Consider the following 143,310-nt stretch of genomic DNA (forward strand, 5'->3'; position numbering starts at 1 on the left):
CACTGAGGGAGGCCAGGGATCCAACCCGCAACCTCATAGTTCCTAGTCAGATTTGTTTCCACTGTGCCACAAAGGGAACTCCTCTCCTGTTCACTTCTACCTATGCCCAAATAATGCAGCCAAAGCCTACTTATTTCTCATTTGATAGAAAATTAATCATTAATTATCAATATACTTAAAATCCTGATTTTATTGGCAGCACTGGATAAAGCTGAAGTTTCAGATACACTGAGTACACACATACACAGCATACATAATTAATAGGTGACAGATAATCATCAACAGCATAAATTTTATTGAGATACAACAGGGAATAAAAAAGTCTGGCCTTTAGAGCTGGCCAGCTCTGCCTTAGAGAATCCACTTGGTCTCTTCCTCTCTGTGTGAGCTTAAACTTGTCTAAGTCTCTGGGGATAATAAAGAATTCCATCTCATGGGCTTGTTGCCAGTGATTTGTTTATAGCACAAAGCACACTGTTCGGATCATTGTAAGCACTCAATAAATATTAGCTATTATTGGGAGTTCCTGTTGTGGCTCAGAGGGTGAAGAATCCGACCTGTATCCATGAAGATGCAGGTTCGACCTCTAGCCTGAGAACTTCCATATGCTGCAGGTATGGTCCTAAGAAGACAAATATATATATTGGCTATTATTATTTATCATGTAAATATATATTAAATATATTTAATATGTTCTGATTATTATAAATAAATATATATTTATAGAATATATACATATATTGTTATTTATTATATATATTATTATTATTGTCACAACCACCTGGCATCAAGTTTCATCACACACTGTCAAAGTTTTTAAAGTGAATTCTGCCACTTTCATGAGCAAGAAGAAAATCCTGATGGAGGTTGACAGATAAGGACACCAAAATAAACTATTTTCTCCTTTGTATACACAACTGGCTTCCTTTGATGTTAATATGAAATCTCCATGTGCATAGAAATGGGAAGAGACCAAATGCTCTTCACATCTATTTAGCCTTCTAACTTCAAAAGCAGAACTCCGAGGCAATCTGCTGCAGTGCGCTGTCCTCACAGCCTCCTGACTGGGTTCACTAATACAGCACTGGAGAAAACTCTTGTCTTCAAACAGCAACAGTCTATTACTTCGTTGGCATAAAAGACATGTACACACCGAATATTGTTCTTCCAAGCTTCTTCGCATCCTCTCCATTCCCACTGCAACACCTTCATGTCATGAACATGCAGACTGTTGGTCTCCCGGAAGATGCCCTTTCTCTAAATGACCCAAACCTCAACTTACATGCCACCATCACCCTAAAACATAGTCCAATAGAATTAAGTCTCAAAAAATGTCATGATTTCCCAAGGACTCCAGAATGCAGAAACACATCCTTAAACTAAGGACTGGGTCTTCTCCATCTGCCCCTCCAGATCCACTCTCCGCTCTTCCCCACTCTGCTCTGCCCAGTAGGCTCATCTCCATAGCTGAAAACTAAGAGCCCTTGTTCTTTGGCTTCTAGCTGGGTTTAACCCAAAAGAAAAGCTTAAAGGTCCTGATGAGGACCTTGACTGAAGTACGGTAGGAGGGATCCACCTTATCCTTTCCTGACCAGAATATGGTTTTGGGAGGGGCCACATTTCTCTACTTAAGGTCACAGTTCTTGCCAGGCATCCTTTTCCTAGGCAGCACTTTCCATGTTCTGATAACAACTTCCTTCTCTTGACCGTTCAAGTCTAAAAGTGAAGATCACCTCCCTTATTAAACTCTTCTGCTTTATCCCATTAAAGTATGATATATATTTCTTGCTAGGATCCAGACAGATAGAAAATAGTTCTAGACAACAGATCTTCAAAATGGGATTCTGGGAATGAGTTGTCCACACATTTCATGGAAGCACCAACTTCTTTCCAGGGAAAAAATAAGACACTGGCAGTCCATGACATGTGCTACCACCATGAACATTCAAATTATCACCATCTCCCAACTATTCCCCTAAGAGGACCTGGACAATGCTTTATCAAGATGTTTAGAAATGCATTGGCAAGAGAAGCACCAGCATCCTTGAAATTCCCTGAAACAGTGATGCAGAAGATAAAGATGGCATTGAACTTCCTGATTTCAAAGGAAATGATGGGGTCTCAGGGTAATAAAAAAACAGATGGAAAGGCTTAATCATCATATGTAATTACCCCAATAAACCGAGGAAGGGTTTAGAAACTATATGTAGAAATAGGTTGTCTTTGAGTGGAAGGAACAACTGTATACTTTATAAGGATTCTGTCTAGTCTCTTGCTCTCTATCCGAAGATAATCCAGAAGGATCTTGATTGACTTGGTATCCCACAGAATACTTCACTGGTCCAATTCATCATTGACATCGTCCTAATCTGATCTGGAGAACAAAGACTAGCAAGATCTTTAGATGTCTTAGGAAGACGTCACATCAGTGAAGGTTCCAAGGGTCCAGTAGTAGGGATGCACAGCAGGCTGTCTCTTCCAAGTATGAGAAAAGTGGTTTATCTCGACTCACCTTCCTGAGAGAGCATAAAGTTTGATGGGCCTCTTTGGATTCTAGAAACCACATAGGTGTTCTACTCTGACTCAAGCTCTGGATCGCCTGTGAAGCTGTCAGTTTTTATTAAAAATGAGGCTGCCATTCAAACTGCTTAGGCCCTTGGACCTTCTGACCAATCATATCCAACTGGACTGGGAGTGTCTATGGCAGGTAGGAATGGATTTTTCTGGCAAGCCCCAGTAGACGTGTAGAACACCTCCCTTGGGGCTTGAAGTATGGTCATGCCCACTTCTACCAACAGCAATTCTCCATTAGAAAGCCAGATCCAAACTCTCTACCAGGCCTCATAGAGTCTGAACGCCTGATCAGGGAACATCAAGTGGAACAGTGACTGGAAGGACTAAAGCAGGAAACTGGATGTACACAGCAGCATCCCATTGTCAAATGGAGAAGGGTTGCTTGAGACCTGGCTCGAGCAAGTCTGGAAGGGACTATATGGAGCACAGATAGTGGCTCAGACTCCCACAGGACTAGCACCTCATTCTGGGCTCTCTTCTCAGCCAGAGCCAACAATACCCTGGAGATTTTTCTCTATTACTAGTTTACGGGGGAATGGAATTCATGGGCAGGTCTAGTGATGTGTTTTCTAGTCTACTGGCACAAGCCAGAGGTGAACGATGGTTACATTCCAGCCTGTTTAGGGGTAACCCCAAAGTCAGTGAAGGAGAAAAGTTCTTTTATGGAACCAAATTGTGGGCAGTACATCTAGTCGTCTACTTTATATGCAAGGGGAGAAGGCATCATTTGTGAGTCTATACTCATTCATGAGCAATGCTCCAAGGGTTTTCCAGAGGTCAACTTTCGGGAAAAAACAATATTGGAAAAGTGGTGGCAAGTAGGTCTGAAGAAAGAGGTGGGTAGGTAATTTCTAGGAATGGGAACAATGTGTGAAGTATTTGTGACCAACATAAATTTCTACCATTGAACATCCACTGAGGAGGAGGACTTCGATAATATCCTGGACAATGTGACCTGTGTGATGGTCAGCTTATTTTTCCAGCCACCTCAGTACTTGTCTGATGGTCCCATGTATAAAGTGGTCATGGCGGCAGAGAAGGTCATGCAGGGGTACAGGGATGGGGACGTTCCCTCCCAGCACTGATTTGGCCACCTCCATTGCTGGATGCCCAAATAGCCATCAGCAAAGACAACTCAGCCTCCACCTGAGTGGATTTTTCATAAAGCTAAACAGATCCACTTCAAAAGATCATTCTCTATTCTGAGATTAGGTCCTTCTGCCTTTTGGTGTAAAAATATTTTTATTTGATTGCATAATGATGGTAAGGTTTGTTTCTTTTATTATTTGTTTGTTATTCAATGTTTATACTAGGCAAAATAAAATATGACTACCTTATGTTGGTTTTTGGAAATTGTAGTAGCTGGTGAAATGCAAAGGTCTAGAAACCACTGATGTATTTATTGGTTAAGAACACTGGGGCCCTTGGCCATAGATGCCCAACCCCAAGTGCACTACTAACCTCTGGAGGAAATGTACTTAGCCTTTGCAGAGCTCTGTTTCCTTCTTAACTTACTAGGGTTTGAGAACAAGTTAAATAAGGCATGGGACAGAAAGTGTGGTTTTCACTCAGTATTTGGCACCCAATAAGAGCTCACAAATTTACATTATGATCAGTTTATTATTCCTATTGCTATTATTTTTGCTATTACTATTACCACATGGATCCGAAGCATAGCAGAAAAGAAGCTACTGAAAACTTTCTGCACCACATTGGGTATGTTATGTACCTCAGATCGCTGCATCACCTATTCCCAGGATGCAGTGGGACTTCTTGGCTTAGACACTGACCTAAGAATCAAGCAACTTGGATACCAGGCTGGTCCTCTCCCTAACTTCCTATGAACTATTGCATCCTTTCTCATCTGCGAAATGAGAGAATGGGAGGAGATGGTTTCTCAGATCCTTTAAAGCATTGACCTATCCGAAATATTTCCAAAATGGACCTAAACTCTCAATTATCTAAGCACTGACCTTGTTTGACTATTGGAAACATTTCCAGAATGGACCTAAACTCTCAATTATCTCTTTATCAGGAAAAGGGAATGCATGTGGAAGTAGCATGACTCAAACAGTCTGCTTTCTAGTCATTTTTAAAAGATAAAATTTACATAAAATTAGCCATTTTAAAGTGTACAATTTAGTGGCATTTAATACACTCGTAATGTTATGCAACTGCCATTTGTATGTAGTTCCAAAATATTTTCCTCACCCTAAAAGAAAGCCTTATACTACTGAGCATCACTTCCCATTTCCCCTCCCCCTACTCCCTGGTTCTATAAATAGGATTAACCCATTTTGGATATTTTATACAAATGCAATCATACAATCTGCAACTCCTTGTGTCTAGCTCTTTTCACTGAGCATGTTTTTGAGATTCATCTATATTGTAGAAAGTTTCAGCACATCATTCCTTTTTCTGGCTAATATCCTATCAGCACACATAGAATACAATTTGCTCATTCGTTCATCCATTGATGGACACTTGGGTTATTTTAGCCACTTCCTATTCACCCTCTGTCATTAATGATTTCCAGTGTGATTACTCCTTTTTTGTTTTAAATTTCTTCTATTATTTTGTAGTAAAAAACATTCAAGACCATTTGCCACATCAGTTAATGTTAAAAGACCCATATTCCAAAAATGTCTTATTTCAACAGATATTTGTTGGTACAACAGCATCCTCCGAGACACAAATCATCAAGCCTGAGTACCTCAGTGAAAACTTTGGAGGGTAAACAATCACATAAAGAGAGAACTTTGGTTCAGCCAATAAGATGGCAAATGGTCCATCTTCACGACACTAGCCCCCTCACCGGTGTGAGCTATTATGAGAGACATTTTCCCTGGGTGTGGAAGGGCTCTGTCACCTCTTCTATTTCTGGCTAGTCACTCGGTGCCCTCATAGCAGACCAATGGTGTGAGGACACTCCCCTAATTAGATAACCAACCCCCAAGAAGAATGAAGAGTATGGTCCCATACCAGAGATGATGGGACTGCTGATCGATTATGTGATTAGGAAGTAAACTAAGTCTGGGACCTCTCACACAGATTATCCAAATATAAGGATGACATCATCACTTGCTTTGTGGTGCGTTTCCCCTCCCCTTAGATTCTGCTGCTTCACATGAATCTTGTCTCTGATAAAACTGCCTCACCCAAAAAGTTGAGTTGAGTTGAGTTGTTCCCACACCTCACTGAATGGAATGGCGATCTGGCAATGATCCAGTTCATTTGATCAACAGAGCTGGTGGAACCAGATAATTTAAGCTCCAAATTTCCCCATTAATCAAAATAGTCTGATGACAGATACATCTGCTTTTACTTTGGGTAGTATAGACACAGCCTAATTGTGCATTTCCTAAAAACAGAATTGTATCATCTGTAATATTCATGGAGCTCTTCCTGCCCACATTTCTTTCCCTGCCTGTTTGACTGAACAGATAAGCTCAGTAATTAAAATTCATAATCAACACATGTTGAGTATTTTTCCTCTTTTCTTCTGTTTTTACAATCCTTTCCCCTGACTTCTGGGTGGTCTGCCAACTGTTCCACTTTTCAGGAGTAAACACTAGAGGTTATCCTTCCATGGCGCCACCATATTGGCCATCTTTCTTAACCCTTTCCTCCTGCCTCAACCCACCACCCCATCACCTCTGGAGGTAGAAACTTCAGAAACACTGACAACTCTCACTAAACCTCAAAGCTTGTTGCAGCATAAAGTAGTAAGTAGTCAGAGAAACACAAAAATGGAGACAACAGAGAGAGTCAGATTTGAAGCAAATACACCGCTGGGTTTACGGCCATGATCTCCCTTTTCAAAAGATCGGGTAAGTCCTAGACAACTCATTAGGCTTGTGTCACTGGAATGCAACTTGGCCAAGTCAACCTTGCACCAAACAAGGTGGAAGGAAGAACTGGTAGGCAGCTAAGGTTGCAGTTAAGAGGAGGCAAGAGAGTCCTTTGTAAAATGTTTGCCTAGGGGCACAAAACAGATGCCTTCACAAGAGGAAGACCGAGCCTAAGAACCTTCATTTCTTTGGAAACTGACCATGCAAGGGCCATGCTCAGCTTGAGAAAACAAAACTCACATGACTTCTAAAGTAAACCTAAAGTAAGATTATCACCAACTTCCTTAACTGGAAACCAACTCCCAGAGACAGGTCTTCTCACAGAATCCTCGCATCCTTCCCTTCAACATGCTGTAGTTGTGTTTCTTCTCAGCACATAGGGAAGCTGTCCCCACAAACGGGTCTCTTGCACCCCCACAATAATCCTGCTGCTCCATCTTCCAGATGCAGCCATCACCAAAGTCACACACGGATGGAGCTGCCTGCCTCTCCCCCCTCTAGAAGCCCTAAAACCTTGCTCTGGACCATGCTTTGGCGCTCCAAGAAGTTGCTGGTTCTTTGAAATATGAAGCATTGAGTTTCAAAAGCCATCATTGCATAATCCAATTAGACAACCACTTTTCACTGGCTTGTGCATTTCTTCCAGACTTACCTTCACTGGAGCACATAAATGAAGATGCCTCCTCGCAGTTCCAGAAATCTGTGAAGGCGAGATGGTATTTTTAACACACTCGTTTTAAACAATGTCTGTGCCGTACCACTTTTGCTTTTGCTGTTGGCGCAGGTGAGGGGCTGCCTAACAGCTGAGCTCCGGATTCGACATGTGTGGCCCGGGGCGGGCCTTGGATTTTGCAAAGGGTAACGTTTTCACACGTGGCAAAACCCTCCAGTGTTTTCAGTATTGGTGGCTCAGTATAGCTCCTTCATGCGTATTTCACAGACAAACAAGAGGCTTCTAACAATGGAAACTCTATCACCTTATCTGTTTTACCTTCCTTCCATCTGGAAAGCCCTCACGCGCACGCGCACACGCGTACACACACACCTGGGAAGTTCACTTTCTTCTTAAACTCCGAAAAACTTTTAGGATTGTACAGAGAATCTTCCCGGAGTGGCTAGAAGCACTCTGCACACTCCTGAAGCCCTGAAGAAAATGAGGTCTGGAATCCTCTACTACAGCACAACCTGCCTCAAAGCAGCACAACTTCCTGAAACCCCCAGGTAGACAGGACAGGGACTTCCTAGCAAGAGAAGGCCGCGTGCCCACATCCTATGGGCTCCGTGGAGATGCGAGTGCAGTGCCCTCAGTCGCACTGCAGACAAACCTGAGATGGGGCAAGTCAGCACCTCCTCAAAGAAGGGCCACCTGCTTAGCTCTCTGGATGGTGGAAAATGGGACATTCGCCTCTCCCTGTGGTCCCAGACCATGCTACCTTTGGTGGGAAAGGGTTCCAGAACACACTTCTGTGGCATAAAGCCTATTTTGAACAGAAGCATTCACCTTTCTGAAATCCCTCTGCCTACAAGCAGAGCCTCCCAAAAGAATTCAGTTGTCATAAATTCTCTCCCAGGGCTTGCAGTGGGGAAGACTCTTACCACAGAGATGAGACACTGTCAATAAACACATCATATCTCCCATTTTTTCTTCTAAAGATCCACCTCGCCACCTATCTTTCCAAAACGTCATCTATTTTCCCAAAAGTGCCCTTCTCCCCTTTCCAGTCACCTATTTAGATGGTATATAAAAGCCCCAATTTCTAACCACTTCCTTGAGTTACAACTTGTGAAACTCCCTTTTAAAATCTGTCTTCTCACTTCCTAATCAGTCTTGTCAGTCTAATTTGCAGGTCCTCAAGTTCCGAACCTAAGAGGGTAGAGGGAAGGCTTTTCCTCCTCGGCAGTGGGATCGGTGTGTGTCTTCCATTTGCCCCTTCGGACCCACCTTCTCCTCTGCCCTTTGCTTCGCCCTAGGAGACTTAATGTATGCACTGCTTCAAGAGGCAGCCTTGGTCCTCTGGGTGCCAGCTGGGTCTGGCCAATAGGGAGTGTCAGGAATTGCTCAGAGAAAGAAGAATGAGGTCATGGCGTTTATTCCCCCCGTTTCCTCAGTGCTGTGGGGTCACCATCACTATGTCCCTCAACTGAAAGTCCAGCTCCTGCAAGGGAGCCCACTCAACTTCTCTGGCTGCCTCCTCTTCCTCCTGTGGGCCTGGGATGAGAGAGTTCTAACTGGCCCCTGGATTCCATTGTACCCCTTGCAGTTTCCTGCACCGCCCTCTACCTTTGTACATGGCTTCATATGAGCTCCTTCCAATTACCCGATCTGGATGTGCTTTCCTTGCCAGAACCCTCACTGATACATCGGGAAGATGGAAGACGATGCTGAATTTGGAGGCGAGCTTTCTCATTACTTTTAGGGGTTTTTTGGTGGCAGTGGTGGTGTGTTTTTGTTTTTGTTTTTTTTTGTTTTTAGATTACTCTACAATGTCCCATTGTATGGATGTACAAGAACTTATTATCTATTTATTTATTTGCTTTTTCGGGTCACACCCATGGCATATGGAAGTTCCCCAGGTAGGGGTTCAATCCGAGCTACAGTTGCTGGCCTATACCACAGCCACAGCAACGCAGGATCCAACCCATGTCTGTGACCTACACCACAGCTCATGGCAACAATGAATCCTTAACCCACTGAGAGAGAGCAGGGATTGAACCCATGTCCTCATGGATGCTAGTCAGATTCATTTCCACTGCACCACAATGGGAGCTCCTCTCTCATTACTTTTGAACCTAAGCTCCACCTCTGGGGAGTTGCTGAACTGCTCCTGCTCCAGGTCCTCTCTCCTGATTTGGCAGCAGGGTCCCAGCCAACTTTTTCATGTCCCTTTGGAGCCCTGAAGCACCTTCCCTGCTCTTGCCACTCTGGCCACTGTCCTTGTGCTTATCACCAGGATGAGGGGAGTAACCAGGCAACACCACCAGCATTTCAGCACCTGGAACTAAAGAGCAGACTGACCTTCTCTAGCTGTTAGCAGAGAGCTGGTTACCTCTCCCCAGGACTGGGTGACAAGACAGTTGAGCCAGCACCCAGTGTGTGCTCAGAAGAGTCCTGCACAGTGACTTTGCCCGGGGTCCCAGCACAAAGCTATACTCTCTTTACATCCTCCCTGCAGAAGCCAAAGTCCCACCTAACAGGTAAAAGGAAGGCTTTCTCTTCTCTCATCACAAAACTCTCACCCAGCCGTCTTAGCCAGGATTCCCCCTGCTCCTCTCTCCAGCAGACCTCCCAGGAAGGGGGTGTCCCACCTAGGACACTACATGTTAGCCACCAATGCAGGAAGGAGACTCCTTGCTTCTGCTCAGGTGTTATCAGAAGAGGATGATAAGGCACACCTCTGGCCACAACACACTCACTTGCAATGTTTTCCTCTTACCTGAAGGATTCCATCTAAGCTCCTCAACCCGGCATTCAAGGTCCATCAGGATCTGGCCTCAATCTGACCTTCCAAGTATAGCTGAAACTCTTCATCAGGTGGTCGGTCAGATGATTGAAGACCTTATAGGCCAAGTCATGGGTCTTCATTCTCCTTGTAGGTGATGGGCCCTGGGCTGTGGGAGAGATACGATGATTGCAACAAAGGGTCACACAGAGCCCAGTGCAGTGGAAAACCAGAACAGAAGTAGCCTGAGTGGAGGTGGGATGGGGAGATTGGGAGGAGGGAGAACCAGGGCTTCCTTGGAAAGTGGTGCTCTTCCACAAGGTCAGGAGAGGTCATGAGTGAGCCTGCCCTCCCTTGAGAGGAGCATGTGGTGTGTAAGGAACAAGCTGCTGGCAGCTCCCAGGGGGAATCAGGGGTCAGAGTCTCAGCTGCTGCAGCCTCGTTACAGCGCATCCAGCCTTTTGCACAAGGGCAACCAGAAAACAGAGGGGAGAGAGGTGCAAAAGGGAAAGGAAGATAAAAGAGGGGCCAGCTCTCAAAAGTGAAAGACTCTGGGTTCTCCCAATGTCCTGAGCTTATTCTCACATCCTCCCTAACCTTCCTTGGCATTCCAGAAACCTGATCACACCCTGGAACTCAGTGAGTCAAAAGGACATTCAGAGGTCAGTGCTGGGTGGCAGGAATTCCAGGAGGTGCTGCATTGCTGGCATCCCCCTGCCCTTCTGCCAGCCCACGTGCAGACATGCTGGCAGGGCTGCCAGGGGGCGTCAGGAAGATGACACTGAGAGCCTTGTGTCCTGACCTGGAGAAACACAGCCGCCTCCTTAAAGATATCCCCGTCAAAGAGGCAATTCACAAAAGAAGAACCAAAGGGTCAACAGCACAAGTAGTGCTGGACGACCTGACTACTGGCCAAAACATGCAAATTACAAGATATCATTCTCACCTATTAAACTACCACACTACTGGGGAGAGTTTAAAGAAACACATCCTGTTACAAATCACTGATGCTCACGTAAAGTGGAACTGTCCTCCTGGTACTTTCTAGTAAGTATCAAAATCCTGAAAAGTGGCATCCCTCCTGTCACCAGCCATCCCTCCTAGTGGCTCTAACCCAAATGACTAATGAAGAATGTGACCAAGGTACTAGCTCTCATCAGATGACTGTCTTGGGTTCTCAATCCTCCACATCAGAGGACTCAAAGTGCTATTTCCTCTCACCTCATTAATTACCAGCTGAGTGAAAAGAATATTGATTTTTTTTTTAAGGCCACACCCGGGCTAGAGGTAGAATCGGAGCTGCAGCTGCAGGCCTATGCCACAGCCACAGCTACAGCAACAACCGATCTGAGGCAACGGTGGATCCTTAACCCACTGAGCGAGACCAGGGATCAATCCTGCATTCTCATGGATACTGGTCGGGTTTGTTTCCACTGGACTACAATGGGAACTCCCAGAACACTGATTTTTAAGAGGAAAAAAAAAACCTTAGTGGCCATCTAAACAAACGGAAGTCCCACTTTGGCTGACTTTCTGTACTAGGCCTTAGCGTCTGGCTTTGTCTTTACTGTTCCTTTCCAGAAACAGTGCAACTCTTCAGATTCTTTATTTTACTGAAAAGCTTTACATAATGTATATGACTAATAATTTAATATGGATTTGGCCCATGCTGGGTCAAGTCAAGAGAGATTATTAGTAACAAAAATTCCACAATTTCGTGTGGCTTGTTACCACAAAGCTTGACTTCTTGCTCTTCCTACACATCCATATGGTTAAGAGGAGGGTCTGCTCCACCTCTCCTTATTCAGGGAGCCAGCATCCTGGTGTCTCCACATCTGGAGCATTACTGGCTGCCCAGGCAGGGGAGGGGAACTTGAGTGGGTACCACACCAGTAATTCAGTTCTCTGGCCGGGGAGAGACACCCACCACTTCTGCTCCTGAGTCTTAAATCAAAGCAAGTCACGTGGTCGTACAAATAATTGCAAGGGTGTGGGAATTGCCCTTCTAGCATATCTGGAAGGAAGAGAAGCAGCAATGCGTGAATCATCTTCACGTCCGCCACACAGGCCAAGGCCAGGGAGTTTGTCTCTAGGACATCAGACTTAGTATCGGACTGTATCATTCTCTCCTGAGATTTTCTGAGTGCATTAGGAAAAAAGAGGAAACAGGACCAGTTCCATGAACCGATGACTATTCAGTGATTACTGATGATTCAGTTCAGCACTGTACTAGGAATTCAGAAAATACAAAGAACTGTAATATTTCCGGGTGTTTAAATCTAACGGAAGAGGTAATACTTGGCATACAAAATAGAAGGGCTCCATAATAACTCCTGACAACGATACCAGACAGTGGTTTTTGAGCCTGTTTCAGATTTCAGAATCACTCAGAGGGTCATTTCAAATGACACATAATCAAGCTCCAGTGCCAGAAATATTGAATCAGCAAATAAAGACCAGGCACAAGAATTTCGATAAAATTCCCTGAATGACTCTGGGCTCATCCCAGTTTAAGAACCCTTGAAATATGAGAATCCAACACTCATGCTTTTAAGGGTATTAGAGACACTACAGAGAGGTTTAGAAGAAAAGGAACTTGCAGCCTAGAGTCTTATGGTCGGGAAGTTTTCAAGGAGAAGATAGCCCTGGGCCCATGAAGGAGGCATAGGATTGGGCTAAGAGGATAAAAGAGGTGAGGCCTGGCTAGTTCTGGGGTAGGTGTACACATATATAAATTGTGCTAGAGGGATAAAGAACATTTTAATCAAGTGAGAACTTAAGTCGCAATGATGATTGGAATCAAACTTTTCTGGAAAGTGAGTACTTCGTTTAGACCAAAACCCAACTCTCTAGAAAGCCTTTGAATCAGCATAGTTCCTCAGCACTTTGGACAATGACAGGCAAGTGATAAGCGCTTCATTAATATGTGCTGAATTAATTAAATTATTAATTAATCAATTCTGAATCGAGTAACTGAAGATCAAACCTCAAAAGTCTAAGAAGGTAATTAAATGGCTGTTTATGAATAATTGATATCTAACTTCTTGGGTTTTTCTTCTCCCAGAGATTAAAACAAGAAGTAATATGGCCCTTTCATTCTTTTTAATAATATATAAGCTGCTCCTGCTTCCATAAAGCATTCTCCAAGCTCACTGAATGAGCTGAAGAGGCCATCGAGATCTCCTAAAAGGTAGGAGCATGTTAGGGAGAAGCTGGTATAATAAAACGCTAAAAACCATGGCTGTTGAAGTGGAACAGGCCTTGCTTTGTCACTTATGAGCTGCGTGGCCTTGGATAGTTCAGTGAACCTCTTTGGAAGGTTGCTATCATAATGTCTAACTCATACCTAACTCACTCACTGAGAATTAAAGAACATCAAGAACATAAAGACAATTTTTAAAAATCTAGAACCATGACACGGCGAGGACCAAAACATCTGAACAATTACCTGCAACCATCCCCTGGGACACATGAGGACATCAAGACCTGCATTCATCTAAAGCAACAGAAAGACCCACATGATAAAACTCAAACGATCAAACCACACAGAGGTAAGGGGCCACACCCCAGTTGACAGTAGAGTTTAGATTTTATTAATGTATACAACTGCGCTAAAAATGCTGGATGTTTTGCCATATGCTTAAACTATCCTGCTGATAGATGGAGAAAACGCTCTGCATTTTGTTTTCACAAATCACTGAAACACAAATGATGTAGCCAACAAACTTTCTTTGCATTGGCCTGACCCGTATTTACAAGGTTCTCTGTTGGCCATACCTACCTCGTTCTCTTCCCAGCCCTGTGCCACTGGCTTAAACAAACACGTGCATCTGCTCATAAGAAACACACTCAGGTCTTTGTCTCTTCCAGGCAAAGAAACAAAACAAACAAGTAAACAAAAAAGGTTGATATGATAAAAACTGAGCCAACCATGGTTTTTGGCGATAGAACACCGAACTAGCTAAACTAATTTAAAAAATCGAAACAGACCTGATTGCATGAATGCACAATTTATTGGATACTAATCCAATTGAGTGGGTTCCTAGCTGGCCAAATAAAAGCAATAATAAGAATAGTTAGCATTTTTCAAGCCTTACACTATATGCCAGGAAATATGCTAAATGCTTCATATGGATTACTGTGCTGGCCACACGGCAGGCTAATAACATGGTTGCTTTATGCCCATTTCTCATAGGAGGCAATAATAACATTGAGAAGGTAAGGATTTTGCCTAAGGAAACAGCAAATCACTAGAATCCAGTTACACTACATGGACCTCTTTTCCAATGCTTGGTTATTTCATTTGAATATCAGGATTGTCATGGGTATAACACACCTTGATTTAAAAACGGCCTTCGACAAATCTTCTGAAATCTTTCTGCTCAGTATCTGGACATTTTAGTTGAGTATGAGCAAAATGAAATAAATATATGGTACACTGATTAACCCTAGCCAAGAAGTGTTAATTACTGTATTAGTATTCTTATTAAAGTTTATGAAGGACGTGTCTAGTTAGGTCCTATATAGCTCTGTCTTAATCAAAATATGACTGACTTGGGATGAAAACACTGAAGAACACTTAACATATTGACATGTAACATATTTACTGCTAAAAATAATACTGTACATAATTATGAATAAGAAATTGAGAGCCAAAGACTCTCCAAAGGCTCATTCTTTTGTCCCACAAACATGTGCTCAACGCCTATAAAATGCCAGGCACTGTGATGAGTACTAGAAACAAGGCTGAGAGATGGTCTCTGTCCTCAAGAAATTCATAACCTGGCCAAAGACACTAATAGTCTGCAAAAGGAACAAGTTGATACTGATGAGACAAAGACAGAAGCTAGTTTCTGGACTCAAATAATGAGCCAAGTAAGTACAGGATGGGGAGTGGGGAATTAAGCAGCTCCCTGGCTCTTGAAGTGAAAAAAAATTTGTAGTTTATTTTGCTACCTGGTCCAGGATTCAAGAACCAGCTGTTGCTCTGAGAGGCACTCAAGTAGTCCTGGAAGTGTTCATGACAGGGACAGTGTTTAGAATAGAGCAGGTGATAGACCGGCATTCTGAGAAGACCCGATCTAATCTGAAGTTCCAGGTTCATTCTGGATGCCGAAATCGAAGAGGTGACGAGAGACATTTACAAACTGGAGAAGATCTAGAAACCAGCGGTGACTGGGATATTGATTATGTTCCCTGAAAAACGGCTGGAGGCCCGTGAAAGAGAATCCGGAGCTTTGGTAGCCGTCTTTGAACATCTCCAGACCCGACAGGTGAAAAAAAGATTCGATGTCAGCCTTTCTCTGGAGGGCAGACAAAGTACTAACAGGAGGAAAGTCACATGGCAAGAGCTTCAAACATCACAAATGTAGCAAAGTCTATAGGGAAAAAAAGGCAGAAAAGCCTAAAGGCGTGGTCTGCTGTTGGATTACCTTTCTCACTACTTGTTTATGGCGTTTGCAGAGAGAGAATGGTACCCAAGACAGTTCATGAGGAGGAGATGGCAGTGAGCCTCTTGTCAGCAGTTCACACCACAGGAAGCATTTTCATAAGCATGAAGCTGTGACTGGATGACCTGCGTGTGAATAGCACACAGCTAGCAGAACCACAGAGCGAGAAATGAAAGTCCCCATGAGAAAGTCCTGTTCCCTTGAACTTGAAAGAGTTACGAAATCCTGAGGATTCTGCCTTGAAAATGTGTCCAGGGGCAGACTCTTCCTCTCCAACACCTGCCACCTGGTCGTTACCACCCTACTCCTGACTCCTTCACCTGATTCCCCAGGGACCCTCCTTCCGCTTTAGTTAGACATTGTGAGGTTTTTGTACGGGGATGAGGAAAGCCACTCACAAAATACATTTAAGGAAGAGCACTCTGGCAGGCATGTGGGGGACAAACTGGAAGCAGTAAAATAGGGCACCCCAAGAGGAACCAGGGCTTTCCCACCCCGTCATGCAAATTCAGAGACTACCTTTGGAATGTTTCCAATGGTGATAATTAACGCCAACCAACATTCTCCAGATGCTTACCAAATTTTTAAAAAGTGCATCCTCTCAATTCACCACCATTTTACAGATGCATAAACTGAGGCCGGGCGAGGTGAAGGACTTAGGCCTCACGAATTGTTAGTGGTAACCCTTCACATCCCCAGCCCACTCCCCAGAACACAGATCATCCGCCTCCAAAGTCCACCAGGTTAACCCCTGCTAGTTTGCCATTTAACCACCTAACAACTGTGTCTGATGGCATTTCATGGCCTTTAAAGTTGACAGTCATTCATAAGATTTTTTCTAATAGTGAGTAAGATCACACGGAGTGGAAATAACCCTCGGTTGAGCCTTCAAGGGGGATAACAGGAGCTGTGGGTTTCTCTTCTCCGGGCCTCAGTGTCTGTAGATGGGGAGTTCAAGCAATGGGTATCGGAGGCTTCTCACAGCTCTGACATCTTATGGCCCCTGGATGCCAGGTGAATGCAGCACAAGCAAAAATTAGAGTCTATTAGAAAACATTGCTGAGCCGTCTCATCTGGATCTATCTTTTCGCCTTTTTTGTTGTTGTTGTTGTTGTTGTTTTGGGGGTTTTTTTTAGCTATTAAGAAATGAGGCTAACCCTAGTTATTCAAGAAGTTGGAGAAAAATTCGACCTTTTCTGCCCAGAAAAAACGCGTCTTCTGGAGAAGGTTGGGAGGGCACGGCGGGCTTGGGCGAGGCGGCGGCGCGCGGGACGACCGGGGGCTCTCGCTCCGAGCGCCCGGCAGGCGCTGGGAAGCCGTGTGGACCCGGCGCCGGGCTCTGCACGCGGCCAGAGCGGCGCGGATCCGGACAATCCCTGGATCAGACTGACCCCTAGGGGCAGCGCTGCGATCCGCAGCCAGGCTCCCGCGCACACAAAAGGAGCCGCCGGCGCTTCCAGCTGGAGCCGGCCAAAAAATCTGCAGCGAGTGCTCTCAGATGCAGACACCACAAAGCCAAAACATTAACATTTTGCTTGCTATTTATTCAGCTTCTCCGTCGTTAATTCCCCCTCGCCAAGTAGCCTCCAAATGTGTCTCTTTGAGTATCAAATTGATCACTTTGGATTAAAGTATTCCTTCTCAAAAGATACCTTAATTAAAATGTGTGTGGTAGAGGGGGGAGGGTGGGAGAGACCTCGGTGCTTCTAATTCCTCTATGAAAAACTAGCTAAAGAAAAGGGGGATGGCTTTTTTCACAACACAAGGTACCAAGTAAGTTGTTTTCAAGCTCTTGTTTCTTTCTACTAATTGTTCAAAGGCTTTGGGTAACGATGACAATGATGATGACAATGGCAGGTTCCACTTACTGAGTGCTTACTATATGCTAGGCACCATTCTAATTGCCTTCATTTAGTGTACACATTGTATTGGGAGGCAAGGAATGCACAGAGAGTTAAGTGATTTACCTAAGGTCACACAGCTGGCAAGTGGCAAAGTTAGGATTCCAGCCCATAGCCTCCTCTCCTAATTGCTGCACTGCAGTGCTGCAGCTCTCAAGGCACCTTTCAGACCTGAATTTACACACTCAACGACTTCAGCCATTAATAGCAAAATTTTATCAACACCTAGGTAACCTAGCACTCCAGGTTCACAAGGAAAAGTCAAGGATTTCTTTTACAGGATGAAAAGAAGTGGGATTATCTACAGGGCTAGATCACTGCCATGGGTAAGGACCCAACACTGGAGAATGATTCCAGTTATTTAGGGCATCATTTAAAGGTTTCTTTGGCAGTTCCTGTTGTGGCTCGGTGGGTAAAGGGTGTGTCTTTGTGAGGGTGTGGGTTCAATCCCTGGCCTCACTCAGTGGGTTAAGAATCCAGCGTTGCTGCAAACTGTGGCTAGGCTGCAGCTGCAGCTCTGATTCAACCCCTGGCTGGGCAAATTCCACATGCTGTAGGTGCAACCATAAAAAGAAAAGAAAAACGTTTCTTTGGAGGAGATTCTTGGAGTTCCCATGTGGCTCAGCGGGTTAAGTATCCAGTATTGACACTGCAGTGCCTTGGGTCCTGTTGTGGTGTAGGTCCATCCCTGGCCCAGAAACTTCCACATATTGTGGGCGTGGGAAAAAAAAAAAAAAGTTTCTTTGGAGGAGATTCTTAAACTCTCCCTGGGTATCCTCATTTCTAGAATGAGAATTTTTACTAAAACACTTTCATCGTAAGATTCTTGTGAAGTTATGTGAGATGACTCATGTTAAGGGTCCAGCGCAGTGCCTGGTTCAGGAACCTGATTTTTCAGTGCAGTTGTTATTGTTTTTTAGTGAAAGCCTGGCTATGCAGGTTCAGAGTGTGGGAGAAAAAGATGTTTATGAAATTGGTTTCTACATGCAGGGTTCTCTTGGGAAGCCCACTACAGAGAAAGGAAAGGGAAGGTACATACCTCAAAAGCTCTAATACCAGGCAAAAATTTATTGGCAAGAGGTATCAGTGAGGTGGACCCTGAAGGAGCATGCGTGCTGAGGTGGGAAACAGACCCCTCCCCCTGAAGTCCTGCTATCATGCCCAGGGCTCGGTGCCGAAGAAATGGTTCTTGACATTGCCTGTGATGCATTCTTAACCCAAATTTCTTTTTTTTTTTTTTTGATGGTTTTTTAAAAATGATTTTTTATTTTTTCCATTATAGTTGGTTTATAGTGTTCTGTCAATTTTCTCCTATACAGCAAAGCAACCCAGTCACACATACATATATACATTCTTTTTCTCACATTATCCTCCATCATGTTCCATCACAGGTGACTAGATATAGTTCCCTGTGCCATACAACACGATCTCATTGCTTATGCACTCCAAACGCAATAGTTTGCATCTATTAACCCCAGATTCCCAGTCCATCCCACTCCCTCTCCCTCCCCCTTGGCAACCACAAGTTGGTTCTCCAAGTCCATGAGTTTCTTTTCTGTGGAAAGGTTTCCTTGTGCCGTATATTAGACTCCAGATATAAGTGATAGCATATGGTATTTGTCCTTCTCTTTCTGACTTACTTCACTTAGTATGAGAGTCTCTAGTTCCAACATGTTGCTGCAAATTTGATCCAAATTTCAAACCTAACTTTGATCAGGTTGTAGAACTCGCTATCCACTTATGGATATACAGAAGAAAATATTAAACCATGCTATAGGAATGCAATCAGCAAAAAGCAGAAGGTGGGAAATTCCATAGGACAAATGATCTAGTTTCTTTCACTAATAAGTTGCAAGGCAAAAAAGAAGGAAAGTTGGAGTTCTCTTGTGGCACAGCAGGTTAAGGTCCTGGTGCTGTCACTGCAGTGGCTCGGGTCACTGCTGTGGTGCAAGTTGGATCCCTGGCCGAGGAACTTCCATGTGCCACGAGCATGGCCAATAACAAAAAAAAGAGGGTAGGTAAATATTAAAAGAGATTTAAGAGACATCTCAATGAAATACAATGAGTGGACCTTGCTGGAATCCTGACTTGAATAACCAACTATTTTAAAAAGTATTTAAATATTTGAGACCACTGGAGAAATTTAAACATTGATTATATACTTGATATTAAAGAACGTCTGTAGATATGATCATAGTATTATGGTTATGCTTTTTTGAAAGAGTCCTTATCTTTTAGAGATATTTACTATCTTTTAGAGATATTTATACTTATGGATGAAACAGTATGGCATCTGGGATCTGCTGAAAATAATCTATTGAGGGTGAAGTTGAAACGTGATCAGCCATGTATGTATTGGTTATTGTTGAAGCTGGGTGTCAGTATGTGAAAGCTCATTTTATTATTCTATTTAGTGTATACAGCTGGCCAGGAACAACATGAGAACTGCTTAGGTCCACTTTTACACTATTTTTTTCAATAAATGTACTCCACAATCCATGGTTGGTTGACTCCACAGATGCAGGCCTGAAAATACAGAGGAATCTTGGGTACGGAGGGCTGGCTGTAAAGTTAGATTCAGATTTTCCACTGCATGGAGGTCAGTGCTCCAAAGCCCTGAGCTGTTCAAGGATCAGCGGTATATGTGAAAACCTCCATAATATATTTTGTGGATGACTGATCTAACCACAGATAAAGAAGGAGCCAGGTGAAAGGACAAACATGGGCTCAAGAGCAGAGGTGGGAGCATCCAGGTAGCTGTAAGGAACAGTGAGCAAGGTAGACTAACAGAGACTAGCGAAAGCAAGGTGGTGCCACACGGGTTTGGGCAGAAACGACAAGAACTGATTAGGAAGAACCATGGATACCTACGTGAAAAGAGCAGCTTTTGACAATTACTATGTGCCAAGCAACTCGTTTCCCTAACACTCCTTTGTGTTAGATGAATAATTAATTCATCTTCCAGAAGAAGAAAGTGAAGCTTACAGAAAGGATGTGACTTATGCCAGCGCACAGAGTCAGCAAACTGAGGAGCCAAGATCCAAACCAAAGAGCCTGACAGAAAAATCCACCGTCTTAACCACGACAGGGGAGCAGCGTGCACCCAACACGGGGTCTGGGCTGGACTTCCTGAGCTGTGTTGGGGCAGATTCATCTGCAGGCAGCACACGAGATGGCTCGGAAAGAAAAGAGACTGGAGATGGGAAACCAAAAGATACTGTGGTTGTCTAAGTGAGAGACGGAGGAGGCTTGAACGAGGACACGAGAGAGAAAGCAAAGAGACTGATTACAGAAATGAAGGGAGGAAGGGCACGGCAAGGTCAAAGAGCCCACTGGATTCAAAGGACAGAGAAAGGAAACCACCAAAGCCAGCTCTGAACTTGGAAGAATATGAAGAAAGACTAATTCCTTCCTACTTCAGGTGCTGAGGAGAGAAGGACACGCGTACTGTTCCCCCTGATGCTCCCGTGCTTGGGTGCGCGATACTTGCGGTGGAGAACATTCGGATATCTCTTTACACACTGATGCTTTGTCTCGTGATTTATACACCATTATCTATTTAATTTCAGCTATGAAATTAAAAGACCTATCTTTTCAAGAAAAAAAAAAAAAGCCAACTTTGACGTACCTTTGGGTCTCACAATTCCAGGGTTGCCCTTGGCTTCCAGTCTTTCCTGGTGCCTTCTTGACAGATCCGGACGAAACAGCCAAACAGCCTAGAATCTGGTGAGAGAGAGGTTAAAATGGCCTCAAGTGAGAGGAAGAAGCTTCTCTGCGGACAGAAGATTGAAACTCTGATGCTCCAAGCATCTCTCCATCTTTGATGTATTAGACATGGAAGGAACACTCACTTGCTGTCAGCGTTAAGCCCAGAAGGGTGAGGTGAGAGTCCAAAGTCACACAGCTGGTTGCTGGCAGAGACAGGCCTAGAAATCTGGGTTCCTGCTGCCCTGTCTTATGTAGTGCGTGTACCACTGGGCCTTGAGGTTTCTAAGACACTGCACCTTAGGAGCAATAAAAACATTCCTAATAGCTCCTCCAGTGAGCTAAACAATTTCTCGTATTTTTCAGATTAAGAAATCAAAAAGCAAAGATCAGCTTAGCTGTCAAGGCAGCAGTCGACTGAGTTGGTTGGTAAATGTTTGGACTTTACAGAGGTTCAGTCCCCAATTTTAATAGGGATGAAAATGATTAATTGGCATTACTCTGGGAAGGGCACCTTAGCCCCTTAATCCCATGCACAACACCAGCTCATCATGGATATAGTTTATGCCTACTTGGTGAACATATGAACTTGACTCAGTTATGAACTTGACCCAATTATGTCTCCAATCCATGACAAGATGAGCTTATCGAGGTTTTGTTAGTGTATTTTATTTTATTTTATTTTATTTTATTTTATTTTATTTTATTTTATTTTATTTGTCTTTTATCCTTTTAGGGCCGCACCCATGACATGTGGAGGTTCTCAGGCTAGGGGTCTAATCAGAGCTGTTACTGCCGGCCTATGCCACAGCCACAGCAACGCCAGATCCTTAACCCAATGAGCAAGGCCAGGGATCGAATCCGCAATCTCATGGTTCCTAGTCGGATTCGTTTTCACTGCACCACAATGGGAACTCCATTAGTGTATTTTAAAGGCCCGTTGATAAATTAACAAGTAGAGATTGACTAGGCCCTAGGCAGGCATCTAAGAACTCAGACAGTGTTAGCAAAGTCGCCAGACTCAGGGCAGGGAGGATGGCCTGCTCCAGCTACTGGGCCTGGCCTCCTGATGGAGGTACACTGGGAGAGATGGCAGTGTTTTCTGGTGCCAAGCCTGCCAGAGGCACACAGAGACATCTGGTCACTTTGGAGAAGGCAGAGACTCCAAACAGCAGGGAAAATTAATTTAATGGAGCAGGATGAGCAGCACCGGGCTGCTAATAGTTGATCTCAGGAGAATGCGTGTGTCATCAAAGACAGGCAGAGAGCACCAAGGAATGGATCCAAGCTTCCTGCAAAACCATGGTTCTGCATCTGGGACAGGTTGAAGAGTAAGCCTTTGGGGTCTGCTGGGAAGTCGCCAAAATGGGAAGGACAAGCACAGCAGTGCACCTAGTAGCAATGGTCAGTTGTACCTGCAGGAGTCAGTGTGGTCTCAGGGCACTGGTTGCTCCATGCAGTTTGATCCCAGAGATCTGAGGACAACTTCTTGCACTGCACTGACCCCACCCGTGTGCAGAGGGCAGCATCAGAAATTAGCACTTCATGCCGTGGAAGAATCTTGTCATAAAACTGGAGTGGTGGTTGGTCAATATACATAGTAGACGACTAGCCTCACTCATTTATGCACTTTCTGGGCCAGCCGCTGTACTAAAGAGCAAAGACCCAAGAATGAAGAAAATGGGAGTCCCCATTGTGGCTCAGAGGTAACGAACCCAACTAGTATCCATGAGAATTCGCATTCAATCCCTGGCCTCTCTCAGTGGGTGATGGATCCAGTGTTGCCATGAGCTGTAGTGTAGGTTGCAGAAGCAGCTCAGATCCCATGTTGCTGTGGCTGTGGTGTAGACAGGCAACGGCAGCTCCGATCCACTCCCTAACTTGGGAACATCCATATGCCACTGGTGCAGCCCTTAAAAGCGCAGGCACGTGCGCACACAAACACACACACACACACACACACACACACACACAAAGAGGCAGAGAGAGAGAATGAAGAAGAGTAGACCACTTCCCTTGGTGACTTAATGATCTAGTGATAAAAAGAAAAACACTCGGTGATAATATGTGGCAGGGTCCACAACAGAGCCATGAAGAAACGTGTTGTGGGGACTTAGAGGAGAAAGGAATTAACTCCACCTGGGGGAACAATGGGCAGGGAAGCTGCACAATGGAAGTGAAGTCTGAGCAGACTTCACACGAGATTCGTTTACCGAGATGGGAGAAATGCCCCTGCCAAGAGTAGAAACAGCCCGTGCAAAGATGCCGCAAGCTTGAAAACACAAGGAATAGCATCGTCAGCCTCTTGCGATGACTTTACAACTTTCTACATCAGATGACTTCCAGCTCCCTCCCAAATGTGTGCTTTAGGTCACTCATGAGATTGGTTTGGTTGGTGCCCACTTTGATAACTGTTCAGTCGGGGCCAGTGATGGAACAAGCAAGATGTGAAAAGGCCTCCCTCACAAAACTTACAAAAGAAAAAGGAAATAAACTTTGAAAGAATGGAGTTAAAATAGCCACTATTAAACAAGTCCCTTCCACTCAGCCCTAAATACATCAGAATATAAGAAGCACTTGGGGTCAAGTCCATACCCTGCTGACCTTCTCTCCTGGCGTTACTGCAAGAGGAAAGAGGTTATCAGTAGCCAGGGTTTTCTTGTTTCCCACAAATTTCCAATCACCTTGGACAACCACCCTGGATGGTTTTGTCATGCCATTTTTCAGGAAAGGCTCATTGCTTGCTTATTTCTTCTTGCAATGAAAGGTGCTCTGCTCCCTGAAAAATTCTATTTTTATTTTAAATGCTCAGTTGGGAACTTTAAACTTTGTTTTGCTAACTCATTTGTAACTGAAGCTGAAAAACAGCATATGATCTGAATTCTATAAATTTTCCTCCTAGCTTCAAAGACTTCCACTCCCAAGAGCTTGAACTCTGGCACTTTACACAGCCACGTGGTTGGAATGTGTAGGAGGACTAAGGGTAAAACTTTCCATCAGAATAGCAATGGGGGCTAAAATAGTCCCACGGTCACAATTGGGGCATCCCCGGCCTTCTGTCTGGATTTTTGCTGCCCTCACGCAGCCATTCTGGTTCCCACAGTGACCCCAGCAAAAAAAGCGCTAAAAATAGAAGTGGAATATAAAAAGACCATGGATGGTCTCTAGTGGTATCCATGCATAGAATCTGCCAAATAATAGCATTTATTGATCCTTCACAGGGTGTCAAGCGCTAGGAATGCCTTGTTATAAAACAAAGTCCAGGCATCGTGGTGCATGCATTCCTATAAGGAAGGCAGAAAACATACACCCTCGTGCCAGTTACATAATGAATGTAAAGCTGGCTAAGTGGGCAGAAAGTGAGGGTGTAGGTGGAACCTATTTTTGGTCAGATAATCAGGGACAGCTTCTTTTAGGAGACAATATTTGAGAGGAGATCTGTCTAAACGGAGGAAGAATCCAAGGAAGTTGCTCGACCCCCTCCTGGGCAAGCCGTGTCTAAGCACCTAGGCCCAGAATCGAGGGTGAAGGTGATTTCTGGTTCCCATCAGCGACCTGCCCAAGCACTCCTGGGGGTCTGCTTTCTGTAAGAACTCTCAGTCTGCACTGCCGAAGTGCTTTGTCTGTGGCAGGGCAAAGGCAGGACTTACGAACAGGCTTCAGGAACGCCCAAGAGGCTGAAGGGAAAGGAGTGATTCTGGGATTCTAAAACCAATCATCTGCCCAGAGGAGGGTGGATTGTTCAAATATGCATTCAAATTCAAAATAAGATGGACAAGATGGTCCCTCCCTTAACTATCCCTGGGCCTGTCAAGGGACAATCGGGCTGATATTCAAATGGAAACACCGAGTTGGCAGTTAGCTGTGAGTTTGGGGTAAAATATGAATAGGCATATATACCGGAAGGCATTAATCTGGGTGTGTATTCACAGCCGGGGCGGGGGGGGGGGGGAACGCACCCCGTGCCCTGCACGTAAACAGGGAAGAGAAGGCTCCTCTGCTCCCAGGGCAGATCTCTGGGGCTGCCCCCCTCAGAGGTCAGCAAGAGGCAAAGGAGAACGGAGAGATGTGGCCAGTGGAGAAGGAGGAAAACCGTCTAGTTTAATGGAACCAAAATGAAAAGGAATTCAAAAAGGAGGGCAGCAATAATTTTGACAAACGTTATTGAGAGATCACTTAGAAGGGACATTGTAATTCAGCAGCATGATCATTGGTGATCCTGCTGACAACGTGGCAGAACTTAGTGAAAATAGGCGTACACACACAGTACGTCAAGCAGCTCCACTTACAGCACTCAACCCAGAGAAGCTCTCTCCTGGTCACTTGGGGACATTTATTAGGACTTTCATTGTAGCAGCATTTACGGGAACTAGGAATTAGATGTAACAAAAGGAAAATGGATAAATAATATAGGCGTTTGAGCAGGACAGAATACAATGTGGCAATTAGAAATAATGGACTAAATTATGTATAGCACTTTGGATAGATGTCAAAAACGAAGTGAGTGAAACGAAGAAAAAGTTTTAGGTAATACATACTAAGATTTAGAGCACGACGCTACTATTACATAAATTTTAAAATGACAAACTCAAAACAACACTTAGCTCTTCTTTAAAGACATTAGGAAAGTAGACTGAAAGGACGCAGCTTGGATATCCAGAGACGGCACCTCTGAGAGAGGTGATGAATGGGTAGAAAAAATTAAATGAAATCAAACCAAAGAGACGCCGCATGTGGACCAGGGATGCTCATAGTCGTGAACGGAGGAGTATGATTAACTCAGTGCTATTCACCTGAAACTCCTCACATCCTTGCAACAACCAGAAACAAAGCCAAGACCAGACGGCAGAGTGAGAGTGCGGGCGACTTGTCACATGCTCTTCCCTCCACAGGCCTCACCATCGCTGTCATCTCCTCCGGTCCTCCTCCTCCTCCTTCTGAGCTTTTAAAAAGCACTTCCGGTCAACCACCACTGCAGGCTGTGTCTCCACCTCTGCCCCCCTAGGGCCTCCTGAGGTGTTCCCTGGGGAACTTCCTCTCTTCCTGGGGCCCCCACAGCACACGCTGTACCCTGTCTCGGATCATCAGTCTTCACCATAGCGTATGTGCTTATCTGTTTCTACCTTGACCTGCCTATACGGGGCTGCCCCAGGCGTTTCAGATCCCATGCAGGAATTTTTGCCAGGGATTCATCTAACATTTCTCCTCGAATTGAGAGCCACATGTACTGGTTTATCCTTTAGCTTTTTTGCACAATGCCTGGCACATCTGTGGCCATAGCTGAATTTTAGGTTTATGGAATGAATGAATCAAAATATATGCCTCACGTGAACAGATTAATGACTTTATGGAGAAGTGATGCCAAATCTTTCCTTTAAGAGCTTTTATAACTGTTGTCTTTAATAACTTTTGAAAAGTGACTTCTGTGGGGGAAGAGAGAGATTTCTCATACAGAAAAATTCCAAATCATTTAGGCAACAACTCTGCCCTCAGGGAGGGGACTATAACTCTCTGCTCCTTAGCTGAGGACTGGCATGGCGAGTTTGGGAAAAAGCCTACCTTTGCAGGGATGAAATCTGACAGCGACTACCTCATCCAGGTTCTCAAGGTCAACATTAACAGGCATAGATCACTTTGGAGAATGTACCTCTGCGATGACGTAATGGAAATGGCACTTTCCTTCTGCGAGCGTCCTTCCAAAGCCCATAACCCCAGTCTAACCACAAGGAAAACATCAGATGAATCCCAGGTGGGGCTTTCTACAAAGCACCTCACAACAGTCAAGGTCACGAAAACCCAGGGAAGTCTGAGAAGTGGTCACAGCAAAGAGGAGCCTACAGAGCCAGGCTACCTAAAAGTCCCGTGGTATTCTAGATGGGATCCTGGAGCAGAACAAGGACAAGAGCTAAAAACTAAGGCAATCTGAATAAACTGTGGACTTTAGTCAATAGTGAGATCTTCGTATTTGTTCATTACTGAGCATACTAAATATATTTACATGTAACAAACGAAGCATTCTGATGTAAGGTCTTGCCAACAGGGGAACCCGGATGTGGGGTGTATGGGGACTCTCTGTACTATAGTGTCAGTTTTCCCACAAATCCAACACGGCTCTAATAAACAAAGTTTAGCAAAGAACAAATTGGATTTTTAATTGAGTGCCAGTACTGCAAGAGCAACAGCTCTGTGGTTTCCATTGTTGTCAGCGTTGTGAGCCCATGGAGCAACCCACAGGCTCCCCCGCCCCCCCATCCCTCATTAAACTAGTTAAGCCCACATGTAATGAACATGGTCACACATCGATAAAGCTGACACAACCAAGAAAAGAGTCGAGAAATAGGTGCGGGGGAGACAAGTGGACCCTCTGGCTCTTAGCGAGTAGAGTAGGATCAGGACTAGGAAGTCCCGCAAGCCATGAGTGTGTGAGGTGGATGTTTCTTCAGTGGAAAAGAGGGCTCTTGCTACTTTACTGCACTAGTAGCAAGAGAGATGCCATCCCAGAGAGGAGCTATGAGAGCCAGAGACTGGGAGAGAGAGAGACAGACAGAGATGATATATTAGTCAAGCTTCTCAGGAGAAAAAGAACCAGCAGAATATATATGTATGCATGTGTATGTGTATATATGTCTATGTGTGTGTATTCTATTTGAGTGTGTGTGTATATATATATATATATATATATACACATATAGATACTTTTTGTACATTTTTCAAGACTATCGCCTGATGCAATACTTTGCCGAGAAAACAAGATTTTCTTTTCTGAGCAGACACATGTTGCATTAGGATTAGAGGACATCTGAATATGAAAGCAGTTTATAAACTGCAATACCATACACTGTTCATATATCAGTTATATTATTCTACCTTATTAGCATCTTAAGATAATCAAGAGAACCAATACACACTGACCTACAGGCTCATAGCTAACATAAACGACGATTGCTGATACCAACCAAGAAACCTCCATTTGCAAAAGCCATGCTGGGAAGCCCACGCAGGTTACATAAGGGAGATTTCAGCAAGTTAATGCGGAGTGGCCATGGACACTTAGGCAAAGAGGCCATCCTTCCGAAGTGGATGTGAGAGTCAAGCAAGGGGAAAAAAAGCTGAGTCAGAAGAGAAGTGATCTTTTTCATTAGTTGAAAGCATTTGATTTTATTTCTTTTTTCTGGGTCGTTTCCTGCCAGAGAATGGACTGTTAATAAAAAAGCAAGATGGTAGTGGTATTTTATGTAGTGTTAACAGAAATATGGAAATGTAATCATTAAATGCTTAATGTGAGACTAGTTAATAAAACAGAACCTTCTCTTCTCCCAATAGCTTTTCAAGATTTTTCTGCCAAAACAACAATCACAACAGCTAGCACAAATGAGGCTGTGGTTATTATGCAAAGACAACTCCTGCAGTTAACTGACATCAAAAGTGTTCAGCAAGAATGGGGAGAGAGAGCATCTTTGGGTGCTTAGGAACAGAGATGAATTTTTCTGCTTGGAAATCTGACTGCTTTTCATCTGTACGGTTTCCATCTTGTTGCCTATGTTTCTGCTGCTGGGCCATGTCTGATGGTGTTCGGCCAGGATCCAAGGTGGGAAGAATGAAGCTTAGTGGAAACAAAATGATCACTCAGAGACTTCACTGCTGAATATTGCAAAACCTTAGGGGAGGGGTGCTTAAGAAAAGCCAGTGAGGAATCCTCATTCCGCCATCCCAGTCAGTTCCTGTGTTCCTCCTGCGTTCCCAAATTACTTTTGGGAAAAAGAAGCATCTACTCAGGGCCTCCTCACAGAGTCTGAGGCACCTAGTAAAGCGAATCCCAACAGCTTAAGTCTAGATGGTTCCTACTATCAGAACGAATTGGTTTAATAACATCGATTGCTTTTTGTTTTGTTTTTCTTTCTTAAACTAGCTAATTCCTGTTTGCGAATGAAAGTTTCCATCTGGCCAGGTTTTCTTCTCGGCACAGAAGCTGGAGATAGTATTTCTTAAACTTTTGTGCAGGACTGCATCAGCATCATCCTTCTGAGAACCTGGTTTAAGCTATAGGATCTCTCCATAGAGTGGCACGCGTGCATACACACCACACACACAAACACACACAAAACCATGGACTTCATGTTAAAAAAAACACCCTTGCTGTAAACGATGTACCACTGTTCCTCATATTTCCATAGTTTCCTACGTCTAGTATGCATTCCTATAAGCATATACAAGTTGTAGCAAAATTAAACACATCCTCAGAACCCTTGCAGATGTTCTTGCAGGCGCACAGGGAAGGTGTGAGGAAGCCAGGCAGCACAGCCCAGAGGCTAAAGCATGCGTCTCGGTGCCCATACTCGTGGACCTGCTGTGGCTCCTCGAGCAAGTTACTTTGGCTGTTTCCTCAGTGTTAAAAAAGATAAAATAGCCCTGCCTCGTGGGCCAGGTGCTACCCAACCCTGCAAGCACTTGGTAAGCTCTCAATGAAAGTTAGCAATTATTATTCATGCTTTATTTAACTCAAACTATGCTCCCTTGATGACTTGGGTACTCTATCCTCTCTCTTCTCGAAAATTCTTAAGATTCAGAAACAGATTCGTGAGAAATGGAAGGGACTGGAGAATCCAGTCCGAGGACAGGTTATCCGGTCTCTACCTAATGCTTCCTCTAGGACGACTAAGTCCCTTCTCATGCTAACCTACCATGAGCACCCGCAACTGGAACGCTTGCTCTCTCTTAAGCAGCCCTTTCTAACTAGGGACAGGCATGTTCATAAAGGCCCCTCTCCTGTCATTAAACTGAAATCTTCTTGTCTTAGGGCCTCCACCGTCATCCCAGTTTGCTCTTTAGAAGCACACAGAATCAGACTCATTTTGATCGTTCTTGCCTGAGAAGTGTCCAGAAGGCAGGACTCGTCCATATTCACTGTACATCCCAGGCTCCATGCACAGGGCTGGCTTTGAGCTGGTGCTCAGGTTTTGATTTAATTCACTAAGGCTTTAAATTTTTGGAAGCAGCTATGAGGTACCTCCACGACCTTAAATGTCCCCTCTTGAAGTCCAGTGTTCCTGTTTCTTCAAAATTCCTCAAATAACATGATTCCCAGACCATCACCATCTCAGTGGTCCTTCAGTTTGAGCACAATATTCCAGGCGGAGTCTGGCCAGGTCAGACTCCTTGTCTTCATCAGGTCATTCACTTATGCAGCAAATGGCACCTTCTAGCCTTGTTCCTAGGAAACTCTTAGAGTTCTCACAATGGGAATCGTAGCCAATACACAGCTCAACAGACTCGACTATCAATGTATGACTATGTTACCCTTCACGTAAGAGCCCTGCTAGTTCTTTCGAAGTCTGTCGTGGCACTGATTTCAGCTCACCTGGACCATCAGATTATACATGGCTCCTTACTTTGGACACCGAGCTTCCTGAACTTTCCTGACTGACCCAACATTTCTCCCTTACTTTGGACACCGAGCTTCCTGAACTTTCCTGATTGACCCAACATTTCTCCAAAATAAATTTTAAGAAAATAAGGTTTGATTTATCTTCCTTTCACAGTTGATTCTTATTCCTTCTTACTTCTGATTCCTGCTGATTGTCCAATCATTCTGTCTCTGCCTTCACTCAGTAGCCAACATACATCTCTTCCTTCCTTTTGATCTAGGGAGTGGCAGAGGAACTTGGCCTTCAGATACTAATCACCAGGAACCACAGGGGCGGGGGAGATCAGAGGAGAAGTATTTTGCTAAGTAGAGATTACAAAAACAAAAAAAATCCCCAAACCCCCCCCCCCAACATCCTGCATCCATACTTCTGCAGGCAAGTCAGCTACACAAATGTCTACAGTTTGTGATTCTCCGTGGAAACAGCCGACAGGTTTAATTTTAGCACAATTCTTGAAAGAGCTGAGGGAGCTCAGGATAACTGGTTGCTCTAAACCCCTGACGCAACAGGACAGGAGGGCTATGCACCCCCTGATAAATATTGATACTGGCCCTCAGATTTTCACATGATGACTGTTTTCAAAGAGAAAGTCTTTTAACTGGAGGATCAGATTGACAGGTAATGTTTTAGAAGCTCTTTCATCCACAAAATGGGTGGAGAAACATTAGCATAATTCACTCTTTTAGCTGCTGCTCTTTTTTTTAAGAGCTGTGATTCCGCCACTCTCCGTTCACTATTCTCTTTCTGAAGTAAGTTCCATTTCCCAGGGGGTCAAGGAAGGTCTACCAACTTCTTCAAGGTCAAACTACAAACCAGGGGAAGATGCGCCATCAGGCCGCCTCTGCGCAGCTGTGGTTGGGTCGGAGAGGAGCCCAGGGGTGTGAGCTGCATGGGGAGAGTGAAGGTCTCAGGGAGGCACATGAAGGGGCTGCTGTGAGGACCCCGAGGAGGTGAAAAGGGCTGTCCTACAGCATGTGTGTACCCACTCGGGAGGAAAAGCTACCCAAATCCCTCCAACCCATGGACCACCCCCGCTTATGTAATTTCCCAGAGAACAAGTACAGAGCCAGGAGAAACCCTGAACACAACCCCAGGGAATCAGAGTCAAGAACAGAAGGGAATTCAGGTGGCGTTTTCATCTCCTCTTCCCTAGAAAGTTTTGATTCTGGAAGAGAAAGGGGACTGAGGTAAGTAACTAGCTGGACTGGATCAGAAGGTGCCTCTTAGAATGGCGACCTGACGACTACTCGCCTGAGAGCCTCCAGTGGGAGCAGAGAAGACAGCTCCGGCAAGGGAATTCTGAACAAAGAGGGTTTGAAATCAGGCGAGAGGGAAGCATGCCCAGGTAACATGGCAAAAACAGAGTACGACGGGAGTTCCCGTCGTGGCTCAGTGGTTAATGAATCCAACTAGAAACCACGAGGTTGTGGGTTTGATCCCTGGCCTTGCTCAGTGGGTTAAGGATCCGGCATTGCCAAGAGCTGTGGTGTAGGTTGCAGATGCGACTTGGATCCCGCATTGCTGTGGCTGTGGTGTAGGCCGGCAGCTGCAGCTCTGATTAGACCCCTAGCCTGGGAACCTCCATATGCCGCGGCAGCGGCCCAAGAAATGGCAAAAAGACAAAAAAAAAAAACAAAAAAAAAAAACCAGAGTACGATGGAACACAGAGCAACATTCATACATGAAAAAGAACATTTGGCTTCTTCAGAGAACATAAAAATCCTAAGCCTTAATACTCTTCTTCTTCTTAAATTTTTGTGTAAACAGTTGATGGGGTGACGAACTCAGCAGTGGAACAGCGTGTACACTGTCCCTATCAAATGAACTTCGTTTTTATTTTAACAAACCAAATGAGGCAAACGAAGGGCCCGTCAGTTAAAACTCATTCATTTATGGATTCTGTGAAGATTTACTGCTTAGCAACTCCACGTCAGTTACTTGAGAAGGTAAAGATAATGATGACTCATTGCTCTCAGAAAGCTTATTGGCTGGTAAGGTCCCCAGAGCACATGTCATGTCAGAAAGAGATATAACTGAAGTCAAAGGGAGGAGAGGACTCTAATGAAGATCACGTGGAGCAAAGACCTTCATGGATAGAGCCAAAGCGAGTGAACCAAGTCAACGATGCAAGAATTAAAGGCGGTCCAGCGCAGTGATTAAGAGAATGATTTTTTTTTTACCTTCTGGAAAGATGATGTAATCTGTGTGCCTCATTTCAGTTATACACAAAAAAAGGATAATAATGGCCATTTATAGAGTTGTTGCAAGAAAGGAATGAGGGCATGTGTACGACATAGAAGGGACATGGTAAGTACCCAACAAAGAGTAATTTTTTTTAAATGAAAGAAACTTTCACTTTCTGTCATAAATTCTGCATTATTTGCATTTTTACAATAAGACTGTATTACGATAATAGAAAAAAAGGATGGCAAAGGGCCCTAGCAAACTACAAGGAGGTATGCAAATTAATCTTCATTAGAGTTGGGTTTTGTTTTAAACATGAGGAAATATATTGGTAAAATGCTGATCCCTAAAACAAGAAGAGACTTATCCAAAGCCAGCTTCTTTCTCCCAGAGGTCATGCTATGGATTCAGGCACCAACCCAATCAGCATCAGCATCACACTTGAAGAGGAACCCCATCTTCATTTTTGCTCCTCTACTGGTTTGGACTCGTCACTCCTATTTATATTTATATTTTAATTCCCTTTTCTTAAACTCCATAAACTAAACATTAATATTTATTTAAATAATATTTGCTTAGATTTATAAATTTAAATATGTATGTATTTCTTACCTTTCCTTCTTGCATCTTAGATCAAGGACCTTCTGTGATCATTGTTCTTCTACATGAACCAATGTTCCTTTAAAGAATGTCTTTTAAAGGTAATTTACTTCTGTTTTGGTTTACTTGAAAATGTCTTGCACGATAATTTTCTAAGTTCATCATTATTTTCTGTCAACCAACTAAAAACATTATTCCATTGTCTTCTGTCTTCGATGATTGCTGCTAACACCTCCTATCAATGGGATTGTCTTTCTTTTGTTAAGTCATGTCTTCTCTTTATAGCTGCTGTAACAGTAACAGAAACAGAAAAAGCCCCTGAGCTCATGTAAATCACTGCCTAAATCTACTAGGGACACATTGGAAATGAGCAAAAAGTATATTTATTGCAAGATGTTAAGTGTTATGGAAAAAGATCATAAAGCTCTGTAAAGAAACACAAGAGACAGTGAGTTCTGTGTTCCATGTGCTGGTCAGAAAAGGCTTCTTTGGCAAGGAGCTCTCTGGACAGGGACCTTGCAAGCAGGGAGGGAACTAGCTATGGGGCCCTCTGCAGGCAAAGCATCCCAGGGACTGAGCATCACTGCTCGAAGGCCTTGACCAGGGGTATGCTTGGTGTCAGAGATACAGTAGGAGGATCAGTGTGGCTGGAGGGGAACATACCAAGGTGAGGAGTGTTAGGAGAAAACGTTCGAGAGGCAACACTGAACCGGACTGTACTGGGGGGTGGGGGGAGCTTTTAGGCCATTTTAAGGCCTTTGAAGACTTTTAAAGAGAGAAGTGTTATAGACTGAATCATGTCCCCTCCCAAATTTACATGTTGAAACAACAAACGTGACTGTATGTAGAAATAGGGTTCTTTAAAGAGGTAATTAATACTAACTGAAATAACGGTGAGACCCTAATCCAAGATGACTGGTGTCCTTACAAGAAGAGCAAGAGCTCCCTGAGATGGACACACACACAGAAAACGCCAGGTGAGGACACAGGCAGAGGCAGCTCTCTGCAAGCCAAGGAGAGGTCTCAGGAGAAAGCAGCCCTGCTGGTACTCAATCTTGGACTTTCAGCCTCCAGAACTCTGAGAAAATCCATCTCTGCTGTCTGAGCCACACACTCTGTGCTACTGTGTTGTGGAGGACCAGGTAAACCAACCCAAGGAGGAATATGACCCAACTTCCCCGTTACCTGCTGGCAATCCGCCCCCCCCCCACCTCTCCCCTTCAACTAGGACACCTTACGACCACTGGGCCAGCATCTTCAGCTCGTACCTCTGATGGGCTTGGGTTTCTTGGAATCGTCCTGACTGACTCTCTGTTGTCTTCTTTCAATCTGCCATTTAAATCTCATGTGACGTTCCTTCAGTCCGGCACCGGAAAGCATCTTCCTTAGTCTCCAGTACTGTCATATTTTAGCCCTATCTTATATTCAAAGAGCCGTTTCACTGAGAATCTGCAAATATGGTATTACATACACATACTTACTTCAGCTCTGCAGGAAGGCTGATGAACAGCCTACCTAAATGAATATTGGCTATAGTAACAGATTTGTTAAAGATTTCTTGATGTAGCAGGGTTATGAATTTAATAGTCTTTCTAGTTTATTAAAATCTTCTAACCTACCTGGTAATGAAGCGGCAGACAAACAACATCTGGGCAGATATTTATCTTGTTAAGTTAAACATGCACCTGGCCCCTTAATTATCAACTGTAATTGACAACTTCATCATCGCAGAGCACTCTTCTGTCCATGCCACAGTGGTGCAAGTAATTAGGTAATAATTAATGATTCTTTAAGTGCATTATTTCCTATGAGTTCAATTTTCACCGTATGTATATTTAAAGAGCAACAACTGTTTGTTTTACCCGTATAGACAAATGTTAGAATGAATGAAAATCACTGTGCTTATCCTGGGCATCTCAAAGAATCATCTACAACCATTTCTGACCTTTTCTCTACTCCATGTAATGCTTATTTTATTTTCATGTAGCCTTACCAAATAACCACAAAGCATTAGAGCTGATTATAGATACCAAAATGGATATACATTCACAAAGACACTCACCACTATGTTACACATAATAAGGAAATATGTAAATATATAAATGACCAACATTGGAGAAAAGATAAGAAAATTCTGGTACATGAACTAAACAAAATACTATGAAAAACTTTTTAAATAGTTTTGAAGACGACAGGGACGTGAAAAGGTTATCTTAATAAGAAATTCTCTTATTATAATTACATAAAATATGTATAACATACAAATAATGAAAGGAAATAAGTAGTTCAATAATGCCACAAATGAAAAAAAAAAGATTTTTTTTGGTCTTTTTAGAGCTGCACCTGTGGAACATGAAGGTTCCCAGGCTAGGGGCCAAATGTGAGCTGTAGCTGCCAGCCTACACCACAGCCACAGCAACATCAGATCCAAGCCGAGCCTGCAACCTACACCACAGCTCACAGCAACACCAGATCCTTAACCCACTGTGCAAGGCCAGAGATTGAACCTGTGTCCTCATGGATGCTAGTCAGATTTGCTTCCACTGAGCCATGATGAGAACTCCACAAATGAAAAATTTTTGACTGGAGTATGGTAAAATGCATATTTTCTTTTTAAAAAAATTTTCACTTACTTTGAGTAGGTAACAGATGCCCACAGTTCAACATCCAAAAGATACACAAGGATATACATTGAAAACTTAATGTCCAACTTGAACCCGTCCCTCAGTGACCTTGTTCTATTCCGCAGCAGTAACTTTTGTAGAAAGTAGATGCCTTTACTAGTTTGTTATATATTCTAGACAGTTTATGCATTTATAAAAATATGTATATGGAGTTCCCATTGTGGTGCAGTGGAAACAAATCCGACTAGGAACCATGAGGTTGCGGGTTCAATCTCTGGCCTCAGTGGATTAAGGATCCGGCGTTGCTGTGAGCTGTGGTGTAGGTCGCAGGTGTAGCTTAGATCCTGCATTGCTGCGGCTGTGGCTTAGGCCGGCAGCTACAGGTCCAATTGGACCCCTAGCCTGGGAACCTCCATATGCCGTGGGTGCGGCCCTAAAAAGACAAAAGACCCCCCCAAAAAAAAAAGAAAGAAAGAAAGAGAAGTATATGTATTTTTCCACACAAATTGTAACAATAATATCATACACATTATTCCACACTTTTGATATTCTCATTCAATACCCCTTAGAATAAACAGTTCCGTGTCATTACATAGAAAGCTACCTAATTATTTCTAATGGCTATTACATTTATTATATGAATTTATTATAATTTATTTAACCATTCTGTATCTATATATATTTAGGTTTATTCCTATCTTTTGCTATTTGAATAATATTCCAGACAAAATCCAGAGTGATTCATCTAAAATTAAAATGAGATCAGACTTCTAATTTGAAGATAGCATTATAGAGTTAGAATTTTTCCTTTCATCTCCCCAGAAGTCTTTGTAAAGTAAAAAGAACAGGAAATAGGAGTTCCCGTCGTGGCGCAGTGGTTAACGAATCCGACTAGGAACCATGAGGTTGCGGGTTCGGTCCCTGCCCTTGCTCAGTGGGTTAAGGATCCGGCGTTGCCGTGAGCTGTGGTGTAGGTTGCAGACGTGCCTCAGATCCCGCGTTGCTGTGGCTCTGGCGTAGGCCGGTGGCTACAGCTCCGATTCAACCCCTAGCCTGGGAACCTCCATATGCCGCGGGAGCGGCCCAAGAAATAGCAACAATAACAACACAACAAAAAAAAAAGACAAAAGACAAAAAAAAAAAAAAAGAACAGGAAATATAAACACAGAAATCATAAACATTTTCTTTGTAGCAATGGGTACAGAGAAAAATCCCACAGACATCTATCTAGTTCATAGGAAACAAGATAAAAGTGATATGAATTTATACGCTAAATCCTGGATCATAAAAAGTTTACCTTGATACAGAGCCCTTACTATTCTTCTACAAGAAACCTCTTATAGAAAGCTCATCCAGGAAAATTATATATACTTCAATTATTTTTTTTTCTTTTGTCTTTTTAGGGCTGCACCCACAGCACATGGAGGTTCCCAGGCTAGGGGTCTAATCAGAGCTGTAGCCACTGGCCTACGCCAGAACCACAGCAACGCCAGATCTGAGCCACATCTGCGACCCATACCACAGCTCATGGCAACCCGGGATCCTTAACCCACTGAGAGAGGCCAAGGACTGAACCTGCAACCTCATGGTTCCTACTCGGATTTGTTTCCGCTGCACCATGACAGGAGCTCCACTTCAAATATTAATAACCAAAGATTTATGCTTTTGACAATGACAGAGTAGCTAGTTTTGAATCAACTTTACCGCTAAAATCAAGTAGAAATACTTGGAATTTTTTATTTTTTAGGGCTGCACCTACAGCATATGGAAGTTCCCAGGCTAGGGGTCAAATTGGAGCTACAACTGCCAGCCTGCACCACAGCCATAGCAACACCTGATCCTTAACCCAGTGAGCAAGGCCAGGGATCAAACCCACATCCTCACAGATCCTGGTCAGGTTCGTTAGCTGCTGAGCCATGACAGGAACTCTGGAAATATGTTTTTCAAATATGTATTTCAGAGTTCCCTGGTGACTCAGTGAATTGAGGATCCGGCATTGTCCCTGCTGTGGCGCAGGTTCAATCCCTGGACCTGGAACGTCTGTATAATGCAGACCCAGACAAAAAAACTAAAAAATTTAAAAAAATGAATACGTATTTGCAGTTATTGGAGAGCTACAAAACAGTGAGGACTTAAGGAAATAAGACAGTGGAGAGAATTAGTTTACAATGAGGTGAACTCGGCATTAATTTCGTACTGCTTTTCTGATCAAGGAACTTGATGATTCACAAGTGGTGGCCAGGAGACAGAGAGACTCAGCAAGGACTACCTACACTTTATACAACTTGGAGAAAATAACTGGAGGAGGGCCCCTAGGAAACATCCTAGGATTTCAGCTGAGAGCCCTAAAGGGCCTGTACTGTAGGAACAGAGATGAACCGGAAATAGACTATCCCTGCAAAGACTGATGGCTAGCTTCAACTTAACTCAATATCTGATTCAATTAAAATAACTGAACCCTCCCCTAAATGCCTACCAAGGGCAGAATAAACCATCTCTAAACACAGACGACACCATCCAGAGCATCTCTAAAATGCCTTTATATTCAACATAGGGATTTAGTCAAAACTACCGTAACATCAAGAAATAAAACCAGATGATTGAAGTTACGAGGAAAAAAACAGATAAAAAGACATAGAGCTGCAGGTGATTTGATATTGGTTTTTAGTAGATACTGTTTTCAAAATAAGTGATTGTTCTATTCGAGAAATTAGGTAATAAGATGGTAGATTTCATTAGAGAACTGGAAACAGTATAATCGAAATAGAATTTTAATTGCAAAACAAATTAAATACTCAAAAAATGTCTAACAGCAATATAAATATAATGTATGTACATTATATATGTACATATATATGTATCTATATCTATCCATCTATTAGGAGAGAAAGGGATGGAGTTCCTGTCATGGCTCAGTGGTTAACGAATCCGACTAAGAACCATGAGGTTTCAGGTTCGATCCCTGGCCTTGCTCAGTGGGTTAAGGATCTGGCGTTGCCATGAGCTGTGGTGTAGGTCGCAGACGTGGCTCGGATCCCGCGTTGCTGTGGCTCTGGTGTAGGCTGGCAGCTACAGCTCCGATTTGACCCCTAGCCTGGGAACCTCCATATGGCGTGGGAAGTGGTCCTAGTAAAGGCAAAAAAAAAAAAAAAGAGAGAGAGAGAGAGAGAAGGAGAAAAAGAGTTAACTAGGAATAAGTCAGAAGAAAATACCAAAATCAAAGCATAAAAAGTATAAAGAATGGAATAAGAGACATATAAGACCTAGCAAAATGGTCTAAAACATATAATTGTAATCCAGGAGAGAATGCAGAGGAAGAATGGGACTGAAGCAATATTTGAAATGATACTGGATAGAAATTCTCTAAAACTAATAAAAGACTTATAAAGCCACAGGTTTAAGAAACACTATGGACCCCAAACAGGAAAATATAAAGAAAAAACACACCAATGTTTACCACAGTAAAACTGCGAAAAAAAAATGTATAAACAAGAAAAATGGCATAAATGAGAAGAGGCAAAGAATGGAGTTTCCCTTAGAACTTCCGGAGAGAATAGAGCCCTATTGATTTCAGCTTGGTGACAATGACTTTGGATTTCTGGCCTCCAGAACGGTCAGAGCATAATTTCTCCCTCAGTGCCTTAGGTCACTGAGTTTGTGGAAATGTGTTCTAGGAGCCACATGAAACAAATGCAGTGGCACCATGGAACACTGGGGAAAGAAAGGATGCCTTGTCAATAACTGGTGCTGGGTCAACTAGTCATGTGGAAAAACAATGAACATTGGCCTTGACTCACATTATACACAGACATGAACTTGAGATGGATCAAAAACTTAAATGCGAATCACTTTTAAAAGAATATCAGGAGTTCCTGTCGTGGCACAGTGGAAATGAATCTGACTAGGAACCATGAGGTTTCAGGTTTGATCCCTGGCCTCATTCAGTGGGTCAAGGGTCCGGCATTGATGTGAGCTGTGGTGTAGGTTGCAGATGCGTTGCTGGGGCTGTGGCGTAGGCCGGCAACTACAGCTCTGATTCGACCCCTACCCTGGGAACCTTCATATGCCATGGGTGCGGCCCTAAAGAAAAAAAACAAAAACAAAAAAACATACAGAACGTCAATTCAGTAGCAAACAGCAAAATAGGTAAGAGATTCGAGCAGGCACTTGAAAAAAGATGATACCCAATTGTCCAAATAAACATAAAAATACATTCAATGTCATTATTTTACAGAGGAATGACTATTAAAACCACAATAAAATACGATGTTACATATCCACAAGAATAACTAAAATTTAAAAGATTGATAATACCTTGTGTTGGTGAGGAAATAAAGCAATTTTAAATTCCATATACTGCTGCTGAGAGTGTAAAGCCGTACAATCAGCCACTTTGGAAAAGTATTTGGCAGGATCTCCTAAAGTTTAACACATACCTATCTTATGACCAACTGTCTGGGGTCATAAGGTCCAGCCAAGTTGACCTATAATTAATCATTATGCTTCCTAATAGGGAAAATCCTAACATTATTAGAATAAACACTCATTAGTTGGGAAATATTTGCATTGCTCTGCTACTGAATTCAGCTGCCTATTTTTACGTCAATATTCAAAATAAAGATCGGTATATATATATTTTTTATTTTCTCATTAATCTCTGGCAGGCTTGATATTAACATGTTTTTCACATCATAAAATATATGTGGACATTTTTCTTTTTTCCTTTTCTATGCTTTGAAAGTTTCAAATGACATTCGAGTTGAGAACTTATCAAAGATATGGTAAAATATTTTTGTGAAACCTTCTCGGTCTGGTGCCTTTTGTGGTTACTAACGGTACCTCTTTGGGAAGTTTCTCTGTTTCTTCTATTGCACGTCTTTTCTAGAATTGGTTTTGTTACTTCCTATTTTCCTAGACTATCAACCAATTTCATATAACTGCTCAAATTTATCTGCGTAAGATTTAGCAATAATAGTGTTTTTCTGATTCTTTTAATTTCCTCTGGTTTTGCAATTAGTCTTCTCTTATTCCTAATATGTGATTTTGTTTTCCTTTTTTAAAAATTAGATTATGCCATAGTTTATCTCTCAAATTTTTCAAACAACTGACTCATGGACTTATTTAGAAGTTTTATAAATTTTTGTTTTCCAAGTTATTAATTTACGCTTTTAATTCTTTTTTCTGCTTGTCTCAGATTAATTTTATTTTCACCTAACTTTTGAAACATGCTTAATTGTTTTCAGTACTTATTTTTTGTGACCATAAGTGCTCAAAGTGTGTGTATTTTTTTCTAATTCTTTCAAAAGATTACTGGATTATACTATTTAAAGTTTCTATAAACGTTTCTGTTTTCCAATCTATTAATATCTGCCTTTAACTTTTTTCTGCTTTTCTTGGGTTAATTTTGTTATTTTTTCTAACTTGAATTCATTTTTTTTTTCATTTTTTTAAAATGAACTGAAGTACTTGAGGTATGGAGTATTTTTTCAGATTCTTTCAAAATATTATTGGATTACACTATTTAAGAAGAAATACACTGCAAAGCTGTCCAAGAAATTACATGAAACCCATGTTCTATTTTCAAAGCTACTAAAAATTTATAAAAAGTGGATAATTATTGACTTCCCATTACTCTTTGGAAATATGGCAAAATAGTACAATGACAGTGGACCTTATGGTTAACTACTTGGGTTCCGTGTCTAAATCTTGACCTTATTACTTCCTTGCTGTGTGATATTTGGGAGATTGACTCTTTCAGTTTCTGTGCCCTCGTCCTAAAAGAACAAGGATTTAAAACAAAAACAAAACAAAAAGATTCCTATTATATAAGGATTGTTGGGCAGATGAAAAGTTAAAATCTTTTTTTTTTTTTTTTTTTTTTTTTTTTGCTTTTCATGGTTACATCTGCGGCATATGGAAGTTCCCAGGCTAGGGGTTGAATCAGAGCTGCAGCTACTGGCCACAGCCACAGCAGCCAGATCTGAGCTGCATCATCAACCTATACTAGAGCTCACAGCAACGGCAGATCCTTAATCCACTGAGCAAGGCCAGGGATCAAACCTGCATCCCCAGTTGGGTTCTTAATTCACTGAGCTACAACAGGAACTCCCGAAAAGTTAAAATCGTTATGAAAAGCTTAGACAGTGCTTTGGTATGTTGGTTATCTGTTTATTTGTTTAAGAAATGAATGACTATGATTATTCTAGCTTATTTCAGAAGGATCAGTGCATACCAGCATTCTTACTCCACGAGGTCTGGACAAGAAGGCCTGGTTCAAACTTGTGATTGACACTGTGCCTATTCATTCACTCAATGTGGTGGCTCCAGAGCTCCCACCAGCGGCTCTCGGTGACCCTGAGAATAAAGTCTGCAGGAGCCTCTCCATCAGCCTTGGGAAGAGTCTAAACTCCTGAGTGCACATCTGTGTACTCTGGTATCTAGTCACATCTCCCCACCACCACCCCTTCCTATCACATAAAACTCTTCCAATCCCTCACAAAAGTCAGGTTCTCTCACCCCACTGTTGCTTCTTGTGTCACAGGGTTTCTCAGCCTCAGCACTATTGTCATCTGGAGGCTGAATAACTTTTGACTGTGGGGATGGTTCTGTGCACTACAAGATGTTTAGAAGCATCCTTGACCCCTACCTGCCAGAGAGATGCCAGGACCACCTCCCCTCCCCCCAGATGTAACAACCAAAACTGTCTATAGACACATGGACAGAAATCCCTTGTGGGGGCAAAACTACCCCTAGTTCCCAGGTGGGGTCCACTCTTCTATTGAGAAGGCTTTTACCCCCATTTCCCTGGCTAACGTCAACTCATCCTCAAGATTTCAGGTAAGATGTCACCGTTGCATCTGCAGTGTCAACACCACTGCTGTATCCAAGCACAAAGGTGATCAGACAAACAGCAGCATCACCCAGTGCACATGGAGAGGACTGGGAGGACCGCGGAGGCAGCCGTGAAGGGGAGCCGCACTGCTGGCTGGAGGTGGCACAAGAGGGTGAGAGTCGAGTAAGGAAATAGGGTGGCTTCAAGGTCCCTGAAATGAGGGAGTTACGAGGGGGTGAAGAAACAGGAGGGAGCTGGAAAGAGGAGGTTGCGTGGAAGAGGAAGGAAGGAAGAAAATGATGAGTCCAGCTTTTGAAGGGATACTTCCAGGCGCCTGTGAAAGGGCTCACCACCCCCGATGACGAGCGAGGCGAGGGCTCAAGATGGGAGAGGAGGGAGAAGCTGCTGTACCTTCTTTCTCGCCCAGAGTTAAATCTGCGTCCTTAGAGGGCCCATCCAAAATTGCCTGGAACCCGCAAACGCCCTTTTCCTCTCCGCCACACCATCCATCCCGCCTCTCTCTCTCGCACACACCCACCCCCATCTCCTCTGCCGTCAAAATCATGCAAGACCTGCTGCTGCAAGTAACCTCATTTTTTAAATGGGGTTGGCACGGGGTGAGAAGATGGAGAGAAAAGTGGGAGAATAACTGTGCTGGAGAGGGGAAGCTCTCTTCAGAGCCCGGCTTCACTCTCAGAGGAAGGCCCTACAAGCTCGGGCACGAGAGTGCTTTAATCTGAACTGCGGGTACCATCTAGTGGCTGATTCTTATAACTAGTGGAACTGATAGCTGCTGTGGAGACCAAAGTTGGCAAAGGCAGCTGGAGGGCAGGGGCTGGGGGGTTAGGGAATCAGGAAAGGAGGCGGGTGGGGATTGGCTGGGCAGACAAGAGCTGTCCTTCTGGGTCCCAGGATTCACCACCCAACCAGCCTGGAAGAGGGTTCCTGAACTGCCGTCAGGCTGCCATCTGCAGCTGGCCCTCTCCGGGCAGGCTGGCTTCTCACCGCCACACCACTGCCCTAGAATCTTCCCCAGACCCCTGGGCCCACTTCTTTGCCTGATCCGAAGATTTCTCATGTTCGGTTGAGGCTGCCCCTTTCTGGTGTTTTCCTCCTGATTATTAGCAGTCTTTATTACCAGTGCCTGACACAGTATTTCTTGTTTGGATATCCAACAAGCTTTTAATTAGAGAAGCAACAGGAAGAGATATGAAGCTGCATTAATGCAACTGAAAACCCAGCACAGCTAAAAGAAAGATAATCTCATAGATAACAGCATTGTTGAAAATGACAGGAACAGCTTCCAGTAAATAACTAAATGGATAAATCCCAGAGCGGGTCAATTGTTGTTAGTTAATATTTGAAGCAAAGTACAGCACTTAATAATGCGGCTGTTTCTTATCCTTGTGGGAGACAAATAACAAGAATTGGGATTTCCACTTTAGAGCGTAATTCTGGTTCATTTTTAAGGGCCCCGGATCCTATAATTATGAGCATAATGAAAGTTTGTCTTAGAAAAAATCCTTTCACCATCAACTTCCAGAAAAGCGATCTCTAAAATGCTATTCATCCCAAGGAATGTCACGAACTGACCTTACATCAGCTCATGAGACAGACACTGAAATAAATCATTTGCAAAAATGGTCACAATTACTCCCCTCCTATATTTATTCTCTGAGTCTGGGCTGGCTTTGATGTTATGTCCACCCCCTCCCACCGCCCCTGCAAATGCGTTGGAAGACACTTGCCAATGCTGAGCCTGGGGCTCATGAGGCCTTGCATGTTTCAATTCAAGCTCGAGGAACCCTACCAGCTGCCAAGCAAACAACTCCAGACAGCCTGGTGGAGCTTGCAGGAGGACACAGAGCAGAGACAACCATCCCAGCAACACACAGCAACATGGGGGAGAGCCCAGCAGAGATGAGCAAAGCCATTCACAGATGCATGGGTGGGTCCAGGAGAAACCAGAGGCACCACCCAGCTGATCCCAGCCGGAGCTGCCAGCCTTCAGAATCATGGGCTAAATAAATGCTGATTTGCTTTAAAACTCTCTTGGGGTGATTTATGACATGGCGATCGCTAAGTCTCATAAGCACTGTGGCTAAGTCACATCTTAGAAACTTTATTTTCCTGACTGAATAGGAAATCATGACTCAAAAAAAAAAAAAAAAAAAAGAGACATCTGAGGGATAGGCCAGATGGAATGAAGGAAGCTGAGCCTTTTCATGTTGCCCATCTGAGACTCCTGACTTCCCTCTGGAGTCATCCAGCCATGGCTGTAAGTAACCCTTGTAATCATTAGTACCTCTTAGTGAAGCAGAGAGATGAAAGGTTAAGAAATGAAAATGCAGGTTCTTTTCACACCTACCTAAGTTGTTATTTATTTCATACCTAATTTATTATAGTAGTTGATTTTCCTCACTAGGGATTTATTTCTACTTCAATTTATAGCATTGTCTAAAATCAGATCAATTTTTGTTTTAATGTCTCTTTCAAGACATTGTTCCCCTGCTCAAAATTCTGCAAAATCTCTCTATTTCCTACTGCATAACATGCCTCTGAAAACAAAATTAGCAAAATAGATTTAAAAATTGATAAACTGGACTTTATAAAAAATTTCAGATAGTTCTTCTAAAGACACGGTTAAGAAAATATTTTTAAATCACTTATCTGATGAAGGTTGTATTTGAAGAATATATATTTTTTTGAACTCTCACAAATAAATAGTAAGAAAACAAACAGCTCAATTTCTAGGGGGAAAAGGATATAAACAGACATTTAACCAAAGGAAAGGGAAGTAGCAAATAAACACACACAAAGCTGTTCATCAGAATAATCCATTAGTGAAATACAGACTAAAACTACAATGGATATCACTACATACCTATTAGAATGACTTAAAAATAAAACTAATATTCAAAAAATACACGTATCCCAATGTTCATAGCAGCATTATTTACAATTGCCAAGATATGGAAGCAATCTAAGTGTCCAAATATGGTATACACACACACACACACACACACACACACACACACAGAAAATGGAATACTACTCAGCCATAAAAAGAATGAAATTTTATCATTTGCAACAACAGACGAATGGACTTGGAGGATATTATGCTAGGTGAAATAAATCAGACAGAGAAAACAAATACAGTATGATATCACTTATATGTGGAATCTAAAAAATACAACAAACTTATGAATATAACCAAAAAAGAAACAGGCACAGATATAGAGAACAAATTAGTCGTTACCAGTGGGGAGACGGAAGAGGGAGGGGCAATACAGTGGTAGGGGATTAAGAGGTACAAACTATAATGCATAAAATAAGCTACCAGGATACATTGTACAACACAAGGAATATAGCCAATATTTTTTTTTGTCTTTTGTCTTTTTAGGGCCGCACCCACAGCACATGGAAGTTCCCAGGCTAGGGGTCCAACTGGAGTTGTAGCTGGCGGCCTACACCACAGCCACAGTAATGCAGGATGGGAGCATTGCTCGTGGCAACGCTGGATCCTTAACCCAATGAGCAAGGCCAGGGATCGAACCGCATCCTCATGGATAATAGTCAGGTTCGTCAACCACTAAGCCATGACGGGTACGCCTAGTTAATACTTTATAAGAACTCTAAATGGAGCGTAATCTTTAAATATTGTCAATCACTTACTGTCCACATATAACTTATATAATATTGTACATCAAATACACTTCAGTTAAAAAATTTTAATAAAATAAAATATAAATAAAATCAAGTGGAATATTGTAGTCTCCGACTATTTGTATTGAATTGTCTGTTTCTCCCTGCAGCCTATCAATTTTGTTTCATTAGATGCATGTGTTTATTTTTGTTATATCTTCCTGATTGACTGACCCATTTTGTCTACCATCAGTATAACCACTCCAGAATTCTTATGGTTGCTGTTTGTATGACATATCTTTTCTTTCTTCTACTTTCAGTCTGTTTGTTTCTTAGGATCTAAAGTGTGTCTCCCCATTGGCAGAGTATAGTTGGATCATGTGTTTTAATCCAGCCTGACAATCTCTGCATCTTAATTGGGTTGTTTAATCCACTTTCTATGGCAAGATAAATACAGGCATAGAAACTATAGTGCCCAAAATGTAGAGCTTTAATAAATTATGAGAAGGTAAATACCCTGTAGCCAGCACCAAAATTGATGAAATTTTCCTAATTCATTTCCAGAAGCCCACCCTGCAGAACTGCAATCACAGCCCTGTCTCTGCCTCCAAATTAACGGCCACTCTGACTTTTAACGTAATCACTTCCTTGGTTTCTTTAAAGCCTTATTCCACCAGTGTATGTCCTTAGATACTATAGTTTAGCCTCTCATTTCTTTTTACTCCAGCAAGTTTCTTTATGAAAGCTATACAGTGTGGTTCAAGCTGGCCTGTCTGAGATGGGAACAGAAACAGGATCCAGCCTTGCTAAGGTTTGGAACAAATACGGTATGATTTCACTCATATATGGAATATTAAAAAAATAAGTAAATAACCAAGCAAACACATAGGAAGAGAAACAAATTGGTGATTACCAGAGGGGATGCAGTGGGACAGGGAGTATGACATGGGAAAGGCAGGGGTGGGTTTCGACTTTAAGGTGATGCACAGAAACTAGACTTCTGGGGGTGACCACACTGTATTGTACCCAGAAGTCAAATTATAAGGTTGTACACATGACACTTATAAAATGTTATACATCAGTGTTACCATAATAAAAAAAATAAATTCAATGATTAAAAATTTTAGTTAAAAGAAGGAGGTCTGGGAATTCAAGAATCAGAGAATCAACCATCTTGCAGAACTACCATGTACTGCCAATGTCTGCATTATACTAAAACCTGTATGAACAGAGTCACAGAGTGAAAGCATGGCAGGAGATAAGATCTGGGCCAGAGAGGAGTCAAAGACATGGGGGGAGAGGATACCCCAGTCCCTTCCTACCCCTGCTGTCTGCCGGGGATAACACTTGTTGCCACCAGGGAGGGCTGGCCGGCAATGGTGTCTGGAGGCAGCAAACAGACGAGTGGTGCCTCCCACCACCCACTAAACACCACTTTAACTTTCAGAAGCAGAGGTCAAGAAAGTAGCCACCTTGCTGAGACCTAGGACAGAGTCATAGTCTGCTGCTAAGAGACAGGAACGAGAGGGCGGGATGCTGATGTGAAGGCCACAATAAAGCATGATTTGTGAAGGTGGAGAACAGAGCACAGAGCTTTCAAGAATCAGGCTGTCAATCAGCCTTTTAGAGAATTGCAATACTAGCCCACTGGCTAATGGGGCAGGAAATAATTATCCCTAAGAGCATACCCCGGTTCCCCAAACAACCCAAACAAGAAGTGAGCTGCGGAAGCACAGCAGCACCTGGAGGAGGGAAGCCTCCTGAATCTTACCCTCAAATGTAGTTGGAAAATAGGGTATAAGGGCAATTCCTCCAGGGTGAAGCCTGATATCAGCCGGGATGGTGAATGATGGGCTGGAAAGGAGGAGGGCACAGAGGGCCACAAGGATCTGGGAGAACCATCCTTTCCAGACGTAGCTAAGAACATGTGCTGCTGCAATGCGCTCCTGTTCCCCACAGGCAGCTAGTCTCAGCGGACACAGCCCAACCCAAGGACTCAGCCCAACCCTGAACCAAGTCTGGCCATCTGAAACTGCAATTACGGGAAGGCAGTCAGGTGGGGTGGGAACCCCAGAGATGGTCCTGGAGAACTGGGGTAAAGACCTGTGTGATGAGCTCTAACAACCAAATGAGGAAAAGTTAGGGATGCTCAGGAAATATCCATGGCATTTGAGGGCATCTGCATACCCAGCCCTTGGGGTACCACTGAGCTGCCCTGTATCACAGGTCCTAGTGCCACCATCAGAGATAGAGCCCTGGAGGATCAGACCACAGGAGCCATCATCCAGCATGTGTTGATGAGAAAAAGTCAGCTTATCAGAATCAGGTTGAAAAAATCAGCTTGACAGATTTTTAAAAGAAAGCTACTTTTAACTGTATTCGGTGCTGGCTGGTGTTTGGGATTCCAAAGAAGTATGGAGGAGCATCCTTCAGAAACACTTCAGTGCTTCTCAAGGAGGGAAAAGCCAGCCTCTGTGGGCCATTCTGGAAATGTGCTGCAGGTGGGGGGAATTTTTCATCATCACAGCATTGGAGTTCGGGTGCAACTGGCTTTTGCTGGGCAGGGGCCAGGGACAGCAGACATTCTGCAATATACAGGGCAGGTGCACACCACAAAGAATTGTCCCACGTCCCACAGAACTTTCCAACATCCTAACAGACCTTTTGCCTTCTGTTATGTAGGCAAAAACATTTAGGTTTTTACTTCAAACCTGGGCCAACTGTAGGTTACATTTAAACCTGGACCAGGAACACAATTCTTGTTTATACTTAAACACAAAGTATTTGGAGCAGAGTTTCAAAATACATTGCATTTTCCCGGGAAGCCAACTGCTTTGTTAATCAAGGGAGGGTTAAATGCTCATCAGAAACTTCACCAAGATTTGTCCCTATTTTTAGATAATCATGTCAGTGACAATAGCACTGCCAGTGGTGTGTGAGTCACTAACAGCTCTAAGGGTCTGTATTTGCAGCTGTTGTATTCCAAATGCTCAGATGTACAGGGACAAGTGTCTTCTTTATGTCACCGGTGTTGTCAGCTGAGAGCATGTATTATTCAATATATAGTATTACAATTTAATGCTCCCTTTCTGTTCCCTTTATATTGCGATTAGACCATATCACTTTTTAAAGTAAATATATATGCACAGTGTACATATGCATAGGTGCATATATACTATATATGTATACAGACATATATATTCATATTGACACACTGATACACACACACATATATACTATGAATTTCATTTTCGGAGGATAAAATGGATGCTTCGATCATAACGAGCTACATTCTGCATGTGGCAGAAATTAACAACTCTGGGTTAATCCCTGCGACTTAAAAAGGCCAAAGTTTATTTCCAATGCAAACTGCATAGCCACACCATTCTTTGCTCCAGCAGCAAGAACAGGAACGTGATGGCTCTTACATGGCTCCTTAATGCTTCAGTGGCCAAGTGGCCCAGCTCACTTCTACAGTTGATTGGCCAGTGCGTGTCACATGCCTCTGCCTGACTTCGAGGACCTTGGCCTTCCAACACCATTCCCAGAAGGAGAAGGATCAGGGTATTCAGAAAAGCCCTAATGTCAACCCAAAGTGTTACGTAAAAGGAGTGTTAAATTTCATAGGATTGTTCACCACCGCATCAGGAAGATCCTACCCCACTCAAACCAGAGAAAAATGACGTGTTCTAAGGTCAGTCTGTGTCACAGGGATCATGGGAGTCTTTACGGACGCTATTTAGTTATGAAACTAGAGGATATTTTAAAAGCAGACTGGGTGGAAGACGGGAAAGCTGGAGAATGACACACGTGGAGTGCCTACTATGTACCGGCGGGATCTGACCACCCACCGTAGGCGAGATTTCCCTATAGAAGCTGACTGCCATAAGTCACACACTTTTGGGGTTCCAGAGCTGGCCTGGCTCTCCTGGAAGCCCAGGGATTTCTTTCAATTACCCAGGCAGCCCCTGAGCAGGAGAGCGAGCACTGAGCAAAGGCACAGTGGCTGGAAAGGCCATGAGGCTTGTCAAATGGAGAGAGGATGATGGCCTGGCTATTTGGGACCATGGGAGGAAGACAGACACATAGGGATTAAAGAGGGACCTGGGATTCGCTTATTTCACAAATGTCACACATGGAGTGCCTACTATGCAACAGGATTTGCTTTGTGCCCTTGGGGCACAGGAAGATGAATAAAACAGTCTCTGCCAGGGTTCCGTTGTGGCTCAGCGGTTAACGAATCCGACTAGGAACTATGAGGTTGCGGGTTCAACCCGTGGCCTCGCTCAGTGGGTGAAGGATCCGGCATTGCCCTGAGCTGTGGTGTAGGTTGCAGATGCGGCTCGGATCCCGCGTTGCTGTGGCTGTGGTGTAGGCCGGCAGCTACAGCTCCGATTAGACCCCTAGCCTGGGAACCTCCATATGCCTCAAGTGCGGCTCTAAAAAGGCAAAAAGACCAAAAAAAGCAAAAAACAAAAACAAAAACAGTCTCTGCCTAGGAAACCTCTTGGGCCAGAAAGAAGCGGTATCAGCTCCTAAGGCCACAGGCCTTGGCTTGAAGGCATATTGGATCTAGAACAGTGTGGTCCTGGGACACTGGAGAATGGAAGGCATAGCCATGCAGGACAAGTCAAGCCTGAACTCCAGAAAAGCCAACTGTTTCTTGTCCCCAAAATCACCTACCAGGCAGCCACAAGTCTTCACTGCCGGTGATGGCAGGGACCTGCCCGCTACCCGTTTACAGCGTTCCTGGTCCTCTAGGGAGACCCTACTCTGAATCTAGACTGAAAGAGACTCTTCAATGCTTTAGATGTCGGAAGCCTACAGAATGTTCCAAGACCCCAAATTCAGGCTTTGGAAGTGTTTTTGAAAATGTTTGGGGTCAACACCCTGGTTTAAAATAACCGTCCTCACCAGGAACTCAGTGGGAGTTGACACTGATTGAAATCTGCACCACTGGATGTAAAGAATCAGAACGCTTGGAAGAAGCTGAACTGAATTTCCTGTCCCCATGGCTAAGTGTTTGTAGAATTGTAGGAGAGAGGGCTGGTAACATTAACTAGTTACCATGTTTTGTTTTTACCATAGAACTTATCTCATCATCCCTTGTTTCCCTCCTTCCTCCTCTTCCCACCAGAATGTAAGTGCCTGTGACAACAAGACTGTCCTACTTACTGCTGTGTCCCCGAGGCCTGGAACAGATCCCGGATCACAGAAGACACTTTTCAATGCGTGTCAGTGTGTGTGGGGAATGAATGCATCTCTCCAATGTGCTCAAATCTAAACTAACCTTCAAGGCACATTTTCCCTGGTCTTGAAACTGGAGCTCAGCTTTCCCGGCCTCTTCGATAGCACATGTTTGTGTCTAGAAGTAGAGCCTGCAGTGGAGATTCGTGAGCAAATAGCTTGTGGAGGGGGGGGCCTTGGGGAGAAACCGCAGAGGCAAAGATGTCAATTCAGCAGGATCAGCCTCCTCCTGAGCCCACGGGGAGCTCTGGAGTGTACACTGCACCACAGGAACTGTCCCCCCATAGAGGCCAGGGGGCTGGGCTGGGGGACCCCCCTGCCTTAGTCACCCTCTGGCCACAGGCGACACAAGATGGGAAGTGGGGAGCAGGGGTAGCGCTACCCCTCAGCAAGCCTCAGGAGAAGGGGCACTAGTACCCTGTTAGCGGTCCACACCTGCAGCCGCCAGACTGGCCCAGGAGCCCTGGGCGGTACCAACAGCATCTGGACACATCTCCCTGTTTGCCTCCTTTTAGTCTAGGTATTAACTTCCCTACAAACAAGGTCCTTGAGACCAGGATCCTTCTCTCTTTCATTTCTGGATCCCCGAAGCAGGGGAAGGGAGGACATGGCAAACAGCTCGTTAAAATCTGAGGAAGAAAGGAGTGGACAAAAGAGAACACTCACGCTGGTAAGTGAGTGTGAAAATTCTTAGTCACCTAGTCACTTCCTAAACATGTGGTTCTTATATTTATGTGACCTTCAGAAATAAATTTCCTGTATAATTAGAAAAACTTTTTTCTGTATGCTTCATCGACAGGAAACGCCGGGGTGGGGGGTGGGGTTATACCCACTGCAAAACCCTCTCCAGGCCACAGTCTTTCCACAAGTGATTTAAGACATAAGTTTTTCCACCCGATGTTAATTATAGTAAATATTTTAACTTGCTCTTGCCCCTCATTATCTCATTTTATGAGTCACTGTGTGGAAACAAGCCTGGCTGGCAGAAAACTCCCTGCTCGGGAGAGCTCCTGCGATTTCCAGAGGGAGTGCTGCGCGGCCCACGTTGATAACCAAGTGACCGACAGAGGGCAGTGCAGCCTCGTGGAAATCAAGAAGGGAGACCCTGCCCACAGACAGTTTGGTTGGGAGAGGAACTGGCTCTAGGCAACCAGGTTTGTTTTGTTTTTTTTGTTTGTTTGTTTGTTTGTTTTTTGTCTTTTGTCTTTTTAGGGCTGCACCATGGCATATGGAGGTTCCCAGGCTAGGGGTCTAATCAGAGCTGTTGCTGCCAGCCTACGCCAGAGCCAGAGCAACACGAGATCCGACCTACACCACAGCCCGTGGCAACACCAGATCCTTAACCCACTGAGCGAGGCCAGGGATCGAACCCACAACCTCATGGTTCCTAGTCAGATTTGTTTCCGCTGAGCCACAACGGGAACGCCAAGGCTCCCAGCCTTTTTATATGTGCTGCTGTCTCACCTGCTTCAGTTTAAATGACTGGTTGTGTCAAGATCTGTTTTCAGTCTTTCTTTGCTGGTGATACAAACAAATGACAAGGCAGGACCACTCAGCAGGCCTGTCTTCAGCCTTCTACGTACTTCCATGTCTCCTGCCTGCCCGCGGGGCCAGTGCAGCCTGGGCATCACGCAGACCCACAGAGCAGTTAGACTTCTCATCAGTGTGCTTCTACTCGGGGAGGAGGCTCCAGCGAGTGCTGAGTGGTCCAGTCAAAGCTGAGGATGCAGACGCGCTGGGACTCAGGGCTGAGTCTGGCATTTTGATGGCTTGAGTGGCCCTGGAAAGCAGCGTCTCCTTAAACTTGCCGAAAGATAGAACCTACGCCATCATCAATGCCTCCCTTTCCCTGAATCCTTTTCACTCCAGTGAAAGGACTGCTTTCCAGCAAAGTTCCTTCCTGGGGCACATAAGGACTGGAGAACGATGGGTCCCTTTGCCCTTTGCCAGGCAGGGCCTTTACACACTTATCCACACTGTCTCCAGGGCCTGGTTCTCACAACTGGCAGTGCCCCCACTTCCTCTTGCAGGCTCATTACTCACAAGCGAACTCTCCATGGTTCCTACCAATGCTGGGCCTGACCCAACCCATCCTGAAGGGAGACAAGACTCCCAGCCGAGCCCGCTCTCCGAGCCTGCTACCAGTTCTTCCTGCCAAGCCCTTTCTGCAGCCTGGACTCAGCTTTGGAACCCTGAGGCAGGCTGGGGTGAGGCCTGGATTTTGGTCAGAGAGGCCTGTGGTTCCTAAAGGTGCTGAGACCTGTCCCAATAACTGGGTCAATAAGGACTGCAAAGTGACCAAACCCCTTTTGAGTCAGCAGCCTGTCCTGCCACCATCACGTGAATTTTGGGTCTCAAACTCCTGGGAGGCTGGCATGAGCCCTGGGCTCTCATGGGTTGGGGGGAAGGGCACTGTGGTTCCTACAAGCACTGCCACCTGCCCCTATGGAGCCTGGGGTAAGGGGTGCTTCCTAAAAGACCCCCCTCCTCCCAGCCAACCCCTGGTTTCTGTCCCAAACTGCATAAATCAGTAATAGTCCACGGATGTATTTGTTTGCCTATGTATTTTCTGCTTTCTTGAGTAAGAGGTATTCCTTATAGGAAAAAAATTCTTATGCTTAACTCACAGTTTTAGTCCCTGGCATCTAAAGCACATGGAACTTAATACATTTGCCATTAATATTTCTTGGGTAAGTGCTCAAAAGTCAGTGTGGCTTTTGCACAGAATTTTATGAGAAAACAGCAAAGAGGCATTAACCATATCTGGACTCATGGAAAGCTTTTCAGGAAAAAGTGAAGAAGTCTTTGCTATAATTTCTCTGCTTCTATGTCTTTACCTTTCCTCTCTTCCAAACTATCAGTAATAAAACATACATTATGATTAATCATGTGACTGAATTAATTTGAATTATCCATCTAGAAAATGATATAAAAAGTGTCCAATAAAGATGGGGTCAAGGAATATACAGCCAAAAAAGTAGGTTAAAAGTATCCTAATTAATAGAAATATTCTGTTATTTTTCTGAGTTTTGTACTATGTGTGAGAGTTGCCAACTTTTTCTCATGCTAAAAAAAATCGTTTGTACACCTTTTAAATTTGTTTTGAATTTAAAATTTTGCATTTTTTGTTGAAGAGGACCTCCCTCCAAATTGCATGTTTCTGGCCCCATAAAACCTAGATCTGCCTTTGTTCACATCAGATAAGTTGGCCCTGCAAACATTCAGCTCTCTAGTAGGTACAGTGTCTTGGAACTGTCTGTGGTGCTGGAGCCAAGTTCACTCGGCCCTCTCCATGGTACTTACTGCACACAGATTGTACCCGGGGAAGAAGAGTCACAGTTACCAACAGAGATCATGGTTGACGCACAGGAATGGATGCCTCGCCCTATAAAGTCTAAAGAGAAGGTTGGAGGGAAAGCTGCAGGCAATTCCCAAGTGTCAGGGAAACTCAAAAGCGTCCCCCCCCCCCACCAAAAAACACTCAAATCCTAACTCCAGGTACCTATCAATGTGACCTTATTTGGAAATAGGGGTTTTGAAAATATACTTAGTAAATATGAGGTCATACTGGATTAGGGTAGATCCTAAATCCAATATGACTTGTGTCCTAATAAGAAAATAGAAGACACAGAGACACAGACCGAGGTGTAGTGAGAACGCCGTGGGTGACTGAGGAGAAGACTGGAGTGATGCATCTGTGAGCCCAGGAAGGCCAAGAATGGCCAGCAACACTGGAAGCTAAGAGAGAGGCATGGGACAGATTCACCGCTAGGGCCTTCAAGAAAGCACTGCCTTGCTTACACCTTCATACCAGGCTCCTGCTTCCTGAACAGGGGAAGGACTCATTTCTGTTGTTTGGAGGTGCCCAGTTTATGGCGATTTGTTACGGCAGCCCCGGGAAAGCAGTGCACCTGTCCTTGAACATGTGTGTATATTTCAATTCTCTTCTACATTCACCCTTGCTGGTCCCCCTACGAGGAAGGCTCCCCCTGTAGGTGTCTGCAGGTTGATGGGCTAATGAGGGGGGCGGGGCCGAATGTCCAGGTGCTTAAGTGAGCAGTGAGCATCTCAGACAGGCCTCCCCTGGCTGCGTATCAAAAACAGCCCACCCAACTCCCGGTACTTTCCACTTATCAACTGCTTTAACTTTCTTCATAACATCTCCCTCTATCTGAAATCGCCTCATTTTTCTTCTTAGAAAGTAAGCTCCTGAGAGCAGAGCCCTTACCTGCTACGCTCCCCAGTGAATGGACAGTTCCTAGAACACAGTAGGCACTCGAGAAATAATTATTAAATGAAGAGTTAGAGGCTCAATGAATATCTGAGTCTCCTCCTAAAAAGGTTGACACTCCTAAGCCTGCCCTATATCGAAATTTAGGAAACAATTATTTCAGAGGTCAAGAAAAGCTGTCTTTACATGGGCATTTACAAGGTCATATTCTAAAAGTTAGAAGTGCTCCTGGCGGCTGAGTTTCACATGGGGAATTCTTACTTTTGCATCCAGGACAGGGGGGAAAGGCCATCTCCATGTTCAGACCAGAAGAATGGCTCTGACAGGCATCCACCAGGGGGCAGTCTAAGATAGTTGGGAGGCTCAGAAGCACTAAATTCGGGTCACCTGAGGACAACCAACAGAAATGAAGAGACCCAAAAAAAAGTGAACTATGTAACTACATCACCACTCTGATGATCCCCCAAATTAAAAAGAGATTAAATAATGTAGAAGCCACGAGGGAGCAGAATCCACTCAGGAAACACAGTCATGAGAGAACAAGAATGGAGGAAACCGGAAGTGATGCAAACACGCCCTCACACGTCACACCTCACGCTGGAGTAGGTTCCTGTGAGTGGGCACAAGCAGCTCCCTCAATTCTTCTGGGACCCTCTCGAGTAATTCCTCAGTCCAGGTTGGGGACGGCATGCTCCAATTTGTTCCCAGTGTTGCAGAGTGGGGCTTCAACGGGATCCCTTAGCCTCTGGTTTTTCCCAAGGGTGCATGATCTCAGTGACCACCACCTAAACCCCTCAAGATTCAGGGTATGGAGACTATGGCACAAACTACTGTTTGCCAGCTGGTATCTAATCTCTCTTCCAGCTTTACTAGGGGTGCACAATAGTGCCCACCTTGCAGTGTGGCCATGTGCGGCATCTTCTAAAAAGACAGCGAATAAACGAGGAGGGGTCTAGTGTCTTCTCTCACTTCCCCCGAGTCTAGGAACATCCAGACCTCCAGGAGCCTTCTTGGCCCAGGCCCTGACCTTGAGACTGGAAGTTACGTACTGAGGATAGAGGAGCAGAAAGGGAGAAGCTTGAGTCCTTAGAGGGACTGAAAGGCCACCAGACCAATTCCAAGGTGCCGACCTCTGGACTCCTTTCATGTGAGAAAATTTAACTTCTATCTCCTTTAAGTCACTTTTCATTGTGGTTATTCTTTTCTAGCCCATTGAACTTGATTGATTCAGAGATGGTCTTAAACTCACTTTGATTGAAAATAAATGGACATTCAAGGGCTGCTTCTTCTCTTAGACCTTTCTGCTTCCTGTCCCTTAAACAGTGACCTCCAGAAAAGTCAACTAAAGTTCATGCTGATGTCCCTGCTTGTCCTCCCCATCCTGTGAGGTTAATCACTGTCAAGCCCTAAGCTTCCCAAAAGGGACTGCGAGGCCCAGCCAGGGGTCCTCACAGCAGTGGTTCCTAAAGCGCTGATCAGCAGCAGAAGCACCTTGGAACTTCTTAGAAATACAAATGACCAGTCTCTACCTCAGACCTGGATCTGGGGGTGGGCCCAGCAAGATGTATTTTATCAGCCCCTCAGGTGATTCTGATGCATGCTAAAGCTTGAGAACCACTGGGTACCCAAGAGGAACGGCTCACACTACGAGGAGCAAAGACCAAGGTTGAAGGCATTCTTTTATGGGCCTTGGGAGAAAAGAGGGCTGGAGCTAATTGATCAGTTGAAGGGGCTGGATGGAGGAAACAGTATTTAATAAGTGCTCACACAGACGAGCTTTTTGGAGGAACTTCACAGTTGTCAAGAAATGCAAACCTAAGGTGGAATTCGAACCTTTCCTTTTCCTTTTGGTTCTTTCTCTTTTCTTTTTACGGCCACACCTCCAGCATATGGAAGTTGCCAGGCTAAGGGTGGAATTGGGGCTGCAGCTGCCGGCCTACGTCATAGCCATAGCAGGGCCAGACTGGAGCCACATCTGTGGCCTATGCTGCAGCTTGTGGCAACTCTGGAACCTTAATCACTGAGCAAGCCAGGGATCAAACCCGCATCCTCACAGAGACTATGTCAGGTTCTCACTGGCTCAGTCACCGTGGGATCTCCTTACTTTTCGTTCTTTGCTTCTTGAGAGTGACCTCTCTCTGTCCATGAAACATATGGAACCCCAATGTACCATGGTCACGCCCGTGAGAGTATTTTTCTAAGCACGTGGGAAGTCATCCGTGTGGGTGGCCAGCACAGTCTGACACACGAGAGACTAATTTTCGCCTTTTCAGGGTAGGTTCCATTTCAGAAGTGGCTCAAAGTATCTGCCAAGTCAGTTGTATGGTGGAGCCTGATCATTTCTCTTGGGATCGAAGGAGAGGTGGAGCTGAGAAGAACAGGGATCTCAGGGAGCAGACCCAGCCAGCCTCCCAGTTGGGGAACACCCCCACCAGATACCTGGGCGCTCTCGGCCGAGTGGTCCGTCTCGTGGGAGGGATCACATGCAGTTGGGTTGGGATTCGTCTTTCCACTGACTTGACTTCCTTGGAGTGGCTCCCCTGGAACACCAGAGGGAGCTGGCCCTGCAACTGCTTAGCCCTCAGGCCTGTGGCGGCAGACATTTATGATTTCAGGACTTTTTAATACTATTGTTAAATCTGGAAACTCTCCCGACATATGAGCCCGACCTCCCCAAGGAAGAATCCAGAAAAGTCAAATTTGCAGCCTCATCCCAACTAAAACCTAGCCAATCGGATGGACTCGTGAGAAACACAGATTCAGAAGTGAGCAACTGGAGGAAAGAGGCTGCGGGTGGAATCGGACTTGCTGGGGACAGCAAAACCATTTGCTTTCAAAGATGGTAATCAGGAGGCTGGGACCCTGGCAGAGAAGACATCACTGGGCTGGCAGCCGCAGCCAGCTACAGCTTTGTCACCAATTCCGTGACATGATACGGCTGGAGACACATTTTCTGGTTTCTCCAGCCTCAAAAGAAGCATCTTTTTTTCCTAAACTCCTTTTCTGACTTATCAGCCCAAATTATCTTGTGCTGTTGGCAAACAAAACTTCTAATATAAGTACAGGCATCGGAAATTGTGAAAATCAACAGAACCTCACGGAAATGGGGGTTACCTGGAACTGGTCTGGCAGGGGCTGATGGCTCTGAATATCCAGAAGGGGGTGGGACTCTGGCAGCCTGTGGTTACCTGTGGAATGAAATTCTCACTGCAGGTGGGCGTTGAGGATGTCCCACGGCCACTCTTACAAACCCCTATTTCGAAGGCCATGGGGCCACAAGGACCATGAGGTGAGTTGCCTCCATTTCTAAGAACCCAAAACATCCAAGGGACCTTGACTCCGCTCAGGCTGCACGATCCTTGCAGGTCCCTGTGAAGCCAGGACTTCACCTCTCCAAGTCCATTCCAAGCTCACTCAGGCCCATTCTCATGCTTTTCCCTTGGACTTGAAAAGGCCACAAGACCGTGAAGGCTGGTCACTCTGGGGGACCAGATTTCCTCCCCTTCCCCCTCCTCTCCTCCCCACCCTCCACTTCTGCCAAGTTATAGTCACCAAGAAAAATGCGAAGACATTTATTGAGTCGTCTACAGCAGTTTGACGTCCTTAAAATCCAGGACGAGGTTGTGCGCACAGCATTGACGGCGGCAGCGGTAGCAGTGAGGCGTGTGGGGCTTGGCTTTATTGTGGGAGATGAGACCCAGGCGGGCCCGGCTCCCACCGTGAGCCTGGAGCCACGTCTGGGATGCCAGCAGCATCCCCACTCCAGTCCTCACAGGGGCTAAGCTACAGAAGACGGACAGAAGACCAGACACACGTGGCCAAGCACAGACACATCCCGGGATGCCGACTTCAGGGAAGGGAGAAAGACAGGCCCACAGCCCACTTGAAGGACGTCCCAGGTGCCCTGGAAACCCTGACATCCCCCACGCGGAAGTCACCCCATTCTATCCCACAAGCAACCAGCTGATGGGAATAAGAGACCACGGAATCCCACGTCCATCAGAGACCATGGGCCTCCCCCTCCCCCCCCAAGTGCTGGTGGTTTTACAAATGGGGCAGAGGTTAACCCAGGAGGGCTCAAAGCACTTGACAACCAGCATAGGGTTCCCCTTTCGAGGGTCTTCAGCACAGTAGTAAAGCCCTTTCACCCACCAAGGCGTCCCACCTCAACCTCACCCCTGGCCTGTGACAGACTATAAATCATGTCCTCCCATTTCTCAGATTGGGATGTGGAGACCCAGAGAGGTTTGGTCTTAGGGCACAGAGCAGGTGGTGAAGCCGGGCTAGAACGCAGGTCTCCCTGTCCACACAGACCCCACTGCTCCTCCAACAGTCTGGAGTCCTGACAACTTCCCGAGCCAGAGCCCCTCCCCTGTGCAAGGCTGAAGGTTTCTGTTCAGAAGCTTTGCTGAGTGTCTCGTTCCAACTCACGTGCAGGCCTGGGCACACACCAGCAGGCAGGCCCATTTCCTCGTTCCAGTCTGCAAAGCACACTGGATGCCAACGTGGCGCAGGCCCCGTGCTAAGCCCACCTGTGTTTTCTCGTCAGCCCCTCGGTGAAGCTTAACCTGCAGATCTCCAGGTTTCCTCCCAGCTCTAGGACTTGGTGTGTCTCCCCAGAGCTACATGAGGAAGGATCCAGGTCAAATAGCAGATCAGTGGCAAAGCTGGGAGATACCCAGGTCCCCAGAGATGCTCAGGGCTCTTCCAGCAGGCGTCCAGGGTCACCGGGCCCAGGCAGGAACTGAGGATGAGGAAGGGGCCCCTGCTTTCACTCTAGAGTGTCCTTGAGGGAGTCAAGGGTCAAGGGTACTCGCAGAATTACAAAGAAAGCCTCTTCCAGCTTTCCTTCGAGGACGAAGGGGATGAGGCAGGACCCTTGGTGGGTGATGATGGGGGTATTTCCAGCCTTGGGCTGGGCTCCAGCGCTCTGGCTCTATTCCCCAGAGAAGCCAGGCCGGGGAGGGGTGGGGGGTAGCGAAGGAATCACTGCAGGTGACTGGATGTGTCAAAGAGGGTCGCGGAGCTGCCCACTGAGACAGGGACTGTGGCCTAGCCGAGGGCATGCCGGGGACTACCAGAGCGCCCCTGCGTCCCCTAGTTCCCGCACTCTGACCCCTCCCTGGCTCCCTGACAGTCTCAGCATCCCTGACTTGGAGTCCTATCTCTCCCGGAGCCGGAGCTTCTCTCCTGACCCCGCCTGCTCCTGGACAGGACAGTCATGAGACAGGGTGAGAGATTCCTTCATCCCAAGGGAAACGCGGGGCGAGTTTCGTCCTTTAGGACTGCACAGAACCAAAACAAGCCCTTTCCAGAGACCTGGAGTTGGAGAACTCTGCTCGTCTCCAGCCTAACCACTCCCAGGCCCTCTAAGCCCTCCTCCCTCAACTTGACTCCTCACCCATCCCGGTCCAAGCACACGCCACAGTCCCTGCCTGGGACCCACTCCCAGTGGACGGCTGGTGTTTAGGCAAGAATTTCAGAGATGCAGTGGGCGATGAAAACTACCTAGTCGTATTGCCCATTTTACAGACTTGAAAACAAAGGGTCGGAGAGGGAAGGATTTTACCCAGACTTCATTCTGTCCCCCTGCTGCCTGTGACCCTGAAGGACAGCTGCCTAATCTCCTGGAGCAGGCAAAATACACCAGGTGCCTCTGCTCACAAGGCTGGTGGTAATTCATTCAGAAAGGAAAACCAACCAATAGGAACCTGGAACCTCTACGAGGATGCAGGCCCAGGGCTCAGGTGGCAGCACGGCATGGGGAACTCGGCAGATTTTTTTTCTTTTTTTTTTTTTTGCTATTTCATGATGATATATGTATAAAAGCAGAGCCTCCTCCTCCATGGTGAGGCAGACCTGCTGGTAGGGACAAGGACAAAGAAACAGGGTCCATAGTCAGGGGACCACCCCCTCACGGCACCGTGTCCTGGGCAGAGGACAGCTGGGTGTGCACATGGTGCCCGGTGCACGGGTCCAACTGTCCCTGGCCTGATCCTTCCCTCCAGCCCGCCAGCCTCCACTGCGGTGTCCAAATGGAAGAGACAGACGTTCTATTTCCAAAAAAGGGAAAATAAGCATTCTCGCCTCCCTCCATGTGCACACAAACACAGACTCTTCCGAGCCTTAGATGACACAGGTAACAAGGCCTTTTACCCGCCTTGGTTTTGAACCGGACAATTACTGAAGCACAGCCTGGAGCAGCATTGGACACCACCTCATCTCACAAATGGGGAGACTGAGGCCCAGAATGGGGAGCTCGAGGTCGGCCGTCTCAGCAGTCTGAGCCCAACTAGGGCAGATTTTCCATCTCTGACCCCGAGCCCAAGGCTCCCTCCAAGCAAGTCAAGCCCCCTCAACAGGGCCCAAGGCGCAAGGGCCAGGGGACACCCCCTCAGGTAATACACGTGGCTCCCAGCCAGAGGGAAGGGCATCGTGAGGCAGGTGCAGGATGCAAGGACCGTCGCACACCCCATGGCCAGCCCGAGTCACCAAATGTGGCCAGGGAAGGGCAAACAGGTCCTGTTGTCCCTCTGGTTTAGCCAAGACCGGGGTTCACAGTGTTTCTCTAAACCAAGCTCTAGGCGCTTCTCCAGTCACTCACAAGGCCTCCCCATGAACAGGAACCCAATGGCCCTGGGCCTCCCTCTTTACAAAACCAAAAAGCAACACACACACACACACACACACACACACACACACACACACACACACACACGGCCGAGCTCTCCACGCTTTCCAGAACATGACCATAAAATACACTTGGACAAGACCACCACAGGCTGACGTGAAAGAGGCGGGCCCCACAGACAGGCCACGGGTCTCTAGCACTTTCCTTCACCTTCTCTGAACCTGGTTCTGCTCCGTTTTAAGTTCTTAGTCTGCAGTCTGGAAAGTCATGGCTGGGCAGCCAGGACAGAAGTTGGGGTGCAGTCACTCCTCCCATCAGCAGTTTCTGCTCACAAGGAAGGGGGGCATGGCTTCCCCTCCCCGCCCCAGGACACCCTGGCTCCCATGGTGACTCAATGTCAAGAGCACACAGAGGGAAGTCTTTGCAGAGGTCTGCGATATCTCAGCAGCTGAGTCCAAGCTGGAGGAGCTGGTGGCTGGGATGCCTCATGGTCCAGGGGAGTGGGGGGGGGGGGTGAAAGGGAGCCCTGGGCCCTGGTCTTGGGCACAGGGAGGTGTCAGGTGCTTCAGGATTCACTGATATCACAGGACAGCGGCTGGTGCATCCAAATCATGGCTTTGACTTCAGAGGAGGCGGGAGAGGGGAGCCTTAGGGGCTGTCCGTGGTAGGCGCGGCGGGGGAGCAGTTTCTCTGAGGCCTCTGTCTCTCAACCTTCTGCAGCTGATGCCAGGGGACAGGAGGGGTGGAAGGCAGGCTACCAGATGAACTCGGCCTACCTTGAGTCAGGGGCAAAATAAAGGAGGTGGCCAGTGGCTTCTTCCATGACTCTCTCCAACCTCTGTCCGGCTCCATTCCAATCACACACATTTTTCTGGCTCTTGGCAATTCTTCTTGGGCCAAATGAAAAGCACCAGAACTATCTCTGACCTGAGCCCCACACCCAAACTGAAGTCTCTGCGGAGAAGAGCCCTGGAGCTGTCCCGCTGCCCTGATACCCAGGCGCTGGGCACCTGGAGGGCATCAAGATGTCGGGTGAGCGCAGGTCTGGCCTGCGCTGAAAAGCCCTCTGGCCATCCAAGCTGGATCCCCGGCAGCCTCAGGGACCGGGCCAGCCTGAAAAGGGCCACAGAGTGCTGAGTAGACTCAATGAGTCCACACAGAGGGTCAGACACTACAGGAGGGCTGTCAGGCAGACCGTACCCCAAATCCCCGAAGCAAGTTCTTCGGCCTCCGCTCACAGGGCCTCCCACACAGGGGCAGGCAGTCACTGCGGCTGCTGGAGACCGGGTGGGGTGAAGCTGGGGCCCTGCCTGAGGAGAGCAGGGACTCTGGAGAAAGAGGTAGGGGTGGGACGACTTTTCCAAAACTTGGGGAGTATTTACACGTCCGGGGTCAGGGCCCAGAGGCCCAAGGTGGGTGAGGCCAGGGCCAAAACAGAGAAGGGAAATACCTGTCTGCACCCTGCACCCTCCTCCCCGCTCGGGGAGCCGGGCTCCCAGCCCAGGGCCTGCCCGAAGGGAGAGAAGAGGCACAACCTGCGTGGGCCGGCGCCCGCCCGCGACCCTCGCCTATGTCCGGAGAGGAGGGGACAGGGGGGTGCTCAGGTGGCCAGGTTGTCGGCCGGGAGGCCGGACATGCGGATCTGGGAACTGCTCTTGCTGAGGATGGAGAGCTGCGTGCCCCCGTTCACCCCGCTGCTGGCCAGGGACGGGTGCCGGTGCTTGAAGTCCATGGTGAAGTAGCGGTTCACCTTCCAGCTGCGCCATTTCCGCTTGATCTCCGCCTGCACCTGCGGGGCGGGGGGCAGGGGGCTCAGACGGCCACTTGTGGGGAGTCACCCTCTCACACCTCACCCACGACCCCCATGCCCTGGGGCCCCACCCAGGCGGGCCCTGCCACCTCCTGCAGCACACTCCCCCCCCACCAACCAACTCCCAGTCTGCAGCTTGCAGCCCTCGAGGTCGCCCTCTGAGGAGCTGACCTTGGCCCCTTCCCAAGTCACTGTCTGAGCAAGACCTCTAATGACTTCCTGGGGCCTGGGGCCTCTGCCTCTGGTTCCCGGTGTGGTGATCCGCAGGCAGAGACAAGCTCCTGTGGCCTTTCAGGAAATCTCTAAAAAGTAGGCCCTCGGGGCAGACAGATCCGGGCTGGAAGCCCTACTCTTGCTGACCTGACCGTTACTCGTGGCTGCAGATGGGAGCCGCCTGGAGAGAGCTTTGAAACCCGGAGGCCCAGACCAGACCCAGAACAGCGACACCCAAATCTCTGGGGTAGGGCACCCATACGTTTTAAAGCTTTCCAGGGGATTCCAATATGCTGTTAGGTTGGAGAATCACTAAAGAAAGCATCCTCCTGGGCAAACACCCACCCCCTGAGTTGCTCTCAGGGTGATGCACGCGGGACCTGCCCAGTTTCTGCGTCCACACCCACCCCTCAGCCGAGCACGTCCGTGTATTGCAGTTCCAACCCACACATCGGCTGAGGGCCTGACAAGCTCCTCACACTCCTACTTCTTGTCCCTCCAGCCAGTCCCTGCGGGGCCCTGTCTGCCTCTCCTTATCTATCCTTACCTGACCCTTCTGCAGGTTACCTGAGCCAATCTTATTTCTCAGATGGAAAATGTGGGGGCGGAGGGGGGAGCAGCCCACCACCATGGTCATGCAGCGAAGACCCACTGGTGCAATGACTTCTGCCCACTCTCTAAAGCCACCCACCCATTCAGTCCCCCCACCCCCACCTCAGCACCTGTTTTCTGGGCTCTACTCAAAAGCATCACCCTAACGGGCTAAGTAGGAGGCTCTAAGACCACAGCTCTGGAAATGCAGAATCACTAGAAGGTTCCAGGACTCTCCCCAGGGTCTCTCAAGCCCCCACTCTACAGGGGATGGGCCTGGCAGGCAGGCTGGCCTGCTGGGGGCAGTGCTGAACTGTGAGCAGCTCCCTACTCAGCACCTATGCCCTTCGACAGCCTCATGAACTGCAGGCACCATTTCCTGTGCCTTGTCCTCTCTCCCTTTCACTTCGTCCTGACTACAGTGTGACCCGGGGTGAGAGCGCTCCCAGGTGGGTCTCTGCTCAGTGGCTGATGTCTTTGTTGGGGGTGGGGTGCACTAGGTACTGGGCCTCAGCTGCACAGCAAGCAAAGTGAGAGCGACTCTGGCCCAGGGTGGAGGCTGTCAGCGAGCCCAGCACAGTTGCCACCCCTCTCCTGGAGGTGCTGGGAGTCCGGCAGAGCCCTGGCCTGGAGGATTGAGCCTGTGTGGCCGGTAGGCGGCACCCTGTCTGTTCCCCACTAAGCCACCTCCGCTGCTAAGAAGGGCAGCTTCTTACCTCCCCGTTCAGAAAGCAGTAGAGAACAGCCACCACGAAGCCCTAGGAGAGAGAATGAACAAAACCTGAGAGTGTTAGCCAGGAACCTCCCCCACGGGGAGTGTGGGAGGCAGAAGGAAGGGGCAGTGACAGCAGGAAGCAGAACAATAAGATGATCTGCATGCGGGCCCCTGTCTGGAAACCTGGGGTAAGAAGGAGAAGTTCTGCTCCACCAAGAACGCCGCACCCCTGGAACCAAGTGGCCGGCGGGGAAGCTCCCTCCCACCAACAACCCTGACCTTGGATCTCACGTTCCCTGGTCAAATCCTTCCCATGCCCAAGGGCCAGATCTATCCTGCTTTCTAGAAAAGGCATAACCTGCAGGCTTAGAATGTTCTCTGGGCTCTACAACTCGCCTACAGTCCTCCTGAGGGCAGTGCTCCCCCAGGACAGAACAGACCTGTCTTTATCCACCACCGCCCCACCTCTGCATCCTTGTACACAGCACACAACACCACGAAAGTGCCCCGTACAGGCTGGGTGTTCAGCTCTTCTCTACATATTCTTGACTTATATCGTGTGCGCTTAGAATTCTTGGGCTGAGGCAAGAACCCCGGGCTGGGATTTTAACGCCGGGGCTTTGTCCATAATCCTCCCAGCCTTGCCAGGTGACACCCTAACAGGCACGAGGGCTTTGAATGAAATGGGGGGAGGGAGAGAGTCGGGTCAGGTACACAGAGTAACTTTCCAGCCGTCAAGGTCAAATGCTTCTCTGTGCAGCTGAGTGAGGGAGAGGCACTCTCTCCTGGGGACACGCAAGGGAACCTCCCCTGCCGCTGCTGCCCCACTCATGTGCCATCTGTTCGTTTACTCACTGTGTGTCCTTGCGCTGACTCATCCACTCCTTCACAGACTCATTCACAACCCTGTCTATTGATTCTTTCCTGCACAGAGTCACCGGCCCTTCAGAGCTCTCGTTCCCTGGATCATTTATTTACGCATCCGTTTGCTCATGCCCCTGTTCAGCTCGCTCAGTTCCTTGTGCCCAGGACCTATGCTGGGGACTTTGAGTAAGACAGAGCTCCAGGACTCATGGGTGCATGGTCTACAGGCTGAAGTCAGGGTGTGGACAGAGAGGTCTCGAGGGTACCCCGCCCACTCCAGGGCCCAGTCTCAGATCGGCCCGGGGGAGACCTGGCTCAGGACACCCAGATGCAGCAGCCAGAAGACCTCAGGGCACCTTCTCATGGGAGCCCAGAGGGTAGACCGCAGACAGGGCTCCCCCAGCTCCCTTTGAATCTAATACCATCACTCCAGAGCCGGAAACACGGAGCCGAGTCTGGTGAAAGATGTCTCCAGCACCGCCACCAAGGTGGAAGCCAGGGCCCCGGCTGCCCGAGTGCTGCCCTCCGCCCCCACCACACTTACCTGGAAAGAGCCCAGCCCGAGCTCAAACACCAGCCTCTCCCTCTTGCTGACATTCTCTGGGGAGAAGGCGAAGACCGTGTAGTGGATTCCAAACAGTGGGATGAGCAGCAGCGTGGAGCGGGCGAGCCGTCTGTCGGGAGAGAGCAAGGCGTCTGCTCCAGGAGCCGCAGGGTATGGGGCTGGAGCCGTGGAGGACAGAGAGGGACAGCTGGGCCCCGTGGACCCCCTCAAGATTCTCTCCCGGTGCGGGGAGTCTGGGGGAGATGGCTGCCCACAGAGCTCAGGCTCCCCAAACTCCCTGGGAAGTTCTGAGGAGACACCCCTCCCGCCCCCTCTGCAGGTGCCCAGAGCTCTCGGCCACGCTGCCATCCTGTGGAACCACCAAAGGTGGGCAGGTGGGTGTGTGATTTACAGCAACTTTGGGGAGGTGCAAAGCTCTCGGGGAAAGTGGGATCAGGGCAAAACACGGCGATGGGATTTGGAAGGACAACACAAGCAAAGCAAACATTCTTCTGCCCTGCAAGGAAGCTCCCCGTGCCACAGAGACAGTCGGCTTTCCTGAGTCTGGGGCCGCCAGGGACGCTCGCAGAGCGTGATGGGGAGGCGCTGATGACAGGGAGGCGGTCGGGGGGTGCAGTGGGTGGACTGCAGAAGGAGAGACCTGGGAGGGATCCTAGGACGGATTTACCGACTCAGGACATGATTACCACCCAGCAGGAGGAAGCTGGGTCAGAGGGAGAGAAGGCTGTCTGCTCGGGTGGGGGTGGGATGGGCAGGGGAGAAATAGCTCCAGGGACCTGGGCTCCCCAAGGCCAGCTCCTCTGGGGTTCCTCCGCCTGCACCTGGTTCTTGGGCCCAGTGGAGTGGGGCTCTGGTCTGAGGAGGGGGGTGCAGCAGCCATGGGAAGACAGCAAGCGTAGGCACCGTGGCAGGTGCTCTTGTGGGTCCTGCTCTGTCGGGGCAGAGGGGCTCCCAGAGGGTCTCCAAGAGTAGGATCCTGTAACCGTGGACCCCAGCACACTGGCTCCCTTTTGATCTCCGTGGAAGAGCCAGTCATGCCCCGCAGGTGCACTCCGCCCCCTGGACCCTTCCCGGAGGGAAGGTACAGCCTCGCCCTCCCCTGGCAGAGCTCAGTCCAGGGTGGTGGACGGCTGGGTATGGGGGCAGCCCTTTGATTTGGGGCAGTTACACCGAGTGCCCCCTCCCTCTTCCCCATCTCAGCTCTTCTGGATTTCAGAAGAAGCAGAATCCATGGAGTCTGAGTGAGACCCTTGGCCTCCCTAACTCTGCTGGGGTAGGGGCGGCGGGGGGGGGGGGGAAGAAGTGGGGGAGAGGACCTGAGGAAGGGGAGGGAATAGCCTGGCGAGACCTTCAGGTGGACCAAGGCACAGCCCTGGAAGAAAAAAGTTCCTCGAATGCCTGGCGCCCCCTGATCCTCCCTGAGCTCGCAGGCAGCCCATTCTCCAGGATTTGGGGGTCCCTGGACCACAGCAGGGGTCAATTGCACCTGAGCAGGTCCCAGTCAGAGCCAAGGTGCGGGGCTGGGGTGGTCTAACCTCTCATCCTTCCTCTCATCTGCCCATCCTCCCTCGGATGTGGCTCTCTGAGAGCAGGCGCGCTGCCTGGCTTATTTCCGTCACCTGCCCTGGCCAGCACATGCCAGGCACAGGGCTCACACTCAGAAAGTGTGTGTCCACAAAGAGACAACTGGAGCACAGGACCCAGGATGAACCCCTCGGAGCCCTGAACACTGAGCATGACCTGGGAGCTGTCATCTCTGGGCACCCAGAGCCTCGCACCGGAAGGCAGTGGCGGATGCTAGCTGAAGAATGAAAGTCCAAAAAAAGAGGCAAGCGGCCTGGAAAGGTAGGCCCAGGGCATTGCGTGGGCTCCTCTGGGACCTGCCTAAAGGGGTTACTTGTTATTTATTTATTTATTTATTTATTTATTTGTTTGTTTGTCTTTTGCCTTTTTAGGGCCACACCCGCGGCATATGGAGGTTCCCAGGGGTCTAATCAGAGCTGTAGCCGCCAGCCTACACCACAGCCACAGCAACACGGGATCTGAGCCGCCTCTGTGACCTACACCACAGCTCATGGCAATGCCGGATCCTTAACCCCCTGAGCAAGGCCAGGGATCGAACCCGGAACCTCATGGTTCCTAGTCAGATTTGTTTCTGTTGCACCACTTGACGAGAACTCCTAAAGGGGTTACTTTAGAAGCGCGGCTTCGTTGAAAAAGCTGAGGAGGGAAGGCAGCCCTGGGACGGGCCTGCGGTCCCTGTCCTCCTCCCTGCCTCTCTAGCAAATGGGCCTGTTTCAGGGACCTGTCCCTACAGTTTGAAAAGTGCCCCGGAAACCAAAAAGCCACACCTTCCCGGCTTTCATGGTGGCAGTGGATGGGATGGTTCCACATATGGGAGGCTCAGCCTTGCAGGCAGTTCCCAGCCCCGGGTAGAAGGGAACGCTGGGCATGCACGGGGGTGCCCCGAGTGCAGCCCAAGGGCAGGTGTGGGGCACCCCAGTGACTCCAATGGGGCAGCGGAGGCAGCTGAGGAAGTCCCTGGGGCTCAGAGTTCTGGGAGCCCACCCAAGCCTTGGAACAGGGACACAGGGTGTGAACTTTGGGCCCCCTCCTTGAGGCATCACAGAATCACCCTATGATGTGCTTAACCCAGAGGCAGTGACACTGGGCCTTAGCCTCTGTCCTCCTGCTCGAGGAGGCGTCAGTGGTCAGCAGGGGCCTACAGAACACCAAGAAGATCCCCGCAAGGGGATGTTGGAAAAGGCTGGAGATGCCCCAGGCTTAGGACTCCCTGGGTTCAAATCCTCACCAGCTACATGGCCTTGGGTGAGTCATTTTACCCCTCTGGGCTTCAGTTTTCTCCCCTGTAAAAAGGAAAATACAAGTGCCCACCTCAGAGCTTTGCTGTGGGAAGTAAGTGGCTCAGCACTTGAAGTGTGAGGGAGGGGCCGGCCCCACCCAGGGGACAATCCAAATGAACTCGTTGGAAACAAGGTGGCGGTTGTAAAAATGGACACCCCGAGAGGTGGAAGCCCACAGAGGCTTCAAAGCTGCTTCCTGCTCAGCACTGGCCAAGCCCCGGCTGCTCCCACAATGGCCACAGCCCCTCCCCTGCAACTTCCCCCGCCCCAGGCCACGAGGTTGCAGAGAACTCACAAGACACACAGATGTCAACATGCAGCAGCCGGGAAAGGGCTCGGGGCTGGGGGCACAGGCTCGCTCCCCGCGCTCCTCCAGCCTCGGAGGACGCAAGCTCCAGGCGGTGGCCGCATGCGCCCCCCCTCCCGTCCAGGCCACGCGGCCACAGCCCCGCCACGCACACTTACAGAGTAATGGTGGACAGTTCTGACATCTTGCAAGAGTGCTGCTGCGCCCGCTGTGGCTTGCAGTAGCATTTCTGCACGCAGCTGCTGGATGTGACAAGATCAGCATGTCTGTCAGCTGGGGGCACCGAGGAAACTGAGGGGGAGTCAGAGCGACACGGCTCACGGGGTGGGCAGAGAGGCCCAGGGGTGCAGACGGGGCCAGGTGTCCCGTGGAGGAGGAGAAGGAGGAAGCCGAGGGCCAAGACACGGTCAGCTCTAGACATAGACACACGCCCCTGCGGACACATGTGTGCGCGTGAACACACTTCCACACACGCGGGCGCTCACACTGGGAACGCGGCAGGTGGTGGAGTTGGCAGGGAGGGGCCTGGCTAGGGGCCTCAGGCAGGGACCAGGAGCCGGCTCCAGGGTCAGCTCCAGGCTCAGAGCAGGGCCTGGCCAGAGGCTACTCAGCAAGATGGGCCACAAGACAGAGACTCGTGCCATGGGCCTCACGCTGGCCCAGCCCGGGGCCCAACAGGCCAAGAATCAGGCCAGTCTGGGCTTGCTTGGGAGAACCAGCTGGCAGGTCCACGGGTCTCCCCCAACCCCTCCTTCCTCTGCCCGCCCCTTCCTCTCTCAGAGCTGCCAGCCACCTCAGGGTGGGCCTAAGGGGTGCAGAGGTTGGATGGATGGAGCAGATGGTTCATTAGTCTAGACCTAGACCTAGGCTCGTGCCAACCCCTGTGACAGGCACTGTGCATTCACCACGTGACTTCGAATTAGATGAAAAATCCACTTCCTTGGCTGCCCGAGCCACACTGCAAGGGCTCCACGGCTACGGGTAGCTAGGGGTTCCCATGCTGAGCACAGGTCTGGGGCAGTTCCTTCGCTGCTGAGAGTTCTACTGCATGGCGCTGCCAGACTTCCTGATACAAGCTCAAGGGGCAGGAGTCGAGGGCTGAGAGAGCACCTCTCGGGCCCTGCCCCACTCTCCACAAAAACGAGTCATCTTAAGGAACCATCCAAGGTGGGCCCAGGATGCCCATCCAGCTCTGCCTGTCACTGGGTGAAGCACAGGGCTTCCACCTCCTCACAGAGGCCTCAGGCTCGATTCCCACCCCTTCTAGCTCCTCATGGTCAGGCTATGACTGCACTGGCACGAGCCATTTTTTTTTTCCTTTCCTGACAAGCATGTACAAGATGGAGTAAGAGCTGTGTCATCTGTCAGACTGCAAAAGAGGTACCCACTTCATACCCTCTCCTCAGGCACCATGTGGCACTGAGCTCCTGGTACCTGCTGGTGAACTCATGGACCGGAGGGGGGGTCCGATGCAAATGAGAACAGATTTGCACCAACAGAATCTTTGGCGTTCATGGATTTGTAATTTGTGATCCCAACTCTTTAAAGATCTGAAGGTCCTTGACATGCAGTGACATGTCCTTTTGCTGAGGCAAACGTCTGAATCACACACTTCAAAGATAGGGGAAGCTGAGCTCCACCCAGCATCCTTGCCTCAGTCAGGTCTGTGGCTCTCATTCCATAAACAGCATCTTCCATTCACACCAGACTATGAGGTAGGCGCTACTGGACCATTTTACAGGCAGGGGATGTGAGACATGTTAAGATGCTCTGCTCCCCAGCGTGGGGTCCCCAGACCAGCAGCAGCACCACCACCCGAGAGCTTGTTAGAAATGCAGAACCTCGGATGCTACCTCGGACCTGCCGGCTCAGAACTTGCATTTTAACAAAATCCCTAGGGAGATCCACATAGAAATGAAAGTTCCAGAAGCACTGCTGTAAGGAAGCCAAGTGTTAGAGAAGTTTCTTCATGTGTCTCAATGACTGCCAAAGGTCTGTTTTGTATATATACAAAGAGAAAGATGGACACATATGTTTTTGTCTATAACTGAAAGAGCTGAATTGGGTATTCAGGAATGAAAGCCATTCTCATCTTCTCATTTATTCTCTATTTTGTCCAGGTCGAGAGGTTGACGACTCTCTCCTCTAGCCTGTGGCCTGATTCCTCAGCCCTGGCCTGGGTGAGCCATAGAAGTCAGGGTCCAGGAGCCCGAGAGCCCAAATCTCAGATGTTACTTCCTACACACGAGGCTTAAACTCTCACCCTGAGTTTTAAGGCTTCAGCTGTTCTCCTCTGAGACATCTCCTGGAGTTTCCAAATTGTCCCTGCTCTTCCTGGGCGCTGGATACCATAAATATAGACTCCTCTGGCTTCTCCAAAGTCGGCTAAAGGCCATTTGGTGGCAAGTTAGCTGGAAAATCAGACCCCAGGAAAGACATGCACATCTGAGGGGGGAGGCGGGGAGGGCACATCAAAGCGGGACCTGCTGCCCGGGAGCGCTCTCGGGAGAAGGATCCAGGGTCAAAGGTAAGGGTCCTTCTTTCCAATTACTCCCCTTCCCCTAAACCTCCAACAACTGTTCCAGAGGGTCCGATGAAAAGAACCAAAAATGGAAGAGAGCAGCAGAAAAGCCAGAGACAGGATGAGAAAGGAAAATGTTAGAATCTTTGAGAAGTCACCGAAATTAGTGAAAAAAAAAGGAAAAGAAATGCAATCGAAAGGAAGGGATAAGCCGAAGCTGGCTGATCAACTGAGGTCTGAATTGGACCCAAGGGAGGATAAGGAGCCCAGGCAGGGGCACCAGGCAGGGGCACCAGGCAGCGGGTGCCTGGGGAGCAGCATCAGCATGAATCAGAAGGCAGGAGACCTGGCAGCAGGCGCGCGGCTCGCACCCACATCTGGAAGTCAGGGAGCCCTGGGTCCCAAGCCTGGTTCTGCCACGGGCTCTGCTCTGTGTCTGCAGGAAGGTCAAAGCCTTTCCAGGTATCAGCACTGCCATCTAAAACCAGGGATGCAGCCCTTGGTTTCTTTGGGCCCTGCTTTGGTCTCAAGCTAAACTCCATGAATGTTTTAGAGTCTTTGGTGTGCAAGGCTGCCTGAGCCGTAGCTCCAGGATTAGCACCAGAGGTGCCAGCAGGGGAACCCTTTGAGGGCAGCACCCTGTCTATGTCACCCTGATCCTAGCATTCAGCATGGCGCTGGACACCACGCAGGCTCACAGAATGTCCCGATCTGAGCTAAACACTCTCCCCAGGGTCTCTGATGCTAAGGTGCTGTGCACCCCCAGAACCCCAGCCCCGTCTGCAGGGAGGCATTCTGCACCACCCCAGGACTTCAGCCAGAAGCCCAGCTCAGCAGATCTTGAAGCTGCCTGCCCATTCCTCTCCTCCGCCACCACTGAGGCTGCGCCAGCCCTCTGTGCCCGCAGCCCGACCTGGACGGTCAGGGTACCTGAGCTCAAAGCTTTGTCTGGCCACTGACTTGCTGATCTTAGGTACTGCCACTTTCTTTCTCTGGGCCTCAGTTTCTCCATCTGCAAAGCGGGGGCAACCATTCCCTACTGCCAATCCCCAACAGGAACTGTCAGGATAGGCTGCTCCTAGACAGGCGAGGGGGTGCTTTGGAAGGGGAAGAGGGAGTGCCATGCCAACTGGGAGCCTCCGGCTGTGGGCCGAGCTCCTGGGCCAGGAGCTCCCCGGCTGCCTCGCCACACCGTGGCCTGTCTTCAGGGTGAGCGTCATCTTTTCTGCTCTGGGGAGGCCACAAGGCTGCTGAGCTTTATAGGACATCATGTGTCTGTTCTCCTTCCTTTACCCCAAGGGGCCTGGTAGACTTGCTGGTGGGGTCCCCCAGGGAAACACAGATGGGCTGTCCCTCCCCGACCCCACACCCAAGAGCCAGCTCCCAGCACCCATCTTGCGGGGGGCAGGCCGCTGGGAACAAAGCCGCACCGTGCAAGGCCAGGAAGAGAGGCTCTCTGTGCAGGTGATGTCTGCCTTGAAACCTCACCCTCCACTGTCTGAGCCAGTTGGCTTCTCACACAGGTAAGCTCCGGTCTCCAAGAAAAGGCAGGCTAACCCTAACCCAAGGATGGGGCCGAGCCCCAACCCCTTCCCCCAAACACATGTTTAGCCCAACCCAGGCCCACACTCCATGCCTGGCCCAAATCCTGCACAAGCCTTGAGCCCAGCCAGGGTAGCTCAGGGCCAGCACGCCCAGCCCCACACATCCTTCTGAGGCTGGGTCGGGAGCGCTACCTTGGGCTAGAGAGGAGGGCAAACCCTTATCATCTGAGCCGCTGGAACCAACCTACAGGAAAGGGAATGAATGCTGGTCTGAGGGCACAGGCGGGGGCTCCTCTTGGGCTTTCTTGGGGACTTCTGGGCTTAGATTTGTTCTGGAAATGGAAAAAACCAGAAAGCTATTGCGGGCAGAGCAGAAGAGGCTTCTCAGCCCAACACATAACTCTGGGGACCCAAGGGGCCTTGGACACAGCCCGGAAGTGCCCCCGCCCACCATGTCCTAGTCCCTTTTAATTCCCCCCAGAGCTTCCCTGTCTCCCCACCGCGCAGCAGCAGACACCTCCCAGCTCAGAGCACTCCAGGCGGGGCAGGATTGCACAAGGTGGGAACCCACTGGGAGCTCTGCTTCCAGAAAGCCTTGTTTCACAGCATCTTCTTGCCTGTACATTCCTCGAGGCCAGGAATGATGGCCCAGTCAAGCCGGACTCAAGGGCCTACCTGCTCTGTCGCTCTGGCTTTACTCTGTCCTACTGGATCCATCTCACTTCACTGATAACTAGTTCCCTCAGCTGTAACATGGGGATTATACTTAAGCCAGATTTGCAAGGTGTCCCTGAGCGCTCACTGTGCATGGACTGAATGGCAATTTTTTAAATGCTCTGCAGTTCTTAGCAGCGAGGCCAGTTGGATTATTTCTCACTTTCACCCCTGGGGTCTCCCTGACCCTGGAAACACTCAAACATGTTTCTGCACAGCACGGCATCAAGCTGCTCCCTTGCCCCACATCAGCCCTCCAACCCGGCGTGCAGACCACACATCCACCTGACGTTTAATCACCGGGGCCTGAGACAAAGGCAAGTTCAGATTTCTCTAAAAAACAGAATCTGCTGAGACTTCAAGGGAATTTTTTACACGAGAAAAGCAAACCAACCACAGGCAGACCTCGGAGATATGGGTTCGGTTCCAGACCAGCCCAATACAGCAAACACCGCAATATGCGAGTCACATGAATTCTGTGGTTTCGCAGTGCATATAAAGGTTAGGTATACACCATCCTACAGTCTGCTGAGTGTTCCATGGCATTATGTCTTTAAAAAAACAATTTACATATCTTGATTAAAAAATACTTATCGCAGAGTTCCCGTCGTGGCGCAGTGGTTAACGAATCCGACTAGGAACCATGAGGTTGCGGGTTCGGTCCCTGCCCTTGCTCAGTGGGTTAAGGATCCGGCGTTGCCGTGAGCTGTGGTGTAGGTTGCAGACGTGGCTTGGATCCCGCGTTGCTGTGGCTCTGGCGTAGGCTGGTGGCTACAGCTCCGATTAGACCCCTAGCCTGGGAACCTCCATATGCCGCGGGAGTGGCCCAAGAAATGGCAAAAAGACAAAAAAAAAAAAAAATACTTATCGCTAAAAAAACCCTGATCATCTTTGAGTCACAGTCGTAACAAAGATCGCTGACTGGGAGTTCCTCTTGTGGCTGAGCAGTAATGAATCCAACTAGGACCTGTGAGTAGGCAGGTTCAATCCCTGGCCAAAGCTGCTCAGTGGGTTGAGGATCCGGTGTTGCTGTGAGCTGTGGTGTGGGTCGCAGATGCAGCCTGGATGCCGCATTGCAGTGGCTGTGGTGTAGGCTGGCAGCTGCAGATCCTATTCAGCCCCTAGCCTGGGAACCTCCATATGCCGCACATGCAGCCCTTAAAAGAAAAAAAAAAAAAAAAACCTTTTTAATTAAAAAAAGATCACTGATTACAGAGTACAACAAATATAATAATGAAAAAAGATGAAATATTTTGAGAATTACCAAAATGGGACACAGAGACATGAAGTGAGACAATGCTATTGGAGAAATGGGGCCGACAGACTTGCTCAGCTCACGGTTGCTGCAAAACTTTCATTTGTCATAAAGACAATATCTGCAAAGCACAGTAAAGCAAAGTGTGATAAAACAAGGTATGCCTGTAGCTGGTTCTTTCAACATTTGTACTTAAGCGTATGAATGCCATGCTAATTACAGCTGGTTCTCAGCCGTGTGTTGGAAGGCTGGCAGGACTCCACAGCCCCTAGCCTAAGATTCCTTGAAAACTCCGGCACCACCCCTCTCCCACTCCAGACCCCAGGGCTCCTGCCGCCTGGAGCAGGATGGCCAAAGCGTGTTCTGGGGTCAGTAGAGCATCCTGATTCCGGCTGCGGCTGAGCCCCTGTGTGTGTCCCTTCCTGCACAGGCACAGTGAGAGGAAGCTAGGAAAGCCCCCGGAGACCTCAGAAAAAGAAAGATCCTACCAGGAAGCAAGGCAGCAGGACGGGGGTGAGGAACCAAGGCTACTTAGAGCTCTAAGGAGAAACAAGGCTGGCTTTGCTACCTGCCGGCTGCGGAGGCCCCAGACACTGGTTAGTGTGAGAGGCAAGCTGGCCTCAAGCGGGACAAACAAGCCGGCACAAGGACAAGGTTTGTGACACTGGACAGGAAGATGAGGGGAGCAGTGGGGCCCCGTTGTGTGGCTCTTGGAGCCCAAGGCAGGAGTGATTTCTCCAGGGCAGTTTGTTGCCGAAAGCCGGGCCCACTGGCCCCTCAGTGCAGGGCCTCCGAGACACTGTGGCTTATGTGGACGAACAATTTCCACATACATAACTGAGACATATTAGCAAAAGTTGGTACAAAATTGCAAAAATATTAAAAAATAAAAGAAGGTGAATGCATAGCCGTAAAAAGGAGGGGAGGAGGTGGCCACTGCCATCAGCCCGCATGCAGGGAAGACAAGCCTGACCAAGCCGGGCCCACTGCCCATCGTCCCCCCACCCCCCTGCCCCCAGCACCCGGGGCAAGGGCTTCCACAACAACGGGGACCCAGGCCGAGCACGGGGACCAGGGAAAGTTCCATCGACCTGGGGAAGCCTCAGGGAGCCTGAGAGAAAGATCTGGGACTGCTCCCCAAGCGGTCCCTGCCTCTCGCTCTCTCCAAGAGAATGGCCAGGTAGAGGAGCCCTCTGCCGAGTCTCTCTGCGGTCTCATTTGTCCCCTGGGCAGCCATCAAAGTTCCGAGCCCCAGGCTGGGGTCTCTGACAAAGGCAGGACCAGCCCCCCACTAATGACACCTTCTAACCTGTTCTCTTTTTAAACTGAGAAAGCAACACTCATGGCTTCTGCTCCAGGGAATTGTCCTCAGACTCCTTGCGCCTATCTGGCCCCTTCAGCCAACCATGGGGGACCCAACCCCTCCCCAGCCTCGGACATGTCCTGACAGCCCTCACACCCGGCTGCTCAAGCTCCTGATCATAAGGCAAGAAGGGCGAGATGGGAGACGCTCAGTGGGAACCAGAACGAGGGGAGGGCTGGGAGCGGGGTGGGACAGAGCAAGCAGGAGCAGGCTGTGAGGGACACGGCTGCAGAAACCCACCAAGTGGCCAGGAAGGGGGAGAAACCCTACGCTCAACGATCTCAACACGCCAGATGTTCCTCTGCTCAGGGAGGAGGGAGCTGCAGGAGACGACCGGACCCAGAAGCAGAGCTGTGCTAGTGGGGCCTGAGCAACATGCACACACTGGGCTGGGGTGGGACATCCAGCAACACTTTCCCCAGGGGCTTTCACGAGCTTCCACAGAACCCAGATTCCCAATGGAAATCCAACTTCTAAACAACCAAGACCCTACCTCCCCTAGGGAATGTGGCATTTTCCATCTTGATTCCCTAGTGAGACATGGGATCTGTCATCTCTTCCTCTCTCTTTTCTCTCCATGTTATCACCATGCAGATTAGGGGCTCCTGGACTGGCTGAAGGATAGGTGGGCAACTCCATTTTAAAGGCACCTTCATCTGAAAGAAGTCTTGCCAATGCCCGAGCTAAGGTTCCCTGCCAGCAAAGCCCAGGCCTTCTCCTCCGGGACCCGAGGCAGGGCCCACACAGCTTCCCACAGGGGTACTTACAAGTAGATGCTGGACTCATTGCCTCCCATGTCTGGCGACTGAAGTTTCTGCACCAGGATGACAATGATGCCGATGAAGAGGACAAAGTTAACCTGAGAATCAAAGAAAAATACCGATGGAACCGATTCTGAGTAAAGCCTTTCTTTCCACACCCTGCCTCTGCACGGGCGGTATCCCCCCGACAGAGCCCTCTCCGCATCCAGCGAAGACCCCATCTAGACGTCTCATCTCAGAGGGCGAGTATGAGAACACTCATTGATCTCCTCAGCCTCCCACAATATCATTGAAATGACAGAACAGGGCGCTGAAAAAGAATCCCCTGAGAAACAGCAAAGATTACATGAGCGAGCCAGAAAAGCAAGCGGCTCCTGGAAGAGAAAGAACAACTGGGGCGAGGGTGATGGAAAAACAACAACGCCAAGCAGATAGAGAAGAGGCTGTTGCAGAGGGAAGAGCTGTCCTCTGGAGAAACTCCAAGTTCAGAGTCACTGAATACGGAGAACCAGAATGGACAGCCATAAATATTATTCATTAAAGGGCTGCCTGGGAACGGCAAGAGCACTGACCTTCAGACAGAGGTCGAGGACAAAAGCTCTCCTATCAAAGTGGGACGCTTGTGGATGGTGAGAAAGGAGGTGGGAAGGGAGCAAAGGAATACAAACAAGGCATGAGAGGGGACGACGCGGCAACATCCTCCAGCTGCGGCGCAGCAGTGCTCAAAGAAAATGAATGTGCCTCCGAACACTTAGTAAAAGATAATGAACACTTAAAATGAAAACATTAAACATTCAAATCAAAATCTAGAGAAAGAGTACCCCGAATTTAACTTCTATAAGAAGGAAATTAAAGTAAAAATTCATTAAGGAATAGGAAAAAAGGGAGACTTGATCAATAAAAATAATTTTTTTTTTGGTTTTGTTTTCTTGGTTTTCACAGATCAAGTAGAAAACCCAGGAGAGCTAGGTTCTGTCAGTCTTGCTTTCTTTTTTTTTTTTTTTTTTGCTTTTTTTTGGGGCGGGGGGCATACCCATGGCATATGGAGGTGCCCAGGCTAGGGGTTGAATGGGAGCTATAGCTGCCGGCTTACACCACAGCCACAGCAACACCAGATGCCTGACCCACCAAACTAGGCATCTGCATGGATCCTAGTTAGATTCATTTCCACTGTGCCACAATAGGAACTCCCAAGTTTGCTCTCTACTATATGCCCAGTGTCTAATCAGTACCTGAAATTTAGCATAGTGAATACTATTAACTTCATATATTAGTCCAAAATGAGAAAATGCAATTAAACCAACATAGGTATGAAAAAGAGGACAAGACAACAGATGTATAGAATATTTTAAATCGTCACAAGGAAGGGAGTTCCTGCCCTGGTGCAGTGGGTTAAGGATCCAGCATTGCAGCAACTATGGGATAGGTCACAGCTGCAGCTTGGATTTGATCTCTGGCCTGGGAACTTTCATATGCCACAAGTGTGGCGCAAAAAAAAAAAAAAAAAAAAAAATCATCGCAAGCAAAAAAAGAACAACATGGGGAAATATAAATCAGCAAAAATTAAATCAAGAAGATATAGAAAGTCAGAATGCAGCAATGGCCTCAGGGGAAATTTAAAAAATAATCAAGAATGCAAGCAGTGAAAGACACCAGCTCAGAAAATTTTACCAGCCAGTTTCATAATACCTTTAGGAAGATGTAATTTACATACTACTCATTATTTAAAAGCAACTAAAAAGAAAACTCCTCAAGTTACCTATGAGGTTAACAAAACCCTGCTACAAAACCCAGACAAAGACAGAAAGTGTACACACACACACACTTAAAACCAGAAAACTTATAAAGCGCAATGTAGAAACTATAAACAAAGTATTAACAGAGAGAATTCTGCAAGGCATTAAAAGAACAAACAGATCATGGCCATTAAGGTTTTATGCCGGGAATACAAAATATCTACTGCCGTATGTTACATTAATAAATTAAAAACAATGAGCTACCTTTAACCCCCAAGAAGACTGGCAAATAGTTCTGTGATTGAAACATCAGCAAAGACATGATGTTGCTCTCTGCTTGCGGAGAGCAATTTGTCATTCACAGAAATGTTAAATGCATACGCCCTTTGTCGCAGAAATGCCACTCCTGGAGATTTACTCTAAAGACATATTGTGGATAAGCAATGAGATCCTGCTGGTACAGCACAGGGAACTATATCCAGTCACTTGTGATGGACCATGACAATGTGAGACGATAATGTGAGAAAAAGAATATACATATTCTAGATATACATAGAATGACTGGGTCACTTTGCTGTACAGTAGAAGCTGACAGAATGCTGTAAATCAACCACAATGGGGAAGAAACATGAAAGACAGTCCTAAAGACACATTCACTCATACGCAAAGATACACACAAATACAGCCACTGCAGCATTGTTCATCATGAAGATAAACTGAACTGTTACAAACATTCATTGCCAAGGAAATGATCACCTCAACCGATATCTCCAAAAAGGCTTTGATAAAATTTGACACAAATGCCTGATTTGTAAAAAAAAAATGCACAATGAAACAAGCCAGGCATAGAAACTTTCCTAATTCAGTGAAGGGTAACTGACCAAAACTATAGCAAACATCCCCCTCAACAAAACCAAGAAATAAATGGTATAAATTTTGGAAATGAAGAGTAAAAGCATTTTCATTTATAGGTTATATATTTTTCCATAGGAGCCAATTGAAAAGAGATAAGAACCAATGAAAGAACGTCAAAAGGTAACCAAGAAAAGAAAAAAATACATAGAAACCAAAAGCTTCCCTAAACACTAGCACAAATACACCCACTAGAAAATATAATGAAAGAATGATTCCTAGACCTGGTACGAGCACAAACTGAAAGACACCATAAAAGCAAACTAAATAAGACAACCAAAAAAAAAACTGTCCAAAATGACTGAATACATGGAGAATCACACCACGTTCTCAGAAGGGAAAACTCAGTATTTTAAGAACATCACTCTCCAAATTTGTTTATAAAGTCAGTGGAGTTCCTACAAAAATCTCAACCTGATTTTTTTTTTATTTTTTTGCAACTTGACAAATTTGCAAGTCCATCTGAACAAATAAATGTGCAAGAAAATTCTAAAAGGAAAACAAATAAGGAAGGGGAGATTAGCATGCCAGAGTATCAAAATATGCTCCCAGGTTCCAGTAAGTAGCACAATGGGTTATTCAACACAGGAATGGCCAGATAGATTAGCAACATGGAGTAGGAAGTCTGTAACTAATAAACACAAGCAGAGTACATCAAGTGTTTATGATAAAGTAACATTTCGACATCATGGAGAAAGAGTGACCAATTCAATAAAAAGAATTGAGAGGGTGGAATGCCTATTCATTGGGGAGAAATACCAGGTAAAATTAGGTATCATTTCAGATCAAACAGAAATAAAATTTCAGCTAAAGACATGCTAGTAATAATTCAATCTACAAAATTATTACAAAACAATTAAGGATGTTTTTTACATCTTATGACTGGGAAAGGCCTCCATAAACAAGAAATAAGGCTCAGAATTATGACGAGAAAGCCTGATGGTTTGACTATATAAAATTATGCAATCTTTGAAGTATACTGACAACATGTATAACAGATAAAGTGTTATTATCTATCAAACAGTAAGGATAAAAGCTGGGCTAGGAAGAAAAAAAAAAAGAAAAAAAAAAAAAAAAAAAACCTGGGCTAGGGGAGTTCCCATCATGGCACAGTGGAAATGAATCCGACTAAGAACCATGAAGTTGCGGGTTCAATATCTGGCCTCGCTCAGTGGGTTAAGGATCCGGTGTTGCCGTGAGCTGTGGTGTAGGTTGTAGATGCGGCTCGGATCTGGCATTGCTGTGGCTCTGGCGTAGTCCGGCGGCTACAGCTCCAATTCAGCCCCTAGCCTGGGAACCTCCATATGCTGCAGGTGCAGCCATAAAAAGACAAAAGGGGGGGGGTGTCCCGTTGTGGTGCAGTGGAAATGAATGCAATTAGTATACATGAGGATGCAGGTTCAATCCCTGTCCTGGCCTCACTGAGGTGCAGTGGATCTGGTGTTTCGGTGAGCTGAGGTATAGGTCGCAGATGCAGCTCAGACCCCATGTTGCTGTGGCTGTGGTGTAGGCTGGCAGCTGCAGCTCTGATTTGACCCCTAGCCTGGAAACTTTCATGTGCCACGGGTGCAGCCCTAAAAAAAGAAAAAAAAAAAAAAAAAGCTGTGCGAAAATTTAAATGATTGATTTTGCAAATGCAGTCAATGATATGGGATACCCTTTCCAATCCATGAATTCTACGTCTAGAATTTAGTTCTAAAGATATATTCCTTCACATGTGCTCAAAACCATACATGGAACTATTCCTAGCAGCATCTTTCATAATGAGGAACAATGGGAGAAATAAGATAAATGCCCAATACTAGGGGAACAGCTAAATAACTTGCGTATCCATGTGGCCGAACAGAACGTAGCCATGGAAAGGGAAGAAGCTGGTTTGTGTGGCGACCTCCTTCTTCCTCCTCCTTCCCCACCTGCCCACCAAGTCCCCTGTCTCTTCCCAGCTCTTTATCCCAAGGACACTCACCATTATGGAGCCAACCACAGGGCCTTTGATCACCCACCACAGAACTGTGTTGTCATTCATATCCCAGCAGCTGCCAAACAGACGGAGGGAAAGAAGGGAGATTACCCTTGGGGGTCGGGACCCTTGCAGGACAATGCCTCTGGCTCCGTGGGTGCCACCTCCTCCCCTGAGCTGAGGAGGGCTGGCTGGAAGGGGAGCTCTCGGGCAGCCTGCACAGGCAGCCCAGCCCTGATTCAAATGCCTTGATCCTTCCCTCTGCTCCCCAACAAGGTAGGAGTTGGAGCCCCAGGCTATGTTCCTCCTTCAGGCTCGGGGCCCTTGGGGATGCGACCTCACCCTTAACACTCTCCCTCTGAGAACAGACTCTGAGCTGGGCCCAGAAGTGGAGCAGGGCTTCGAAGCCTTGCACGTTCTAGGTCTTGGTTGAGGTGTGGCTGGGTGGGCCCATCTGCACAGCGGGTGCCAGGCCCGACCCTGGAAGGTTTGTCTGAGACAGCTGTCATGGAGTCAGGGTCGAGAATCACCTGGAAGAGCGCACTTGGGGCTCCAGCCCTGGCTCTCAGCCGGTACTCACCCTGTATCATCGAAGTAGAGCCGCAGCACTGTCCACACAGACACACACACAGTTGGGGTCCCTGGAGAGCAAGAAAAGGAGCCCTGTGATAACAGGAAAACCAACAGGCCCAGCGTCCCCATCAGACTTGGGGTCCTCTCCCTCTCGGACCTGGAGTCCTGGGGACCCTAACACACATCCAGGCCTCCCGGGGGTCCGTGTCTCCCCCAGACCCTGGGCTTCTCGTCTCTCAGAAGGACTCTGGAGCACACCCCTCCCAGGAGGTGGGCTTTCTCCAAGGAGAAGAGCAAGAAAGGGTCCAGGAACCAGGAGTGTGCGTGCCATCAGCTGCCGGCGCGGCAGCGCCTCCCTCTGATCTGATGCTCCCGGGGCAGCGGGACCACGGACATCCCGGGCCATGAGGCCTGAGCCTGCCCAGGCCCCAGCCAGCGACCTACCCCAGCCAATGATGATGTACCAGTAGAAGTATCTCCTCTCGGGAAAGAAGGTCTCCACCAGCAGGGTGAAGAGATACAGGCCCTCGATGAACAGCCAGAAGTAGTTGGATACAACACAGTAGTGGAAGAAAACCATCACCGCCTTGCACTCCAACTGCAGGGAGAATGGGGAGGGGAACAGATGTGAGAGCCCCCACCCCCGCCAGCCCCCACCAAACCCTGAAAATCCAGCCCAGCAGAACCGGGGGAATCCTGAGGACGCTCCAGCTTTGGCATGCTCAGGCTCAAACACCCCATGGATTCAGTTCAAAATTGCAGCATCCTATGAGTCTGAGTTGGCCAGCGTGTCCAGGCTCATTCTTCCCACCCCTTCTGCCCCCTCCCGCTCCCCCACAGGAGAGGTGAGCAAGAAGGACCCTGCAGGAAGCGACTTGATAAAATAAAGGTCTTGGTTTCAGACATGGCATAGGTGGGGGGATACCCCTGGGCCCTCAGAAATCTCACAGAGACGGCCTCCGGGGTGCCCTTCCCAGTCAAGGTTTGTGCTCTTGGCTGTTCTCATCCTGCCCCATCAAAGCCCATCTTTCCTGCTTACCTCTAAAGGTATGAGGACTGGGGAGCTGATCTGGAGAGAACCCCAGCCAATCAGTCCCTTGGCGCCGACTTACATGACCGGGGGCCAGGCCAGCCCTCTCCCCGAGCCCGGTTTCCTCCTCAGCCAAATGGGACTGGGCATTTCCACCCGACCCTCTTTAACTGCTCTGCCAAGTACACGCACAGGCTGGCCGAGGGACAGGAGGTGAGGCCACGCTGGGGGCTCACTGGCTACGAGGAAGCTCAAGGTCATTCCTGGACTGCCGTGTTCCCTGCGGTCGATGCCCTAACCTGCAGGAACACGCCCAGACGGCGGCCAGGGCCAGGCCTGGCGGGGCCCGGGGCACTCACAGTGGAGACGAAGCAGTGGTTGCTGTCCTGCTCGGCGTAGAGGATCCAGTCTTTGATGAAGACGGAGATGGCCCTCAGCATGAACGACACGAACAGGTTCATGTGGATGAAGTTGCGGGTGCAGTGCAGCTTCCTACACCAGCGGGGAGGAAGCGGGTGAGGAAGCCCACAGCGTTCCACCTCCACTCGGGGGTCCGCGGACGGAGGGCCGACCCACGTCCCTCCACCCGCACGGCCCCCCTCTTCCCACCCTCCCTCATCACCAGGGCCCCACTGCCTGGCCCCGAACTCCAGCAGGCCAGAGCCCTCCCTCCCTCCCGGGACGGCTCCTTATCCAGGTCAGGACGATAAAGAGGAACACAGGTCTCCTGCCCAGAGTCTGCCTTGCTGTGTGGCCCTGGACAAGTCAGTTGCCCTCTCTGAGGTCGTTTGCCATCTCCTATCCTAGAGGTGGGGCGATGCCTTCTAAGGGGCCTCCAGGGCTGACCCCCCGGGGAGGAGTGGGGGTGGGAGGGGTGGGGCAAGGGCTCCGAGCTGGGGCGGCTGTGCTGGCTGGAGGGGCGGGGGGCTCACCGGAAACGGCACAGGATGACCATGGCAGTGGTGAGGGTGACAAGCGACGTGCTGTAGCCAACCGTGTACAAGGCCTTCACCGACAGGTAGTAATAGTCCTGGAGCAGAGCACAGGACATGCGGGGCTCCACCTAAGGCCCGCCCGGGCCCCCCCCCCACCAGCCTCCCGGGCCAGGGCCTGCCCACCAGCTCCTGCCTCTTCTCTTCCCCTCTTGCCGATCTCGATCTTCCACTCCGCATCACCCCTCCCCACGCCCCATCCCCTTCTCTCCGCTGCAGTGTCGTCAGCACAGTGCAGAAGCTCTGCTTGCTGAGGGCAAGAGCACGGACTGGTCATACCAGGCAGCAGCCTGAGCCTGGAGACAGACCCGGAGGGCCCCTGCTGGGCCCAGCTTGACCTCCTTCAATTGTGGGCCTGTGAAAGGCTGAGGGTCCTGGAAGAGCAGCCAAGGAGGTGGGCGACATGTGGTGGGGGCTGGGGGAGCTCAGGCAGCAAACCAGTCGCTTCTCTGCCCAGAATGAGCGAATGAAAGTCTTGCTCTTTGCCCATCTGGCTTGGCTACAGGGCAGGTGCTCATGAATGCTGCCGAGGGACCCAAGCTTCCTGCAGGTTCATCAAGAGTCCAGGCCCCTGGCAGAAACACCCTTCCACCTGCCTCCTCAGCCTCACCCTCTCCACCTCTAGGCAAGCCAGACACTCACCTGGTCCCCAGTCTCAGATTCGTACTCATCAAAACCACAGGCATCAAAATAATGAGGGAACGGCTCTGACCATCCATCCTCCGTGCAATTCCGGCTCACCACCCTCATGTCTGCAGCAGAACAAAGACTCAGAGAGGCACAGCCATGATTTAAGAGTGCCCTGAAATTCTTAATCAGAAATGACTTCTTGGAGTTCCCGTCGTGGCGCAGTGGTTAACGAATCCGACTAGGAACCATGAGGTTGCGGGTTCGTCCCTGCCCTTGCTCAGTGGGTTAACGATCCAGCGTTGCCGTGAGCTGTGGTGTAGGTTGCAGACGCGGCTCGGATCCCGCGTTGCTGTGGCTCTGGCGTAGGCCGGTGGCTACAGCTCCGATTTGACCCCTAGCCTGGGAACCTCCATATGCCGCGGGAGCGGCCCAAGAAATAGCAACAACAACAACAACAACAAAAAAAAAAATGACTTCTTAAGTGGGCATGCCTGGAAGTCCACGTGCCCATCCAAGCAGCATGGCAACTGACACTTCATGAGATCCTCCACTGTCCCAGGGGAAACAGGGGTGGCTCGGCCTTTGTACAAAGGACATGGGGGGACAGCAGGGGGCGGGGGCAGGGGGCAGACAAGGTGCAAACTGATCTCTTAACAAAGGGTGAGGGGACTGGGCCGGGATGAATCCAGCCTCTCTCCCCACCGGGGAAAGGCCGGAGCCCCTCCCCTGCGCCCTGGGGCAGCACTTGTCAAACGTTGATGAGCAGAAGGGACCTAGGATCACAGGTGCAGATTCCAGGCCCAGAGAGTTGCTTCCAGTGAATATGGAGCAGGCGTCTCTGACTCACCCCGAAAACTCAGCTCAAGGTGATGCTCTCCCCAGGAGCTCCAGGCCTCCCAGCGGCCGCCATCCCCCACGTCGAGGGGCCGCGAGGCTTTTGCTTAATTAACAAGGACCAGACCTCCATTAACCCAGCGCCAGATCTTATTAAGATACATATTTAGGCTTAAACAAAAAAACACTTTTGTCTTTTCAGGTTTAGAGGTCTGTTTCCTGTCACTAATGTCCTTTAAATTTCTTTTGCTCGACTTTAAAAGCCATTTGGTAGGACCCCAGAGCAGGCAGGAGTCATCTGCTGGCTGGAGAGTGGAGTCCAGTCTGGTTTCCGCCCCGCCTGCGGCCTCTTAGCCTTTAATGATGGCTCACTTCACCTTCCCCGCTCCTGACTGTCCCCCCAGGGTGGACCCTGTGTGCCCGGGGAGGGCAGAAAGGAGCAGCCCTTCGGCCTCCGGCCCAGCCCGAGTGGGGCCCCAGCCTGCGCCCTCTTCCCAGACTGGCTTCCCGGGAGGTGACCTGGCAAGTTAGGACACACGGGGATGGCTCTTCCTTTCACAGGATTCAGAGGCCTCGGAACTGTATACAAGCGGCATCTGGAGAAAAGGGGCTCCAGCATCTGTGCCGCTGGAAGAATCCCCCCTTCACGGCCACGACCTCTGGGGAGCTCAGGGACAGGGGGCAAGGGCAGAGGCCGGGATAGGAGACCCCCTCCGCTTTGCCAACCTCGTGTCCTTGTTGGTCGTGTTGGACCATCTAAGGCCAGTTTTTGTGTTTTGGTTTGGTTTTTTCAGCCAAGAGTCAGAAATGCATTTCCTGGGACTTTGGGAAGCAGCAGGGGCGGGGGTGTCCCTGCCATAAAGAGCCCTGCCCAGAGCAGGGACGCTGGTCTCCAGCGCAGCTCAGATTGAGTCCCACGGCCCAGGGTAAGGAGGACGCCAGGCAGGCCCAGGGAGAGAAGGGTCACTGCTGTCCCACAGTTTGATGCCGAACAGTTCTTCCTTCCAGCAAATGCATTTCAAGCTGTTCTGCAACCTCCTTCCAAGTTCCTCCAAGCGTTTCTTTCAGAAAGTCTGCTCGTCCTAGGGGATCACGGCCCAGGGCAAGCCGCTTCCCCTCCCCAGGGCTCCCCCGCTTTGCCCACATCAGGGTGGCAGGAAGAGAAAAGGGAAGCTGTTTTGAAAAACAATTTTTTTAAAGAAGTATCCTAGATAAAAGCCATTTCCTTTCTTTTATTGTCTTTCTCCCTCTCTCTTTTTGTTCCTTTTATAATGCGGTGTGGGCTCAGAAAAGGATAAACCTCTTTGTTCAGAACTACTTCACGAGTCCGCCACTCTACTGCTCTGACAGAAGTCTCCGGAAGGTGGAGGACTCTGCAGATTGTCAACACCCTGCAGTGGCTGCACCTCCTTCCCCCGGCTGTTTCGCCTGAGCAGCTTCGGAGAAGCACAGAATCCCAGGGGCAGCGGTTCTCGAGGTGGGGGCCCTCGCCAGACCAGCCCATCAACGAACCCTGGGAGACTGGCCAGAAATGCACATTCCCAGGCCACCCCCAGACCTACTAAATCAGAGACCCTGGGGCTGGGGTCCTTGTTTGAAGCAGCCCACTAGGCGACTCTGCTCCCAATGAAAGTCTGGGACCCGCTGTTCTACACGTGGGAGTTAAAGCTCACGAAGGCCATTCAGTCCGAGTCGTTGACTAAGAGCTGCCCTCCCCTGAAATGACACGCACAGGGTTTTGTCCGAGCACTTGAGGACAAGGTGCCAAGGAGAAAATTCATGGCTTTCTCAGAGAAGGAAAGCGACCTGCCAAGGATCACACAGCCAGGGAGCGGCGGCGCCTGGCCCAAGCTCACATGTTCGCAGACGCCCTCCCTCCAGCCAGCCCATGGCCAACCCCAGCTCATCCCCTTACCTGAGAGATCCAAGGAGTTACTATCAGCGAAACCCAACTCTCCTGCAAAACAGACAGGGCATGAGTCAGAACACCCCGTCAGCCATCAGCTTGGCAGGCTGCTCTGCCGTTTCCTCTGCACCCTGGGAGGCCAAGGCTGCCCCTGGTCTGGGGGATGGAGGCTGGGGGGGAGACGGGGTCTCAGCCAAGAGGGAGCCGCGCACACCGCAGCCGCACACACCTGTCTGACACCCTGCACCTTCCAGCGACAGTCTTACTTGCTCTGTATTTCTGTGATGCTAACGATGGCCCATGACTCGGTTCTCCCCAGTGGACCACGGAAGAGGAAACGGTCATTGTCAGGAGGGGGGCCCTCTAGAGGGGGCGAGGAGGGGAAGAGGACAACTGGGCCTTTCCCTTTTGTTGTAGGCCCTGTTGTTTATCTATTTCATACACACATAAATGTGCATATGCTAATTCCAAACTCCTAATTTATCTCCCCCGCCTCACCATCCCCTTCGGTAACCGTACGTTTGTTTTCTACATCTGTGAGTCTATTTCTTTCTTGTAAATAAGTTCATTAACTAGGCCTTTTCAAGAAAGGGACATAGAACAGCAAAGTGGGTCCTGAGCCTGGGTTTCTGGGGTGCTCAACCCTTGATCTCGGCCGCTCTCATCAAAGGGAACCCAGAGCTCCAAACACTTGCCTCTCAGACATTTTTTCTCTTCCTCTCCTGACTCTTTATCCCACCTCCACGCTTTTCTTAGGCTGAACCCCCTACTGGCAATGAATCCCCATTCCCCCTCTGCTTCTCAAAATCCCGTTTCTGGAGTCTAGCTGGCTTGTCTTCCTCCAGGAAGTACCCCTCCCCCCAGCCCCCGCATCTCCTCGTTATTCTGCCTGTGAGCCGCCCGATTTGGTCTCTGCTACTCTGGAGTTTGCTGTACCTTCCAACTCCAAGGCCCTGGGGATGTGAGTGTCTGTGTGGGCCCACACACGTGATCAGGCCTGCACACGTACACACCCACGTGCCTATGCACACGTGGGCTTGTTGGCTAACCCATCCATAGGTGAGCCCCATCTTCCCAAACAAGCTCGTGAGCATCCTGAGGCCTAGGGCTGCATCTTCCACCTTCTGTGTCCCCCCACCTCCAGATGGCCAAGGGGGGAGGGGAGGGATGACGGATGAAAGAGCCTGGCCCCCACCCACTCCCAGTAGTCAGAGCTGGGCTCCCGCTGGATGGACAGATGGACAGATGATCAGCAGTCTGTCCCCTCCAAGGCTTCTCTTACCGATGGTTCCCGTCTCCCAGACTGAAAGAGAGAGAGAGAGAGAGAGAGAGAACAGAGCGGTGAGCAAAGGGGCTAAAAAGGAGTCTGCTCCCCAGGCCCTGATTATTTCTCCCTCCTTCCCACTCCCAGACTCTGGAGAGAGGCTCGGCTGGGGGGCCAGAGGCGGAGAACAAGCTGCGGAGGGGCCAGATGCTGGAGGCTTCTATTCCAAGAATGGAACCCAGTTCAAGAGAACTATCAGAGGCATTTGAAAGGGGGAGCGAGATCGTGTTCCTGCACCTCCAGCAACCTGCAGAGCAACGACCATTACAACAAGCACGACATTCAGGCCTGGAAACCAAGAAATAAAACCAAAAATGCCGTTCTCAACTTTTCAAGTCATTAAGGCGAGTCTCGCTGGATTACCAGCTTTGTGAATGGAGATGCTAAAAGGCCCTGCCTTAATGAACCATTAAGGAGCAGGTGTAAATAACACATGCATTGTGCAATTGCCAAAGGGATCGAAAGTCTGAAAGAAAGTTCATTTTAGGAAAATCTTATTTTACTGCTGATTCATTTTGCCCTTTTTCTGTGGCTAAAAAGAAGTGGTCTTGCCCTGGTACCTGACCCAGAGTAGATGATCCATAAACTTAAATAAATGAATAAAAGGGGTGCAAGAACGGAGGAAGGGATTAAGTTGGCTTCTATAGGAATGAATTAGAAATTCAGCGGACTCACCTGCTGCCATATCTCCTGCCATCCCACCATTCACGCTGCATCTCTCCCTTCAGCACTTCCCACCCTGCACTGGGTCACAGCCTGTCCCCATGCCATCAGCATGGGAGAGTTTGACTGCCACCCTCCTGCGAGGCTGGCAGGTCTGGAGGGGTGTGTGTGGCTAAAGGCCCCAGAAGGGAAGCTGGGGAAGGCTAGAGGGGGGACAGTATAGCTAATCCCTGCCTCCTCTGGTCTTAGAAGGGGAGCCAGAGACAGGGCCTGCCCCCTCTCCTCCCCGAGATGCTGCCATATTCTCCCTCTGCCACCTCCCGCAAGCACCCTCTCCTCCAGGCAGCGTCAAGGCTGTTTCAGGACTTCCGGTGTGAGAGCATTTGCTCTACCCACAGTCGGGCTCGGGGACAGGAGCAGGCAGGATTCTGCAGGGCAGTGGAGCTTGCAAACTGTCTACTTCTAGAAGGACTCTGGCTGAAGCCTTAAACAGGTGAAGGAGGAAGCAGAGGCCTAGGTCTCAAGGGACCTGTGCATGGCCATACATGTGTTTCAGACCTTCTACTCCCCTCGAGAGCCCCCGCCCTCTGTCCCCCTCAAACCAAGGCGCCAGGTCAGGGCTCAGCAGTCGGGGGTTGGGAGGACAGTTCTCAGAGCCCTGCCCATGACCCCTGCCAGTCCAGCCTAACGACGTGCCCCCGGCTTGTCCCCCTGCCTCCCTGACACCAACAGGGCGGGTGGCCCGGGGCTGGCTCCAGGCCCCTCCCAGTGTCAGTGTGGACTGCTCAGCCGCCAGCCCTCCGGGAGGAAGGCCAAGGCAGGTACAGGCACAGGACGCCAAGCAGCCTCACATCCAAACCCCGGGAACGCCTTCCCTTCAGAGCCCTCCCCGTGGAGGGGCAGTCACTCAGTGCCTGTAGGCAAAGCACTGCCCTCTCTCTGCTGCCCCACACCCCTGTACCCTGAAGCTCAGCCACCGCCCGCCCCAAAGACTCCCAAATAGGCGTGGGGCCCCTGAGGCTCTCCAGGACACTTCAGTGGCCCCTGGGACAGCAAATCCGGCACACTCCAAACTTAGCTCTTCCCTTCCCAGCAGAGTGGGTGCCCTCACACTACCACCCGAGTCAGCACCCCCAAGCCACTGACCACCAGCTTTCGCGTTGCCGCGTCCTCTCCATGGGCCACCCCGGGGGACCCCCACTCCTTCTCTCCGGAGCCCTCTCAGCTGCCTAAGAGCAGCAAGGAAATGAACACACGTTGCTCAACAAACACAAGGGTCTGCTGAGCAAATGTGGGGGTCTGGAGCCCTGGGCCCACATCTCAGCGGGCGTGCCAGTGTGGATGCGGGCGAGGGTCTCGTGTCCAGTCCCCCGAGGGCCTCTGAGAGTCTCTGTTTGAGGCTGAAGGGGAATAACATCAGCTGACACTCACCACTGACCATGAACACGAGCCCGGTGGTGCTAAGGCACTTCCACCGGCACCTTCTCCTTGGTTTCCCACAGTCACCACACCACATTCCCCTCTGACAGACCTCAGACTGGGAAGCGGGGGTGGGGTGGGGACAGAGGGGTGAATGCCCTGCTCGAGGTCCCCAGCTGGGTAGGTGATGGTCCACACTGGGGAGCCCAGGAAGCCACATCTGTGGCCCTGTGGGCACGAGGGTCTGTAACTGCATCTCCAGCACGTGAGCTCTGGGACGGGAAACATCTGCCTGAGAAGCACCTGTGTCCTGGGTGTCTGTCTCCCAGGAAAGCCGGGGGTCCGAGTGTGGGGAGCAGGCTGGACCGAGCATGGCCTGAAGATGCCCCGGCAGAAACCCACCTTGGTCTGGGTTGAAGATTCGGAAGAGTTCCGGGCAGTTGACGAGGACCACCTCACCCACGTGGGCTGGCTTCCAACACGTGATGTTGTCCCACATCCCAGGGCAGCCTGTGGGAAGGGAGCCATGGTGACAGGGCGTCCAGCACCCCACCCCCAGCCCCACCCACACGCACAGGCTCGCTGCACCAGCTTCCCCACGTCCCCAGGTTCCGCATCACTGTGGCAACAGCTTTAGACGGGCCTCCTCAGTGGGTGCTCCCCCCTGGAGGAGGGGCAGGAACAGGCTGGCCTGAGGATGCTGCTCCGCCCCCCACCCCCAGCCCCGTCTTTCAAGGCAGGTCAGGAGCAGGGAGATGGCACGGAGCTGGGACCTGAAGGAGGAGCACAAATTGGCCGCATGGAGAGCCAGGCAGAGGTCTGCACAGCCAAGGCCCCGAACTATGAAAGGATTCAGAGCATGAAGTGGTAGGAGGCTGGGACCGCCTCAGAGGCCACTGCAGTGGAGCGGGGGGCACGTCGGATCAGCTGAGCACTGAGGGATGGAGAGGCACCAGGACAAACTGAGAGCTGTTTAGGAATCAGCTTTACAGCAGAAATTGGCATGACATTGTAAATCAACTATAACAAAAAATTAAAAATCTATTTAAAAAACAATTATTAAGACTGGTGACTCCTTGGATATGAACTGTGAGATAGACGAAGGGGTAAAGCTTGACAATCAGATTTTCAGATGTAAGGGGGCTTGGCGGCCCCTCTGACTCCTCTTTCCAGCCCCTGCCGCTCCTCTGCGGTGGGAGTTCTCTACGCTCCTGTTGCCACCTCCTCCCCTCCCCTCCCCTCCCCTCGTCGGACGCCACCTGACTCCACTGAGATGCCTCTCGCCTCCCCATCAGCAACCTCTTCTTCCTTACTGGCTGGGCCCTGCCCTGCCCACCCTGACGGAACGCGGGTGCTGGCATCTGCCCTGCCCTCGGCCCCTTGCCCCACTCACCTCCGATGGGATCGCTGGGGTCATGGACTTGAGGACAGAATTACACAGGCAACTCCCAACCCCGTCTCCTGCACAACCTGAGGGCTGCCTCCCATAGCCAGTGCCCGCTGGAGAGCCCTGCCTTAAAAGGCCCAAGACAACCCATGCGCGGCGTGCCCAAGGCTCAGCTCGGCATCTTCTACAAACCCAATCTCCTGTCTCGGTCCCCCCCAGAGCCCTGGAGTCATCCTTGCTTTGTCTGCTTCTTCTTCACGCTCCATACCCAGTCGGTGAGCAAGTCCTGCTGTTTGCCCTCCAAGTATTTGTGGAATCTGTGCCCTGGTTTCCCTCCCTGATGCCCCACTGGCTAAAGGCTAACCACCTTCCCCCCGGGCTGTGGTTACAGCTGCACCCCGCCCCACACCTGGGACTGTGAGTCCCCGCAAAGGACGACCTGGCAGGGTCACGCAGCCACCACTAGGATCTGGCAGTGCTATCACCTCAGCTCCCTAACACAGAACCTAAAGCCTGGCACAGGGGCTGCAGGTGAGGCTGGGGGATGAGCGTTCACCCAAGAGAAGGACGTGAGAGGAGCACAGAGCAGGGAACCCCACATCTTCCAGGAACGTCGAGGACGTGCGTAGTGATGTAACCACGAGCGGGGAAAGGCAGAGAAGGGAGGCAGCCGCGGGGCGGGCCCGGGAGCAGAGGCTCAGGAAAGGGACCACGTTCTGCTGGGCGGTCTTATACATGAGGGCTTTGGAGAAGGATTCTCTGTCAGGCAAGGGACAGCCAGAGCGGGTCCCAGCCCACGGGCCTCTGGGAGGATTCCCGAGTTTACACGTGCAAAGCTCTCAGGAGAGCGGTGGGAAGGCTCAGTGCAGGTGCCCTTGTTCTTAGCATTAACTTCATTACTTCAATTAGGTGCAAACCATTCCCCCGAGAGAGCCCCAGGCAGAGAGATGAAACAGAGCCCTAAAGGTGAGGAGAGAGGCCAGCGGAGGACCAGAGACAGACCCAGAGGAAGCCCGGGCAGGCGCTGGGCAGGGATGGGGGCCGGGGGCGGGCCTCGTGAGCCCACAGCCTCTCTGCTGGGGCCCGTTTTGGATGCTGTGTGGACCCGCAGGCACCCAGAGCGCCCAGGGGCAGAACTCCCTCCCTCTCTCAGAGCTCGGCCCTGGCTACTTCAGAGTTCACATGCGGTCACATCAGCCTAGAGAACCCTGCTCCCGAGTGAGTCTGGGAGCCAGAAGTGCCACAGGAGGCTCGGAGGACCAGGAACCAAGATGACAAAGACGCTGGGGGGCCACATGGAGGGGGCTGGGTCCCCGGCCTGTCACTGATGATTCCTGTCCACCCGTGACGGCAGGACTCTAACTGGCCTGCGGATGATCACGACAACGTGTCCTTGAAAGAGACCTAACAGGACATCTTTGGCCGCCGTGGCCCATGCTGACCATGGAATGGCTGTGGAGCGCGGCCGTGCCTGGCCCATGCCCTGAGAGCCCCAGCCAACAGATGTTCCCTTAATGTGGAACACTAGGCCCTGGCACAGCCAGCTGCTAGTGCCAGCTGACGTTCCTGAGGCCCAGGACACCTTAGATGGCGCGAGCACAGTCAGGAGGGCTGAGGGGCAGGGAGGGATGCGGGGCTCAGGTGGGGATGACGCAGTGGGGGAAGGGCTCCAGGTTGAAGGTCAGGGGTGTGGAGGCAGGGCAGGGATCCATCCTCTTAACGACTATTTACTGAGCATCCACCATGTGCCAGGGCCCGTCGAGCCCAGGGCCAGGAGTGGAGAAAACACACGTAAGATGTTGGTGCTGGAAAGCAGCGGGAGGGAAAGGCTGAGGGCCCCTCCACGTCGGCAAGGCAGCCACAGACCCGAGCCCTGCCAAGGGCTCGCTGCATGGTTCTGGCAGGTTCCAGCCCCTCTGGCCTGACTCGGTTTCCCTCTGTGCACAGGGAGGGCTGGGTGTCTCTGAGGGTGCTCGCAACTCTGAGTGACTAGAGCTCAAATCTGGGAGAGATTCACCAGGGACCTGCTGGCACCCAGAAGGATGGCTGGGAGGCTAGGGTTGTCTTCCCTGCCCCACTGCTGGGACCAGCTTCCTGCAGGGGCATCTGCCAAGGTCCCATCACCCCGCCCCACGGCCTGCCACACTCTGGAGGTCCTCCTGGTTCCCAGCTCGAGTCCCCTTCATAGACAAAGGTCCCAGGAGCAATTCCTGGAGCACCAGGGCAGGTAGGAAGCCTAAATCCAGGACCCAAAACTCCAGGGCCCGATTCCAGTGTCTGGGTTTAGGAGACTGTGATATTGTGATATAATCAAAGCTATGTAGTCAGTCTTCATCCCAGATTCCTAAAACCCTGGGCACATCCTGAGCGATGGTGTCAGAGGCCTTTTGTTATTCATAACGCCCTTTTGGCCACACCTCGGTTTCTGCTAATGAAGTGACTCTTGGAGGACAGATAGGGGCTGGTCCCCTGCCCAACGGTCTAAGTGACTAGGGAACTGGAACTTGCAGCCCCACCTCTCAACCCTGAAGGAGCAGAGAGGGGGCTGGAATTGCAGTTACTCACCAAGGGCCAATGCTTTAATCAATCATGCACACCTAATGGAACCTCCATAAAACTCCTAAGCAAGGGTTTTGGAGAGCTTCGGGGGCTGGCAAACACACCCATGTGGCAGGAGGGTGGTGCCATCCCAACTCCATAGAGACTTGGAGAGTCTCTGGACCTCACCCTCTGTTCCTCTTCATCTGGGCATCTGTAACCTTTAAAATCTTCTATAGGAAACTGGGAAAGGAGTTCCCCTGAACTTTGTGAGCCACCAGAGCAAATTATTGAGCCTGAGGAGGAGGCCAGGGGAACCCCTGATTTGTACCCACATCAGACTGAAGTGTCGGTACCTGGGCAGCCATGAGGTGCAACTGGCCTCTGTAATGGGAGACCAGTCTGGTGAAACTGACCCTTAACTTGCAGTGTCTGCACTAATAACTCCTGATGGTTCGTGTCAGCACTGAATTAAATGATGGGGACTGCAGTGGGGGCCGCAGCGAATGAGAATTACTCGGTGTGGTGCACCCACACATTCACCGTCAGAAATGTGAGCAGAGGAGTAGTTTTGCTTTGGGGACAAGGTCCCTGACCCCATCGGGAGCTCTCAGCCATTCACCCACTCCCTCTGGCCTGTATCCATGGGGTCACAGGAGACTCGGGGCCCCTCCTGGGGGCTTCCCAGGACACCCTGTGCTCCTCTGTCCTGCAGTTATCACCCCCAGCCTGGCCCAGTTGGGAAGAGACATGGGGTGTCTCCTCTCCCCTCCTGGTAGGGTCTGCTCTGGTCTTCAGAGCCTTGGAGCTGAATCCCCCCAGGATCGCCTTCTAGGGAGACAAGGACAGGATGTAGGTTCTGAGAGCGCACCCTGGGTTTTTCTAAGGACAGCGATTCACTTTCCTTCCACGCCCACAGGACACCTACAGCCCCTCTGTCCCCATCTGTTTCCGACACCAGTCCCAACAGCGCTTTGCTCGGCTGGGGCTGGAAGATGTCAAGCAGCCTTTCTCCCCTCCCCATCCCTCCTTTACCTTTATTCTCCTTCCCCATCTCCTCCTCTTCTTCACTCATTAGTCAAGAAATATCAAGGGCCTATTATGAGGCAGACCCCGAAGCGCAACCCTGGCGTGAATAAGCCCTGGTCTCTGCCCGCAAAGAGCTTAGAGTCTGGACTGAGTCTGGATTTAACGTCAAACGCTAAGAGAAGACCTCGCAGGGGGTACTACGTTCCTGCTGCAGCTAAAACAAAGCAAACGTCGGGGCTTAACATGACCCAATTTCTTATCATTCTGGAGGTCAGAAACCTGCAGTGGGTCTCCCTGGGCCAAAATCAAGGTGTCAGCATTTCTTCTGGAGGCAGGAGGAGAGAATCTGAATCTTTTCCGGATTCGGGAGACCCCCCCCCTCCGCCTCCCCACAGCCCCCTTCTCCATCCTCCAAGCCAGTAGCACCACCTCCTCAAATCTCTCTTGTTCTCTGGCTCCTGCCACCTCCTTTCACATGTAAGGATGGTTGTGACTACACTGGAGCCATCAGAATGATCCCGCATACTCTCCGCATCTTAAGAATCTTAATTATACCTCCTAAGGCCCTTTTACCACTTAAGGCCACACATTCACCGGCTCTGGGGATGAGGACGTGGGCATCTTTGTGGGGACATCGTTCGGCCTCCCACACACCGGTTTTAAGACAAGGTGTCCTATGATCAGATTCCGCTGTGGGGGAAGGTCACATATTTCAAGAGCAGGAAGGCAAACATGGAGACACGTCGCCGGGATGTGGCCGGCGTCCAGGGGAAGGTGGAGGGGCTCAACGTGGAGCCCGTGGCAGACGAGATGGAGAGGCGTCTGTGAAGGAGAGTCTGGAGGCAGGACTGAGAGGGCTTGGGGACAGACGGGCGAGTGTGCCCGAGAGCGCCGGTGCTCACCCCTCTCCCGTGACTGAACACTCGCCCACGGAAAGTGGGAGGAAGTGACAACCTGGACGCAGACATCCGTCACAGACCCGGCGCTGCTCTCCCCCCTCCTCCGCAGCAGCCTTGGAGGCCTCACGTCAGGAGCGGCAGTGCTTCTAGGTGAAAGGAGCCTGGGGCTCGGAGAACAGGACGGACTCAAACCCCACCTCTCACCTCCGCCAGCCACGCTGGCCTGGGACGTGTGTTAAGAGACAAAGGTTACGGCGCCAAGTCTCTGAGACGATAAGGCCCATTTGTTACCGCAGCACGCTCGAGGCTGCCCTGACTAGTGATGGGGACCCAGGCACCAGGGATGGCACCTGGGTCTGAGGGGCTGAGCCATTCGCCAGCGCGGGGACGTCGGGGTGAGAAGCACGTGGCAGAGGGAATGCGGCGTGATGGAACTCAAGCGTGTCCTCTGGGGTATGTTCCGTCTGAGATGATGCAAAGAGCCAAGCGGAGCTGGATTTCACACGCGCAGCTGGAGGAAAGTCTGGCACTCGGAAGGGATGTGAAAACTAGGGAAGGAGAATGTGGGGTGCTCAGTACAGGGGTGCTATGTTGGGCCGTGACCGTGATGCTACCGCCCGTGAGAGGGATCTCAGAAGAGGAGCCAGCAGAGAAGACTGAGGAGGGCTGCCCAGAAAGGCAGGGAAAGCCAGGAGAGGTGGGTGACACGGCAGCAGGAAAGCCTGCTTCAAGGAAGAAACGATCAAGTGCATCGGACGCTGCCGCGAGGTCAGGAAGGTTCCCCCGTGCAGAGCAACTCGGAATGGGTCCCCTCCCGGGGAGACCTCTCCACTCTGACACCCCCCAAGCCCCCCCAGTCACCTCCTCTTGTGGCCCAATTCCACAAGAAGCCTGCCTGGCCCTCCTGGCTCAGCCAGTCCCTCCCGGAGGCCTCAATGGAACTTAGGAATTCAGGCCCCGGGGGTGGCGGGGGTGCTGCCGGGCAGAGGGCTGGGCCGGGGCTGCTCCCGCTGAGACACTTAGCCACAAAGCAGCCAAGGAGAGGCAGTGCCTTGTGACAGCAGGAGGGGCAAAGCCCACTCTGGCAGGTTGAACGGACAGAGGATGCAAGAGCCATTAGCCTCGAATGGAACAAAATCAGGAGCTAATCTCGGGTTGTCATGGTGATGATTCTGTCCAGCTCCACACAGTGTTCAAAACCCATGAGACCAGGGGCGCTAAGGGGACTCAGACAAAGGCGCAGTCCTCCCTCTGAGAAGCTGCCCGAGAACGCCTGGGTACTGTTAGAACACGCCTCACCTTTCAGCATGCAGTTCAAGGGTAAAAAATGATTCCATTTACTGAAATTTACTTTATGGCCAATGTTTCTGACCCATAAAATGAGAGCCAGCTGTGACTTCGGTGCGAGGCGGGCAGAGAGAGGACTAAAGAGGCAGCCCTCCCTTTGGACGTCAGTGGTTCTCAAGGCACAGACCCCAGAGCGGGACGCCCGCCCCTGGGAGCCGGCCAGGGATGCAGATGCTCAGGCTGCACCTGGACCACAAAAATCAGAAACTCAGGGGCTGCGTCCAGCAGTCTGGGTTTTACCAAGCCTTCCGGAAGGTTCCCATGCAGGCTCAAGTCTGAGAATTACAGAACTAAAGGGAAACAGGTTTGGACAGAAACAGTACCCTTTGTCAGATCTGGGAAATGAGTTGCTCAGAGCCAGGGTTCCCGCAGGCCCCTCTCCTTCCCCACGCTGGGGTTCTGTTCCGTCTCAGGGCAGCTGGGAGGTGTAGACAAGAAGCCGATCTCCCTTCAAGGATGGGGAGCCTGGGCCCAGCCTCGCAGCGGTCCCCCTCCCTCCTCCAGGCCTCTTCTGATGAGGGTGGAGGTGGGGGCTGGGACACGCACTCTGTACCCAGGGCCGGCCCCGGAGGCTGGGTCAGAATTGCAATGAGCAGGCTTTCTTGTCTTCCCTCCTGCCCCTGCCAAGGCCGCAGCAGGCCTTCCTCTCCCGTCTTCTCCAGAGTATGAGGCGGGGACCTACTGTGGGAGTCACTAGCCCACTTAAATGCAGGGAAGCCTCCAGGCTGAAGCAAGCCCACAGCCCCACAAATAGGAGGTGCTTGGCCGGGCTTACCCTGGGCAGGCTGGCCGCCTGGGCTGAGCCAAGAGCACAAAGCATCCCAGCAGGCAGTCCTGTGCCCTGCGTGGGCCCCAGGATGCTCCAGAGTGGAGATGCCATCTCCCACGCACAGAAATCCCTTCTCCCTGTCTCTGGGCATAAGAGCACCGTGGCACAAAGGACACTCCCTGGATGGGACAGCAGACCAGAGCTGGCTCCGGTCCTCGGTGGGACTTGGCTAGTGCCGGCCACCCCTGGCCTCAGCCTCTCCGTGCGTCACATGACGGAGCCGGCCTTGGTGCTGTCTCAAGTTTCACTGAGCATTCAGGGGTCTGGAATGAGGGACAAAACCGCTAAATGTATTGCCTCAGCCACAGTCCCAATCAACATCTTTAAAACCTGCCAAGGATACTGTGGCCAAAACCACGCAGACAGAAAGCTGGCTTTCACTGTCCATTATTTTACCTGTATTTTCTTAGTTGGTTAGTTAGTTAAACCTATATTTTCTACCCCCTTCAGCTGCCTACGGAGCTCCGGTGACACTCCCCAGCTTCTGTCTGTGCCTTGGCTTCCATCCCTTGTTCTTTTTTCGGGGTGGAGGTCCCAGGACCAGTGAGGGATAAGGATTTGGGGGGACGCAGGTGCCCTCTTGGAAGACACCCCTCCACCCCAACTATACACACATGCCACAGACACAACTCCCCTCTGACCGATCACTGTCCTCATTCCAATGCACTCGCTTTACTGGATTTAAAAGCTCATGGGGACAGATAAGGACTATATGTATGTGTACACACACACACACACACACACACACACACACACACACACACAAAGAGCATTGCTGTAAATTCACACTCAGTCCCTGGAACAAGCTGACAGATTTTCTTTTGTGTTTCAGCGACAATGGCTGACCCCTGGCTAGTGTTCTGTGCATGGCACATGTGCTTGGGACAGAAGGGCAGGGCAGGTGCAGAGAAGGGTGTGCAGCAGGAGGGCTGGCCTCTCTCAATTCACCCCAGCTCAGACACTAAGACCATAATGCACAGCTTCTGATTCTCAGTTGTAGTTGGATTGGACTCCTGGCTCCCAGCCAGGTTTGCCTGGACCCTGGGGGCTTCTCTCCCACCGAGTTGACATGAGTTCCCTGGCGGATGCTAGTCTCTGGCCAAATCAGTGTCTCTCAAAGTTGGATACACTTTAGAATCGTCTGGAGGCTCTTAATACATACAAGCCCCCCGCCACCGCCACCGCCCCTGCCCCTGCCACCCAGCCACCCAAATACCGATCACATTGGTGTGGGGAGGGCCCAACCACCTGCATTTTCAAACACCCCCAGAGGCTCTCAGAGCCATGGGACCAGATCGCTGCCCATACGTCACAAGCCTTTTGAATCTGAAGCCGAGGATGCCCATGGACCCAGCCTTAGGCCAGTGTTGGGGCCCAGCCACCCTCCCCTGACAGCTGAGAGCACAGCCAACATCCCCCAGAACTTCTGCGCTGGAGGGCCCCCAGATGCCCCCTGCTCTCAAGTCCCCTCACCATGAGGCTCCTCTAACCTCAGCCTGTGGGAAAGAGCCCCTGCCACCTGCAGGCCTGAAGTAAGCCCCCCAGACCCTCCTCAACCTCCCCTCTCCTTCTACAAAGCTGGAGCTGGGCCTGGGGCCACGAGGCTCAGCAGGTTACTGGAGGCTAAGGCCTCAAGCCACCCCAGGCCCTTAGAAACACAAATGCCCTCTGGCCTTTTGTAGCCAAGAAAAGTGCAGGCCTCTGGGGGCATGTGGAAGGCCCTTCCCTCCCAAATCCTCTCTCTCCAGCCTCGTTTCAACTTCCTCTGCCCTGTGACCTTTCACTGCAGCCAGGGCGAAAGCGGGGCTGGCGTGGGGGGTGGAGGCTATCTCCTCCCTTCGTTCTGAGCCGCAATGCAGTCTAGTGGTTAAGAGCAAAAATCTGGAACCATCAAAGGCACATCCAGGCTCCACCCTTCCTGGCAGTGACTTACTAGCAACTTAACCTCCTACCTCCAACTCCAGTGGCAGTGGACACCCAACACCCAGATACGTGCTCCTGGGCCCTACGCTGCACCTCCCTCTGGCCCAGCCCTGCCAACGCCAATTCAGGGTCTAGACACGGAGACACTCGCTCCCCTCCCCCACCAGCCTCTTGCTGCTGTGGTTCCCTCAGCCTAGAATGTTCTCCCCAGTCACCCATCCCTCAGCTCTTAGCTGCTGCCAAGGGCCTGCTCCATCCGAGAGCCTAACCCAGGGGTTCTCAGCCTAGCTTCTCATCAGAATCGCCGAGGAGCCTTTAAAAATCACGGAGCCTATGATGGACTGAGGTTTTGGGTAACTGGTTTGGACTGTGCATTGGGTAGATTTTTCTAAAAGTTCCCTGATGATTCTGACATTGAGCCAAGTTTGAGGACCGAGGATCTAATTTAAACAGCACCTTCGCCATGAGACCCTTCCTCAGAGAATTCCCTTCGTCCCCTCCGAGGCACGCTGAGGGTGACAGCCCCTCCCAGCGCTGGCCTGCCCCTTCCGGGGTGGCATCCAGCTGCTTCACTCAGGCTTTCAAGCTCAGCTTCTGCCAGGATGCCCCTGTGGGCGGGGCTTCTTGTCTCTCCCACCCCGGGTTCCACAGGTACAATTCACCTGCACATGGCTCACCTGCAGGTCCGGTCTCAGGGTTCCACTTCCAGCCCCAAGACGAGAGGCCTGGACCAGCTACTCTCTCAGTCTCCTGCAACCTGGACCCCAGTCTTGGTCTCAATGGCTGGTGAGACCTAGAATCCACTTTTGGCCTCAGTTAGGGCTGAGCAAGAGCTGGGCTGGAGGGAAAGGCCAGCGTGGCCGGGAGGGATGCCATTGACAGGTAATGGTTGCTGAGCTGACTGGCTGGGGAGCCTGGTCCAGAGGGACCGTTACATTTAACTGGGCTGCAGACTAATCAAGTATTTAAACCGATGGTGCTCAGAAGAGCTCTCTGTAAATGGGGAATACTGGAGGGAAAAGTGGATCCCCCTGGGCTGGGCAGGGAGCCCCACCCTCCAGTGACCAAGGGATGAGAGAGTCTGGCGAGTCCTTCAGTGAGGCCCACTCCCCCCAAATCCCCACTTCCCCCGCAGACCCCCAGCCCTGGAGAGTCAGGAAGCTGAGGGGCCTCAGCAGCATCCATCCACACAGGGGGAGTCAGGAGGAAAGGGGTTACACGGGACCACTGAAATGGCCAGGCCACTCCCCTAAGACATCTGGAAATGCTGTGAAGCATTTGGGGCTGTCACCGAGATCAGGGGGCGTGATGGGCATCTAATGGGAGAGCTGAGGCCGCTGTTAAATGCCCTGCAGTGCACAGCCCCTCCCAACACAGGGAAACAGCATTCCCAGCCCCACCCCGCCCACCGTGCTAACAACAGTCCTGGGAGAAGCCCTGCACCTGTCTGCACAGGACGGGTTCCTGCTGCTGCCTCGGTCTCTGCCTCCCGAGGGAGTGAGAAGAGGTAGGAACGATCCCACAGCTCATGCCCTGGGTTGACCAGGTGCTCTCCAGCTCAGCCACCAGCAACAGCTGTGTCCCTGCTGCCACCAGGCCCAGGCTGCCTACTAACAAGCTCTCTGACAGCCACTGCCCAGACACCAGCTCTATCCCAGCCCCCAAGGGAATGGAGGCAGCTGCTTCCGTCACCCAGAGTAGCCCATTCCAGAGGGAGGCACCAGGCTGTCCCCAAGGAAGGCAAACTCTGAGTCACTGCCCAGAGCAAAACCAGGGCTATCTCATCCCAAAGGGCCTTCTGAAGGACCCAGGGACCTGCACCCTCCAGCACTTTCTACAGGAGGCCAGAGACTGGACCCCAGTTCTAAAGACTGGACGGGATGTGCTGGGGATTCTGTGAGCTTCCCGCCACTCTCCTTACCTGGGGAAGAGTCGTTCAAGCCCATCAGGTCATTTGCCCGCTGGATCTTCTCCAGGCACATGGCTTGTTCCTTCTTGAAGATGCAGTCAGAGTGCATGGCGGCGGCCTGCGGGGGGACATGCAGAATGGATGGTGGGAGAGGGCAGAGAGGTTCATCCATAAGCCCTGCTACCTGAGCCCCGGGGACAGTGGGGTGGAGGAAGAAGCAGGAAGAGGATAGTGACAGAGGTCTCGGAGCCAGCAGAGTCCTGCAGCCACTTTGTCCCAGATGTCATGAGGGCTCTGCCCCTTCACTAACTCAATGTGTGAGCTGGGCAGATCCCACCTACTCCCGGGTCAGTTTCCACATCTTAAAATAACATTAGGAAACATATATAATACAGTGCTACATGCACACATTACCGTCGTGCACATGCGTGCATGTGTGTGTGTGCGTGTATCGAGAGTACCACAAAGCAGGCACTATTTTTACCATTTCCCAGTCTACAGGTGTGAAACCTAAGCACAGAGATGTTAAGTAACTTGCCTAGAGTTGCACAGCTTAGAGACTGTGCAGCCAGGATTCAAACCCAGGCAGTCCAGCTCCAGAGACCACGAGACTATGACTGCATTTTGGGGGGGAGGTGGGGGGGCGGGGGGGCTGAGAGCATACATCCTCTCTCTCCTCCAGGGCCCAGGAGCCGCAGGCAAAGGAGCTGTGGCAGCCCTGCAGGGGGCCTACTAGCCCTTCCCATTTACTCCTGCCCTGTTTTACAAAAGAGGAACCCGAGGCTCAGAGAAGTTAAACAACTCCTGTCCAAGGTCACATAGCCAGTTAGTGGCAGATACTGGATGTAAGTGTAGGACCAAGTAACTCCAAAGCCCAGACATGCTATCGTGACAACTGTGTCCTAATGCTGTCACATCAACTCAAAACTCCAGGGCAGGTTGGCTCCGTAGGATATGCTGGCAGGCACAAAGCATCTGAGCAGTGCTCAGAGATCCAGCCTAGCTCTGATTGTTCACAGATGTGCAGGAAGATTCCAGGGAAAGGGACAGGGACAGGCTGGCCGGTGGTCACACAGTAAGGCAGGACAGAGGCAGGACTGGCTTCCAGGGCTCTGAAGACTGCTGCATCCCCTGCTGGTGGGAATTCCCTGATTAAGGAGCAGGGGCCGGGGAACCCTCCACCCGCCTCCGCCTTGCTCAGCAAGAGACATGAGCAGAGAGCAGGTTTCTGAGCTCTAACCTGGCAGAAGCTAGTGTGCTGGGGACCAGGATCAAAAGAGCCTTCTGCAGCCCTGACCAGGGCCCCTGCATACAGTTGAGCAGGTTGTATACTGCACACCTCTAAAGGCTGCCACACATGTTACTATCATAATAGGTGTGTAAATTGTGTAGGTCAAATCAGGGTCAAGCACAGAGTCTTGGGGAAGGAGAACCCTTTCTGATTCACACAAAGGCTCTGGATGGTCCAGTGGGGATGCTGGCAGAGACACCAGCCATGTGCACTGGGCTTGGCTGAGAGTACACAAAAGACACGGGTTGTCTGGGATGGGAGCTCAGGTGAGCCTGGGGCTCCAGCTGGTTGTGGAGGGGAGGGTCCTGGGCCCTTACCATAGGCAGCAGGAGGAGAGCAGCCAGGGAGGCCTGCACGATGCTGGCCATGACGCTTCTCAGCCCAGGAGGAAGGCTCAGGCTCGTGCCACCCGCCTCTCACTGGAGCAGCCGCTGCTCAGCCCCAGGTGTCCACAGACTGGAAAGAAAGGAAAGGTATGAATCCTGTGGGCCTAGCAGCAGAGGAGGGGCAGCCCCCTCGCTGCAGCAAAGCCTCTAAGGGTAACCCCCCCGCCCTTCTGCGCCTTTGTCTGTGCTGTTCTTTATCCTTCTACCCCACAAGCATCTGCCGAGCACCTACTCAGTGCCAGGCACTGGGGATATAACAGGGAACACACTGGCTCAGGCCTCCATCAGACCACTGAGAGAATGATCTAGAAGGCTTTCTCCTCTGTACCAGACTGTCTCCCCAGATCTCGTTCCACAACAGCAGAGTTTTAGTGGTAGCTGGTGAGGACATTTCCAGGTCCCTCCTGCTCTCAGGTGTGGGCATGTGATGCAGTTCCCACCTATGGAATGCGAGTGACAGTGACATGTGCCACCTCTGCATCACGTACCACCCCTGCTGCTCTCCCCTCACCACCACACCCTGCTCATTTGATCCCTAATAGAAGCAGCTGCCCTTCTAACTCAATTCCTCATCGAGGGCCACTTTGTTCCAGCCGCAGAGCCTGGTCCCCAGCAAACAGCCTCATTCCCCCTTTCTCAGTCCACTGGCCTTCCAGATAAAGCCTTTACCAACGAGACAACAAAAACAGGGACTGCTGCAGAAGACGTGCGTGGAGCCACAGGAGCCCCAAGTGGGGAGGTCCTGGAGGACTGGGGTGGCTTCTGGGACCGGGCAGGGCTCAGGGAGGCAGGGGAGGAGGCTGCGGGAGCCCCGGCACATGCCCAGAAGAAGAGTCCGGTCTGCTTCTAATGTTGATCCTTAATGCACGTTCCCTTCAAGCCAGCAATTCCGCATTGAGGAAGCCGTCCCAGCGAGATGTTTGCACTTGTACCAAAAGAAGCACATGCAGGGATGTTCACTGCAGCATCATTTAAAATAGCATCCACTGCAAAAAATGGGGCAGCCAACCATCCATCAGGCAGGCACCGTTCATAGGCCCCTGTGTAGCCATACAATGAAATACGACACAGTAATTAAAAAATTATTATTACTCTTAGGTTATTATTTACAAGATTGAGTAGGCCCATGTCGAGGCCACCACTAGCCCACAGATGCCTAGTTCAAGAGGCCCATGGGGACTGCATCCCAACCATGAGTCTCTGTGCAGCCCCCACTGAGAACAGGCCCACCATTATTCCAGGCCCTGTGTGCCCCAGACCTCTGCCTCCCCACGCCTCCCTCCCTCTCTCCCTGCTTCTCCAGGCTCCATCTGGTGACAAACAAGTACTCGAAAAAGGAGAAAGAAGATCAGCTGCAGGAAAGGGGGTCCTGTTTTATCTACCCCCTGCTTAGGACCCTTGGAGATGCTAAGATGCCTCGGTACCCCTGAGAGATGTTCTGAGAAGCCCAGGGGCCCATGGGGATGCTGGCCCACCTCTCCCCTGATGCTCAGGAAGGAATGGGCAGGCTGGGGAAGCACCGGCCCCAGCACCCCAAGCATAGGCTCCAGCCTCTGCACCGCCTCCCAGGACCCTCCACACCCCTGTGGCCACCAGCTGCCTCTGGCATGACCTGGCACCGATGGTCCCCAGGGTGGTCAGTCATCTCCATTATCCTTGGGGAGGCCAAGGCCCTGTGTGCAGAGCTGATGCTCCCTCCCTAGAGAGGCGTGCCTGACCCACGGCTCCCCAGCAGATGCTAGAGGCTGAAGAATAGAGAAGTGACCACGAGGCAGAAGGCCTCTGAGATCTGGGCTGACTCCTCTGAACGCAGGACAAGGTCAAGCTCAAGGCTAGTGTGGTCAGAGGTCAGGGAGGCCATGACAATGCTGGGGGGCCCCCGCACCTCCTCCAACCCTCCGGGCAAGGGCGCAAGCAGCTGCAGCCTGCGGCCTGGGTCCGGGCTCCGTCCCCAGCGCTCGGTCGCAGTCGAGACCTTTGCTTCAGCGGTTCTCAGCTTTCATAGAAAAGGTGACCATCTCCTCATCTCGGCTCCCTCCCTGGCACGCCTCCTGGCCGGCCGGGCCCAGACCAAGCCAGAGGAGGGAAAGGGGGCATGGCCTGTGTCACTAAGTGGACACGCAGTGCTCCCTCCTGGGGGCTGTCTCCCTGGGCTCCCAGCAAGGGGCCACCACGAATGTCAGCCAGCCACTGTCTGTGTCTCTTAGAAGAGACCTCTGCCCTGGGGCACAAAGCAAGCTCCCTGGAGGAAGAGGCCTGGGAAGGGCACTCAGAGAGGACATCAGAGCCCGTCGGGCTCAGGACACCACCGTCCTTCAGGACCGGGCCTCCGCCAATGGAGACTCCCCGGAGCCCTGACTCAGGACCCAAAACACCCTCTGACCTCCTAGCCCCGTCCTCAACCTGGGCTGGAAGCACTGGTGGCCTGCCCAGCTGCCAGGGCTCTGGAGGGCAAGCAGAGGAAGACCGGAGCACACGTGCACTCTCTCATACTTACACACACACACACACACACTCACAGATGTGGAATACACAGAGGTGGAAAGGCCTTCAGGGACCAAAGACAACCACCCCCGCTCCCGGACTCCTGCACAGAAGGCAGAGGCGGGCTCACAGAGCACAGGCACGTGCAGGTGCGTCACGCGGCGAGTTAGATCTTCAGGTGTGTTTATGAGATGATGGGTGCACGTCACTGTACACACACCCCTCCTGCAGAGGCACTCGGATGTTTAGAGGCCGTTAGATCTCTGTGGATTCAGATGAGGATGCAGGTCCACACACACACACACACACACACACACGAGCTCACGCATACACACACGCGCACAAGCAGGCGCGCGCGCACACACACACACACACAGTCTTTCCAAATGTTTATCCCCAAAGTGGATTAAAATGAGCTGGAGCAGAGGCCCCAGCCTGACCACCCCCCAGCTCTCTGCTTTGTCACCGGGTTGCTCAAACAATGATGTGAACCAGGAGAGAAGTGACCCCCGAGCCCAGAGCCACCGGGGGAGAGGCCGGGGCACTCTCAGCACGAGGCCTCCTCCAGAGCCAGACCCAGGTTCCTTTTGCTTCTCTCATTCACCTTCCTCAACTACAGCCCGGCCTCTGCCCAATGAGCCACAGACACCTACTCGCCAAGAGGTCCCAGCCGCGACCTGCCCACCCTGACCTCAGTTGGGAACCTCAGGGACCACCTCCTGCAGCCTTTCCAGGACCTCAGCCCCCAACATCGACCCTCCCCCACCCCCACTCTTCCCCCCACCCCTGCCCGGAGGCCACCATGCACCACCCCTGCTAGAAAAAGCTCAGAGTTTACCGTCTGAGGCCACCCGCCCCAAACCTCACACACCTCTCGACCAGTTGTGTGGCTCCTCTGTCCCAGGACAGCCCTCTGAGATGTGTCCCCTGGGCCTGCCCCTCCAGCCTTGTCCACGGCTCCCAGGCCCAGGCGCCTCCCTCCTCCGGCTTCCCCAAGGTGCCAGTGACCCTCCTGAGGGTCAGGCGGCCTGGGGGCGGACTCTCCCCTCCCCAAGGAGGGACTGCGGCTCAGGAGGACCTTGTCACCCATATTCCCAGGGGTGAGCTCCCTCCCCGCCCCTGCACCCCCAGTCCAAGCTTTGCTGAGAGAAACTGGCTTTTGCAAGGGATCTGAGAACAATCAAACTCTATCTCCTGGCATCTGGCGTGGTAGACTCAGGGACCATTTTGCTAGAATTTCAAGCTAAAGGCCTCAGGCAAGCCCTTTAACTCTTCTGGGCCTCAGTGTGATTACACGAACAATGGACTAGGAGCAACACACACGTACTTCAAAGACATCACCGTGAGGCATCAAGCAGTTTACGAAGTAAACTCTAGAGTGTCGAGTACAGCCTGGCTCCCAATACCGGCGACACGTGTGTTAACAATTAGTATTCTCTTACCACTTTGTGTTCAGCTTTCTTCTTCCTGTCACCTCCACCCCCATAAGCCTTCTGTCATATGCAAAGTGGGGACACCAGGCCTGCTGCCCTTTTATTTGCTAATGGTGGACATTTATTAACCACTTGATATGTGCCATGTACTCCTTCAAACAGTAAACATGTATTGACTTCAGCTGCCCAAAACCTATGCAGGTGTTACTAGCATTATCCTCAGGCTATAGCTGAAATGACAGGGGCACAGAGAGGCTAAGCAACTTCCCCAAGGTCACACAGCAAGCAAGCATGTAGTAGAGCTGGGAAGGGAACCCAAGGAGTCTGGCTCCAAAGCCGGTGCTCATCACCCCCGTGCTCCTGCACTTCTGTTCCTGATAAAAGGAAGACCAGCTCAGAGTCCACTGGTGCCCTGTTAGTAATCCTGCTGACATCCCTAGCGACAGGTCAGGCCCTCTGCTACCCCTCCACCCACGTGTCTCTGGGGCACCCGCCTCAGGAAGAGTTAATTACAGACATAGCATTTCAGATGTGAAAGGAGCTTTAAAGGCCACCTCCCCACAGTCCCGAGTTTCCAGTGGAGAAACTGAGGCAGAGTTGGGGAGATGCTTCCTAAGTCACACGGGGACAGTCCTGGAGCCCTGCGTGGCAGGAATGGATCTGTGACAGATACCTGGACTACAGGGGAGTCTGATCTCCCTGGCAGACTCCGGAGGGCTGCCCTCCTCAGGCCCTATAAGCCCGGCGACTGGCCCCGAGCAGGAATGCAAAGAGCAGCGGTGTCCTCCAGTGAGCCACCGCTCCAGGCACACAGGAAGACAGCGTCATCAGTCAGCACACCAGAGCCAGTGGTGACTCACCGCACGGAGTGGGAGGGGACTCGGAGACCCTGCGGCCACCTCCCTCACTGCCCCACACGCTGCAGGACCCTTTCGCAGCACCCCAGCTGACAGGCGCCCAGCTCCTGGGTGGGGGGCTCACCTCCCCCCCTCACCCCCCGTGACTAGTCCAGGGCCCTCGGGGGAAGCTTTGAGGTCTTTTTACCACCTCCTCTTTCCAGGCTGGCTCTGAGCAAAACAGGTTCCTTTGGCTCCTGGAAGCCCCCACAGTGGGAGGGCAGCACCTTACCCTGTCTCTCCATGGGCCCCTCTTCTGCCCTCGTGGAGCTGGGGGCATCTCCTGCTGGCCTCCTTTGGCCGCCCAGCATCCCTCCCCATCAGGGAGCAGTGGCCAGCTAGACACCAAACCAAAGACGACCCAGGGAAAGTGGATCATTCACCTCCCTGGCTCTACACATGCTCCCTTTATTAATGAAACCCGAGCACCCCACCCCCTGCTTCCTCCTCCCTGTCACAGGAGGAGCAGAGGGAAGGCTGGAAGATGAAACACCGCCCCTCCACTCTCCCCTCAAAGGTAGGGAAACTTCCTGTTTCTGGGAGAGAAGAGGAACCTCCAGCAACTCTTTCCTCCTCAATAAGATCAGAGCTTACAAAGGTCACAGCCTGATGCTGAAGCGAGGGGTGTCCTGGCAATGGATGGGTTAAGAATTAATGCTGCTGCTCTTCTCGAGAGTTTAAAGGTTCCCCTTTCAGAGCCTGACCACCAGAGTCCTGTGCACAGCAGGTGACAGAAGCCAGGGCTCCAGAAGGGTCCCCCTCTGACGACTCCCCCGAGGCCCTGCATTTTACACACAGGGAACCCGGGCTCAGGGCAGGGAAAGGCTGGGCACACACACACCTCGGCAGCAATGGCCCATTTCACAGTGGAGGGTTTGAGGCCCAAAGAGACCTGGAGCCTTTCCCAAGGTCACAGCCAATGTCCTCCCACACTGGCTAGTCCAGGCACATCTCCTACCCTGTAGGGGTCCTGGGAGTCCTTTGTCAGGGCCAGGCCGCCAGGACCAGGAAAAGGAAGAGGAGGGAAGAATGGGAAGGAAGACAAAGAAGCAACAAGAAAGGAAAAGCGTGAGGAAGACAGGCAGTGATGGCAGGCAGGGAGGTGGGGGAACAGGAAGCAGGCACAGGCATGTGGAGGGTTGAGCGAGCACCTCGTAGGTGGAGGCTGAGGCTCAGGGTGAGATGGGAGGGAGGGCATCTCGCCCCACCTGACCCTGGTTAAGCAGCCGGCCCGCTCTCCGGAGCAGGTGTGAGTCCCAGGAAGTGCGGGTCAGCTCTGATCACAGGCATCCCAACACCTGGCACAGGCAGGGTGGTGCGGGTCAGCTCTGATCACAGGCATCCCAACACCTGGCACAGGCAGGGCGGCGGTGGGGCCCAAAACCCTCTGAGGAATGCATGGCGGGTGACTCCGGGATGTCCAGAGATCCAGAAGGATATCGGGAGGCGGGCATGGACCAGAGGGTGGAGGCTGGTGCTGGTCTGCACGTGCCAGGGACCCAGGGGCTCTGAGGAGTTTTAAGCAGCGGGGAGACGTGATGAGCTTCCCTTTCAGGGAACCATCCTCATAAGGCTGAGTGGAAGGAGAACAGTACAGGCAGAAGACCCACAGTGAGGCCATCTCCTGGGTTCAAGGTAGAGGGACGGGGCCTGGGTGGGGCAGCAGAGCTGGAATGGAAGGAGGGGGACAGAATCCAGAGACTTGGGGAGACAGGAAAGGACAGTTGCCCTGGCCCAGCCCTCGGGGAAACGGCAGGAAGGGGAACACACTGAAAGCAGGACCTGGTTCACCACAGCCTTAACTCAGAGCTGGGACGTTTGGAGGTGCCCACAAAGGAGTGTATGGCTTTGGTCTCAGCCACCCCCTGTGGTGCCCATCTATCTGTCAAAGGGGTGAGGTGAGAACAGCTAAGGCAATGCATGGAGCTGGGGTGAGAGCACCCGGGTATCCCTCAAAGCCAACCTGACCTCCTACAACCACCTCCAGGAAGCCCACCCTGGTTGCACCCACTTCCCCTGTCTTTACACCTCTGAGAACTATCAGCCCTAGACGAGAAGCCCCTCACTCCTGCCTGAGCTATTTCAGGCCCCATCTTGCTCTTTGTGAGTCTGAAGTCTCATCTAGAAACCAGGGGACCTGTCCAGGTTTCCCCGCAGCTGCCCTCCTGGTAGAGGCGGGCATACACCTGGGCAAAAGGAACGGGGCTCAGAACCTGCCTGGTGAGCTCAGCGATGTGATGGCCTTTCATTCTCAGGCATGGGTTTTGTCTCCAGGTGTCCTTAGCTGGGACATTTATCACAGCAACACAGCAGAGGCCTGGCCCGGGGTGGGGTGCTGAGGCCGGGCATTTCAGATGGGCGCCCTGAGCTCTAGGCAGGGTGGAGGGAAGCACCCCAGGGCCCCCAGGGCAGCTTGGGTCCCCAGGACTAAGCCCCTCCCTGCTGCCACCTCTTGAACCACTCTCTTCGCTAACCTGCGGCCCGAGGGTTGACGTCCAGCAGGTCCGATCGAGCCCGTCACCTATTTTTGTACAGCCAGCGAGCCAAAAATGGTTTTTACATTTTGAAATGGTCCAGAAAAAAATGAAAAGACTCATATTTCATGACACAGGGAAATTGTAGGAAATTCAAATTTGTGTCCATAAATAAAGTTGATCAGAACACAGCCCTGCTTCTTTGCGGAAGCACCATCTACGGCTGCTTTTACGCTACGACAGCAGAACGAAGCAGTTGCAACCGAGTGGACGGCCAGCAGAGCCTCAAATATTTACTCTCTGGCCCTTTTCAGAAAAAGCCTGCCAACCCTCGTTCCTGCCTCACGCAGCACACACACACTGTGTCCATTCGGCGCCATGTGCCTCTGGACACTCATTAAGGACGACTCTGTGCCCCTCACTGGGCAGACGTCTGAGCACCCAGGGGTTTCCAGATCTGCGTGAGAGGGTCCCCAGGTCCGTACGCCTCTCTGCCGTCGCATGTTTGCCCCAGCTCTCTGGCAGGTGTCATGGACGCCTTTATGCCTCCCCAGCAGTGTGTCACTCCCTGTGTGTCACTGTGGGGGAGGCTGTCACCATGTGCCTCTGACGGCATCCAGGACTCAGTACAAACACGCCGCAGCTGAAGAGTTTCCAGCCTGCGTGTTGCCAGGCAGCTGGACCATTAGGCCCAGCCCATTCAGCCCCAGGCTCTTCGATTCCTTCATTCAGAGGTGGCCGCGGCTTCCCGGGCCTCTAGCCGCATCCGTATGGGAAGGTGGCAGGGGCCCGGGACCTCCACTCATATACCTCCCACCGGACAGGAAACCTGCCATCACCCCAGGTGTCAGCACCACACTGGGCGGCTCTTGGGAAACCAAGGCCTTCCTGGCACTGAGCTGAGCTCGTGCTCTGTGCTTGGCACACTGTGGCTCTGCCCTCTGGCAGGCAGCACAAGGTGTCCTCTGCTTAACAGGGCCAGCCCGGAGTCAGTGAAGTCCTCATCCCTGGGAGGCTAGCGACCTGGGATACTGAACCTGAGGCCACATCACCAGGAAGAAAGCCTCCTTGTGGCCTCAGTGCTTGTCTTGCCTGGCCTCTGAGGTGCATATACTGATCTGTAAACACCCATTCTGCCTTGTTTAGGCAACAAACACTGAGGGAGTGTCCCAAAGTAGGAGCATGGCACAGAGAGGTGGCTTCATGAAAAAGAATGGCTTGCAGAGTGTTTCTCTAATCAACCCCCTGCCAGCCTGAACCTTACACAAAACTGGACCTTAATGCATCCTCTAGCTTGATTAGTCCTTAGCATGTAGGAAAGTGTCCTTCAAGAGGCTTCCTGCAGATTCCCCCCTCACTGCCGCAGGGGCAGAGTCATAGGGTCTTGGCCCAGACACGGAATCACGGATGAACTACCCATGGAGGGAGAGGGGAGGCACCGGGTCTGCCTCCCTGGTCGCCACACACACACTTGTTGATGGATTGGCTGGAAGATCTGGCCAGGGCCCGGCCCAGTGTGTTCTAATCTGTACATTCAAATGCTGGCTTGTGTTCAGACTGGCACCTCTGCTTGTCCTCCCCAAGGTCAGACTCGCCTGGGGACTGGGGGTTCTGCCAACCCAGCACCAAGACAGCCCGGCCTTCTGAGAAAATCCGGGTGCTGCTGTGCCCTCGCCAAGGCTCATACATAGTTTTTCATCCCCTTCGGAAGCCCGCAGCCAGTCAAAAGCCTCTAGCCTACCTTCAGGATGTCTGCCTGCCTCTGCCCAAGAGGGTCCCAAGGCAGGCTGCCCTCCACAGACTGTCACCCCCATGCAGGACTGCTCACCAAATACTATGTCTTTTCTTCGGAGTGAGAGGGAGGCTAGGGGAGCAAAGAAAGGAGACGGATTCACCTGCACTAAAAAGCACAGAAGGGGTCTGGAGAATTAGCAAGGGTCCCCCATCCCTCCCCCAGCAGCTTTCAAAGGGGGTCTGAGCCCCTCCGGGGATGAGCGTCCACGCCCAGCTCCACATGAAATGCAGTTTGGGCTGAGCTCCCTCCTGACAGTGTAACTTCATCCACTGGCACCCTGGTCCCTTCTGGCATTCCCCCTGCAAAAGTCCTGCCCACCGAGGATGTGGGCCCCTGTCTCCCACAGCTGCCCTGGAAGCCTGTGCCTTTAAAGGCAGCGGGCAGGGGTCTCGGTCGGACCCACTTCAGGCCCGGGAAACCCGCGCGTTTCTCCCACCCGCCCCCGTGGGGCATTTCCTCGCGGGACCACCAAAGCCCAGGCATTCTGACCCAAGCCCTCTGCTCCTCGGGAAACCGAGAGACGAACCTCTTCTGAACAATCCAGAAGGTGTCACTACAGGGGAACATGCTACGCTGGCCTATACTCCCACCCTCTACCCAGCACTTCGCTTACCCAACACACCGCTTGGCCATGCCTCAAACCCCGTGTGGACTGCGGTACTCAGCCCCCTGGGGACCCTCCAGCGTCGCCTTCCGGATCCGCGTAGGCGCGTCCGTCTACCTTGGGAGCCGGGAGACTGGTCCCTCTGGGTCTCTCCGGCCCGCAGTGCCTTCCCTGCCCCCTGGTCCTCGCTTATGGCACCGGGAAGGGCTCCAGGGAGCTAGGCGACCCCACCCCCTGAGGGCTGCCGGGACCCGCCGGCCGGAGCACGATCCCAGATATTGGGAGGGTTGGGGGGGCGGTAGGTGCCGGAGGGAGAATGTCAGACTGTCGCGCAGGACCCGAGCAGCGGCGGGAGAGGGCTTCATTTCACATTCTCGGGAGGATGGCCCCGCTCTTAGCGGAGGACGCAGCTTGCGGAGACCGCGAGCTGGAGGAGGGGGTCCGCGGTCCCCCGAGGGGCGAAGGTTCTGGATTCGGGGGAGGGCGCACCGGGCGTAGAAGGGGTAGGGGCAGCCTGGCGGCCGTTACCTGCTTCCAGCGGGGCCTCGCCTCGGGGCCGCGGGTCGGCCGGGGGCAGATGCCGCGAAGAAGGTGCTCGGGGGCGAGTCCGTGCCCCGCGCCGGCCGGGGATGGAGAGCGTGTGCTCCCAGCCGCTCGCAGAGCCCGGGTCTCGGCGGCCGTGGGTCCCTGCGCGGCGGCGTGTGCGTGTGCGCACGCGGGAACCGCGCTCGCCTGGAGCCGCCGCCGCCGCCGCCGGCAGTCTCCGCCCGGGGCCCGAGCGCGGCGCCCCCGCCTGCCCTCGGCCGCCCCGCGCCGCGCGCCCGCCCAGCCGGGTCGGCCCTGCGGGAGAGGCGCCGCCGCCGCCGCGAAGCCAGGCCGGGGGCGGGAGGGAGGCGACGGACCACCGCCTCCCTCCGCTCGCTTCGCAGGCTGGGGGCTGGGGGCTGGGGTGCAGGCCAATGGGCGCCCGGGGGAGGGGTTAGGCCAGGACCCCGCCCGCCGCAGACCCGAGCGGGAGCCGCGGTGCGGAGACCTGGGGCCGAGGCTGCGGAGGCGACAATCCCCTGCTTCCCGGGCTCGAGCTCGGAGTCGGGCCTTCCCCGGGGCTCGCCGCAGTCCTTTCAACCGTCCCCAGGATGCCCAGAGCGAGAAACCCTCTTCCTTCTCCCTCCAACATCCTCCTGACTCGGTCAGAACCTGAAGGCTCTGAATTGTCTTGATTCCCTGCCGGTCAGAGCCAGGTCCTCCTCCTCCAGGAAGCCTTCCTTACGGAGCAAGTCCCAGACTCCCCCGTTGGGATTTTCTTTGTCCCCACAGCCCTGGCCTGGGCAGGTCAGCTAGCTTTAGAGTGCTTGCTTGGACGTCCTTAAATGTGATCCCCTAGAAAATGCCTCTATGAGAAGGGAGAAAAGGGAGGAGGGGGTGCCTTAGCCTGGGCCTCAAGCAGCTTCGAATGATACTGCGCTGGAGTCAGACTGCCTGGGCTCCAATCCCTGCTGTGCCAGGACCAGCTCTGCGCGCTGAGGCAGGTGACCTGACTGCTCTGAACCTCAGCTTCTTCACCTGCACGTGGAAATCATAGTACCTCCCTCCCCCCACCCCTTGACGACAGCGTTGAGAATGGAACACACACCCGTAATAGATTTTAACTGATGAATTAATGACTATTGCTGAGGTTCTTAGAGTCTTGCTCAACCTCTTCTGCGTACAGATGAATACACTAAGGCCGACGGAGGGGAACTAAGCAGGTCAAGATCACATGGCCAGTGGGTGGTGGGACCAAAGCCCAGCTGAGAACAGTTACCCGCCAAACACTTCGCATCTGCCCATCCAACCCACTGCTCCTGCCTGCCCCTGCTTGCAGTTTCTGGTCACCACCTCAGGCGCCAGCATCCTAAGAGCTTCATCCATACCCCTACCCACAGTTTTGCAACCAGGCTCAGTCTCTCCTTAGGCAAGTCATCCCTGTGGGCTCACGTTTGGGGTGTGTCCACCTCGTTGAGAAGCCTCAAGGAGGTGGAAGGAGAAGAAAGAGACTTGAGGAGTTCCTGTCATGGCGCAGTGGAAATGAATCTGACTAGGAACCATGAGCTTGCGGGTTTAGAACCCTGCCCTCGCTCAGTGGGTTAAGGATCTGGCATTGCTGTGTCTGTGGTATAGACCAGCAGCGGTAGCTCTGATTATACCCCTAGCCTGGGAATCTCCATATGCCCCAGGTGCGGCTTCTTTCTGGACCTGGCAGTATCCAGATTGGTGCCCTAACCCCTGGGAGCCCACTTGATCTGCCTGCAGCCTGGGTGTGGTTGAGGATCAAATGAGATGCTGGGTGTGAAAGTGCTCTGTAAACTGTGAACCGCTGTGCGGGGAAGGAGGGGTGGCTGGGAGTCTCAGAGTCAGGAGGAGAGCCTGGAGTAGGGGACATGGGAAGCATGAAGGGAGAGGGAGGGGAGAGTCAGAGTCACCTCTGGCAAGCCAGCTGTCCCTGGAAATGTCCAAAGGTCAGGGCCCCGGGATGAGGTCTCTTTGGCTCTGAGTCAGCTTTCAGGTCCAGATTTATTCCCTCTTCCACACTCTCAGTTCTCCAGATTTCTCTCTGGGTTCTGGATCCCCTGCTCTGGTTTCTGTTCCGGATGTATGCTTGGCGTGGGCAGTGAGCAGGCTGGGCCCCCCTTCCTCTCTGCCCAGGCAGCCAGTGGACAAAGATGAACCTACGGTCCCCTGCTCACGCCCCTTCCCTTCACCTGTTGTCCCTTTGCTGCAAGGCCCCCAGCCGGGGTGGACTCCTGGCTGAGCACAGCTAGGGGCCAGTCAGGGCTCCGGGCCCCTTGGTGCCTGCACAGGGCAAGGAGGGGTGGAAATCCAGCTCTACCCTCTGCCCTCCAAGCCAGGCACACAGAGCCCACCAAAACAGGCGCTCTTTTCTCGTTGATCTTGAAGAAGACACCTCTCTAATTTTCTCTCTGAAGAATTGCACAGCCTAGCAGTCCTTATAGATGGCTTCTAATCCCATCCCTACCTGGGCTACACAAGGCACGAAATGAACATCAGAGCTGGGACCCAGCAAGGCGAGCTAGTCCCCTACTCTCTGAGGGAATTCGCCCAAGCCCAGAGGGGCCGCAGGACCAGCCCGAGGACACCCTTCTCAGACTAGGGATAAATTCTGTGTCTGTGTGCCCAGTTTAGGGTCGTCTCCCTAGTGGGCTAAGCCCATCAGGCTGGAGCAGGATGAACTTGCATCCCTGGCTATTCTCTGCGCACCCAGAGCCGAGACTGTGCCTGTCTCGCCACACAGTCTTGGTTCTCCTTGAGCGGGAGCTGTGCCAATTCTGGTCCCCCAGACTGGACTGCCCCAAGTACAGGCCCAGAGCTTACTTCTTCCAAGACAGCTGGCCCCTCCTCACCCTGCCTGCCGGGCTTCGGGGAGACGGAAGCCAATGGACCAGCCCTGGGAACTGTCTTCTCCCAAAGGACCCCTCGAGTTGCCTTCTCGCCCCCAGGGTGGGAGGCTGGGGCTCTCCTCACCAGCTTTTCCCTTCCCTGAGGTGCTCACTGCCTCGGCTCCCTTCTGCAAGCCAGCCAGCCAGGCGGGCAGCAGCCGAAAAAGATGCGATTTAATTCAATTTTCTGAGATGTGGCTGAGGGAGATGGATGCCAGGCTGCCCTACCCAGCATCCATCTCTCCTGAGCAGCATTTCCCTCCATGACTCCCAGCCCCCACCCAGCCACCCCAGCCCAGCCACCCCAGCTGCCCCAGCCACCCCAGCCCTTAGGCTGCTCAGGCGGGAAGGATAGCACATTGGAGCACATCAAGGCGGTTTTTATTGTAAATAGCTGGCATTTGCCGAATGCTCACCTTTTCTTGAGCCAGTGCTTCTTGGCCCTCCTGGTACCACAGAATCCCTGGGGAATTTTAGCACCATATCCATGCCTGGGCCTCACACCAAGATCATTAGATAGTTGGTCTGTGGTGAGGTCTGAGCAGAAGTATTTTTTTGAAAAGCTCCCCAGTGGATTGTAATGTGCAGCCCAGGCTCAGAACAACTGTCGTAGGCCCTCTGCTAAGTACCTTACCTGTGCGGGTCCCGACGTGACCTGCTCATGTGTCCAGAACCTGTGAGCAGTGCGCCCAGATCCTGCCGCTCAGCCCCCTCCGCAGCCCTATGCAGCCTCTTCCACTTTCCCTGAGAGCTGTGTCCTATCTTTGTTGTCCGCATTCCCCAGGACGTGAAAAGGATGGGAAAGAGCTACCTTACATGCATTCGCCACCCATTAAATTCATATTTAGGGGACGTCATAGGCCTTGAATGGCCGGCTATGGAGAATGGGTTTCTTTCTATGGAAAAGAAATGCTGACCCTGAGTCACTTCTCACTCAAGCCAGTGGGAGCCAGAGGCCTAGATTATGCGACTCTGGGGAAAGTTTGATTCTAAAGCCCCCCTGGTCACCTCCTGCATCTGTGCTGGAGTCAGAGAGCCAGGGAGGCTCTGAGAAGGCCCAGGTGCATCAGGGAGGGCCCACTGGAAGACCCAGAAACACAGCAGAGCAGGCAGGCAGCGGGGAGGCTTGAGGAGGCTCAGCCCACGTAGGTGTGAAAGCCAGGCCCACTGCCTCATAAAGGTCCCCTCTGCCGCAGACGCAGGCTGCAGGGACATTACAGGTAGCAGGGGCTGGGCTCCCCCCGGACAGCACCATTCCAGAAACAGGCCCCCCCACAGGTCAGGTGCACTCTTTCCCCTGCCCTCTCCCCCAGGAGGCAGCATCCTCATCGGATAATCCAACACCCTCTCGAGCCTTTGCAGTTACTCCATGGACTCTTGGGAGCCTCTAAGAAACCAAGGCAGCGAACCTCAGGCTGCGTAGATCCACGGTTTGCAAACTGCATTCAGGAGCTCAAGAGTCCTTGATGCTGCCTCCCTAGAAGCCCAGAGTCAGGAAGGAAGGGCCCTCTGCTTCAGAGCCGCCTGGGAGCTCCTCAGAGCTGAGTCCTCTCTGTGCTGCCCCCACAGGGCACAGTGAAGGATATGGAGGAGCAAGGGAAGGACCTTCCGAGCAGAGGAAGGTGGGACCAGAGGACCAGGGATTTGGAATCTAGATCCTAAGTGCAGACTTGACTGGGTAAGCACCCCCTTTTTTACTGAGGAGGCGAATGAGGCTTGGAGAACAGGAACGATTGGCTCAAAGTTATAAGGCTCCCGCATAGCACGGCAAGGGCCCTGTACTGGGTGTCTGAACTTCAAGCCCTGAGTTCTCTCCCTTGAACCCTAAGAACCCTTAGAAGGGAAGACACACGTCCTGGGAGGTGGGAAGTGTGGGTAGGTGTCAAAAGAGACGATCTCTTGAAGCCCAGAGCAAAGTGAGAGATATTGGGAAGAGCCAAACGGCCTGTCTCCTTCCCCCGTGTGTTCAGATACTCAAATGGAGCCTCCGGCCCAGATAAGCAGACACCCAATGCACATCCTTATCACTGTGCCTGAGTCGATGCCGTGCACACGCACATGCGCATTTCTGTGCATTTTGTACACCCAGAGGTGCATTCAGAGAGGGTCCGAACGTGTGTGTGTGCACACGCAAAGGCGCCATGCACAGATCTGCCTGTGAAAACACATCTTGACTACAGAGAGGGAGAGAGAGGGAGAGGGTGGGTGGTGTTCTCTCCTACAGAATGGAACGCCTGCAGTGGGCCACTCTCCAGAGGCAGAGCTGCATGCCTATCAGGCAGTTCTCCTCAGTGAAAAGTGACATCTCCCATTCACCGTGCATTGTCCCCTCCCCAGGGACTCAGCTGAGCACCCATGGGAGCTGAATACCCTGCAGGGAACTCTGGTGAAAGGATGCACTATTTCCCTTCCGTCTCCACCTCGTCCCTATCAGCAGAGCTTCCTCGTCTTACCTCCACCCCCATCCTCTCCGTAATTCTCGGCACCCTCTGGAGTATTCTGCTGCTGCAAGAAAGGGCCCCTTCTGGACATCCTACAAACGGGCCACTTCGTGTGTGCTCAAGAACTTTGTTGATCGCTAGCTTGCTGCCCTCCCTTGGGCTCCAGCTCCTGTGGGGGTGGACGCCCGCAGCCCCTCTGCCTGCCCTCCCTCCCCCTTGCGGGTCCCTCCATCAAGGCTGGGTCCTATTTGCTCTTGCTCCAGTTCCCTCAGAGCCTGACTTGGCTGCTTGAAAATAACAGTGCACCCGACCCAGCACAAGTCCTGGCTTTCATACAGGACCTCGGCAAGCAAGCACGGAGGTGTGGAAATTACAGATAATTCATGTGGGAGGAGGCAGAAAGCGTGAGGCATGGATACAGCTGTTCCCAGAAAAGCAGCTCAGGATAATAGGGGGCCTGTGACAGGCTGAGCCCTGACTCGGTGTCGTGCAAACGATGCTGATAATTATATTAAAAGTAGGGCAAATAGAACGCTCTTTGACGACCAACTTTGGGAGCAGGTTGGCAGCTGATGAAATAATTCTTTGCCATGGAGGATGGGAGCATCGTTTGTGAGGGATTCACTGGGGCACTGGGAGCTCTAGGCCCCGAGCAGGGGCTGGGAAGATAGGTGGAGCTGGTAGGATGGGGTTGACCTAAAGCCTTGCCTGCACTTGGGGGCAGGGTTTATACATCAGGCTTCTATTGCCGGGTAACAAATCATGGCAAACTTAGCAGCTTAAAACCACACATTGATTATGTCATCATTTTCCTGGGGCAGGAGTACAGACAGGGTCCCCTGCCTGGGGAGACTGTGATCAGTGGGTTAGCCAGGCCTGGGGGCTCCTCTGAGGCTCAGTCCTTCTTCCGAGGTGGTTGATGGAGGTGGTTCCGCATGGCTGCAGGGCTGGGGGCCCTCCCCTTCCAGGGTCCCGTGTGGCCTTCTCTACAACAGGGCAGTTTGCTTCTTCGAGGCCAACAAGAGAGAGACAGATGCCTCTGGCACTGACTTCTAGACCCTCTTTGAAAAGGGCTCCTCTGAATTTCCCAAGCCCTTTAAGGGTAATGTCCATTTGACAAATTTAAAGTCAATGCATTCAGGACTTGAACAATCTGTGCAAAATCCTTTCCCCTTTGCCACAAAACTAGCCTAACCAGGAAAGTAAAACCCATTATGTTTCTAGGTTCTGCCCACAGCCAAGAGGAGGGGCTTGTGTGGGCTTGCCCACCAGGGACTTTACCACCCCGTCTAGCACCCATCACCCAGGGACTCCATGTGGGGGGTGAGGTGGGAACAGCCAAGGGACTAAAGCCCTCTGAGGTCAGAGCCTGTGCCAGTCTTATTCCGTCTATTAGCCTAGGGTGAAGTCATTGCTCAGGAAATACTTTTTGATTGACTAAGTGAGTCACCAACTCCCACCTCCATTGTATAGGTGGGGAAACCAAGGCCAGAGAAAGGAAGGTCCTTTTTCCAGTCATCTAAGGCAGCAGATGACAAAGGTGACACAATAATCAGCACTACCATTCATTAAGCACCTGCTACGTGCCAGGCACCCTGTTCGGTTATTTCGCGAGCTCCTTGAACCATCATCAAGCTGTCTGATTACGGATGATGAGTATCCCAGGTTTGCGGATTTGGTCTCAGGAAGGCAAAGCCGCTTGTCCAAAGATACCGCTGGCACAATCGCCAAGCCAGGGCTCAAGCTCACTCAGCTTGGTCCCAGTGCCCCCATGCTCCCTTTTCCATGTTGAGTCGCCCGTGTCTGCAGGCAGGACAGAGCGAGAGCAGCCCCGGGGGGCCAGGTGTGTGGGGATGGTTGCCGCTGCTTGATCACCTTCCCCTGTGCCTCTGCCCACCACTCCCCCTTCCTTCCCAGAGGGATTAAGTCATCACTCTGTTTCACGCTGGGCCACCCAGGGCCTGACAAGGCAGGGAGGTATTTCTAATTACTCATCATTAGCCAGCCTGATTAGTCCTGTCACAGAGGCTTGTCTCTTTTAGCTCTTTCTTTTGTGTTCTGGGGACATGTCTCTGAAAAGGAGGGGCTCACTGCATGACCAGGGAGGAGAGGATGCAGGGGAATCTGGCCAGGTGAGCAATCAGGTCATTTATGACCAGACACACAAGCATCTCCTGGATCCTACCCACTCCCACCAGATCCCCAGGGGAGCCTCTTTCCAGCCCCAAAGCCCAGAGAACATGCGTCCTCCGTATTGGAAGATGGGACCTGGCTTCCTCCCCAGGGGAGTGTCCTTGCTGGATACGCACGTGCGTCACCTCTCGCCTTCTGTACAGCTCTGGTCCAATGTCCAAGCCCTGCTTGTCTGACAGCATCCTTACTCCATCACTGTCCGTCCCCTCACCCTGCCTTAGAATGCACTGGGTAAGCACAGATTTGGGAGCCAGACTGCTGGGTTCAAATCCTGGCTCGGCCACTTGGACAAATTATTAAACTTCTGTGTCTCCGTTCCCTCATCTATCAAGTGGGACTAAACTGTACTTAACACTGTCGTAAAATGTAATAAATCAGTCGATGTACATAAAGCATGAAAACAGTGTCTAGCCCAGAATAAGAACAAAGAAGTACTAAGGATTCCTTGGTCCCCTCTTTTTCTTTATGGTCCTTATTACTCTCTGATATTTGATTTGTTGCATATTGTCTATTTGTTTAATATTCGTCTTCCCTAGAGAATAGAAGCTGCTTGAGGGTGGGGTTCCCATGGCTCACAGCTCTCTTTCCAGCACCTAAAGGGATTGGACAGTGTTCATTGAACCAGTGAGCGAACCCCACCTTCCCTCTTCCCAGGCAGCAGTTTCATTTCTCTCTGCACTCTTCAGATGTTCTCATCTAAAGAGCATAAAAATGCAACTTCTGCTCCCTCATCCTGTCTAACCTCTGTTACCCTGATTCATGACACAGACTCCATTTCTGCAACCACGAGGCTCCTCTCAACTACAAGAACCAAATTCAGAGTACAATGAAATGGTCTGGCCACCCAGGTCATAAAATCCTGGAACTCTAGAATTCATGGATCCCTAGAATGGACACTAGACCTTGCAGAATTCCAGAATGGAACTCTAGAACCTCAGAATGTAATCTGAGAATTGTTGATAGGACCTAGGAATCTTGGAGAAGAGGCCTAGAATTTCAGACCCTTGGAACTGGGGGCATTGGGAGAACCTGGTGAGAGCAGCTGGCTCTGGTGTGCTGGCTTCTTCGCAGTGATAAAAACACAAGCGGTGCTGGTGCTCAGAGCTGAGGGGCTGGGACAGCGGTGGGAAAGCGAGTTCCCCTGTAAGGGTTGCTAGGCGCTGGCACTGGCCGAGACAATAAGGCTAGCTGGGTGGATAGAGCCCAGGGCTGAATCCTAATCAGAGTGCAGCAGGAGAAAAGGAGGGAGGGAAAGTTTGGGGTGGCATGCAGGGGGCGGGCATGGCCGGCCTAATCCCATTACAGCTGGCCATCCACCTGCCAGGGCCGGCTGGGCACCAGGCCTGGCTCTGCCGTCCCCTCCCCAGGTTGGCTCAGGCTGCAAAGGGCTTGGGATTCAGCAGTTTCTCCATGTTGTTCTGAAGTCTATACACTAAGCAGGAGTGTGGTTGGGTCTTGAGCCCCAGGAGACTCAGGGATAAAAGGAGGATGTGGCAGGGGGGCAGAGGATGGCGGGATCCCACAAGAAAATGGATTGACCCAGACTAAAATGGTGGCACCTGGTGAGAAATTCTGGATATAAGTCAGAGGTTCGATCAATGGATGTCCGACACTACTTCTACCCTGAAAATTGACTCAATCTCAACCAGCACTTTGACCCATGCTGGATGCGGAACCATGAACTTGTCTCAAATTAGGCCCCAATCCCAGTTCCAGAGGAAGCCCCCAACAAGACACAGACTGACCTCTAGCCTGAACCCTGATCCCAGCTATAGATTCTTCTAAACAATACCTAATGAGCCCACAGATCTCTGAAAATACGGCTCACCTCAAAGAATCCAAAAAATCAGTAGGATTCCTTAAAATGATAAAATAGTTCCATACCTCTGAGACATGCTGGCATCCATAAACAGCTACAAAGAAGGGCTGAACTCCCTCTCAAAGCCCAGAGCAAGCAGACTCTCCCCTCGCTGCTGTGGGAGTAGCCCTGCTCCACCCTGAGCTCTTTCTACCATGAGAGCTGGAAGGAGGTGGGTGGACCAGGGGTTAACCCGAGCTAGAGACAAGGCACTGTTGGAGAGGCAGACTGTGGTGAGAGAATTGAAGAAGTGACCATGGAGGTGGCCTTGGTGGTGCTAGAGGTGGAGGTGGCCTTCGGGATGCTTGCCTTGGTGATCTTGACAAATGGATCTGGCGATGCAGGTGAATATTCATAAGCCCGACAGCAGCCACATAGCCCACGTGCGTCTCCCAACTTTTCTGCTCTTCCCTCGACTGCACTTCTCTCTGCCCTTCCTCCACCCATGGTCTTGGCTCTGACTTGGCTAGTTTTAGTGTGTTGGAATAGGCCACTGTTTTTCCTTAATGAGCCTAGAGTTTTTTTGGAGAAGGAACTCTGAAACATTCCAAATAACAAATAAATGGGAGTCTTTGTGTATTCCCTGCCTCTCCTCTCAGCATCGCCAAGGTTGAGGGACAGTTGCCTTCTTCCCATCAATATGGCGCACAGCAGAACTGGAGGCTTTCCCCTTAGGCACTTAAACCGTCTGACATACATGCTGCTCGTTCCCAGGAAGGTAAGGAGGTCCTGTCTGGAAAGGATGGATGGACCCGCCTTCATGCCATCGCCTGGATGAAGAAGTGAGAAACTCTAGTCCCCAGTCCAGGTGCTGTGCCAGGTGCACTATTAAAGGGCAGCGTGTCCAGTCTCACTTGGCTCTGACAACTATAGCATGCAAGGGTCTAAGGACAGACCCTCTTTCCTCACGGCAACCTTCCTTCCAGCACTGCATGAAAAATCTCTCCACTGAGACTCATTTTCTTTGGGTGGGAAGTAGCAAGATGCCGTGCAGAGAGCTCTTGCCTGAAGGGGAGAGAACCCGCTTTCTAATCTGGGTTGCAAAGCTGCTGCTAACCAACACTTCTGCCACATAAGCCCACGTGGCAGGCATTTTGGTTAGAACACTTCTTTATTGCCAGGCTGTCCTTTGCAATGCGGACCATTAAGCATTAGTCCAGTCTCCAGTTCGAAATGCTAGTGGCATTGCCCAGTTATTGTGACATTAAAAACATTTCTGTGCCCTCCCACCACTGCCCACTCTCTACCCTCATGGGAACTCTTCAGAGAGATTGTCTGTGCAGAACTTGCAAAGGGAAGAGCCTCAAAACTGCTTAACCAACATCCTCCCACCACCACCTCCATGTTGTATAAGAGAGCGTAAAGAGACTATGCTAACACCAGCAAGGATGCATTTGTGGGGGGGTCCCCAAGGATGGCACGTAGAAAAGGGCACTTGCCTTTACCTCAACCCAGCGAAAGGAGCTTGCAAAACTCACTTGAGAGCTTGGCAGTTTTCACTGAAATTGGATGACACGAAGACTGACAGCTGACTGCCCAGAGACATGTCCCAGCACGAAGTGTAGGAAGAATTACACCAGGAGATAGGATTTATTTCTGGAGGGTACAGAGCCAGGGAAGGGTTTGGAGCAAGGTATGCTGAACAGAACCATTTGTGCAGCAGGACAGAAGGTATATTGGAGGCAGAGAGACCAGTTAGGAACTTACTACAGTAGTCCTGAGGACAGATGATGAAGGGCTGAACTGAACTAGGGCAGTGGCCATAGAAGGGAAAGGGAGGGGCTGGATCTGAGAAAAAAAAGCAAGACAAACAAATGGGAACAGCTTTTGAAAACTCCAAGAGGCAGGCTCCATCAGAGGAGATTTGGTTATTATTATTTTTCAATTTTTTAAAAAATGCGAAACTCTCCGGAGAGGAAATATATCAAGCACCTATCAGTCATTAACACTTTAGCATGAATTAGCTGATTCATCCTTGGAGCAATTGAAATATAGAAAAAGCAGGATTTTAAACAACCTGGTGGGAAAAGGGAAGAGAAAAATGTACCACCAGGAAAATGAAAGATCTAGGTGGGAACGAATCTGGACACCTGGAGAAGATGATCAGACGGAAGGAATATGGAGGGCTGTCAGACAGACTGTTCTGGATGTGAAGTCTGGAGAACAGAGTTTAGGTCTCTATCCCATCCACAACCTACTAGCCATAGGTCTAGAGCCATATATTCACCAGCTTAGTTGACACCCCCAGGCTAGCATTTCCAGCACAGGATCCTGCCTCAATCTGCACTTACCTCCCAGGACCCTGTCTGTGCAAATGGCACCACAGTCATCTCCATGGAGAGCCAGAAACCTGGGAGTCATTCTTCATACTTTTCAATGCTTCACAATTCAACCCAGGCAACCAACATTTAGTGAGGACCTGCTGTGGGCCAGGCTTTGTGCCAGGCACTGGCGTTGCAATGGTCCCCGCCCTCCTGGAGTTTACAGTCAGATGGGGTGCAGAGAAGTGAAGCAATGATCACACAAATAACATAATCCAATCTGTGATGCCATAAGCCCATGGAACAGGTGGCCTGATCTTATCCAAGAGGTCAGAGAAAGTCTACTTATCTTGGATCTGAAGGATAAGATCTTACTGGGCTCAGAAGTGGGAATGTGGGAGGGGCAAATAATACTGCAGCAGAGGAAATGACAAGAGCAAGGACCTTGTATAGAGAGGGAGCCACCTGCACTCAATGCACTGGACTCAGACCAGTGTGGCTGGAGGACAGGCAGCAAGCAAGAGAGAATTGATTTGAGGCCAGAGGACCAGGTCAGATGGTGAAGGCCTCTGGTACAGTGGGAAAGTGCTGAACAGATGATCAGGTCTCATTTGCATTTAAACCATATCACGCAGGATGCAAAGGAAAAACCAGGGTGGAGGGTGTGGGGAGACCACCTAAGAGGCTATTGCAGTAGATGAGGCAGGAGCTCATGGTCGAGCTGAGGGAATGGTGGAAGAGAAGCAAAGGAGTGGAGAAACGGGAGACCGCGAGAGGAGATGAAATCTGTAGGACTACATTTCCCAGCTTTCCCTGCAGCCAGGTGTGAGCCCGGATCTAAATACAGGTGGATGGGATGAGCAGACGTGATGACATCCAATGTGTGCCCTAAAGGGAGGGCCCTGACCCCTCCCTCCTCTTTGCTCCTTCCCACCGGCTGGAATGGGGACATGACGGTGGGACCTAGAACCACCAGCTTGGACAAAGAGAAGAAAGCTGCTTATGAAGGGAAACAAAGTGCGTGAGGGAAGCTGGACCCCGATGATATGGATCGGCCGTACCAGCCCTGAATTCCCTGCCCACACTTCTTTACGAGAAAGAGAGAAGCTTCTATTTTACCTGCTGTTAGGACACTGCTATATGGGTCTGGACAGTATTTAGGTCTCTCTGCTACAGCCGCTGTATCACATCTTCATAGAGTGGTGGATTAGACATAAGAATATGGACAAGAGAGACAGGGTTGCCCTCTGGTCTCTGCCTTACACCACTGGATGATGCTGGTCAAGTTCATGAAGAGGGGAGCCCTGGGGGAAGAAACCGCCTTCGGGGTAGCGTGGGGTGGAGGACGTTGTATGTATGGTCGCTGTGACCTGGGCAAGTTGAGTGTGAAGCATCCTGGGAGGAAACGGTCAAAGATACCCAGGGAGCAGGTGGGAATCTTAAAGAGAGATCGGAGGTGGAAGAAAGTGTGATCAATGCTGACTGCACGAGAACATTTCACACATTCTGATACCTGGGCCCAACCCCAGAGATTCTCATGTGCTCCACGCTGGGACAGGGCCTGGCACTGGCGTTTCTTTTAAAGCCCCTCAGATGGTGCTGACATGCAGCCAGAGATGAGAGGCGCTGGCGCGGGTAGTAATGAAACAGTGAGGGTGGATGAGATGGCCTGGGGAGGGCAGATAGCGTGAGAAAAGAATCGATCTTCCAGTCTGGTCATTCGCAGGCTTCTCATGCCTCCCGGGCCCTGCTGGGTGATGACACTGAGCAGCTGCCCAGCCATCTCCATCGAAGTTCTGATACACGTGGCAGGAAAAGCCAAATAGGGCACATGACAGTCCTCTGAGATATGACCGAGCTTTGGAGTGACAAAGTGATTCTCCCTCCCTGCTAGATGAGCCCCTGTCCCCCGAAACCCCAAAAGGCAGCCTGTTGCTCTGTCCACAGAGCCCCTGCACTGTGAGCACACACAGGGAACCCTCGGAGCATCACCCACTGCCTTTCTTTCCAGCCATTTGGTTTTTCTGGGCCTCAGAGTTCTCTGCTATAAAGTGGAATTGCTCTACTCAACCCACCAAGACAGTCAGCTTTTTGGTGGGCATTAAGGTGATCATTCATGAAACTATAAGAATTTAGTTCAACACCTTTGATCTGTCTTACCTCTGCTGTTCTCTGGGCAGGTGGAAGGAAAGGCAAGAGAGGGAAGCAGAGCCTAGAAGGGGATCTCCAGATCCTGGCTGTCCCTGGGGCGCTCACGGAAGAGCGGCCTGACTTCAGCAAAGCCTAGAAGGGGAAAAGCCCATAGCATTTGTCAGGAGGTGCCTGCAGTTTAGAAGGGCAGGGGTCAGTGCAGGAGGTCCCCCAGAAGATTGTCCCAGCCCCAGAATTTCCTTGAAACCAAACATTTTCTTCCCTCAACGGGGTCCCCATAGCACATGGCCCATGTCTGTCCTGAGAGGTCTACGTGGAAGGTGACAAGCGTTACCAGACCCATTTGAACACCAGTCCTGCCACCCTCTGACTGTGTGACAGCTGCCAAGTTACAAAGCACTTACCCCTCCTGAGCCTGTTTCTTCCTCCGCAAACCACTTCACATAAAGCCTAGACCATAGCATTAGCCAATAAAAAACAACAGCTCCTGCCTGGTGGATTGAAGCCTTGGACACTCAATTGAAGTTTCTGAAGCTATGACACATGGATGGAACGCTAATAATATTTGTTGCATAAATTATACCCAAAGGGATCTTCGACACCCCTCATTTTGCAGACTAAGCAGTGGAGTCATGGACAACAGTGCTAACCTGCTGGGACCAGGTGATAGGACCACGATCCCCTCACATCCTTGGAGAAGGCTGTTCCCTTCATATATCACACCCAGAGTCACCAAGCTCGCCAGCCTTGCCAACTTCTCCTCGGCAGGACTCGCTCTTTCCCAGCTGGCCACCAAGAGATCCACTTTAGGTGTGAGCTCCCACGTGCCCTGAAGGCTCTCTCCTGCCAAGGACACCTGGCTAACCGGGTGGCCAGCCTCACAGCCCACCTAAAGGGCATGGATGTGCACATTGGAATCTCAGACGGAGCCCTCCTGTGGCATCACCCCCCTCCAGCCAGCCCCCGTGGGTGTGAGCTCTGGCCAGGAGACCCCAGCCATTCAGCAGAAGCTGAAGCAATCGGATTGCAGAAATCTATGAAAAAGAATGGATTTTCTCACTGCGCTCAGAGTCTTTAATTTCCTGTGTTTGCCCCCAAAGGGCTTTTTCATCGACAAAGCACTTGGTTCTGTGGGCAGTGCGGTTGAAGAGAAGCTGCTGATGGAGAGATTAGTGATTGGGGACATGCGGGGGCTGCTGCACTGGGACAATGGCTCTGAAGAAGCAACGGAGCACCTAGACCAGGCATGGGCTCGGGGCGGGGCTCCCCAAGCACCCAGTGTGGGCACACTGAGCACAGAAGCCAGGATGGTCCGTGTCAGGAGCCAGGTTGCAGCGAGGGTTGCGAAAGCAGAAATAAGTGCTCTTGAAAACAGATGCGTGGACCTTTCAAATCACCTGAGAGAGAGTGGGACTTAGGGAGGGGGCCAGCCAGAAGAACCAGGGGCGGACACAAGAAGTTCAAATCACTGTCTCTTCCCATCTCTCCCCATGTGTCCTGAACTCCAAACCCTGAGCCCCGGAGCTAAACATATGGTCTATGGCCAGGAGGAAAAACTTCCTACCTGGGTGAAGGAAGCAGGCATAGCCTGCGGAAGATGGGGCTGATGGGTTTGTGAGAGGGTGGGGGGAAAAAGAAGCCTTTTCTGGAGTTTCCATTGTATCGTAGCGGAAACGAATCCAACTAGTATCCATGAGGAGGTAGGTTTGATCCCTGGCCCCGCTCAGTGGGTTAAGGATTCGGCATTGCCATGAGCTGTGGTTAGATGGCAGGCTCAGCTCCGATCCTGCGTTGCTGTGGCTGCGGTGTAGGCTGGCAGCTATAGCTCTGATTCATCCCCTAGGCAGGGAACTTCCATGTGTCATGGGTGTGGCCCTAAAAAGACAAAAAAAAAAGGAAGAATCATGTTCTGTCTCCAACCATTAACAAAATCTGCTCAGGGGGTCTGCTCAGCTGAGCTAAAAGAACTGTAGGTTAACTTTAAAGCAGCTAGGATTAGAGTCAGACATAAGGAAGGACTTTGCAGCGGCCACACATACAGAGCTGTGCTCTCACTTCCTCTTCACTTCAGCTGCGGCCAGCCCCTCCCTGCTCTTTTCGGGAACCTAGTTCTGGGAACTCAGCACGGGTCTGGCCAGCCTGCGGGGCTCCAGCCCAAGGGCGAGCCCAGCCCCCGCAGATGCCCTACCTTGGCCAGGGAGTCCTCCTGCTATCTTGCTCCAACTGGCCAGAGGTTCACAGCAGGTTCACAGGTCAGCCTGAAAACTAGAAACACCCCCTCCTTAAGATACTGCCTTCGCCTGCTTAATTTTCCTCTTGGTTCACTGGCCTCGCTCTCTCAGCCTCCTGTTCAGGCTCCCCCTCTGTGGCTCCCCCTCTAAAGGTCTGCCTGCTCCGGGCTCCATCCTGAGCCACCTTCTCTCAGTGTCAGCACTTTCTCTGGGTAAGTGATCGTGGCTTTAAATTCCATGTATCTACTGCTGATGCCCCATGGTCTAGCTCTACCCCAAACCTCCCCCTGTAAACCCACTGCCTTCCTAAAGTCTCCAGTTGGAGGTCTCATCATCTCAGACTTTGCAGGACCACCCAGGACCCTTGAGTTCTCGTCCAAGCCCGCTTCCTCCTCTGGCTTCCCCCTCTCAGTGACCTGCATCACCCTCCACCTGCTGTTCAAAGTAAACCCAGTGAACCAGCTCTATGCTTTCTCCCTGTGTGGCCTTGGGCAAGTTTCTTAACCTCTCTGGAGCACAGCTTTCTCACACGGAAAGTGAGAATAATGACCATATCTCCCTGATGAAGTGGTTATGAAAATTAAGTCAAATGGTGTAGATAGGGCTGTGCTTGGCAGGTAGGAAGAAGTTTAATCAATATCATCACTGTCTAACTCAGCACCATCCAACCAAAATAGTGTGAGCTATGACAAAAGTTTTACATATGATGTAGAATTTTCTACTTAGCCACATTAAAAATGATAAAAAGAAGTGGAATTTTTTTTTTTTTTTGTTTTGTTTTTTTTTTTTTTTTTTTGGCTGCACCTGTGGCATATGGAAGATCCTGGGCCAGGGACAGAATCAGAGTCACAACTGTGACATACACCACAGTCATGGCAATGCTGGATCCTTAACCAACTGTGCCGGGGCAGGGATTGAACCCATGCCTCAGCAGTGACCCAAGCTGCTGCAGAGACGACACCACATCAGGAACTCCAAAGTGGAATTAATTTAATTTAATTTAATTTAGTTTTGTTTCATTTATTTTTGTGGCCCCGCCTGCAATATATGGAAGTTCCCTGGCCAGGTTTTATTCTGAGCCAGAACTAACCCAAGTTGCTGTAGTGATAATGCTGAATTCTTTTTTTTTTTTTTTTTTTTTAGGGCCGCACCCACGGCATATGGAGATTCCCAGGCTAGGGTCCAATCTGAGCTTCAGTTGCTGGCCTACACCACAGCCACAGCAATGTAGGATCCAAGCCACGTCTTTGACCTACACCTCAGCTCATGACAATTAACTCACTGAGCAAGGCCAGGGATCGAACCCGCAACTCACGGTTCCCAGTCAGATTCATTTCCCTGTGCCATGACGGGAACTCCCAAAGTGGAATTAATTTTAATGATGCATTTTATTTAACCCGATGTATCTAAAATGCTGTGATTTCAACATACAATCAATGTAAGATATGAATATTTTACCTTACTTTTATTGTACTAAGTCAGAAACCTGGTGTGTGTTTGTGCTCCTGGCACATCTCAGTTAGGAGTCTCATATTTCAGTCTCTAAGGCCCCATGTGACCACTGGCTGCTGCACGGGCCAGTGCAGGTCTATGTAGCCCCGATGCTTCCCTTCTTCCTCTAGAGCAGATTTTCTCACTCTCTGCACTGCTGACCTTGTGGGTAAGTGGTGGGGAAACAATTTGAACTCAGAGGATACATAGAAAGAGCTAGAAATGTGCATACAGCGACCCTGAGTTATTAAAAAAAAGAACAGCAGCCTTGGAGAGTCCCAACATTCAGATCAGGGGTTCACAGCCTCAGAGCCACTGACATTTGGGGGCAGAGTTCTTGGTCGCAGGAACCTTCTTGTGCCTGGTGGGATGTTTGGCAGCATCCCTGGCCTCTACCCACTAGAGACCACTAGCACCACCCACTCCTACCCCGAGTCAGACGTTGCCAGTATTCCAGGAAGGAGGGGGCGCTCCTGGTTGAGAATCATTGTTCTTGAGTCTCTCTCTTTAAATTCCTGCGACTTCTCACTGCTCTGAGGATAAAGTCCAAACCCTCCCTGTGGGTGGCAGAGTCCAAGACCCCTGCAGGCTGAGCTCATCTCCCCAGCTCCTCGGCCCCCACCATGCTCAGTCCTCCCAGCCTCCTGCGGTTCCTGAATAGGCCAAGTTCGTTCCCTCCATGGGGCCTCTGCCCAGCTGGTCCCCTGCTTGCTTTTCCACTTGACCTTTATTCTGCAGACTCCCTTTTTTTTTTTTTTTTTTTTTTTTTCTTTTTTCCTTGAGTCTTTTTGTCTTTCTAGGGCTGCACCTGAGGCATGTGGAGGTTCCCAGGCTAGGTGTTGAATTGGAGCTGTAGCCACTGGCCTATGCCACAACCACAACAATGCAGGGTCTGGGCCTCGTCTGCGACCTACACCACAGCTCACAGCAACACCGGATCCCTAACCCACTGATCGTGGCTAGGGATCGAACCTGCAACCTCATGGTTCCTAGTCAGATTCGTTTCCACTGCACCACGACGGGAACTCCTCAGACTCCTTCTTATCACTGAGGCTTGAGTGTAAAGCTCCGTGGGGCCTGCCAGCTGTCTCTCCCCGCCTCCAATCTCCCATTGCTCTCACTCACCCGCTATGTAGTCTGGAGTGTAGCCTGCACACCGCCTGAGGTTTTTCTAGGCTCCTCGTATCTGTTTCTTTAGTCTGAAACATAGCTCCAGGACCACGGGGGCCTTGTCTTCTTGATTGCCACTCCCCCCAGCATCTGGAGGAGTGCCAGGCAGAGGAGGGCTCTCAGTTGGTGCTGAAGGAACCAGTGCTCTTTCCGCTCTGGCTTCCAGGTCTCAGGTCAACATCCCCAGAGCTTCCCCCCGCAGCTCTGCCAAGAGCCTCCCTCGACTCCCCAGTGGGCTGGTCAAAGAGTCACTGCCTCTCCAGTCCTGGCTCGGCAGGCTGCTGTGGACGGCAGTGCAGCTTCTGCTGTGAGCAATGACCATCCCACTGGTGGCGAGACTGAAATCGGTGGGGCAGTGTTTGCCGAGAGAGGGCGTCTTTTTCTGATCCACACAAAGGCGCCACGGGGCTGGCAGTATCCTTGCCTATCTGGTTTCCTGAGGCCGCCAGCTGCCCAGTCCTCATCTCAGCCATGGTCCCTTCTGATGCCCCAAGCCTGGCCTAGCACCCAGGGTCTCAGCCTCTGAGGGGAAGGCCTGCGTCTTTGCTCCGGACCAGGGCATCTGCTGGAGGGGGGATGGCACCTCCCTCCTCGTCCTTGTCCTGTGGGTACTGGGAAATCTCTGCCGGTCCCCACCCCAGCTGTGTACATACAGAACCTGCCGCCCCCAGGACGCTCTCCTCCTGCGCTTGCGCCTGTGGCCCCACCTCCCCAGCTTCCACGTCTCTCAGGGCATGGGTGGGACGGTGGCCCGAGTGCAGGAGTGACTTTAAGCAAGAACTGACCTGTGCCCAGAGCCTGAACCCTGGGAGTGGACGAGGGAGAGGCTCGCTGAGCAAAGGCAGCCAGGGGGAGGACTGTCCCAGCCGGGTGGACTGCGGAGCAGAGGGTGGCTTCTGGATTTTGGAACAAACAGTCCTGGAGACTTTGCCTCGTAAATGCCATGGGGCGCTCCACCCCCGATGTCCTGTTGGGGCAGCTTTCCAAAGACTGCTTAGGGCCCATTCCACAGGCCTCTGATGTCCTGGCTGGGCTCTTGTCTCAGGCCATTAGAATCTGGAGGGCTAGAGATGGGCCCCCACCTCTCTGATATATGGGGAAACTGAGGCCCGGGGCTGTGGGATTCCAAATGGAGTGTTCTAGAAAGCAGGGGCCACTGAGGAGGCTGTGTCAGGAGGATGGGGGAGGGGAGGGCAGCCAAGCCTCTGAGCTACTTTCCCAGGCCCCCTGCCCCGTCCCTCCCCTCTCGACCCCACTCAGGCTTTGTCTGATTTGCTCCCTCCCTGCGACAGCTGGGGAGGCTGGGCCTCGCCCTGGCTCCTGCCATCAGCCATCTCTGTGTGGCACTAAAGATGTGTGCAGGAGCCAGGCCTCGGCAGCGAGCTTGGCAGGCAGCTCAGCGTTGCCTGGGAGACGCTGAGGAGGAGAGCTGCTCCGCAGGGCTCCCGAGGCCCAGATGGCTGGTGGTCTCAGAGGTGCCTCTCCAGAGGGCCACAGCCTCAGGTACACCCTGGGTCCTCCACGCCCAAGAAGCAGATGGGGAAACTGAGGTGCTGAGAATGGAGGGCCTGCCTGGTTGACCCATGGAGGGTCAGCAGGGAGGAAGCCAGGACAGAGCCAGGGGCCCTGCCTCCCAGCTCTGGGCCCCGCTGGCCTCGAGGAGCTGCAATCCCGGAACACACAGCCAGAGGGCGTATTGGTCTCCATGGCCAGGTCTCCCATCCAGGTCCCTCTGGAAGGACCTCAGGCTTTGTCAAAGGTCCTGCTACACCTTGTTCTCTGGACCAGTCGGAGTAAATAACCATGGAACCAGAGGGAAGACCCAGCTCGGAGGCACTGGACGTGCACAAGCAGACATGGAGCCATGGAAGCTGGGCCCCGAATGTGGAGCGCAAAGGGGTGCAGAGATGGGACCTGGAGCTGGGGAAGCTCACCCGCTTCCCTCCACACAGGAGGAGAGCAAAGGCTATATAGGGTTGGGGCGTTGGATTGGGGCGGGGGGAGGAGGAGCGTGCTAGTTGCTGAGGAAGGTTGTGTGGCCTCGTTCACCTGCTGGAAGCTGGCGAGGCAGCTGGGGGCCCCCCTCGGACCTTCAGAGACCCTGTGGGGCAAGGCGGCCATCCTCGGGGCGGATGAAGAGGCTTCTAAAAGAGCCAGTCCTCAGCCCTGCTGGGTTCAGTGCTCGAGCCTTCCAGCCATGCATAGAGATGCTGAGCAGGACAAGGCCCTGGGCCGACCCTCGAGCACAAGAGGGGCTCCCCTAGGACCTGCTCATGGAGACCCCAAGGCTGGTGGGTGTCCCCTCACCCCCCAGTTCGGGAGTCAGTGGAGAGCGCACCCCCAGCCTGGGCAGGAGTCTGAGGCTGGGCCTCTCGGGGTTGTGGGGGCCGGTGGGGTGGGGCCATTGGCAAGGGGTCAGGGAGCCCAGGAAATCATTCCAGAGAAGGGCGAGGAGAGGGGACAGCCAGGTCCCTCCTGCGGGAGGTCTGGAAAGACCCAGCACAGCCCCCAGCACAGATCTTGATGGGTCTCTTTTGGAGCAAAGGGTGACGGGATTCAGGCACGAGACAGCCAAGCCACCTCCCCAGTTTACGGGTTTCTGATTTACGTAGCTGAGCTAATTGCCCCGCGGCCCTCTCGGCACTCTCCTCCCTCGTGTCGCAAATGGAAATCCCGGCTTGCTCAGAGCGGTCGCCCAGGCAGCGTCTGCTCCCTGCTTCCTGCACCCCGGGGCCTCCCGCCCCCAGCGCCCCCCTGCTGCCTGCGCTGTCAGCCTGACTCCCAAACAAGCTGATGAGCCCATCTGGGGAAAACGGAGGTGCCGTGCCTGGGAAGAGGCCTGTCTTCTCAGTGAGAAGTAATCTGAGGAAAATCCCTGCTCTGATCTGCCATAGGAAGTGAAAGATGGGCTCGGCTTTCTCTGACGCAGACACAGGCTTCCACTTACATCACCTCCACCTAGAAGCCTTCCAGGCCCAGGCGGACCCTGCCCAGGCTCCCCGCAGACGTCACTGGACCTTCCCAAGGCCTACGGTCCGTTTTTGGCCTATTCCCCTGGGCAGTCTGCATTTCCAAAGACTCCTCCAGGATCCTGTGGAATGGGGTGACCTAGGCAAGACATAGGATGGAGCCGTCTCAGATTCAGCTTTGCCTCCTTTGGGGAAGAAAAACTTGCAGCTTAGACCTTCCCTCGGTCTGCCAACCACCCCTCGTGAACTCCTGTCCCCGTCCTTTCCCATGACTTCCTCCGCCTGGGATATCCTTCACCTGTCTGGCCGAAATTTCTTCCATCGAAGCTGTCCTCCAAACCCCAGCCAAGCAACGCACATCAGAACCCCAGCCCTCCGCAGCTTAAAGGACCCTCAGCCCCAGGCGGCCCATGTAGCTCCACCTGGCACCGTATTCATTTCAGGGGACATGGTCACCCCGCTGTCTCCAGCCTGGGGGCTCCTGAGGGCAGGGATAATATCAGCCATGCCTGTCTGCCCAGGACCTGGTGCAAGGACCAGGCACGGTTCCCATCCAGTACTGAGCGAATAGAAATGCAAGTTTCCTCTCCCTTAGCCTGCCTCTATCTGCTTCCATCTCTATCAGCTCCGGTGCTGCCCTTCCAGCTTCTCCCCAAACTCTGAGGATCCTCATGTGATGCTTTACCCGGGTTCTTCTTGCCCATTCTCTTTGGTCGGGGGTGGGGGCATGTTAGACACGCCCCCAATTCTTCCTCCAATGAGAAGCCTTTCACACGTTGATCTGAGCTAAGACTCAGCCCCGCGGTGTGTTTGGGGTACTGCTCCCCACCTTACAGATGCAACACCAGGTGGCTCAGGGAAGAAAGAGATCTGCCCCAGGTCCTCAGCCGCTGAACAAGGATCTGAGTTCCAAGCCTCTCGCTTCCTGGGCCAGGGCTCTTTTGTATCAGTTGCTTTGAGGGCCCAATGACCAAGCCTCAGGCAAGAAGCACTGCCCCTGGGAGAGGTCACCCTGCAGCCCCTCCTTCGGGGTGGACGCCCCACCAGAGCCCACCCTGTAGCCAGTCCTGTCATTGCCATCGGCTAATCATCAGCCTCAGCTAACGGTTCCAGGCATTTATCCTATGCCCGGTGCAATGTTAAGTGTTTTGCATGACTTGATCCCTAAGAAAGTTTGCAACGACTCGTTGAGGGCTGTGGGTTTATAATCTTTACACTCAGATGAGGAAACTGAGACACAAAAAGCTTAGCCAACTTGCCTAAGCTCATAGCTATTAAGTGGCAGAGCCCACATTCATTTTTTTTTTTTTTTTTTTGGTCTTTTTGCCTTATCTAGGGCGGCTCCTGCAGCATATGGAGGTTCCCAGGGTAGGGGTCGAATTGGAGCTGTAGCCGCTGGCCTACGCCACAGCCACGGCAACGCCAGGTCCAAGCCAGGTCTGTGACCTATACCACAGCTCACAGCAATGCCGGATCTTTAACCCACTACTCAAGGCCAGGGATCGAACCCACAACCTCATGTTTCCTAGTCGGATCCATTAACCACTGCGCCACGATGGGAACTCCAAGAGCCCACATTCTTAAGAGTACTCAGGCCAGTCACAGATATAGTGACAGTGCCTCTGCCCCACAGCTAGCCAGTGATGCCCAGCGGATCTGCCATGCTTGCCCCCACCCAATGGCACACTGTCGGGTGCCAGCTCTCCTCCCCAGCCTCTCTGCAGCTCTTGAGGGAGACCCAAGTCTGCCACCCTCTCTCCACAACCTCCTGCCCCGACTGTGAGCTCATCCAGGGCAGAAACCAGATTCACCCTTTTAGTTCCTTCCACGGGGGAGCAGAGACCAGAGCCGCACAAAAAAAGGAGCATAATGATTTCACATATGCATTTACGACGTTCCCTCTGCCTGCTTCCAAAGCAGATGTAAGGTGGTTTAGAATATTGAGATGCATAATTAGGACAATAAAATTACTCTTTAGAACAGAGCTGTCGGAATCCAATCAGCAGTCAGGAAGATGGAGTCCTCTTGGGCAGCTGGGAGGCTCCAGGCTGGAATGTGGAATCCGGGTTCATGTCCCTGATTTTGCCACAAATGACCTCACATCAGTCTCTCCTCCTCAAGTTTCAGGGCGTCTATCTGTAAGCCAAGTGGGCAGAATAGATCGTGCAGAGATTCAAGCTGATATACGGTTTTGCTAACTGTGCTACCCAGGGCCCGAGGGGTCAATCAAAAACACTCCAGTGGTGGCTCTGGGTGGGCACGGAGGCCAGGGGTCAACAGGTGGGCTGCAGCCCCCCACCCTCATCACAGTCAATGTGACTACTTTCATGTGCTTGAGCTTCTGCTAAAAATGTCTGAAAATCCACACCAGGCAAGACCTTCTCTCCAAGTCTTCCCATATTTGAAGCCCTGGACCTGTCTCCACGTTGTGAGACCCCTGCCCACAGCAAGCCTCTGTTCTGGGCATGGCTGGGTTTTCTGATCTTGTCGAGCCCAGGGGATGAAATATGTCATCTCTCAGAGAGGGGGCTGGCACCTGGCAGGGCTGGCTGAAAAGTGCTGAAGCTCCCTTTGCTCCCTGGACAGGCCCTCGCCCTGTGCCTCTAAGACCCAGTCTTGTGTGTTGGTCCCAGAGCCATAGAATCCAGGCTCCTTCTTCACAGCCCCCTCAGCCCAGCTCTCCACGGCCTCAGGGCTGCAGCCAAGTGCAGGGTCACTGTCTCCTCCAGGCGATCACATCAGACACAGGCCGGCAGGCGCCCAGCCCAGATAAGCTCCTGTCCACCAGCAGGGCCTGGATGTTCCAGCCACAGTGGCTTCTGAGATGACTCAGCCACTGCCCAACGGTCAGGCGCCCCCTATGTGCACCTCAGAGGTTGTGCTGTTAGTTCCCCAACACCCAGGAGCTGACTGCCTCTCAGTCACTGGGGTGGGTGGCGCAGGGCCTTCCATTGTCCCCGTCTGGCTTGTGGCCACCTGACGGGTGCAGTTTGTCACCTCAGAGTGTGGTCCAGCCTGAGCCTCCCCCAGAAGTCTAACTGCCCCCCCCGGCCAAGGTGTGGGTTATTCATGCAATTGAAGATCAGAACTATGGCATAAAATTCAGGTTCATTTTGCAGGGTACTCCTGCACCCCTGGAAATGGGGAGTTCTGGGTCCTGGGAGTGGGGTGCAGGAACCGTGCAGTCAGGCCTGTGGTGGTCTAGTTCTCTGGCTCTGAAGGTGGGAGGAAGAGAGGAAGGGGCTAGGAGGGCCGAGGGGACCAGTGGCCAAGACCCAGGACAAATGGGCTGGGAGCACGGAAGAGACACTGGGCGGTCAGCTTCCTTTTCCCGTGAGTGCAAGGCTTTCCTGGGGCTTTGAGGGCCCAGAGTAGTGCTCCCCACATTCCTTCCAGGTACCTTCCAGACTCCATGGGTACCAGCACGAGCAGACATGATCCCTGGTGGGATCCAGGCTTTTCCATCAGCTGACCCCACGCTGGGACTCAGATGTCCCGTGACCTCCCACCAGCCTCAGGCGTCATCCTGCTCCCCCTCTGCAGCTCAGACACCCAGGACCAGGACCGTGCCTGGGCTTCCTTAACCCCGCCCATGGCCACTCCTCCTCTGCCCCCCACTAAATGATGGTGGTCGCCAGAGGGTGTGTCCTCACCCTCTTCTCACTCTTCAGGAGCGCTTAGACTGGGGTCGTGGCACCATCTGTGTGGGGCGGGGGGTAGATATGACCCCCGCGGACTCTGACACTCCCACCATCCCCCCATGCCCACCCCCTGAGCACCACCCTCTATCCACCCTCTATTTGCCCATGAGCCCAAATCTGCCCTTTGAGCCCCACCCCATCTACCCAACCATCTACTGGACGTCTCCGCATTGGTACCTCACGGATACTTGGCAGTCAGCCAGTCCAAAATCAAGCTCATCACGGGGTCCTCTGTCCTTTGAAATGACGCCACTATCCCCCAATTGCCCGAATCACAAACCTAATGAAGAATTAGCCTCTTCTACACAAATGACTCCCATCCTGATCGAATCCACCCCAGCCTATCCCTCCTTGACACTAGGAAGATATTTTATCCCTCTTTTCCAACGAGGAGCCAGGGACTATTACCTTTTACCAGTTGCAGTAGCCTCCCAAGGCCTCTATTCTTACCCACTGTGTTAATCTGACCAAGCCATTCCCTCGCTCTAAAATCCTCAGTGGCTCCCTCTTCCCCTTGCCTCGTATCTAACACCTTCAGCCCAACTCTCTCCGCCATTGGCTTCCAGGTCTGTTTTCGCTTCCCTGACTTACTTTCCACTCCAGTCTTCCCCGATCCAACCAGGGAGAGTTTGCCTTCACCTCCCCCATCCTTTATGGGTTCATTTTCAACTCCGGCCCAACTCTGCAGGATGATACCTTCCCCCGAGGACTCTTCTGCTGATTCCCACCTCCAGCCTGGCTCTCACTTCAGCCTGGGCTCTGCTGTGGCTGCTGTGCTGGTGAGGCTGGTCTCCCCACGAGCCAGGGGCTTCCCGAGGGCACAACCCAGGTCTCCATTCCTGGAGGAGGCCAAGCAGGGAGGCCAAGAGGGAGGAGAAGGAGGCAGAGCAGAGCAGGGCCTCCTTCGACATCTGGAGGACCCCGCATGCCCTCCGCCCTTGCCTGGCCTGGACCACTACTTTTATTCTCTCAAAGAAGAACGCCAGGATCCAAATAGTCCTGGGTGGGTTTTGCACCATGTCTTCTTGGGTGGAGTTGCACCTTGCTGTAGGGAGCCCAGGTCTAGAACCCTTGACACCTGGCATCTACCCTCTCCCCAGGCATGGATCTGGCCCTGGGGCGGCTGCCTTCTGAGGCCCTGGCGGTGCAAACATCCTTGGATTCTTCCCTGACCTTCACACTGCTCCCACCCTCCCTTCTAAACAGTAGGCTGAAAGCTCCAGGCCAATTCAGTCCAATTTTCTCCTCAAAGAGACAGGTGATTGTGGCTGTAACATCTGGTACCTGCTGTTCAGAATCATCGGGGAACAGTAGGTGGGACAGATAATGAGGGTTATTGGACAGGGCTAAGAGAGCACCTCCTCCTCCCGCCCCCACCCCGATTGCCCCTCCCCAGAGCCGGAATCGAGTGGAGCCCTCGCTGTCCTCCCCAAGCCTCCATCTCCTCATCTATAGAATGGGCGTCGACATAGTCAAAGAATTAGATGAAGATTAGAAATAGCATAAAAAGCCAAGGAGGGGACAATAGAACTATTGGAAACCGTTGCTTTTCCAGTCCGTTATCAGCTTGGATTCCCTCATCATCCCTGGTAAGCTGTCTGAGCCAGGATCATTCTTCCCTTTTCAGCGGATAAGAGCACTGGGGTTCAGAAGTTAAATCTGCGCCTATTGCCTGCATCCATTCAGAAAGCCCTGAGTACAAATAGCATCTGTTTATGGAGACGTTAGGAGGTCCCAGGCTCAGGGCTCTACTCCATTCAGACTTCATAATATCACC

The 143,310-nt window shown here is 51.0% G+C and overlaps 1 protein-coding gene across 9 annotated transcripts; it reads right to left on the reverse strand.

The window, feature by feature from the left end:
* Positions 59,265-116,412, reverse strand: ADCYAP1R1 (adenylate cyclase activating polypeptide 1 (pituitary) receptor type I). Of its 9 annotated transcripts, none has more exons than XM_021078469.1 (18): positions 116,159-116,412; positions 105,876-106,014; positions 104,280-104,385; positions 92,809-92,916; positions 90,283-90,303; positions 89,010-89,051; positions 86,273-86,382; positions 85,571-85,668; positions 84,998-85,130; positions 84,053-84,206; positions 83,616-83,676; positions 83,042-83,111; positions 78,434-78,525; positions 74,583-74,666; positions 70,428-70,511; positions 67,078-67,207; positions 65,671-65,712; positions 59,265-64,129 (listed from the first exon to the last, which is right to left on the reverse strand). In XM_021078469.1, exons 2-18 carry the CDS (start codon positions 105,924-105,926, stop codon positions 63,941-63,943), a joined length of 1,575 nt encoding a protein of 524 aa, XP_020934128.1. In that variant the 5' UTR covers positions 105,927-106,014; positions 116,159-116,412; the 3' UTR covers positions 59,265-63,940.

This window comes from Sus scrofa, chromosome 18 (genome assembly GCF_000003025.6).
Source record: "Sus scrofa isolate TJ Tabasco breed Duroc chromosome 18, Sscrofa11.1, whole genome shotgun sequence".
NCBI lineage: Eukaryota > Metazoa > Chordata > Mammalia > Artiodactyla > Suidae > Sus > Sus scrofa.

Bases quoted from the DNA above. Each gene is read 5' to 3' on its own strand.
- ADCYAP1R1 (XM_021078469.1), bottom strand. From the start codon at position 105,926: ATGGCCAGCATCGTGCAGGCCTCCCTGGCTGCTCTCCTCCTGCTGCCT. The intron at 92,917-104,279 runs GTAAGGAGAGTG...CCCTTCCCACAG, and splicing joins CTTGAACGACTCTTCCCCAG to GCTGCCCTGGGATGTGGGAC. The intron at 67,208-70,427 runs GTAAGTGTGCGT...CTCTCCCGACAG, and splicing joins GAACTGTCCACCATTACTCT to ACGGCTCGCCCGCTCCACGC.